General features: G+C 35.6%; 11 protein-coding genes across 13 annotated transcripts; 6 read left to right on the top strand and 5 right to left on the bottom strand.

Moving 5' to 3' along the window:
* The first annotated feature begins 6,154 nt into the window (after positions 1–6,154).
* LOC136816531 (uncharacterized) lies at positions 6,155–9,250 on the top strand. Its single transcript, XM_067072872.1, has one exon. The coding sequence runs from the start codon at positions 6,155–6,157 to the stop codon at positions 9,248–9,250; it is 3,096 nt and encodes a 1,031-aa protein (XP_066928973.1).
* Positions 9,251–10,454: 1,204 nt separating this feature from the next.
* On the bottom strand, positions 10,455–23,869 carry LOC136816548 (uncharacterized). The gene is made up of 19 exons (XM_067072890.1): positions 23,564–23,869; positions 22,503–22,719; positions 21,019–21,304; positions 20,510–20,677; positions 20,085–20,207; positions 19,249–19,353; positions 18,796–19,024; positions 17,995–18,093; positions 17,510–17,668; positions 16,858–17,009; positions 16,439–16,616; positions 15,393–15,487; positions 14,880–15,056; positions 14,080–14,437; positions 13,502–13,644; positions 13,088–13,181; positions 12,270–12,614; positions 11,562–11,702; positions 10,455–10,729 (listed from the first exon to the last, which is right to left on the bottom strand). The coding sequence occupies exons 1-18, from the start codon at positions 23,601–23,603 to the stop codon at positions 11,569–11,571; spliced, it is 3,102 nt and encodes a 1,033-aa protein (XP_066928991.1). The 5' UTR covers positions 23,604–23,869; the 3' UTR covers positions 10,455–10,729; positions 11,562–11,568.
* Positions 23,870–26,811: 2,942 nt separating this feature from the next.
* LOC136816547 (uncharacterized) lies at positions 26,812–41,572 on the bottom strand. 2 transcript variants are annotated; one of them, XR_010847936.1, is made up of 20 exons: positions 41,343–41,531; positions 40,574–40,850; positions 38,818–39,115; positions 37,934–38,101; positions 37,354–37,482; positions 36,409–36,513; positions 36,118–36,217; positions 35,746–35,964; positions 34,900–35,046; positions 34,347–34,486; positions 33,660–33,800; positions 32,880–33,005; positions 31,555–31,731; positions 31,011–31,257; positions 30,670–30,815; positions 30,307–30,400; positions 29,297–29,527; positions 28,582–28,752; positions 27,800–28,092; positions 26,812–27,520 (listed from the first exon to the last, which is right to left on the bottom strand). XR_010847936.1 is itself a non-coding variant. In XM_067072889.1 (20 exons), exons 1-20 carry the CDS (start codon positions 41,380–41,382, stop codon positions 27,296–27,298), a joined length of 3,111 nt encoding a protein of 1,036 aa, XP_066928990.1. In that variant the 5' UTR covers positions 41,383–41,572; the 3' UTR covers positions 26,812–27,295. The 2 variants fall into 2 exon arrangements, 1 of the variants encoding a protein (XP_066928990.1); XM_067072889.1 differs by having other exon boundaries at positions 26,812–27,305; positions 27,948–28,092; positions 41,343–41,572.
* A 1,454-nt stretch (positions 41,573–43,026) lies between these two features.
* On the bottom strand, positions 43,027–52,666 carry LOC136816546 (citramalyl-CoA lyase, mitochondrial-like). Its single transcript, XM_067072888.1, has 7 exons — positions 52,375–52,666; positions 46,786–46,974; positions 46,342–46,531; positions 45,761–45,874; positions 45,191–45,244; positions 44,145–44,269; positions 43,027–43,496 (listed from the first exon to the last, which is right to left on the bottom strand). The coding sequence occupies exons 1-7, from the start codon at positions 52,579–52,581 to the stop codon at positions 43,407–43,409; spliced, it is 969 nt and encodes a 322-aa protein (XP_066928989.1). The 5' UTR covers positions 52,582–52,666; the 3' UTR covers positions 43,027–43,406.
* Positions 52,667–52,837: 171 nt separating this feature from the next.
* LOC136816545 (elongation factor Tu-like) lies at positions 52,838–62,994 on the top strand. The gene is made up of 11 exons (XM_067072886.1): positions 52,838–53,015; positions 57,527–57,567; positions 57,914–57,947; positions 58,300–58,431; positions 59,431–59,597; positions 59,976–60,080; positions 60,327–60,398; positions 60,942–61,082; positions 61,229–61,421; positions 61,761–61,912; positions 62,229–62,994. The coding sequence occupies exons 1-11, from the start codon at positions 52,979–52,981 to the stop codon at positions 62,487–62,489; spliced, it is 1,335 nt and encodes a 444-aa protein (XP_066928987.1). The 5' UTR covers positions 52,838–52,978; the 3' UTR covers positions 62,490–62,994.
* Positions 62,995–63,646: 652 nt separating this feature from the next.
* LOC136816530 (probable tRNA (uracil-O(2)-)-methyltransferase) lies at positions 63,647–76,961 on the top strand. The gene is made up of 13 exons (XM_067072871.1): positions 63,647–64,102; positions 64,316–64,424; positions 66,864–67,101; positions 67,518–67,586; positions 67,892–67,999; positions 68,685–68,756; positions 69,624–69,724; positions 70,014–70,074; positions 72,168–72,290; positions 72,549–72,552; positions 72,842–73,108; positions 76,341–76,457; positions 76,619–76,961. Exons 1-13 carry the CDS (start codon positions 63,664–63,666, stop codon positions 76,819–76,821), a joined length of 1,911 nt encoding a protein of 636 aa, XP_066928972.1. The 5' UTR covers positions 63,647–63,663; the 3' UTR covers positions 76,822–76,961.
* A 1,035-nt stretch (positions 76,962–77,996) lies between these two features.
* On the top strand, positions 77,997–92,228 carry LOC136816543 (uncharacterized). The gene is made up of 4 exons (XM_067072884.1): positions 77,997–78,341; positions 88,716–88,902; positions 89,600–89,833; positions 90,543–92,228. Exons 2-4 carry the CDS (start codon positions 88,726–88,728, stop codon positions 91,167–91,169), a joined length of 1,038 nt encoding a protein of 345 aa, XP_066928985.1. The 5' UTR covers positions 77,997–78,341; positions 88,716–88,725; the 3' UTR covers positions 91,170–92,228.
* LOC136816540 (uncharacterized) lies at positions 78,637–86,057 on the top strand. Its single transcript, XM_067072882.1, has 2 exons — positions 78,637–79,075; positions 79,374–86,057. The coding sequence occupies exon 2, from the start codon at positions 79,468–79,470 to the stop codon at positions 85,684–85,686; it is 6,219 nt and encodes a 2,072-aa protein (XP_066928983.1). The 5' UTR covers positions 78,637–79,075; positions 79,374–79,467; the 3' UTR covers positions 85,687–86,057.
* Positions 92,037–108,668, bottom strand: LOC136816541 (transmembrane protein 116-like). The gene is made up of 12 exons (XM_067072883.1): positions 108,519–108,668; positions 108,009–108,052; positions 105,687–105,897; positions 104,871–104,981; positions 104,362–104,426; positions 103,535–103,606; positions 102,903–102,936; positions 96,313–96,393; positions 95,912–95,957; positions 94,894–94,986; positions 94,374–94,471; positions 92,037–93,002 (listed from the first exon to the last, which is right to left on the bottom strand). The coding sequence occupies exons 1-12, from the start codon at positions 108,579–108,581 to the stop codon at positions 92,736–92,738; spliced, it is 1,185 nt and encodes a 394-aa protein (XP_066928984.1). The 5' UTR covers positions 108,582–108,668; the 3' UTR covers positions 92,037–92,735.
* Positions 99,593–102,671, top strand: LOC136816544 (uncharacterized). Its single transcript, XM_067072885.1, has 2 exons — positions 99,593–100,495; positions 100,748–102,671. The coding sequence occupies exons 1-2, from the start codon at positions 100,024–100,026 to the stop codon at positions 101,266–101,268; spliced, it is 993 nt and encodes a 330-aa protein (XP_066928986.1). The 5' UTR covers positions 99,593–100,023; the 3' UTR covers positions 101,269–102,671.
* Positions 108,669–114,599: 5,931 nt separating the features above from the next.
* Positions 114,600–121,508, bottom strand: LOC136816539 (transmembrane protein 116-like). 2 transcript variants are annotated; one of them, XM_067072880.1, is made up of 14 exons: positions 121,404–121,508; positions 120,794–120,837; positions 120,601–120,664; positions 119,621–119,767; positions 119,160–119,258; positions 118,762–118,779; positions 118,170–118,237; positions 117,781–117,852; positions 117,379–117,412; positions 117,135–117,212; positions 116,691–116,736; positions 116,392–116,484; positions 116,021–116,124; positions 114,600–115,816 (listed from the first exon to the last, which is right to left on the bottom strand). In XM_067072880.1, the coding sequence occupies exons 1-14, from the start codon at positions 121,455–121,457 to the stop codon at positions 115,604–115,606; spliced, it is 1,134 nt and encodes a 377-aa protein (XP_066928981.1). In that variant the 5' UTR covers positions 121,458–121,508; the 3' UTR covers positions 114,600–115,603. The 2 variants fall into 2 exon arrangements, with proteins under 2 accessions (XP_066928981.1, XP_066928982.1); XM_067072881.1 differs by lacking the exon at positions 118,762–118,779.
* Positions 121,509–132,948: the final 11,440 nt, after the last annotated feature.

The raw sequence follows: 132,948 nt of genomic DNA, 5'->3' as shown, positions 1-132,948 counted from the left end.
TAGAACTTAATAAGAAATAATAATTATCTTACTATAAATATGCGGGAAGAATCTTGACAATTCTTAACGATTTCTTTACAAGATCTTGAAAGATCTTTTTGTTTGAAGAAATTTTCAAGATTGCCTAAGAATCGTTGTAAGATCTTACAAAGATTTTATAAGATTCTTACTTGTTAAAGATCTTTTCGTTCTGATTTCAAGTCGAATTGATACGATAACATGACGTGATGTTTGGTTTGGTGTTGTCAAGTGGACCTGCTATGCACCATCGTAGGTTTGTCTCGAAGGCATAGGGTCTTCTCTCAACTGGACTTGGGATTACGTTCGTGGGCTGAATTGATTTGGGGCAGTTTGCACCAATTAGGATGCTAACCTTCATTGGATGATTGTCGCCAGTCTCAGACAGTTTGATCTTTAAAGGATGGAGGTGTGGCCATCGTTGGAGCAGCTTTTTGGTGATTGGTTGTCGTTTGTCACTCACCAAAAAATCCTTTCGACTGTTTTTGCCTACAGGTATATAATAATTGAAATTATGAGTTAATCCGAGTGGTTCCGAGTTGTTCTGAACAAAGGATTATATTTAAGATATTTTCTAAAGACTGATTTGTTTAATTGGTTTCATCCTAGCATTTGAAAATTGGCTGAAATGTTAATGTTCGTTGAGAAATTTAATATTAAAACCCAAAACCGTAATGCCGAGTTATAACTCTTTTAACTCGGAATTTTGAAATGAATTATTCTAAATCATCACACATCACGTATACAGTGGAACCTCTAATTAGCGGACACCATCGAGGAATCGGACTAGTGTCCGCTAATTAGAAGTGTCCGCCTTTTGGACGGTTTTGAGTTTCAGGCTCAAAATTCGAAATCAAATCGTACTAAGGGGTCGCAAACATGAAATTATGGTTTTAGGCATTTCCCTAAAGACATATGAACATTAAAAGATTCAAGAATTATCGGTTATTTAAACACAGCGAACTACTTTTTTTCAACCGTTCAAGAAAAGTCTAAAAAGACTAAAAAGTCAACTTCAGGGTTGGGAAGGAGCTTGCACAGGAAAGCAAGTCAACTGGGTAAAGGAAAAACTGAATCTTTGTAAACAAAATTTCGAAAATTTGACTAGGAAACGACCGGGGAAAAATATTTTGTCTGCCTTTTAGAGTGTCCACTAATTGGAGGTTCTACTGTACTTTACAAAAAGTTAATTAATTTTTCACTGACGGCTTAAGCTAACTGGATTATAATGGATTAAAACAATTAACTTTTTCAAACGATAAAAAGATGATATAAGGTAAACGAGAAAGAAGTTCATCAAAGGAAAGGAGTAGCGAGTTGATAATGCATGCGAAAAAGGGATGATAAGTGAGTAAGTTTTGCGACTGTAGTCGAGGGAGACTCGAAGGCCTTCATTCTGTAGTTATCTACTCAAAGGTAGATGATAGTGATAAAAAAAAGAGTGATATCGTTTGCTTACTCGTCAATTTTAATTTACAAGCTTTTTGATATTGAATTTATACGGATGTGGAGCAAGATTTGTCAGAAAAAGGAAAAGAAAGACATTTTTTGCTTAAATCAGCACAATATAACAATAGGGGGAAACACTGTCCTGATATGAAACGGAAACACTTATTTGAAAATAAAACCTTTAACCCTTTGTACATATTTGGATGGGGGCCTCCTTGGGTGTAAAATACCAATCACACAGGTGACTGGACCAAAATTTTTACTCATCGTCTCATTGTTCATATCTACTACCGGTCAAAATTTCAAAGTCATACCATTTGTCAATTTGGAGATTTTAAGGCAACAACGTCAAGAAGCTTCTCCGATTGAAATATTAGTAATATGTTCGAAGGGTTGAAGGGTTACCAAAACGAGAAGTAAAAAAAGTATCTCTAGGGATCTGATCATTGCGATTTCCAAAGCCCGAGTTTTCATTCACTGAATCCTTTCTTTGTTTTTTTTTTCAGGGAAAAAAGTTTTTTTTTGGGAAAAAAAGAAGTGTGGCTCCTATGGAAAAATTCGACAAGCTAACCGTTATAATTGGAATAACATGCTCGCTCCTGTATGCGTTATTCTTCCAAATTGGTGATGGTTTGTTTAAATATACATTCAACCATAGCGACGTTCGTGTTTTCGAGGCTTTATTGATTCGATACATTATCAATTTAGTTATCGTTTCAAGCAATATGCTAATTGAAAAGATTTCACCCATTCAGAGCTTCACGAAAACATGTTATTTAGTAGCTGCTGGCATTTTACGGTTATCTTGTGTCATCTTCCTTGGAATGGCCTTGAAAAGGCTTGATATGGGCACCAATGCAGTCATTTTTGGTACACTTCCTGCATTCTGTATTTTGTTTGGTTGGTTATTGTTAAAAGAAAAAACAAAATTATCTGATATGATGTACGGTTTATTATCCTACGTTGGAGTCGTTTTGGTAGTCTGGGAACAAATTGAGACACCAAAAAATGATTATTATTCATATATTTTGGGAATCGTTTTCAGTTTATGTTCGGTGTTATCTATATGCTTTTACTGTGTCGTCATAAAAAGAATTACAGAGACCACTCGCCTTCAAGTGACACTATTCTATATACACTTCACTGGACTACTAATCCTACCCTTTGCACCTTGGATATTCGGCACAAGCTTCGTACTGATCAGATCGCCTCTGATTTTCACGTATCTTCTACTGGGAGCTGGAGTTTCATATTTTCTATGTGTCATTTGTGAAGTGGTCAGTTTGAGATGTTTAAATATTGCTTTGATTATGTTATTGAGGAATTCAGAATTTGTTTGGGCATATTCCTATGACATGATTATCACGCATATATTTCCGAATTGGGTAAGTTTTTTTTATCATTGTATCTTTATTACCTCTGCAGATTTTTCTTCTTGAATAGAGAATTTTAAACCTTCATATCACAAACCTGTTGAACCCCTCCCACTGGTATAAAGCATTGATAGGTATAGATAAAAGGATATACAAACCATCATAGGCAAAAGAACTACTCAATGATTAGAAATTCCTGAAAGTTCCTTTTAGTTTTTCTCAACTTTTTTATTGAACGCACATCTGCTCAGATTTGGGAAAATCTGCAAAGATTTGTGTATTTTTCCCCTGCAAATTGAATAGAAAATTAGTCATGTGGCAGGATACACCAATCCTATGAAATATGCTAATCATGGGCTAATTTATGACAGTTTGTTTTCAGTTTGTTTGTTTACTTTACAGATTGTTATAATCGGCTTGTTGATTGTGATAGTGGCAACTTCAATGATTGCAGTCAATATGATTTATGATATCCCTTATTTGGCTACAATCAAACGATGGGAATCTAAGATCTGCAAAACTGTTTAGTTCGGCTAATTTGGTTTGCTTTCCAGACTACAATTCCTTATGCTATTATCATGGCTTGGTAATATTACACTCTTAAGGGCTCTGACCATAGTAAATTTTTCATAATTGCCGTGTTTAAAATGTGTTTTCTGACTGATGTAACCAACAAAACTATGGCATGTTATACATTTTCTGTTAGACAAACTATTCCTGAATCTGAAAATTCAAAAATTGCATTGAAAGAATTTGATGAAGAAGAAAATGAAGACTTTTGCGAGGAAGAGTATTTCAACTTTGAAGAGCTTAGTTTCGGCGAAGAAAAAACATTTTGAAAAAATTTTCGCAGTAGATGGTGCATCTTTTCCCGAACAATAAAAATTTTTGCGGAAAATTTTTGTAAATGCTTCTTTGTCTCGAAATCTTCAAAATAGTGGTTTTTCATCAATTTTTCATCTGGATTTTGCTTAAAAAAACAGTCATAACTTTTGACAAATCTTTTTAGAAAAATTTTCCGCAAAATTTAAAACAGTTCTGTTCTTTGCGGACAGGGTAAAGAAATTTTGAAAAAAAAAAGTTAATTACCCATTAAAACTAAGCACTTTTTGTAAAAGAGGGTGATGCGACATATTATTAACATCTTTTTAAAGTTCATAACGTCATTTTTGCAATTAAATTCTTAATTACTCTTAAGGGATTCGATTAAAAAGCAATTTATAAAGGCAATTCTTTGTTAAAAGTGTTAAGGAACCTGAAATATAACATGTTCAAATACCAAAATCAATTTTTGGACTATGGTCAGAGCCCTTAATTTAGCCATTAACAAACAATAAATTTCCTCGTAAAAGGTCCAAATGGTTAACTGGCAACCAAAAATAAGCGCATTGCCTTAATGCAACGGGTCTGTAAATTTTCATATTAGAAGATACAATATTGCTTGGTAAGGTTAATGTCAAATATTTGAGTGATGAAATACAATACACCATCAACGTTTAACAGATTTGTTTTCCGCCCATGTTATTTTTAGCCAGTCTCCATGGTATTCTAAATCTAAATTTTGACCAACAATTTTTGCATTGGAAATATGATATGATGAGCCAGTCTTGGATGTTACTTTTGGTACGTACGAATATTCTAAAAACTATTTACTGTAGCTACATTGTGGAAACATAAAGCTAACGAATTTTCTAGTGGAAGTGAAGTAAATTAGAAAAGTTTGAGAGATTTTGCTTCGAATAAATGAACTGATTCTAAGAAAAAACAGAAAGTGTATGATTGAAATAGTTTATAGTTTATGATTTAAAATTATTTTGGTTAAAATTTTTGCTGACTCAGCTAAAACGTCTTAAAAAAGGCTACCTAAAGATCAATTATCTCGTGACCTAGCCATTGCAACCCTATAAAACCATACCATTTTCAGCTAGTACGTTTCAATGCATATATTGAGCTTGGTTTGAAAATATCAATCTTACTAAGCAGGAATGACGGTACCATGAAATATAACGAAATTTAAAAAAACACAACCATTTTCATTATTTACTTTTCACGATCAGATAAAACGGTCGAACAATTATTTTTCAAAACTTTTTGAAATTCTTGTTTTCAGTACCTTAAGGGAACTTATTTTGGCGGGAACTAATTTTGACGAGCGGTAAAAATCCTGAAAATTTAAAATTTTGGCGAGAACTAATTTTGGCGAACTTTGTCTAAATTTGCCGAATTCGCCGAAATTAGTTTCCTTAAGGCAGTTTATACTGATGTCTATAAAAAGACCCCAAACGAGTCCAAAACCTTTCGGATCGATTGTAGCTTTTATTTTGTGGTTCTTGGACCCAAAAGGAACCTCTGTGCTGAATTTCAGCCAGATATTTTTTTCTTTTTTTATCTAGTATAGGTAACACGAACAAATAGTACAAAACTAAAGGTTCCTAACCTACCGTAAAAGGACCACCAGATCATACCACCAGGAGGAAGGAACCCAAAATAAGCTAACAATAAATTAATAAATTAATTAATAAATGGAGAAAGAAAACTAACTACCGAGGATGATTACAGAAATGAGCCATAAAGAAGTATTCTACCATTAGAGTAATCAGAGCAATGCATCAAAAAATGAATGCAGTGTTGTGTTTCTATTGAATTTTGTCGACAGTTGCAGAAGGGGTCAACTGTGTCTGCAAAATTATGCCTGAACTTATGCTCACAAAGATGACTGAAACCAACCCTTAATCAGTTAAGGAGAACAACGCCATCGTTGTCGCTAGCTCTGAAAACTGAGTTAGCACTGGTTCTGAGAAATCGAAGAATTGCTTGCTTAAAAGACTTAATAGTGGGAAGATTTCGTATATGATCTCCGAGGTTATTCCATTCATTTATGCAAAAAGGAAAGAAAGAGGCACGATAACGCTCGGCTCTACAGAAAGGTGCCTCGAGTGGTGGTTTTATCCTTCGCCCTGCATTGCGCTCCTTCTCTCGTCTCTGGGGAGGAAGAATATTCGTAAGGTAAGCAAGAGCAAAGCCTTCTATTATTTATTTTATGAAAAAAATACGAGTCTTCTAATCAACAGCCTGTCTGCCAGGCTTTCAAGCCCTAACTCAAGGTAAATTTTTTCTCTGGATGTTCCTCTGAAGCATCAAGTAATTGCAAGACAAGCATCATATTGAACAGACTCGAGTTTTTCAGAAAATGTAGAATTACCGGGACAATCATATACGATTTCTCCATAATCTTGGTGTGGTCTAATCTATTAAAGAAGAAATTTTCTCGAGATCATACATTTTGTAACGACTATGTGAACTTTATCAATAACATGCTTAGTAAAGGTTATGCTCAGAAGGTACAGTCGTCGTATCCAGATGACGAACAATGGTTCATCCCTCATCATGGCGTCTATCACCCAAGAAAGAAAAAGATTCGCGTTGTCTTCGATTGCAGCTCGAAGTTCCACGACAAATCCCTAAACGACGAGCTCATTCAAGGACCAGACTTAACCAACCAACTTCTTGGCGTTCTCACCAGATTTCGCCAACACACTATTGCAACTATGGCCGACATCGAAAGTATGTTTTACCAAGTTCAAGTCCCAGAGAATCAACGCCGTTACCTTCAGTTCCTTTGGTGGGAGGATGGAGATTCTCGAAACGTTGTCCAAGAATACGAGATGTGCGTCCATACATTTGGTAGCACTTCATCACCCAGTTGTGCTAACTTCGCTTTAAGAAAGGCAGCTTCCGAAGGCGAATCAAAGTATGGTCAAGAAGCGTCCGACACCCTCAGAAAAAGCTTCTACGTCGACGACATGCTAAAATCAACAGAAGAACCCTCGGAAACGATAGAGCTCGTTCAGAACGTGCGTTCAATGTGTCAAGATGGTGGTTTCAACTTAACAAAAGTCATCAGCAACTCACGAGACGTCATCGAAGCCATCCCTGAAAACCACCGCGTCAAAGAACTTCAAGAATGCTTAGATGTCCTACCAAACGACCATGCACTTGGTGTTCAATGGAACATCTCTGAAGATACTCTTAGCCTCCGAACGAAGACCTTCGACATACCATCAACCAAGCGTGGTTTGCTCTCCATTATCCACCAAGTCTATGATCCCTTAGGAATGGCTGCTCCATTCCTCCTCGAAAGCAAAAGGCTACTCCAAAGTCTTTGTTCCGAAAACTTCGGTTGGGATGAAGACTTCGCAAACGAACTGCAACAAAGAGTAAGTAAAGCAACAGAAACGATTCTGTCGCTCCAAACCATCAACATTCCAAGATGCTTTCACCCAGTAGGCTTCCTTGTAGAAGAAGCTAGCTTGCACCACTTTTCAGATGCTTCTGAAACTGGACATGGATATTGCACCTTCATTCGCCTGTTAGATCCAGATGGCAATATCCACTGCTCCTTCGTTCATGGACGGTCAAGAGTGAATCCGATCAAGAAAACGATCACAATGCCACGTCTCGAGCTTATGGCCGCTGCTCTTTCCGCAAAACTGGGTAGCAAACTGTCCACAGAGCTCGAGATTCCCATTCAACGTGAAGTATATTGGACAGATAGCAAGGTAGTGCTGGGCTACCTGAACAATGACACCAAGAAGTTCAAGATGTTCGTTTCAAACAGAGTGACGTTCATCAAAGACCGAACGACGTCAACCAGTTGGAGATATGTAAACTCAGAAGACAATCCAGCTGACGTTGGATCAAGAGTACTACGACAAGACGACACAGAACGCATCAATATGTGGCTTAAAGGACCTCAATTCCTTTGGCAGCCACTTAGTGATGATGTCACGACAACAAAGTTCGTTGTCAATGACGACGATCCTGAGATCGTCAAGAGTAGTGATACTCTGACTTGTGCAGCTACAGCAGCTGTAGAAACTAACGTTCTCTTATCAGTCATAGGTAGAATGTCGTCTTGGATTAAAATCATTCGTGTTACAGCATTCGTCTTACGCTACATCAACAACTTCTGCAAGAAATCAAAGACGCACTCCATGGTTCTGAGAGGTCAACAGCCAACGATGCAACCCCTAACAGTCGAAGAGTTAAAGTTTGCCCAAGTGACGATCTTCCAGGAAGTTCAACGATCATACTTCGCCAACACAGTACAACGCCTCAAGAACGACGAAAAGATCAAACTGAACGATAATCTCGTCAAGCTCAACCCATTCATCCACAAAGACGGTCTTCTTCGAGTTGGTGGCCGACTTCAACGTTCCAACATGGACTTCGAAATCAAACATCCCATAATCCTTCCAAAGGACAGTGTCATCACAAAGCCTTTGGTACGTTTCCATCACAACAACACATTTCACTCAGGACGAGGTATGACGATCAATGAGATTCGCACCAATGGCCTGTGGATCATCAATATCAATTCAATGGTTCGACACGTCATCCATCAATGCGTCGTGTGCAGGCACCTACGAGGGGCTACAATTCAGCAAAGAATGAGCGATCTTCCAATCGACAGAATCGAAGCCGCTCCACCGTTTACCTACACTGGCCTCGACGTCTTTGGTCCATTCTACATAAAGGTGAGAAGATCACTAGTCAAACGTTACTGCGTTCTATTCACCTGTCTTGCATCTCGAGCTGTTCATATCGAAGGAATCCACAGCATGGAAACCGATTCATTTATCTTATCTCTCCGACGATTAGTTGCTCGACGGGGAAATATTAGAATGATAAGATCCGACAATGGGACTAATTTTGTCGGCGCTGATAAACAGCTTTACAGAGAATTTATGAATATGGATCACTCAAAAATTGCCGATTTTCTATCAAAACACAACGGTGACTGGGTCGTCTGGAAGAGAAATCCACCTAGTTCCAGCAACTATGGAGGAGTTTGGGAACGACAAATCCGGACAGCCCGAAATATCTTGTCCGGAATGTTGATCAAACATGGCGAAATTCTTCATGAAGAATCGTTCCACACACTCATCACCGAGGTCGAAAACGTAATCAACTCAAGACCATTAAGCGTCGAATGCTTAAACGATTCAACCAGCCTCACTCCAATATCGCCAATGACTCTACTAACTCACAAATCGAAAGTTGTATACCCCCTTCCTGGTTCATTTAGTGATGTCGATTTATATTGTCGTAAATATTGGCGTCGTGTCCAGCATCTCGTTAATGAGTTTTGGGAGCGCTGGCGTAAGGAATACTTAAATTCTTTACAAGAACGAAGTAAATGGCATAAGGAACTGAAAGATGCCATTAGTATTAATGATGTTGTTTTGCTAAAGGATGAGAAACCTAGAAATGAATGGTGTTTAGCGAAAGTAACAAAGCTCATCCCTGGGACTGGGCTCACGAGAACTGTTGAAATTGAACTGGCAAACAAGTCAAAATTACTTAGACCTTTGAACAAAATAGTTTTACTACAAAAATATAGTATTTAATGAAAATCAAAAATTATTAAAAATTTATTTAGGAATTTATTTATGTTTTGAAGGTTACAAAAATTAAAATTTTTGTGAGGGGCTATGTAAATGCCATTATTTATTATAATTATAGGGTAATTATATATACACGCATTCCCATTTGCTTGTCTTTGTTTTGTTGCGTCCGTCCCTTGGGACTTTCTCTTCTCTCGCTTTTGCATTTTCTGTGGTTGTTTTTGTTGCCTTTTCTGTTAGTTGAACTTTGATGAGAGAAGAGTGAGGTACAAATTTTACATAGACAAATCAGAGTGAATGAAAACTGATTTGAGATTGAGAACCAGATAACCGAAATATAGAAGACATTTTTATACCGCACCAGAGCTCATGGGATTATACGTGTTTAGTAAGTATATTTACTCATTGACTTGTACATATATTTTGCCCTTTTTAACTTTGTGGAACTTAGTAAAATTACCTTTGTGACTTAGTAGAATTTTCCCTTATATTTTAGCGAATATCACGAACATTCAGTAAATCTTCACGTCCTGTCTCTGCCTGCGGTAACAATAAGAGTTTCCTTGCACAGTGTTACTGTACTGTTGTTACGTTTCCTTCTATGTAAAACAGAAAACCCAGTGCAATATTATTGAAAAAGAAAATTTTTTCTACCCTATTCGTACAGCACATGATCGAAATATATTGAAAGACGAATCACGCTTTTACTCGAAATTTTTATGTGCTTGTTACATGATATTTATTTCTACGGAAGCCCATTACGGCTTCATATGTCATCACTTGATGTGTTGATTTGAAACGGGCCTCAGGTAACGTATTTCTTTCCAATCATTAATATTCACAACATATTAGATAATACAACACCTTTCAAAGACTCTTGAACACATTAACTTTGTGATTAGCTAAAACTAATTAATTAAGGAATATCGCTTTTAAATTACTTTATCTTACTCGTTCGAGCCCATTTCCTTTATTTCCTTGCTGCTAATACCAAACACTGTCTGGTACACACTGTGACTATGTGTTTTTTCTTAAAGAAAAAAATTATTTTCGCGCACTAAGTGATCCCGATAAATAATTTCCCGAAAATAATCCGAAGTCGGAATTAAAACATCCAAATCGCCGGATGGAAAAAATCGTCAAACCGGGGCTGATAAAGGAAAAGGGTAGAGAGTTGTAAAAATGAATTCCAAGATTTTCTTAAATGTTCAATACAAAGCGTAGAGATTTTCTTATTTATTCTTCATCATTAAATTTATTCGAAAAACTCGTTACTAACCGTTCCCAAAAGAATCCACTTTAAAAATACTATTACTTTGAAAAGTAGAAAAATAGTAAGGTTTACAATAAATTTTAAAATAAACTGTGAATGATTAGAAATACGAATTTGCTCTTCTTCATGTTACTTTAAAATGTGTAGATATTGCAATTGTGTGTTCAAATAGGCGGCGTTCTTAGCTTTGTACTTGATGCTTGCGCTTCCTGAAAAATAGAAAAAGGTGAAAATTAAGATGACTTTAAGTCATTATTATAAAGTGGGGAGAATCAAAATTAAAAAGACCTGATAATGGTTAGACGAGACAATTATCAAAAAGAGTATAGTCATTCGAAAGGACATGCTCGGACAATATAAAACCGGATATACGACAACAGAATAAAAAGAACGCAATTTCTCTATAAGCTTTTCGGTACGTGTATTGTTCATTCCAATAAGATATCTCGATATCTAAAGAAACATTCTCGTACTCAGACCTTTAACTTTTCCATTCGGATCTAACTGATGAACCTACCGCTATCATAAACACTAGCAGTAAACTAAAAAGGGACCAGGTACAAAAGTGCTGAGCTCTAGCTTCGGCAGTCGACTTTCTGCCTTGTCTTCCCTCATTTTTAGCAAAAGTTGGTAGAAAGTTAGGCTTCTGCTCATCCTCCTATATAGGAAGTATATCTATAGAGGTATGCGATTCAGACTAGTAGAATGTCGACTCTCCAAAGTCAAAGTGGTGATTTTAAAGACTTCTAGCTTTCAGTTACCTTATTCGACCTTAATTTTAGTCGGCCTTAATTATTAGTCGGCCCTGATTTTAGTCACCTCGTCAAAAATTAGTCAATAAGGGTGGACTAATAATTAAGTTTTGGCCATTTCTAAAGTTTTAGTCGGCCCAAATTTTAGTCGGACCAAATTTTTAGTCGGCCCTCATTTTAGTCACCAAGCCAAAATTTAGTCACTTAGGGCCAACTTAGTTTTGGCCGATAAGGTATATGAAAGTAAGGCAGTAAGCCTGCCGTCCAAATTAGGTCTGAAGCGACTTACCCATTTCTTAAGGTTTGTTCTCGCATCGGGCACCATTATATGGAGGTAGGCATGCGCATTGTGGTCCACTAGAAGCGTATGAGCATTTACCACCGTTCATACAGTACATCATTGGGAAATCACAACTCAATTGTTTTTGTGCTAAAAACAAAACAATTTACAATTATAAGTAATGATATCATATTTAACGCTACTTCTTCCTTTCATTTCCAAAGTTTTTTTAACAATAGAGATAGATAGATAGATATGAGCCCTCCGAATGCATTCGGGATGGATCCTACCCACAAAGGAGTAGGAATCACTGCGCTGACAGACACTACGACTTGACAGATGCGAGCTGCCAAGCCATGGCGTATACCATGACACTCGAACGACACTGGGAGAGCGAAGCTCACGCGAGGCCGAACATTATGAGTGCCACGGCACGTGATTAAAAAATTAAAAAAATATACTTCTTTAGTATAGCCTAGCAAAATATTTTATACCCAGTTTTATTATTCGAAGGAACTTTAATCCCAGCTGGTTCACAACGTTTTTACAACGTTTATCTAACGTTCACAACGTCCATATAACGTTGGATGAACGTTGAAACAACGTTGTGTGTCGATAAAACATTTGAGTTTCTTGATTAATCATACTTCTTAGCCTAAAAAAATACTATATGTCCAGTTTAATATTGTATTGATAACTAAAACAGTTCAATCTTACCTTGTGAGCAAACAGCTCTGTGACAGAGAGTGCAAGAAACAGCAGATTCTTCATAGTCACCGACAACTCCAGATTGACTGACACAATTCTTAGATGAATCGCTGGATGGCTCATTGGCGCCCCATCGACTGTATGGAGTCGAGGCGAAGATCCCATTGACACGTTCTTTGCCAATGATAACTGCTTGTTGAGCTGCGCGGTAACTGATAAAGACATTCTCACGCGCGTCTTTTGGGACTGGAAGCTTTCCACCACATTGCGACTTTTGATCAGCTTGTGCTGAGCATAGTGGGTTGTGGGAATAACATTGATCTCTGAAGGCAATGTATCCGACCGGGCAACGTTCTGAAAATTAAAAGAATAAGTAGTAAGTTATAAAGTCGAGGGCTGCCTTTTGTTTAGCTGTTGACCCGAAGGCAGGAAGGAAGGGCAGCAACTTTTCCCTGATGGATTTTTCCACTTACCCTTGACCCTTCTTTTTGGTCCCCGAGCATCAAGGAGAGAAGTATGTATTATGATTTTGAGACCTTTGGTATGGCCCAACTGGGGCTAGTACCTACAACCTATCGTCTCGGTATCGGTTGATTTACATTCATGCTACAGACTTTATGAGGCCGTAAATGAGAAAAAGAAAGAAGTCATTCAAATTTTCTATACACTCTCCCCTTTTGCGATGAAAACCTCTATTAAAGCTAGCTAAGGGGGAATATTTTTAAGTTATTAAGAATTTCATATAATAGTTTTATGAGGCTTTATGGACGTTAGATATACGTTGTTTTGACATTACAAATTTGTCGGTTAAAATGACAACAATTTACCTGGTAATACAACGACATTGACGTCAACTCCGTCATAATTGTATCCATTAAAAACGGACTTTTGACAGACTTTCATGTGAGTCGAGTTCATACCCTGAATAGAACAAAAAAGAAATCATTCTCAAACAAAACTCCAATGGAAAGGTTTCGGAGCTAAACTCGGCTTTTCAACGTCCATCAAGCGTTATAAGGACGAATGGTGAAATCCCAGTAATCTAGGACTTTTAGACAGTCTTTCTAGATTATTTTTCACAGAAGTCACGGCCAGCCGACTTGCCTATCCAAGAACTGAACGGAACATTGAAAGGAGCGGAGATTCGAACCATGAACCCCTGGTTTGAGGCGCAGACTCCTTGACCACTAGGACATCACCCTTTCACCAGATTTGTATTTCTAAAACTGGTTGTAGCGTACCTCAAGCCAAGCGCTGTAGTCAGCATTTTTGTTAATACGCATGTGTGGGCGCCATCCAGTAAGATTGGCTCTCCACATGTGCGGCATCATCCAACTGGTTTGTTCCATCTCGTCATTGAATTTCATATCTCCGAATGGAACACCTTTAAGAAGTAGGGAAATATAATGTTAGGGGTAATACATTCTCCTCAAAGTATCGTTGCCGTCAAATAGGTCGCGGTGTCGGCGGCATTTTCACGCAATATTTGTTGGATCGCACTTGTACAAAATAATATATGATAGACAGATGTTTTCGTGAATTTCTCAGTAATCTAGGACTTCAAGACAGTCTTTGGATTATTTTAGAGGAACTCGGCCAGCCATTTAGCTCGGCTATCTATGAACTGAACAAAACTTGAAAAGAGCAGGGATTTCTTCAAAACAGCAACCCCCTTAAACTCTTTAAACCACTCGGTCATCACTTCCCAGCTGACACATAGCGTTGTTTCAACGTTCATCTGACGTTATATGGACGTTAAGAATATTAGAAGGACGTTGAAACAACGTTGTGTGCCATCAACGTCAAGTGTGTTCTTTACCTCTGTTGATTTCCATTTGGTGCATTTCGTATTTTTTCATAGATTCGAAAGCAGCATGTTCTGGAATATAATGATCAATAGAAACCAATACGGTGGCACTGTAGAGTTGAGTGAAATTCTGTGGCAAGTATTCTTTTAATTGGCAGAAAGCGTAGTTTGATTCTTCTGGTGCTGCCAAAGCTGGCTTGAATTTGAGTTTGTTGATAAATCCAAGATGATTTTTATGGACAGCTTTCAACATAGGGACAACTGGTGCTTTGGTTGTTTCAGGTGTGGCATGGTAGTGATCAGGTGCTTGTTGTACCTCTCTGTGGATGTCTTCTTGCTTTTGATCTTCGTCCATGAACAAAGTCCAGTGCTAAATAAGAGATCAAATGAAAAATTAACTTTGGTTAAAGGTTTTGTTTTTAAATAAGAGTTATATCGTTGGCTTACTCATCAATTTAATTTTCAAGCTTTTTCACATTGGATTGACACATATGTAGAGCAAGATTGGTTAGAAAGAGGAAAAGTTAAACATTTTTTGCTTATATCAGCATAATATAACAATAGGCAGACACTGTCTCGATATGAAATATGTGCCTGATATGAAACGGGAACACTTATGTAAAAATGAAGCCTTTAAATTAAACTGCTAGTCAAAGTAACCCTAAACCTAGCGATTTGTAGTTTATTCTTTTTTAATTATATAAGCTGAGAAAAACCTGTCAGTGTCAGTTGTTTACAATTTGTTCTTAGGATCTGACCAAATTGAGCACTGTTCTTTTAAAATTATTCTTATATAAAGAAAGACAACTTACGACATGGATGCCCTCGTGTTTACCATCCCAGTTTTGCATTTCTCTCAAACAAACGTACGTTTCTTCAGAAGCAGCGTCATGTTCCATCCAGACGTTAACGGCGTCGTGTGATTTGATGACGGAATCTTTTTGGCTTTGTTCAACAGTCAACATAATGGCAGCACCACCCAATTTCATCTTTAAGAAGAAAAATATGATTTTTAGTATAGCTTAAAATATGAAAAGGTTAAATAGCTAAATGCGCCCGCAGAAATGTGAATTTCGAACTTTCTTCGTAAAGAGGAAAGGTGGTATCAAAACTAATTACTTTGATACCTCCTTTGTTTAAATTGATCATTTTTTAACATTTTTCACTTAAATTTTTTTTGAGGAATCGATAAAATCTACAAGTCTGCTTATCGGACATTTACACAAGAACATAAGGGAATTTGGAAATGAACAAAAATAAGATCAATCAAGGACACGGGAAATCTCAAACAAATGGAACAACAAATGCTTTGGTGTTTTACTTACACCACTTGAAAGTTTGACTTTCTTGATGGAATATCCTTTCATCATTCTCTTGAACCATTCATGTTGCGTTTGACCATGGATCTTTGACATCACACCTACAAGTTAGAGAATAGATAGTCAAAAGATATGTGAACGCAGCAGAGGGTAGCCTGAAGGCTTCTTGCCAGAAGCTTCGATTAAATGCAACTCCTTACAGCTTATCCTCTCTCTGTAATTGCTGAGTCTAATGCAGGAAAGTATTCAGTATCAAGTTATATTATATTTGATATTATATTGGACGAGCATCGAGACAAAAATACTATTAGATGCTAGAAATTTCAAAAGTATCAAGTTATATTAATGGGCTATTCCAGAAATAGTCTGTACTCCCTATGTTGAGGAGGTGTGACATCCAGGGTGGTCTGGAAAATAAAGAATCCAGGGTGGTTTCTAGTTTTGAAAATCCATGGTGGTCAGTATAATGAGATCAAAAATCCAGGGTGGTCTAAAAATGTGGGAGGAAAAAATCCATGGTGGTCCGTATAATGAGGTCAAAAATCAAGGGTGGTCTAAAAAAGTGGGAGAAAAAATCCAAGGGGGTCCTGAAAAGTTGGAAAAGAATCCAAGGGGGGTCACCTTTTTAAAAAAAGACCTCCTCAACATAGGGGTTACAATTTTTTTCTGGAATAGCCCAATATGTTTCTATTCATCTTCTAACAAAAAAAATGCCTTAAGTATAACTGTAGATGTCTGTAAATCAGACTTTTCTTATCTTCATTTTGTCATATAAGACAAAACTGAGTAATTTTGAGGATTTTTCTTTTTAATTACAAAATACCCTCAGTTTTTTCCTTAAAATTGTTCTTATTTATTTGTTCTTATTTCATTATATTAAACGATTATATAAAATCGTCATCGTAAAAAGAGATTTGACTGAATTTATATCAAAATTTGATCATTCCAGGCTAATATGATTCTTAGATTATTCTTATTTTTTTTTAACTTTGGCCATTCCTGTTCTTATAAAATTGTTCTTAAAAAAATTATACTTATCAAAAAATACATACTTGAATCGTAGTGCCATCTTTCTTCATCTTGACTCATCTTCTCGTAATCACCGAGGTTAAGTTTTGGACAACTTGGTGGTTGGTGAGGGATTGGTCGTGATGTTTCTTTACGTTCGTGGAGTGGCACACAATGTGTTCCTGATTGCCAGTCTCCAACCTCGATCTTTTGAGTCATGACCTAAAACAATAGTTAAAAGAAGAATAGATTATATCATATTTACACACCCTTGATCTTGAAATTAGAATCTAGCCCTTCGGGCTTAAAACTCAATGGATCGCACCCCCATAACGGTTTTCCATTAGGTAGACGCCAAAACCTACTAAATTCTAAACAAGCTCATTATCAGAGCGTGGTTGTCCTGGTTACTGATGATTTCTAACGGCCTACAAAAGATTGAGCACGGAGAGGTTCAACCAACCTTATCGACTTTTCCTTGGTAAGCAAACCAGCTAATGCTTGGTGGAGTAGATTTGGTGAATCTTCCGGCTTCCATAACGCATGCAGTGAATTGGTTGGGTGTGATATTTTCGATCCATGATGCACTGGCGTCGTGTGTTGATTGGTCGTCTCCTGAGATGAATAAGATTGCAAAGGTTTAAGTTAAAACATTAATAATACAGTTGAACCTCTAATTAGCGGACACCATCGGGGAATCTGATTAGTGTCCGCTAATTAGAGGTGTCCGCCTTTTAGAGTGTCCACTGATTGGAGGTTCTACTGTAATAGGAAATATTTAAGATGGAAAATTCCAAAACTTCCAAGCAGCTTTGAAATCATTTTCTTTTTTTAAGATTTAAAAGTAACGATCGATTTGAGAGATTAAGCATGAACAGGTAAACTATTTTTTAAAAGTTTTGGGGCCAATGGTGTGAAATGAGATAAAGCACACTGAATTTTATTTGGTAAAGAAGGGGTTGACTACCTTTATCATCAAGAAGAAAACTTAAAGATCTTGGCAGTCTCCAACTATTTCTAAGTTGAATGACTTCACAGTTGACTCTCTTTAATTCGATCCTTTAAGAAATTTTCTTCGAATTAGAGAGAGTTGAGTTGACTTTTTATTCACTTACCATCAATCTTGTTAGCCCAGTTGACGGAGATTTGTACATTAATATGCGCGTGTTGATACCAAATACGATTACCAGTAGAGATGGTTTGACAATACAAGCCGTCACAGTCTTTATCAGTGATGGGTCCCAATTGAGCGCTACCATGTCCAAAAGTGTATTCTATATTGAAACAAAAAGATTAAAAGGTTTAAAAACATTGAGGAGAAATGCTTAAATGTTGCAAAAATACTTTTTCAAGGTTTTGTAATCGATTAATGTGAAAATATCTTCTGTTTATAAATCTGAAAACTTTGATTCTAGTTCGATTAATCACTTCTCATTTTTTAATGGTCCAGGAGAGAATAACAGCTTCCTAGTATCATGACAACTCCACTAGTTATCCCTAAAATTCGCTTTTCTCCGATTTCTGACCTAAACAACGTCGTTGAATAAATAATCAAAATCTGATTTGTTTCCCTGAAAACCTGGTTTTGGTCCATCCTTACCTTCACATGGTCCGTGGTGAGCGTATTCGAATTTACCACCAGCTTCACATGCAGCTTTTTCTAATTCACATCGGTTCTTATACGTCATCATGTTGGTACCTAACGAGAAGAAGACAGATGAGATTGAAATTAGGATTGCATCTTGATTAAAGGGACCACGATTCTTCTTGGAAAAAAAGGTTGGAATGTGATATTTATGTTTAATTTATTTGTTCACCATCTCTTAATTATTTCCCAAAGAGAAAAAATTTGGATTCATTTCCTGTTATTACCTAGCTGGCACACAACATTGTTTTGAATGCACATCCATATGGAAGACGGTTATGGACGTTCGAGGGACGTCTTTCAAACATTATGCTTGGTTACCTGGGGTTGCACTTAACGTGTCTAAGCAACGTTGTTATCTTTTAATAAAAGTTAACACATTGATGGCAATTTTATGAGGAGGGTCTGACAGTGTCTTTTATTAGGGCATTAGGGCATGGCGTTCTAAATCTAAGGCCTAGCAAACGTGAATTGACGTCAAAATCTAAGGGGCCTATTTTTGAAGTCATTGCATTGTGGCGTAAAGAGAAAAGTAGTAGAATTCTGCTTTTTGCCTTAGGAGAGTGTACGACAAATAGGAGCTATCAGAAAGGGTGACGTGTATTAAAAAAAATTGGTAATTTGTTAAGGATGTAATAAGAAACAACTCAGTTTTTGTTTTTTTTGCTAAACTGCTAAAATTGAAAACATTACAGTGGTTAAAAGTCTCAACAATTTAGAACACCATGGGCTAGGGACATTTTGAAAATAGCTTACCGCAAGCTTTTTCTTCGTCGTCATGACAATGAGTATGGCAACCACATTTAGCAGCTCCTGTGACAGAATCGTAAACGCATTCTTGGTAAGCACCACAAGTGGGTTGAACAGCTTGACACGTGTCTTGTTTACCATAAATAATGATATGAGCTTCGATAGCAACTTTTCGTTTATCCGAGATACCACGTTTGTCAGCATAACACACTGTAGCTTGATCGTTTTTCAAATACTATAGCGAAAGTAAAAAAATATTACTGGTCACAGAAACGCTATTCATCCTGTTGTAAAACTTCTTTGACAAGTTTGCACAAAACGTTGTTTCAACGTTTGTCTAACGTTCACAACGTCCATATAACGTTAGATAAACGTTGAAATAACGTTGTGTACCAGCTGGGGTGTGCGCGTCGGGAAGTGTTGAACATAACAATAAGTTGATGTTGATATTTTACTTACAGCGACCCAAGCAACGAGGGCAGATTCACAGACAGCAGTGTTTGGTTCAAAGGCTTGTACCATAACTGATGGACATGGGTGATACCATTTTCCCAATGTGATATTCTGAAAAATGGAAAGAATAATACATTCATAGTATAATATGCTAAACGGTGTACTACTGATATTATCCCTTAACAATTATGGTATTGGGCTTTTCAAGAAATAGTCCATGCCCCCCCCCCCTGTTGAGCATATCGGATATCCAGGGGGTTAACGATTTTTGTTCAAAAGTGGATATCCAGGGGGTCTTTACTAATAAAGTAGGCTATCCAAAGGGTTCGATACTTCGAAAAATCAATATCCTCAACAGTGGGGTTAAATTTTTTTTCTGGAAAAGCCCATTATCATATATCACCCATATTATACGGATTATAAGCCACTCTAGTATATCACATTCATTACATTGTTATAAAAACGACGGGAAGTAACACTGAAATATGAGGCAGGGAAAGCTATCAGGGGATGAGCGAAAGTTGTTTTACCGATAAACTTTAATTAATGATAACTGCGTAAGAAAAGATTATGCCGAAGTCAAATAACTACGGATAGAGTTTAGCCGATCTTAGGATATCTTAGGGGTTCGTATTCTGCTGTTGAACGAAATATGCCATAACTCAGGCAATCGATTATTAAAACTTTAGGATAACCATTGTTACACGTTCTTATTTTTTAACCCTAACAGAGGCAAATTACCCCCCAAAAATAGAAAATATATCTTGGCAAATGGGCGAAAAATTTCTATTTCTAGTTTTTGGTACTCAATATAAAAATGCTGAAAAGAGATCCTAAAATACCTTGCAATAAAAATGATTCAATTGATTGTGATCCATGGGGAAATCTTCTTTTGGTTGCCAGACGACTTTAAGTTTCTCTGAATAATTGTCTTCAAGTTCTGGATTGACAATACCATACCAGTGCTGTGTTAAGAGAGAAAGTGATTTAATACATGTGTGTTGGCCGTTAAGAATAACGCGTCAGAAATGGATTAGATCAATTGGGATGGGTTATGTACAAGTTTTTTTTTGAAGTTTATGGATGTTCTTCGTTTTCTGATTTTTAGGCCTGAAAAGTTCTTAAAATGTTCTTATTTTCATTATTTTGTGAGTATTTTTGTGCATTCATAAGATATTGGGTGTGTTTAAGAGTCTGTATTCTGATAAAAAATTTGTAATCGATTTAGTAGGGTGGCCAAACGAGTTTTATAACAAGCTTCACTTACGATTTCAAAGTCATGGTGGTATCCTGACCATCCATAAAACTCTTCAAGACAAACTGTTGCTTGATTGGCTGAAACAGCTTTTCCCCAAGCCACCAAAGCGTTGTGAGCAGACATCAAGCCGTATTTGTGTTTGACTTGGAATTTCAAGTGTGGTACATCAACAAAGGTCTGTTAAAAAAAGATTGACGAACATAAAAACCATGTTCACACCTTACCTCTTCGGCATTGTTTCGTTCCGAATTGAGAATAAAGGGTGTCCGGAAAAAAGTATAATATCAAAACAGATACAAAAGTTAGACATTTCTTTTTTGTGTGTATACAATAAAGAAGTCATACAGAATACTCCCATAACTGATCTTATTAAGTTTGTTCTTAATTGTTCACTAAAGGTGATCGTCAGATTGTTCTTAATTTGTTCTTATATTTTGACCAATTTTCAGCCTCGTGTTCTTATAAAATTGTTCTTATAAAAAAAGCGTAAAAATAACTTAAAAGAGACAAAAACTTACAATTGGGAAATTAATTGTTTGACAAAGATGGTTACTGGTGAAAACGGATCCGTCAATGCTTCCATGCTGTTGGTTATTGTTTTTAGACGCATCATAGATAGCAAACCATCTCAATTTACCGTGAGCCAAAGTATTATCTTTACCACCCGGGGCAGCAACACAACCACGAATACGCCATGGGTTTACGTTTTCAACCCATGTGACAGTTGGTTTGTAGGCGTATTCTTTGTGTTCGTTAGGGTGTTGGAAATCGAGGAATACAGATGATGGTGCCAGTTGTTGTTCACTGAAGAATGAAAATCAATGAAATCTTGAATTCTATTCATGATGCATTCTACACGTTTCTTTATAAGAACATTCAAAATTTTAGAAGTGTTTGGATGTTTTTAACTTTTTGAGTTTCAAGCCAATAAATGTTCTTAAAACTTTCTTATTTTTACCTTTTTGTTAGTATTTTTGTACAATTTCCGATAAATTTGGTGTTTTAGAGTCCCAGTAAGCCCTAACTTGTTCTAGACTTATTCTTCATATTTTGGCTACTGAAGCCTTATGTTCTTAAATAGTTTGTTCTTATAAAGGTTCAATAAGGGTATGAAAACCCTACCATGTGAAAATCTCTCTCAACCGTCTCTTCTGAACCTTTAAGGCTTAAAACTTTTACCCTTAAATTCGAAAAACGATTCCATTCAAAGTTATAACCAACTAGTCAACTAAATTTATTCATAAGAAAGAAAAGCTAGATATGCTAAAGAATAATTGATTCATTAAATCCTAGGGTAGAGACTATTGTTTAGAAAATTAAAAATTATCTATTATATCATACGATTAAAACAATAGTCATTGATCAAATATACAGATTTTCTCGACTCTCGAGTTTATCAAAGCAATCGATTAATTATTTTTGTATTACTCATACATACGGTTTAGGTTCAAGAGCAGCCGCCGGCAGATTTTTTTGAAATATCTGTTCTTTTTTTCCAGAAGAGTAAATTTTATGGATAAATCTAGGAGAGACTTTCCTCAAAACACCCAGGTAAAATCCAGGGGTGACCTTAAAGACATCTGTTCTTAAAATCCAGGAGCACATTTTAAGGAAAAACATATACAATTTTCAAGCGGACGATCTGTTCAAAAAATCCAGGAGCTAAATTGTGAAAAACACAACCAGATGCCAGATTTTTTCTCCAGGGAACTTCATAATTTTCTTAAAAGGTCTCACTTTCTAGGAGCATTTTAACTTTCTTAGAGAATAGCTGTTATATTTTTCCAGGAGCATAATATTTATTTTTTCCCAGAAAAGATGATATAATTCAGGAGAGCCCAGGATACAGAACAGATAGTTTGACCCTTAAGGGTCAACTGTCTAGAATTGCAAGCTTTTATCACCATCTGAAGTATTTTTGTGCTAACAGACCTCACTATAGGGCATAAAGAGGAATGAATTTTTTTTGAATGAAGCAAGGGACAAGGGAAAAGAACCTCACCTGTATTTATTCTTCAACCAGATGCTGACGCAGTAATATGGTTTGTGGTGGTTAACATCATCATGTTCGATTTCTACACAACCATGGTCACGGTGTTCGATGTCGTGTCGTTGGAAATCCAAATATTGTTTGGGCGCTTTCCATGTTGGTTCAGTAGGGCGGTCAGGAATGAAATTCGGCGGGGTACCTGATGTTCCAACATCATGTGCAATAATGCCTGAAGAAATTGAATGAAAAGGGATTACTAATTATAGAAAATTGAATTTTTCATGACTTCCTAAAAGATGTCTGTCCAAACAGAAATGAATGCTCCTTGTTTTCTTTAACAAAAGTAAGTATAGAATCAAAATCTTTGGGAGGGGCTTCTAAGCTATCCCATCCGTTAAAAACAATGTGTTTTCTATCCTCTCTAGCTTTTAGCTCCTTAAATTTAACTACAGAACCTAAACAACTCTCACCGAACCACTGAGACAGGGGTGGTAAAAGAGTCAAAACCCCAACAAACACTTAGGTCCTTTATTTCAGCCCTACTTGCTAAAAGATTGAGAGAGGGGTGAAATAGAGTTTACACTACTACAGTATGTGAAAGAAAATAATTAGAAACGTTTAAACCCGAAGTGGCAATAATGTGATACTAGCATTAACCTCCTTAATTTTCACCCCTCCTGGTTGAAAGATGGCCAGATCACATTGGCCGCGAGACAGGGGTGACAAAAAAAAGATTCTCAATTAAAAAAAACTTACATGTCCAAAGGGACAACAATGTGATACTTAGTACCCGTAGTTTCTCCCCTCCTGGCTAAAAGATTGATAACGGTGCTCTGAGACAGGGGTGGTAAAAAAACTTACATGTCCAAAGGGACAACAATGTGATACTTAGTACCCTTAGTTTCTCCCCTCCTGGCTAATAGATTGATAGCAGTGCTCTGAGATGGGGGTGGTAAAAAAAACTTACATGTCCAAAGGGACAACAATGTGATACTTAGTACCCTTAGTTTCTCCCCTCCTGACTAAAAGATTGATACCAGTGCTTTGAGACAGGGGTGGTAAAAAAAACTTACATGTCCAAATAGACAACAATGTGATAGCTCTCAATAACATCACAACAACTTTTTTTTCACAGCAAAAGTGTCTATGATGTTACCAACAAAATATACTTATCTCTTCTAAATTAATTTCCACTCTGATCAGTTCACGTTTTATACTTAGGACAACTCCCTTCTTAAATTATGAGAATGAGTAAGATATGGGGACTGGGTACTAATTGACTCATAAGCTCTTTATCGTTTTCTACAGCAGGCTTGGCTGTATATATTTTGGTGAAAACACATCCATTGTCCAAGAGTTGACTTTATTCTTTCTATATAGTAGAATACCTATTGTTTTGCAAAAGATGAGAGAAAAGATGCACAGCTTAGTTGGGGGGTATTTCAAATCTTTAGTAATAATGCATTGAGGTATTTCAATAAGAGATCTCTTTGAGGTTACTAATAACCATTAATTGGGATCAATTATTGAACGTCTCCTTTAGCGAAAGCATCACAGGTGATGGCATTGGCAATCTTATGGCATGACTTATTTTCTGTTGTGTTGTTTTGATAAAAAGTTTTTGACAAGAAAGAAGGATAGCTATTGTGAAAAAAGTAGTTAGCAACGAGATAGGGGGCCTGATAATTTTGTCAAGGTTTTAATCTTATTGAGGTAATTTAAATCAATTTTTTTTCTTTTGATTAATTAGGGCAAGATTTAATTGTTATCAAAAGATTATAAAGGAGAATGAACACAGTTTGAGGTTATACCTTTTTTATATTTTTTTTCTCACATTTACAACTCCTAATTGCTATTGTTGATGTACTTGTTTAAGACCTGCTGATCTGATTTAATTAGCAGAGGTATTAGCAAGAAGGATAAGAATAAATTAGCATAATTACTGCACATGTTAATTAGTTTGTTGTAGAGGGAATGAAAAACTTCAAGGAGTTTAGGACAGACATACTCAACGACCCTACACAATTGCTGTCAGCATAGGCTGCCCAGTTGGCACACAACGTTATTTCAACGTATTTTTAACGTTCACAACGTCCATATAACGCTAGATGAACGTTGGAACAACGTTTTGTGCCAGCTCCTGGGTGTGTATTTCCAGGAGAAAATCTTGTTGAAATTGATAATGGGGCGATCTTGTCAAAAAGCTCAAGGAAAATAAAGAGCATTTTTAGAGGGGGAAGACAAAAGTGACTTTACAGGAAACACAAATTTCCCAGCTGGCACACAACGTTGAAACAACGTTGTGTGTCAGCTGGGTTGATCAAAGTTTCCCATAAAGGGCACGATTGTGTAAAATAAAGAGATTGTAATATTGCAAGAGTCTCCTAGAACAAATCATTTGGGCCCTTTAACAAAGCCAGTAAGCCATAATGGTACCAGTTTTGAAGGAGTTTTTCTAAACCTTAAACAATCTTTCTAAAGGGCCATTCCAAAATCTTAACATCTATAAAAATTCATCAAACTATGAATATGAATATTGAGTTAAATTATACTTGTATAGAGTATCATCTTGTATAATTCAAATGGGCTCTCGCTAATTCGAATTTCTATTTTTCGAATCACTCTGTGATTCGAGCTAATTTTCAGTCCCCGAAGAATATTTTTCGTAAAATACTTTCTGTTATTCGAGAGAATTTCTCTCTAATTCGAACAAATTAGAATCCTCGTTCGAGTTCGAATTAGCGAATAATAACTACTTGAAATCGCATTCTAATGATAAAAAATTCTTCTCTCAACTACATTGAGATTTGAGTTCGAGATTGAAATGATTATTTTTTTGTACTGTAAGTTATTCTCATAAAACCTTTCTCAACCAAATCAACTTTAGGCTCACCAAAGGTTGACAAAGGGGCAATCCTAGCTTTCAAAAAGATTACTAATCACTTAAATTTATGTTAATTATGATAGCTTCATTGCATAAATTATGCAATTAGTCAATGATATTATCAACAGCTCGTTTGGTTTGTTTTAGTTATTGAATTGAAATGGAACAACATATTCATTGATATCTACACCCCTGTGCCACAGACCCGCTGGAACCCCAGCCCCACTAGGAAATTTGGCAAAAATTTCGTCCCTGATGGCAAAATACCCTGAAATTTCAGCCCTACTGGAAAATTGACTTTGATTTCATCCCAATTCGAAATTCAATGTTTAAAAATTGCATTTCAAACCCATGCCCACTGGATTTTTTAACCTTAGAACAATAAAATTTCTATCCCCATTGGGATTTCAATAGGAGTTTTTATCCCCTACTGAGGAAAAAAATACCACCGGGGCTATCTATAAAGTAGCCTACTTTATAATTTTCACCCCTGTTTACAAAAAAGCAACGAACGATGATAGGAGTAAGGATGACACATTTCTATACAGGAAAAGCGGGAAGAAAGTAGCTTCAAGAGCTGGTTAGAGTCGACTTTACTGCAGCACCCGAATCAAATCAAAATAAGGGACACAAAAAAATGGCTTTGAAATTGTGTTTGGTCGCCACCGCTTATTGATTTTGGGGAAATTTTTTTGAAAGTTTCCTCTTTTGCCCTAATTCTGCTGTATTAGCCTCTTTTTCGAAAATTTTCCACCTAGGACATTTTTATCCCAACCCCCACCCCGCTTATTAACTTTTGCGATTTTTTCCAACCCCCCTGCTTATTCCAAATCCCCCGGCTATTAGGTACCCGAGAGTAGTTAGCCCTCACATAGCTAAAAATATGCAATTTTTCAGACGCGTAAAGGTAAAACCGAACAATACTGAGAGAGTAATGCTCAAACAATTTCAATTGATCGGATAGTGAGAAAACTGTGGGGATTCGATTTAAATTGAATTTAAAATTCCAGCCAATTCTAGGGTCAATCTCCTCTGGCTTTCAGTTTGTACAAGCTTCAACTGTTATCACCAGTGAAAACCGCCTGATGTTTACAGAGTCCTTTAAGATTGCACCGCCTAAAGAAGTGTGTACAGCATTTTCTCGAACAACCAGATTTTTCTAGAAATTCAGAGGGAAAATTGTACAATACAGTTTAGCCTCTACAACTCAAACATGCACGGGACACACAAATTTCTTCGAGTTAAGGAAATTTTGAGTTATGCAGTCAGGTTTATAAGGCAATTAACTGAATGGACTAGAGAACTTGTTTGAATTAAAGAGACATTCGAGTTACCCAGCTGACACACAACGTTTTTTCGACGTTTATCTAACGTTCACAACGTCCATATAACGTTAAATGAACGTTGAAACAACGTTGTGTGCCAGCTGGGTATACCTTATAGAAGTTCGAAGAAGACTTCGTTGTATTATGTAACCAAGAATAAACAAATCAATTTTTGAGAAGGTGGAAATGTATTTTGTAAATAAGCAAAAAATATATAAAGCGTAATAATAAATAAATACAAACAAAAAGGTAAAAGAAAAAATAAATGAAAAGTGTAACTAAAAATTCGATAACCAGTGAGATTAGGGGAGGGGAATGCATCCGAGTTTACTGATCATATTATGACGTAATGTGGAAACGGATAAGGCTTGTAAATGTCAATTGGACCATAAATCGTAATTTCGGTTAAAAACAACATAGGGAGATTATAAGTTAAATTATAACATTGGTTAATTAAATTCTATTATAAAATTACAAAATTTATATATGGATGAAGTTTTGTTTTTGATGAATGTTGGATTAGATTGTCATCTCTTTGGTCAAAATTTCCTCATCATCGTTATAAGTACATTGACTTTATCATCAAGCATCTCTCCTCAAGGATCACTGAATAAAAAAAATAAATGAATTAGTTGAAGTTCTTGAGCTGTATGGTCAATTTCTTTCGTATTAACTGTACTAGAATCATATGGAAACGTATTAGGAAAGGGTACTTCTGACAAATTCAGGATATGCAACATTGCAATGTCTTCCACGGACCCAACAGCTGATTGGTTGAAAGTGACGTATTGACTGATTTTACGTCACTTGCAACCAACCAGCTGTTAGGTCCGTGCCAGAAGACATTGCAGTGGTGCATATCATGAATACTAGGTTATACTGCGCATAGACATCTTCCCCAACCAAAAAGTTCTTGATTTTAAATAAAGGTATTATATCCATATTTTGTAAACATTATGCTGCTTTGGTCGGGTGACAACGAAAGATTTGGGTGCCCTAGTAGACTGGAGTCGTTTATAATGCGTGTAATACAGTAGTATAGGCTTTATATTATTGTACTAAAATTTATTACCTCTATAATGTTTTTGCTTTATTTCTACTTTGTCTGAATTAGTCGTTTAGCTTGCTAGACTAGTACCCCGGTAAATTTCTGGCCATTTTTTCGGCTTTTTTGGATAAGTTAGATAGGTTCAACTTATATAGTCTACTATTGTATTTAAAGATGTTTTGATAAAATAACAAACTTACGCTACTGCAGGTCTGACATCACAGCGGGGGCCACCGTATGGTGGGATGCAAGCACAGATATGGCTGAATGGACTGATAGTGTTACATTTACCGCAATTGTTACAATAGTCAGGGTTACGGAAGTTGCAACTCATCCACGATGCAGCTAAAATGGAACAAGTAAAACAAAATGAAGGAACTGTCCAACCATTATCCAAACAAAAAAATGAGGAGCGCTACCTAGCCTAAAGCCTGATTCCTGATCCGAAAACGACCAATTAAAGTGAAATAGTACTTACAATATCTTGTAATATCTGTTCTTTGGAATAGACTAAAAATGGCTAGGTCGTAAAAAAGATGTCACGGGACCCCAGGCTTGACCCTCTACTACAATGGGTGAACGTTAGATAAACGTTGAAACAACGTTGTGTGCCAGCTGGGTAAACTAAAGTCGATAAGCAGAATACAGTGAAGCCCTTATAACTCGGATATGCAAGGGGGAGCACAGACTTGTTCGAGTGAATGAAATTTCAAGTTATGGAGTAAGGTTTATGAGGCATTGTTATCTGAAGGAACCATAAAACTTGTTTGGGTTAAGGATACATTGGAGTTAAGAGACTCCACAGAAGAATAAAAATAGTATTAAAAGACTTACGCTTAACACAGATTGAACTTGCGCAGTCAGAGCATTTTTGTTCGAATTCCTTGACGTCAATGTTCTTATCAACGCTTGTACCACGTTGGTTAGCGCAATCATTGTCGTTCAATACGCCGGAAGTTGGGTTTCCTGGCGCCCAGTTATCCCAGGTGGAAGTTTGTGGTGCACCTATATAAAAAATAGTTTTGAATTTAACTTTCTCCGCACCGTTACCTTAATTAAGGATCCCTATATGCCAAAAGTACCCCCTTTCAATTTTGCCAAGGGAAAAATTGTATGGTTGCAAATATATACGATATATGAATTTTTACTGACGTAAAAGGAAAGCCAGTTTTCGGGCTATAAATTCTTATAGCCTGAAAATAAATGTATTTAACATACTCTAATCACTTCTTCGAGGCTATGTTTGATATTCAAAAATAAGTGGGACTGTTTCACTTTTATTTTACACTCACTCGAGTATTAATATTGTATTTCCTTAAACAAGCGCCAAGTTTTGAGGTGCGGTGCTCTTTAGAGGGAGGTGCTTATGGGAGGGAAACGCCCTTTTCAATTTTATTTCGCTTTTATGTGCGGCGCCCATTGGAGGGCGGCACTATACAAAGGAAACATTATATTAAAGGCTGTTACGTGCGGCGCCCATTGGAGGGCGGTACTAAAAAGGAAATATGGTAGTACAGGTTTTTTAACATAGGTCAGCGGTTTGACTTACCGTATCCTGGAACCCAGTTTCCTTCTGTGACAGCATCAGTCTTGGCAATTACGAATTGTTGTTGTTGAGCAAGGAAAGCGAGGTGAACGGCTGATTGACAGCTGTCTGGGGAAGCGACGTATGCGTTAAATAGTTTACAAGCATCGTGAGCTTGTGCTGGTGTTCGGCATGTTGGGTCGAATTTGGCGCACATGTGGTTGTTGATGAATTTAAAACCAGCGGAACAACGGTCTAAAAATAAATAAAATTAGATTCTTTAAATTCTTTATCATTGATTGATTAGCGATTGATTGATGAGTTGGTCTAAAATCAAAGTTAAAAGGAGTTTGAAAGGTTGAAATGAAATTTTGAGTTCTGAAGGTTAATCAAAACAGTCCCAGTTGCAGACGAAATTAATCAATACAGGATATTTTAAGTTTCTTCAACTGAAATAATCAAGTCCAGCCAATCCAAACCTTTCTTTGCTAAACACGCTTTTTTTTTTTTAAGAAACACACTTTAAAGAAACATGAGGCTCAGAATGCCTAAAAACTAAGAAATATCTAAGAAACATGCTGAGGCTAAGAAAATAACATTTTTTAATTCGTCTTTTTTAAGAACCGTCCGATCCAGCCTTCTATGAGGCTGATTACACGCTTTTTTTTTATAAGAATAGTGTACTTTGGTTGAGGGTGAGCATTATTCTTATTTTTCTATTGTTCTAAACAATAGGCCTATTGTTTTAAACCCGAAATCTCACCCTGATATTCTTATAGAAGTTATTCTTATAAAAGAAAAAGCGTGTATGTCAAAAAGTTTAGAAACATGTAAGAAGCATTTAAGGCTTAAAAGACCGATTTCTTAAGAAACATTGAGGCTGTTTGGTAAAACTAGTTTCTTAAACTAAAAAAAAAACATGTACAGGGTAAATATTTGTAGAAAAAAAGAGTCCAGAACCCCCTTACGAAAGTTGTGAGTTTAATTTGAAAAAATTGAACTTAGAGAGGAAAGTGAAAGGCCTTTTCTCTTACCTGGCATGATGAAAACGTCCAGGCTAACACCATTGTGAGAGTGTCCATTGAATGTGGAGGCTTGACAAACTGTGACGTGAGTAGAGTTCATATTCTAAAGGAGTGAAAAGATAAAAAATATAAAGTATCTTAGCTAATTAGCTAATTCAAAATCGAAAAGGAAATCTGAATCTGTGCGAATTATAGAAATAACACATACAGGTTTCACCTTGAAGCTGAGCCGTGAGTGAAAAAATGATAAGCGGCCCTTTGGCCATTAGCCTTAGTCTTTGACACACAACATTGTTCTAACGTTCACCGTTGAACGTCAGATGAACTTTGAACTAACGTCACGTTTCATTTCTAAAATAATTGGTAACGTACCTCGATCCAAGCGCTGTAGTCAGCGTTCTTTTCAATGCGCATGTGCGGGCGCCATCCAGTAAGATTGGCTCTCCACATGTGCGGCATCATCCAACTGGCAACAACTTCTTTCTTAGAACTGTCTTGTCCATGTCCCATGCTCATACCTATCACGGAGATAATAATTACATTGTGATGGAGATAAGAAACTCACGATACTTTAAATTTTCAAATTGCAAGAATGCGTTAAAAAGAATTAACAAAGCGACAGTGCAATGAAAAAGGGGTTATATTTTTTTAAAGTTGTCCATGACAATTAAAAGTGTTTACCACAAAACATAATCCACGAAATATAAACTAACCTTTCATCATTTCCGCTCTGTGCATATGATATTTTTTCATAGAGTCCATAGCACTGTATGGTTTGATACTGTGTTTTAAGGAGACGAGAGTAGTTGCCGAGTTGATTAAGTACATTCCAGCTGGCAAGTAAGCTTTAGTTTGACATTGTGCTTTATGTTCGAATCCTTGTTGCTTAGATGGTTTGAAATGAACTTTGTGGGAGAATCCGAAATCGTGAATCATGGATTTGTTGAAAAGAGTCCAGTGCTAAGGAGTTTAATGGGAAGAAATTAATAATTGAAACACTATTTGGTCTGTAGAGTGGACCTTGAATATTGAGGTTTTGAGGTTTTGAGCAAATTGTGATGGGATACTTCAGTAAAAATGTTAAATTGATGAGGTGACAAATTCATTGAAAGTTATTCATCAAATTGATTACTTGAGGAGTGAAAGAAGGTGACAAACTTTGTATTGCCAAAGTTGTTTGGACATTCTTATAACGTTGAATGAAAGTTATAGTCGTTAGATGGACGTTGATTGGACGTTAAAGTGAAGACAACTTACAACATGGATACCCTCGTGTTTTCCATCAAAGTTTTGTAATTCTCTCAAACAGATGTAAGAATCGTGAGTTTGTTCGTCGTATTCCAACCAGACGTTAACGGCGTCGCTTACGTCTTGCGCTTTCACGGTTTTCGTTTGTTCGACTGTCATCATAAAAGTGACACCGTCCATTTCCATCTAAAGAAAATATAATATTGGATAATGCAGTCAATACTTTTTATAAATAAAATGAGTAGTAGTATAGTGGCTGATGGCTTGAAAATTGATAAAAATGATCAAACAAGACAGGGTACTTTAGGCGTACAACCTTTCGCGAGCAGAAACTTTCACGATTTTCGCGAATTTTAGCCCTTTTCGCGATGTAGATGTCTTTGAAAATTCTTGAGAGGAGAATTCGCGAAAACTTGAATTTTCTACTTAAAATATACCTTATTCGCTTAATATCGCCTATACCTAAGTTTATGCTCGCGAAAATCTAGATCTTGCACTTTTTCGATCTCACAAAAGTTTCTGTTCGCGTTTGTACGTTTAAAGTAAGTGATGTGATACTAAATGTGAAAATGCGTGGGGTAATATTCCTAAACCCTTCATTAAGACTGAACTTGTGTATAAGGGAATATACGACTTTTCACTGGGAAACCCCATTTAATGAATTTACTTATTGTCAGGACAGGAAAAATAACAAGTTGAGTCTCCACAACGCAAGCACGCACGGGGAAATATTACACATAGTTGTGCGATTCAAGGAAACATTTGAGTTGTGGAGGTTCGAGTTAAGAAACTCACTCCACTGTAGCATATTCTATCTGAAGGGAACATGAGCCTCGTGGGAATTATGGAAGTTCGAGTTATAGAGGTTCGAGTCATAGAGGTTCGAGTTATAGAGGTTCGAGTTATAGAGGTTCGAGTTATAGAGGTTCGAGTCATAGAGGTTCGAGTCATAGAGGTTCGAGTTATAGAGGTTCGAGTTATAGAGGTTCCAGTTATAGAGGTCCAAGTTAAAGGGGTTCGAGTTATAGAGGTTCCAGTTATAGAGGTCCAAGTTAAAGGGGTTCGAGTTATAGAGGTTCCAGTCATAGAGGTTCCAGTCATAGAGGTTCGAGTTATAGAGGTTCCAGTTATAGAGGTTCCAGTTATAGAGGTCCAAGTTAAAGGGGTTCGAGTAATAGAGGTTCGAGTTATAGAGGTTCCAGTCATAGAAGTTCCAGTCATAGAGGTTCGAGTTATAGAGGTTCCAGTTATAGGGGTCCAAGTTAAAGGGGTTCGAGTTATAGAGGTTCGAGTTATAGAGGTTCGAGTTAAAGAGGTTCTAGTGTATAACTTACGCCACTTGTCAAGTTCAATTTCTTGACACCATATCCCATCAACATACGTTTGAACCATTCATGATGATGTTGTCCATACACTTGTGACATCAGATGAGCATCGTATCGCCAGCCATCTTGATCAACCTAGTATATCAAAAGGTAACATTTTGACGAAAAAATGAACCCACTAGACACTGGACTCATTTTAAAAATAATTTTGCTAAAACTGCTCTCAAAACCCTAAAAATCGAAATTTTGGAACAAAAAATATCATTAAAATATCCATCAAGCTTTTTCAATTTATGAATAACAAGTAGCTTCTTCCATCATTATGGAAGGATACATATATCGATTTGCGTAAAAAAATCGCCTATTCCAATTCCAATTTTTTCTTCCAAAACAAAAGATTTCGCAAACCTTTATAGCATCTCCAAAACTTGAAAGACCTTTATACAGTATTTCAATTAGCTCTGGTTAATTAATCTAGACGGAATGTCTGATAATAGAAATTTCCCATTTCAAAACTATATTGTTATTTGGACGGAAATAAATGTTAAATAATTCAGTTGGACAGAATTCCGTCTGCAGACGGGAGCTGAACACTGCATACAGACCATTTTCCATGCCTTTTTAGCGTCTGGTTATCAGAAGCTGCCCTTCAAGAATGGTGAAAAATAATGGTGAAAAAAGCCTTTTTTATGAAAAATAGGAGAAAAAATGCCCTTTTTGACGCCTAGTGGGCGCTGCTCTACATTTATAAAATTTGGCCTGTGGTATATATCAATTTATTCAACAAACCTTTCCGACATCTTGGAGACGGATCTGTGGGCAGACATCAGGGTGGAATGGTTCAGCTTCTTGCATTGGTTTACGTTCATGGAGTGGTACACAATGAGTCCCTGATTGCCAGTCTCCAACTTCCACACGGTGTGATTTGATCTGGAACAAAGAAACAAAAAAATTTTAGTAACACTTATAAAGTCAACACAATATCCAAAGATATTGACGGAAATATCATTTTTCGAACCAGGCTCAGACTGTAGAATTTTCAACGTTTTAAGAAAATTTGTTATTTAATAAATAGAACAAGTGCTGGAGAATGAAATGCTGACGACGAGAGGTAAGCTAGATTGATTCAATCAATAGTTTTAATCAGATGGGTGAACTTACACGTTTTTTTTTATAAGAACAAACTTTATAAGAACATAAGGCTTCCCCAAAAATTTAAGAACATTCTAAGAACATTCTAAGGCTTTGGAGACTTAAAAACATGCATTTTCTTAAGAAATTACATCAAAATGCTCAAAAAATGCTGAAAATAAGAACATTTTAAGAACATTTTTAGGCTTCAAATCCAAAAAACTAAGAACATCCGAAGGCTTCGAAAATTTTTGACGTTCTTATAAAAAAAAAACGTGTAAATTTAAATAAACACCATTAGTGTATCTTAGTTATTGCGGGTGGAACCGTTAGAATAAACCTTACCTCAGCCATTTCTCCTTGGTAAGCAAACCAATTAATGGTAGGTTGCATAGTACCATGAGAACGTCCAGGAAGCATAACACAGGCTTTGAATTTCTTTGGTGTAACTTCTTCTACCCATGAAGCTGATGGTTTTCCACTACCTGAGAGAAAAGATTTGAAGTGTGGAGAAATAATGGAGATGTGGAGAAAATCCAAGTTGAAGAAACCTAAAAGTGCTAAGATATCAATAAAGACTAGTCTTATATGTGTCAAGTAAAAGGGGATCGGTCTATATTAAAATTTGACCAAGAAATTTTATTAACGCCCAGGGCGTTTATTCAAAACAATAAACGGTATTATGGAAAAATATATAATTGTCACATGTTCCAAGGAATGGTCCCCTTACTGTGATAAATTAGTGTGGTATAAGCAACAGAAATTGACTGTCTAAATGAGAGAGACACACGACGTTTTTTCGACGTTTATCTAACGTTCACAACGTCCATATAACGTTAGGTGAACGTTAAAACAACGTTGCGTGCCAGCTGGGAATGAGAAAGAGAGACACACATACCAAGCCCATTATAAGCAGTAGAGATTTGGACATTAACTTTAGCATCTTTGTACCATACATGATCATCTGTGGAAACTGTACCACAATACAATCCATGACAGCTTGGTACAGCAGTCAATTGTTGACGACCGTGATTAAAAGTGTATTCTGGTAAAAAACAAATAAATTATTATACATGTTTTTCTATTACCTAAACAATGGCTCTATTGTTTAAAAACAATAGAATGCAAAGCATAATGCGAGCGTGATATAGGGAGAGACACTCGATTATAAAAAAAACATGTAGTATTTCTTCGAGAGACTTTGTCTATCGAACAAACGGTTCGATATCTATATCTATTGGTTTTAAGAAAATCATAAAAATTTACGGCCAGTCAAACAAATATACAGTAATAATGTGGAATTTTTGTTCTGATGATAAAACGGAGTCTCCATAACTTGAACACGCACGGGGAAATAAAACTCCAATTCGAGTTATTGAATAAAGTTTATAAGACATTGTTAGCCGAAGGGATCATGAAACTTGATCGAGTTAAGGAGGCATAAGAGTTATAAAGGTTCGAGTTAAAGAGACTCCAATGCATAATAGTGGCAGTCGTGAGATTCTTCCTAATGTGAGTGTAAATTCTGTTTCCGCTTTTTCCGGATATGCATAATACAATTGACTTTCTCTAAATCGATCCTCAAGGGGGTCAATAACTTTTTAAAAGAGAAAGATTCGAATGGGGGAAAGCATTTTATACCAGTAGCCTAACTGAGGAGGCTAATGTTTTATTTCGAATTATAGAAAGAGTCAAATTATAGAAAGAATCGAATTATAGAGAGTTTACTGTATATTAAACTTACTTTCACATTTTCCTTTGTGTGCATACACAAATTTGAATCCAGATTCGCATGACTGTTTCATCAATTCACACCGGTTTGGATATTCCTTCATATCTGAGCCGCAAACGACGTCATCTTCTGGTGCACATGATTTGATACATCCACAAATGGGTGAGCCGTCGGCTTGGTGGATGCATTCCGTGTTGGCTGGGCAAGTTAAAGTATTGCATTTGTCAGGAGCTGAAAAATAATAAATGAAAGAGTGCTCAACACAGTAAAATCAGGAGCGAATTAAATCATTGCAATGAATAAGTTTTCTTTCCCCTGGTTTGTGGCGTTGACGTCCCTCTAAAATCACGCCATTATGGATTTCATAAAAATGAACACACATACCTCCATAAATGATGTAATGAATTCGGACGTCCGTTTTTCGTGCGTTTTCAAGACCACGTCGATCGCGATAACATAAGGTGGCAATTTGTCCATTGTGATGCTGCAAAAGTAGATAGAAATTTTTAATTAATGTAAAGTCTTCCTGTAAAGTATACCATATTTGGTTTCAAAACTTTCAACTGTTTCTTGGAACATTTTTGGTTTCAATTCTTTTTTTGTTTGATTTTTACAAGGAGTGTAGATGAATTAAAAATAAGCTACAAAAAAACAAAAAGGTCAATGATGACTTACAGAAACCCAAGCGGTGACGGGTGATTCACAAATTTGTAAGTTTGGTTCTTCAGCTTGTACGAGGATTGATGGGCATGGCCAGTAAGCAGTTGGCAAGGTTACATTCTATGAAGTGAGATGGAAATAGATCAGGACTTGAAATATAGCATCTGACTTAGTATTTTGCAATAAAAGTCGTTAAATTAAAGTCAGCATTAAGGCGCTTTTAATAAACGGGGGGGGGGGGGCGAATTGCCGGGGGGGTTGGAAATTGTACTTCTGAAAACCCAAAAATAAGGTAAATGTAGGCTTAAATCAGGCTATATAGAGCAAAATAAGGGGCCGTCTCTTTGACAGCTGAAAACATTCTTAAAAATTAATTCGAAAATGTAATTCGAAAAATTAACAAGCGGGGGAGGGGGCGTTTATTTGGAACCTTTGAGTACTTCGCTGTAAATATAAATAAAATAAATAAAACTCGATACAATTTAGAAATCTAGCATTGTTATACATGTTTTTTTTATGAGCAAGTGTATGCCCCCAGGCTCGAGTATGCTTTAAGTTCTCAAAGCATCCAGGCATAGCATATGCTTATTATATGCTTATGAATTATTTTGCCTTTGATTCACCCAACCCAATTTTTTAAATAAAATCTCAGAAATTTTGTTAATATTCGATTCTAGATTTTTGGAGCAGTGGAATGTGGCTAGTCGTGGAAGTCTTTTTTTACTTTACCACTTCCTAACCTTTTTGAACAGAAAAAATATTTCAGGCTGGCGTATGTGCTTATGCTTAGGAAATCTACAAATCTGAGCCTTCATTTGCTTATAAGCGTTATGCTTATGAAAAAAACATGTATATTGAAAATCGACTTGTAACTAACACCTAATTCCTTGTTAAAATAACAACTCGGTGCAACTCGACCTTGAAATAAAGCAACTCGGTATAACTCGGTGCGTTAGTTACCTTGCAATAATAATCATTCAATCGTTCGTGGGTTGGCTGGAGGTCATTGGCAGGGAAATTGACAAAACTAGCTGCTGAGTAGTCATCAAGGATGATGTTGTTTGCTTGATTAGCAATGCCATACCAGAACTAAAAGAGAAAATGAATCAACTACATTAAGGGAACTTAATTTGACGAGAACTAATTTTGGCGAGCAGCAAAAAATCCTGAACATTAAGAAAACTTATTTTGACCAATAACAGGCTAATTCTGTTCGCCTTATTTTAAGCAATTTTAATGAAATTTAGAGGTTGTTTTGTCAAAAATACATAAAAAATAATTAATTTCAGAGAGAACTTATTTCGGTGAATGAGCAAAATAAATATACAATTTTGGCGAGTTTTGTCTAAACTCGCTTAACTCGCCAAAATTAGTTCTCACCAAAAAAAGTTCCGTTAATGCACAGACGGCTCTCTCTCATTCGATCCCAACATGAACAAAAATTTTCTTTGAATTATGGAATATCTCTACCAATTTCCCCAAGTTTCATATTCTATTGAAATTCGATTGTGTGGTTAAAGATATCGTAGTTCCAACTTACCAACTCATAATCATGATGATATCGTGCCCATGCGTGAAATTCTTGGACACAGACAACAGCACCACCATTAGTGATTCCTTTGGCAAACACCACCATGGCATCTTGAGCTGAATGATATCCATGTTTCAATCTTAAGGTGAATTTCATTACTGGCGCAGTAGAAAATGGCTATTGAGAAATAAAAATTAATGAAAATTATTTTGCATTCGAAACTTTACTGAAGATCCTAGAAATCCTAGAGGCAGTTTCTCAATTCTGCCCATCCTTAAGTTTCATATTTTACGTACACATAAAGAACGCTTTATAGGTGGGAACAACACAGATACCGTGATAAACACATTAAATATTCGAGTTGTACTTTGATAATACAATTCGGGTCAAAATGCATTGTGAATTTCTGTTATATCCTCGTTTCTAGAAATTTTAAGTTCGGGCGAGAAAGTCGATTTTGAGCTATTTGTTGAATTTAATCGAATATTTCAATTTGGAAGGGGTTTACAAACCTCCAGGCATTCTGAGCGTTATTGAACCATTTTTGAACTTTTGGATTCTCAGATCTTAAGCGTTCAAGCTAAAAATTAAAACTCTACCCTTCCAACCTAAGTTAGAGCGCTTCCAAATCGTCTGTGGTTATAATATTTCGTGGGAATTTCACTTTTTTCTCAAATATTATGACCTTGATTGTAGTATAAATTGAATTTTTAAACTGTACAATATTTCCGAAACGAAATGAAGCTATTCTATTGGTTGCATTCAAGTGTTACGTCACTTCTAACCAATAGAATAGCTTCATTCCGTTTCGGAGCGAAACGGAACCGTCACGTGCGAACATGGTCTTATTATCATAAAGACATATAAAGTCAACAAAAAAATTCATTTTTTACTTGTGGGAAGCTGAAGCTGAAACAGTGTTTATCGGCGGTGTAAGATTTGACATTATACAACTGTCCTTTCTCCATGTGTCCACTTTGCTCTATTGGACCTTGAGTGTAATTATATAATGCCACCCATTTGATTTTACCACCAGCTAACACGTGCTCGTGCCCAGGAACGGCTGCGGCGCATGCACGAACATATTGAGCTTCGACAGCTTCGACCCAGGTAACAACTGGTCGATAGTTGAGTGGAGTTCCATGGTATTCGAATTCGGTAAGGAATTGACGTGGCGCAATTCCAGCAGCACTAAAAAAGAGCAATATAAAAAGATTGTTATTATTGTACTATTATAGGGATAGCAGATGTAACATAAAACATTGAATATGCGCAGAGTTTACAGTCTTACAGCTGAGAAATATAGTGCACTATAAGGGTTGGGTAAAATAAGAGAAAATGCACTGAAAGGGTACCTTTTCAGCCATATTGAACTGGACTGTAAGGGTACGATTTTGAAAAGCAGATTTTGCGCGGCACATACCGTCGTTTCGAAATCAAGTGCCCGGGGAAAAACCTTTTAACGGAGCTTATTTCTTAGATGATAGTTAGCCTTATGAAGTTTATGTACCAAAAAACCTTTAAACTAGGACAAAATATGTAGGAAAAGGAACCGTGTGGGAAAAGCTGTGTTAATGGCTACTGTTCTCCAACTGAACCGAATTATCAATCTATATCCAGTTGACAAATAAAAAATCTTTATTAGGAAATTGTGATTTTTTCTTTCAAAGAAGATTTTAATCAATTCATGATATACACCGCTGGAGAGTCTTCTGAGAACGTAAACAATAGAAAAAGTGACGTATTGGGTGGAACAAAAACAGAAAAGTTGCATAATTTCGTGAAGTCATTGCAGTGGTGCATATCATGAATTTTAAGGTAAGAAGCAGTAAGAAGATATGATATGGTAGAAGTAGATTGAAGGGATAGGGACATTTAAAGAACATCCAAATGACATTAAAACAACATTCTGATGACGTTCACGTGACATTCAAATGATATTCAAGTATCAACAAACTTTGACTCACTCTTAATCAACGTGAACCTATTTATTTCAAACTCAGCACGACTCCTTTTATAAACACAACCTTATTTTAATCAATCTTGACATAAGAATTGGCATAAATTAACATGTCAATAATTAGTATAATTTATTTAACTATTCTTTCTTCTTTTAGCAAAGACTAGAAAAATGAGTAATTAGTAATTATCCACTTGCTATTAACCAAACTGTGTGTGGTTGAAAACCACGATTTTTTGATTCGCTGTGGATATTAAATTTATATCATATCTTGCAAAAAGGGCCACCGCATCTTTTCACCGATCATCGTAAAGGAAAATATTCTGATCCCTTACAAAGTACTACAAAAAAACCATGAGACTTTTCATGGGAAAAATAAGCCTTGATATTGCACAAACAACCGAGAGAATTTGAAACAAAAAGGGCCAATGAAATGGGCTGAAGTCAAACATTACAAATAAATATTTAATCTTAAATTAAGAACGGGAACATAAAACTTGAAGCGTAGCTTAAAAAAAGCGCTTTCCAGCTGGCACAACGTTGTTTTAACGCTTATCTAACGTTCATAACGTCCATATAACGTCAAATGAACGTCCTATAACGTGTATCACAAAGTGCTGAACAGTAAGTGTATACAAGGGACTTTTAATATGCTGTAGATTAATGATAAAAAAGGGCTGATCTCATACCTGAATTTGTTTTTGAGCCAGATATCAATACAACCGTCAGCTTCATCGTGATCGTGTTTGAATTCACTGCAGCCGTGATCACGTGAATCAATCACGTGAGCCGCCATGCTATCGTATTCTTTAGGTGGTGTAGGCTTTTGAACGGTCATTTGGGCGGGGATTGGCGAGGGTGGTGAGATATCAAAATTATGTGAATGATGGTGGTGAAGCTGTTGGTGATGCTCTTGCTCAGCTTCTGGGTTTCCATGGGAACCATGATCAGCACCCTGGCAAAAGCCTATGAAGAAACAAAAAATTCAATATCAGTTTTCGCTCGTTGAAAATTAATTCTAGGATCGTAGTATCGTAAAGAAGGCCTTCATTTGCATTAAGAAGTATTTAAAAAACCATTAAACGATTGGTTCATAAAAGTATCATTATGAAACACTAAAGAAGGAGAAGATATATTTCTGGGCTCTTGATAAAGGTCTAAAAATGAACAAGTTTAGAATTTGATCCTTTTAAGAATCATCTAGAAGTAATAAGTCAAGCAAGATCAGGCAAGTTAAGCTTTAGACATTAGAAAACATTCTTATGTGCATCAGGGTACCAAAGGCCTAGAAAAGGGGAAACGATATCGATTCATCGTGAAACACTAAAGATCAAATAAACAAGACCTGGGAAAAAACAATTCTATGGGACAAAGATGGCAAAAACCTGGAAAGTGTGAAATGCAGAAAAAAATCATAAAGAGTTATAAAGGGGGAGAGATGAAAGATGATTGACTTACCGAGGGCAGCCACGAAAAAAGCAGCACGAATGATATGCATCTTCTTGTCGTCTGTCACCAGAAAAGCAAACAAGAAAATCACTCGCGGTTAAAAAAAGATTCTTGCTATCAGTCTGTATGCGTGATGTAGTTACTCAACACAACACACAACTAACTGAAATAAACCTATCAAAAAATAAAGCAAAGTTCAGTCAAATTAAAGATGGCTGACTTTGGATGAGTAATTTGTCTCTTATCCCTTTCAACAATAAAAATTAGGGACACTCCTTTCAAAGTTGGGACAAAATAAGGTCTTTTGTTTTTGCATGATTAAACAAAATCTTTGTACATTTTTATAGACTTCAATTAAATTGATTTTGATTGTTGTTTTAAAATGGTTTTTGTTTATCTTGATGAAAGAATTCAATTGCATTCTTTGTTTAGGGTAAGCTCTGAGCAGCAAAAGGGTATTACTAAGGATGATGCAGTGTAGAGAGAGAGAGAGAGATAAAGAGAAGGGTATATTTTGGATATGAAAAGATTGACTCATTTAAAGACAAAAAGTGAGTAATTATCCCAAAGGTTTTATTCTATGGAGTTCATTGTTTTCATTGCTAGGTAAATGAATAGCAATACTAATCATTAGATTTTATAAATCCTTCTTTAAGAAAGATAACATGTTGACAAGATATCAAAAGAAATCAATTAACACATTAATTATCACTGACCAATTTAACAATCTAATTAATGGATTTCTTTTTTTTCTTATTCTTTCTTACATCCATTTTTTTTCTCTCTGCTGCGGATTTTAGGTACGACATGACAAAGATAAACCCCAGCTGGTTCACAACGTCATTTCAACGTTTTTCTAATATTCACAACATCCATATAACGTTAGATGAACGTTGAAACAACGTGTTGTGTGTCAGCTGGGACGTTTTTACAAGACCAATTTATATAATGGTACAAAGCTTTGAGACAAAAACATTGTAAGAATATCCCAAGACTTTTTGGACACTAAAACATGTATTTTCTAAGCAAATTACACCCAAAACTTTCATAGTATTTGGAGACTTGTAGCTTGAAAAGCTGAAAAAAATGCATTCTTCAATCTAATATTTCTGACATACTTATAAAAATATTTAATGTACAAGCTTTACAAGAGGATAAAGCTTTACAAGAGGATTAAACCCCCTGAGTTTCTTCTATAATTTAATGAATAGGAGGCATTGATCATAATCAAGACGTCCATTTGATGTTTTGAATATGTCTTAATTAAGATATCAGCAGCATAATAAATATACTGATATTCTTTTGGACATGCTTTGGCACTGATCATAATCAAGACGTTCATGTTCATTTGATGTTTTGAATATATGTCTTAATTAAGATGTTACCAGCATAATAAATTGCTGATATTCATTTGGACATGCTTTGTCAAAGTTGGTATTAGTAATCAAACGAGTTACAAGCATTAATATATTTTATGCTATTATTTCATTTTCTTTATTTCTTATTCAATTTACAAGACATTCCTTGGACACTCATGCTTATTATTACAATTCAACCATAAGCTCGTCCAAGTCTTAACATGCACAATCCGACTGAGCCTCAGTAACATTTTACAAATAAATCCAAAGATGACAGAAGAATAAGGGATATTTTCCCCTTCAAAAATAAAAAGAATATTTATTGCAAACATTTTGAGAAAATTGTTAATATTTTATTATTTTATCATTTATCAAAAAAAAAATAATTTCAAATACATTTTTATAAAAATTTCAGTTTTCAGTAGAACTTGGCTCATAGTTAAAGTTGTATTATCCATTCATTGGACAACAAACATCAAACTAAAACATTTCTATGTTATTGCCATTGTGTACTGTACTACTCTCTAGAAATTATCGAGAAAAACATAAATCCAGTTTCAATTTCATTTCAAATGAAACAACTAGTTGATCATGGCACAGAAATTGTCTTTAAAATCAGGTTGGACACTAAGAGCCAAATAAATAATGACTCACCAATGAAATTTAATACATGTCATGCCCTTTCCTTGTATAATATCTTGACAATTGCATCCTCTCAAGCAATAGCCTTTGCGAGGTTCAGAATGTTTTGGGCTTGAAGGACAGTTGGCATATCGATCATATTCCCTTCGAAAGCGAAAGCTCCCTGGAGAAGAAGGTGAAATGGAAAATTGATCTATTAAAAATTTCACGTCTTACATTATTAAATACCTTCAAAATTGTTCAAAGAAGAATAGAGGTTCTAGATTATAGAAAGCTTTAACAGGTAAAACATTTTTGCGAGGATTATATTTCGCATTCGAATTTTGCCTTTTTCGCAATATATAATCCCTCGCAAAAAATTTCAAAATCTCATCTCTCGCTAAATTCGCAAAATGTAATCCTCGCGAAAATTAAGTTTGTTTAAGCTAAAAATTCTTTCAGCTAAGAAACTCTCTTGAATGTGTCTCCATTACTTGAATGTCTCTATAATTCGAATAAATTTTCATTCCTCGTAGCCGTTCGAGTTATGGAGACTCTACTGTACACACTAAATCTCGTAATCAAACTAACGAAAAATGTGAAAATCTGCAAAAAATTTTCCAATTCGCGAAAATAAGTCCAGCGAAAATTAAATTATTTCGCGAGGGAAGCTGTCTCGCGAAAAGGGGAGATTTTTTAAGAGAAAATTGGAAAAGGGTGGGGAAAATTGGATAAGTGTCATCTAGTGGGATGAAAAAGGGAGGATAAAAAAGTTGTTTTTCATATTCAAAACGGGGGGCAGCCTGTCAGGACAGTATGCGGTTTTTCCTACCTTCCCAGTAAGTTGGTGTGCATCGAATGCTTTGACCAATCTTTCAGCATAATCGATTCGTTCTTCAGTAGGTGCAAAAGCTTTGTTTACAACGTCTATTTGTGCTGGATGAATGATCTGCTTTCCTAAAAAATGTTTGAAGGATTAGGTTTTTTAACATGAGATGAATAAATTTGAAATGTATATGACAACTCAGCAAGAAAGCGTTTGCTGTCAAAACCATGCTTTCGTACAAGGTAAAAAATTTTGCAAAATATTTTTAAATTATAATAAACTAAAATACACTACAGAAGAAATCGTCAGCGTTTGGGCATCAACAGATGATGAGAAATAATTCATTTTGTAAAACAGGCAATCAAACTTTATTAGCTACTAGTGCTAGGTACAGATTTGTACACCTTTTTTGACTTTAAAGAAAATACATTAAAAATATTAACAAATCGGTTCAGTCTTGGTATGGTTTTTAAAGCGATCTAGTAGCGATGAAATTTTACATTTCGAGTATAGTTTTGATCTTTAATCGAGAGTCATACATAAAGCGAGAAAATTGGACAGTCACAAATAAACTAGACTAGAGTGTTATATTCTGACTGAACTTTGCTTACTGATGCTTTTGATGACACTAAGTCCAGCGAAGTAGACTAGAGGATTTCGCCATCTTGGAATTTTTCATTTTTACTTTTCAAAAATTATATGAAAATAATAAAACAACAAATTTCATTCTAAAACTCCATAAAAGTTTATGAAACTATAAAAAAAACATAAATACCTACCAAATTTGAAAAAAATGGTCTTTTGGGTGTAGTTTGGTGTTTCTTTTTCTCCAAAAAGGGACTGGGTATGGTGGTATGGATTTGCTACCACCGCAAGCAACGCCAAAAAATTGAGTCAGCTAATAATACGGAGCCACTTATCAGCACCATCCAGTCTATCTAATAGCTATAAGTGGCTCCAGGGCTACAAAGAAATACACCGGCCGCTTTGGTTAGAATGTCCATTAAACCCGCTTATGTTTATAATTTGCAGACAAAAGTTAAAAGGCAAACCTGTAAAACCCATTTTGGCTCCATCTGATGATTGCCTTTCAAGACCTTCTTGATCTAAAGATTGGATGAAAAATAAAATGAGACACAACATCACTATGATAACTTTTCTGCACCGATTATTGCTGGCTGCTGCATCACCATTGTGATGTTGTTTTTGGAGGGTTCAGTATCAACCCAAAAATGTATACCACGTCCTTTTGATTTGATGTGTATGAAATGTATTAAAATAATGATACTTGGAATAAAAGTACTGTACTACGTTGGGATATCAATTTTGTGAAAAACTTGACATAATGGGAGTATTTATTTAAATTGTAGATATGTGCTACTGTACGCCATTCATTTAATCTCAGAATTTTGTAAAAAATAAATTTTTCCCTCAATTGAATAAATTGTTCGTAAATGTCAAGAATCAATTCCAGAAATATTTTCATAAAACCATCTTTCGAGGTACAGAAAGTACAGACAATGTTCATTAATTGAGGAACAACCCTTGAAGGAGGTAAAGTGCGTATAAAAACGCCCTACTTTGCACTGGCATAAATGATCCATTAAATTAGCTTTATGTACCTTTGAAGTTGATGTAAACCATATCAATAGCTTGTAGACCAAACCCTTTGACATGCATAATAAAATTTTGGCGTGCAAAAAGTAATTCGATGGCTGACTCCGTCCTTGTGCCACCTAGTATGTAAAACATTATAAAAATTACAACATTTACTAAAAAACAAAGACAAATAATATTAACACAAAGCTTTAGAATGTGTCATTTGGTTTTCATTAGTTTAACTGGATGTACCAACAAAAGTTCAGCTCCCTGCCTGGCCCAAGAAAGATTTAAGATAAAAAATTTGTGTAAACCTAAATCCAAGTCAGTTGAGATATTGTAGATTTTAATGTGAGGAATGACCATGAAATTTTCACTCAAATTTACACAAGTATGAAACTTGGGCACTTCCAGAAAATCTTTCTACATGGGGGTGAAGGATATATTGGATATTTTGTTACCCATAATCAGAGCAAGTTTTCCCCTAAAACAAGTCAAATTTTTCAGATTTTTCACTACACCGGTGAGATCTGTTGTCCAGGGCAGTCCAGGGGGGGGGGTAAGATCTTGAATAGCCCCTTACAACAAAGTTTACAGTTCTTACCAATACTAGCTAAAAAATCATCTGAACCAAATACAAAAGCTTCGAATTGTAAATTCTTATCTGGTATCAAACATTCTTCCAAGATTCCACGCAGATTCATCATTCCAATTGGAGTTTCTGTTTGACAAATCACTTTTAATGGTGATTGGTTGGTGTGGTTTTTCATAAGATCATTCACTTTTGATTTAAACTAAAAAGGAAAAATTAATTTTTTATTCATTTTGTTGAGAAAAAAATAAAACCAAAAATATATTTATATTCGATTCATTTATATATAACACTGCAACCATTGAATTCAAGTCATGCAATCTCTAACTACTAGTGCGCCATTTTGTATTCTGTTCTGGATCCCAGTGTTCTCAATGTTTTGAAATTGAAACGTTTGAGTGATTGAAAACTGAGCTTATTGTGCGCAAGGAAAGGTAAAAAAGAATTGATACTCACCCATACTAATTGATCTCTTTCTTCAATTTTGGGAACCATCAAAGCTTTGGGCAAGGTTTCAGAAGAAAAAACTGCTTTAATATCTTCAGCAGCATATTCTGTGTCGATACCATTGATCCTCACAGCAGATTCACTCCGACCAAAATCTAACGTTGGTAGCAATCTACAAATATTGTCTCTGCATTCAGCCTAGAATGGAAAAGGAAAAGGCAAGGGTCTGTTAGGAAATTCGTTGCATTTTTGTGCATCCGATATGTACCTGAACTTTGCAATAGACCAACTATCTTTTGGTGAACAACATTATTTATTATTGTTGAAAGTTTGAGAAAATTTCAAGGGATTCTCTCCTCATAAGCTGGCATCAATAGTTGTTTTCCATTCCCTTTTTTACAAAATTTTACTTTCCAGAGGGTTCTATCCCCAAATTTCCATAGGGGGGAAAGGGGTTGGTAAAACAGTTGGTCAATACCCTTATTCACACTAGCAGTCTAGACTTACACTTCTATATCAGGATTAGAAACTAGACTGCAACAATACAATGCTGACAAGTTAACACTTCACATTAACAAGCAATCCCTGTGAGAGATTTATATCAAAATCTGCAACAAAAACAAAAGTGATTTCTTCTACTGATAGCTTCCTGGCGCTCCTTCGCAGTCAGTTAGGGAAACCATCCAGGATCCTGCCATTCTATCAGCCAGCAAAAACTGAATGACACTTGTAAACTTAAGTTTCTTACCATTTTCCATCGAAAACAATCAAAAACACTACTGCTTCCCAAAGCCGGAGACCAAAGCAAATGATCTTTCTTGATGAGGGCGCCCTTTTGGATCTATTGTTAACTCATTTAAAATGGTGTTACGGAGTTACGGAATGACGAAGGCGCCCTTTGCTTTGAGGGTGGTAACGCCAAAACGCCCAATATGACCAGCCAACAGAAGGCGAGTTTGTTGCCGCGCGAGTTACGTCATGCACTCCACCGTAGCGAAAGCGCAAACGACATTTCACAATTATAAGAATATATTATGTGCTTAATTCTATTTAACTTTGAGAGCTTCATGGAAGATGAAGAAGTAGAAAGATGAAAAATGCACTGGTTAATTTTTTTTAAATAGGTGTGTTCTATCATTGTTGAAAGTTGAAGAAATTTCTACCAACGCATAATTTTTTTACAGCCAATTAAAGGCACAGTCTGCTTATACTTACTATGTTTGCTATATCATCTAGGCAAAAAACATTAAAAAAAGACACAAACACAATTTTTTTATGAGTGTGGTTATGATTTTTTTGATTGCGGCCGCGTACAGGAACTTGCCAAATGTTCCTAACTGGCAGTTGTTTATCAAATTTCCACCAATGAGATTGCCACATTTCACACGGCCCTTCTTTTTGGCGCTCGTGGCCTATCAGTGCCTTGCATGACGGGTGGCTTCAAAATCTCACCCTTCATACCGTGAGTGGTCCTAAATCCGACAGCCCTGCCTAAATCCGATGGGGTCTTTCAAAGATACAAACTAAAATAAAAACAAACCTTTCGCTGTGGCGCAATGAAGATACTGAAGTGTCAACTAAACTGAGAGATTTGATACACCGAACTAATTGAACCAAATAAAAATAATTGCTTCTTATAAAAAAAATAATTTTTTATTACAAAATTGTTAATGTTTTAAACACGAGCAATCGATTCAGAATAATAATGAAGGTAATTATTTTACAACTCACACTAGTCATGATCTTGTTAGATGTTTTGTTTCGAAAGTTATTGTAATAGTTTATCGTTCAACTTGGAGAGGGAATGTTTGTAAACATTGAATATTTTTCATAGCAGTTATTTGGGGGTCGGATTTAGGCAGGGCTGTCGGATTTAGGACCACTCACAATATATTTGTTTCGATCCGTGATCCTAAGGCTAAGGCTTTTTCTCATCATCAATTTTCTGAAGAAAGTGGGAATTTGAGTTAGATTGTCAACAAAGTGCTGTAAAAAATCATTGAATCCAGGCGTCCGCGCTTGATAGGATCGATCATCGGAACGGCTCGATGACGGATCGATATGTGATCGATGGATTACTTATCGATCCGGATAGGAGATCGATGGAAGATTCAGCCATTAAAAAGTCTTGAGTATCGATCCTCCGTTGATCCATTATCGAGCTAGTATTTCAATCGAGTATATCGATTCGTCATCGATCGTTAATCGATTCGTCATCGATCGTTAATCGATTCGTCATCGATCATTAATCGATTCGTCATCGATCGTTAATCGATTCGTCATCGATTCGTCATCGATTGTTAATCGTTAATCTCGATCGCTCGATCGTTAATCGATTCGTCATCGATCGTTAATCGATTATGCATCGATTATGCATCTATAATGTATCGATCATGTATCGATCATACATCGAGCCCGTACGTCGCATCAAAATAAGAAAGCCTTAAGTCCATTTTTTCAAAAATTGAGTTATGACCATACCGATGGTTTACGCCCCATTTTTTATCGAATTTTTGGCTTAAATCCATCAAAAACCAACCTAAAGTGGCCTAATTTTAAGTTTTTTGAAAAATAAGAATTTTTATTTTTGAAATTTTCTCAAGTTAAGAAAGTCTTAAGTCCATTGTCATTTTAGTTGGACTTTAGGACCTTTTAGATTAAGGTTTTAGTTAAAAGGTTCAAAAAAGTTAAGAAAGTTTAAAGCAAGAAAGTCTTAAGTCCATTTTGGAGTTAAGACACTTTTTCACTGGAAATTTTTCAAATTTTCAGTTTTAATCAAGGAAATTTACATAGAAAAAAAGGTTTAAGTCCATTCTCGAAAAACATGCTATGAAGAAGCATTCATATCTCCGCAATGGTATAAGTGACAATGTTGATACTTTAGAACTTGAAAGATCTTTCTTCATTTATATTCATATCAAAAAAGCAGCTAGCTAACCCAACATGGTCAAAAGTGGCAGCCATTTCAAACCTTTAAACTTGATTTTCTCAAAACTACAAAAATGGACTTAAGGCTTTCTTATTTTGATGCGACGAAATCCTCAAATAAGCTTATTTAATTTTTCAGGCTCTAATGTTGAAAGTTTCCCCGACCTTTTCCCAGAGCTTTCTTAAGCTAAGGGGACACGGAAACAATTTTTGTGCAATTGCAACAAAAACAAATTGTCGCAATCGCAATGAAATTTTACACCGTGTCGTATAGGCCTAGCACACGAAACAAAATCATAAAAATGAAATCAAAGCAACTCCACCATTTTGAACTCATGTCTTGCGTGTTAAAAATGAGAAGATTATGTCATAATTTGTTTTGAGTTGTATAAAAGAATTTGATTGGCTAAATGAAAAAAATGTTTCAAGGAATCTTCTCAAGGAGAGGGGACACAAGGGTTTTTGTATAATTCTCATTTGCAACATGAAAATTTTGTTGCAGAAACAAAAATAAAATTCAAATCGATTTGAATTTTATTTTTGCTTCAGCAACAAAAACTTTGAGCGAAAAAAGTTGCCAATCAAGGAGATTTAACGTGGGGACACAGTGAAACACATTTATGCGATTGCAACAAAAAAATGTTTTTGTTGCAATCGCATAAAAATTGTTTCCGTGTCCCCTTAGCTTTAGCGTGTCGAAAGAAAATTTCTACATCGGGTGCCAGACAAGTACCGATAAGTAAATCCGGTTTGACGCCATTAGATCGATATGGATCGATTAATCAATATAAAAAAACGGTCGATATTTTGATTGGATCGATAGAGGTGTCGATAGGTAATCGATAGGTGTCGATAGGTAATCGATAGGTGTCGATAGGTAAACGATAGCGAGAAAGATCGATTAATATTAGAGCTCGATTTCTAGAAAGAGTCGATAGGGTCGATAAGATCGATAAAAGATCGATGATAGATCGATGATAGATCGATAACTAATCATAAACTTAAAAAAACTTGACTATCGATCCTCTATCGATCTCCTATCATATCCGGATCGATAAGTACCGTAGAGTCGTCTAATCTCGACATACGTCTTGCAATCTAGACACCGGATCTGTAAAATAATCAAAACAAACCTTGAATGAAATTCTTGGTATCATTCTTATCGAACAAGTTCATCCATTAAACTAGAAGTTCAGTAAACATTGCCATCCTTTCAATTAAAATAAACAGCCAAATTATAAGCTGTTTTACACAACACACGAAACGCATGCAAACTTCCTCGTAACTTTCTCGTGTCCATCATTAAAATTTTACAACTTTATTACGCTTCAAGTCACGTGATAAAAATAATTCGCGGGCTTAGTCGACCTGGTTTCCATCTCCTTTTTATTTATTGCAAGCACACGCTCTAGGCGCTAGGAGGCCGCGTTAAACTTCTAGACGCCGCACCTAGCACACCCGGTCCCTTTTCAAATTCATAAGGAAACCGGGTTCTTTTAATTATTTTCGGTTCACGGTAAAAAGGTCTACTAAAAAATTCCTCGCGTGCAAAATGTTGTTGTGATTTCGGCATCTTCGTTGAAAGCATGCTAATTAGTTTTTTAGTGATTACTACATCGTTAAAGTGTTCTTTTCAAATATAAGTAATAACAGTTCACATTTCTCATATTATATTAACAATCTGTGACGTAGATAGAGAGAGAGAACAATTTAGTGATTGATTGATAACTTTGGTATGTATTTGTTTATGTTTGATTTTTGATTTCGAAGACCAGCCTACAGCTATGTCGAGATTGCAAGACGTATGTCGATATTAAACGACTCTACGGTAATCCATCGATCACATATTGATCCGTCATCGAGCCGTTCCGATGATCGATCCTATCGAGCGCGGACGCCTGGTTGAATAAAAGATGAACTTTAATTTTTAAATTTTTTTCAATTTGAAGAATTGGTGCAAAAAAGTGAAACAAATATAAATTTGAGGCCAGGCGACTCTCAAAAAAAAATTCACCCCATCGACATCGATTTCTGGAAACAAACATTTTCTAATTTTGGCGCAAGTAAAAAAATCTGCAAAATGTTAATAGGTCAGTGTGAGCTGCAATTTCAGGGAAATAGCATCCGACGATGTAGGGATCTCAGTGGGTGTCTTCTCACCCATAGATCTTTTTCTTGGGAAGTTGTTCCTTTATTTAAATTTGGAGGTTGACATTGTTCAAACTTTTCATACAGGCCATATTTTAGAATACCGATTGGTTAATTTCGGAACGGCTTCAACTCAAGAAAGTCACAATGGCAGATAATTTAAAAGTTTCTGATGATGAGGAAACGTGTGGAATTTGTTAATGTCGATGGCTTGTTTTGATTCTGTAAAGAGAAAAGAATAACACAGGTATTCACTGAAGATTGCCATCTTGGATGGCATGAAACTTTGAGTATGAAATTAACTGCCTTTGATGCAAGAGTTACCGTGAAGTCGGGCAACTTGCATCATCAGTGGAGGCAAAAAACATGCATAGCCCTGAACATCTACCTCAATCACAGTATTTACAAGAAACAGAACTCAAGATTCAAGCAAAAAACAGGAGCTGTAATTAACTATTAATTAATAGTTTTAATATTATTAATTGTTAATACGTTAATAATAAAAGTTAACGAAAAGCTAACCTTTTTTGATTGAGCAACTCCATCTTCACAATCTAGGACAACAACATCAGCATCTAAACCAGATGCCTTTTGTACTTTCTTGTTTTCATCTCCAGGAACATATAAAAGAGAACGTCGAGGTTTAAATCCTGCAATCGATGATGAATAACGAATAATCTTGACTTGAGCTACTTTTTTCAAAATCGAAAGTGAAAGATTTGCCGCCATCTTGCCGTCATTTCGAAGAATTTACTACCTGAATACAGACCGAAACTTCGGAATTTCGGACATCGGGCTACATCTATTCTCTGGGTTTTTCTTGGGCAAATGAACACTTTCTTAAAAAAGAATTAGGTTTGAAGGCAGGTAAAAATAAACTTGTCTAGAAAACACTCCTCAAAAGTTCATAATACTATGGAGATAAAAAACAACAGTTTCTTTGGAGCGGACATAATATTAGAAATCGTATCTCCCTAAAATTAATATTGTACTTTTAAAGTATGCTATCTTCCTGCATGTGAGCACTTCGAAGTCGAAATTTCACATTTTAAATGAATTTTTAGAATAAATTTTATTACATAATACTGAACAAGGACAAGGCAAACCAGGACAAAACAAAACCAAGATGCACGGAATACTGAAATATGCCATTTCTTCAAAAGGTATGGGTTGTAATATTCTAAGAATTTTCTTCTACTTTCATTTGGTTCTGACTTTTTCATACGAAAGTCAATTTTTTATTTTGCTATAATCCAGGGGTAGCAACTCCAGAAGATTTTTCAAGTTTTAATTTTTTTTTCAAAATCTATCCTATCTTGTAGAGCTTTGAAAAAGAAAGAAAATGAGGGGTCATAGGCCTCCAGAGGATAAGTGGTTGTAAAGATATTCAAATTTTAGTGTCAAAATTTTGACTAAAAATGTCAAAAAAGGGTTAGGAAAATACCTTGGATAAATTCGAAAAATGTGTCAAAAAAGAAAAAAAAGAAATTTTCCAGTCATGCTTCTTAAATTTTGCATATCTCTTTTTCTAGTGTAGCTAGAGACCTCAAATTTGGAGGGAGAATTCTTTGATGGTGTTAAAATATTATTATATAGAAATATTTGTAAAATATTTAGTATATTTATCAAAATAACGAAAGATATATCTTTTTTTGAAAAAAGAAGACATTGCATTGTTTTATTTTTGTTTTTGAAGAAAATAGCTTGGAAAAGGTTGAAATGAGTCAAAAAAGGTGGTAGGACCCATTTTCAAGGGGCCTCTGGAAATGGAGGAACAAAAACTTATGAGTAGAAATAAGTTTTTCTGAAAGTAGAAACCCCAAATGAAAAGAAAATCCATTTCGGCAGAAATAAAAACTTTTTTTGGGGACATTCCCATGCTAAAGAAGAAAAAAAGTTAAAAAATACATGAAAATGAAAGAACTAGATTAGCGAATGTGATTTTGAATTCCTCACCCTTTTTCTGATAAACATACAAAGTTTCAGCCTCCAATTACTTTTTCCTCCATTTCCAGACACATTTATTCTTCGAAAGTTGCAAATTTCTTTTCTCCCGTCGGCAAACAATTTTCAAAATGTTGCAAAACGTTCGGCATTTTACCAATTTGCCGTCTAGCCCGTGTCCACAGTGTTATATACCGCTGGAAAGCTAAGATCACGGGCTTTCTTTTAGTAAAAACCGGAACGCTTAAGCATACATAGAAGAAAAGTTAGAAGGGTTCAAAGTTCACGGAAAAATGAAACATTTGGTTTGACGTCAACGATAGTTGCGTGACTTCTGGAGTCGCTACCAGGGGATGTCAATCGAACGTTCGATTGCAATCGAACCAATGGAATACACCTTTCCCGTAATTCAAATTTCTCAGAAATGGCCCGGGAAAATGTGCGCTCCACCGTTGTGTATAAAATTGTTTGGGAGGTAAAAAACGCGTTTTTGCCTGCGAGGGGTTAGGGAAAGTGGGATTTGAGCCTCTAACTTTTGACAGCGACCTTCTTTTGGCAAAATATTTTCAGGGTGGTATAATATCATGAATAGGTTGAACATACTAAAATTTGAGGGGATTTTGTTCGACAGAACTTAAGAAAAGCTCAAAAAACCAACTTTCCCTAAGGGGGAACGCAGGCAGGCAAAAACGGGTTTGTTTACCTCCAGAGACCAAACGGTGGAGAGCATCAAAATAATGCGCGCGCATTAGTTTTACGAATTACGGGAAAGGTGTATTAATCGAATTTACTCGAATCCAAACGAATGATTGATTTTCGATTAGCCGAATTGATCGAACGCCAATCAAATTCTAATCGAAACCGAAAAACATGTGAAATTCGATTGGTTTCGATTATTCAGTTCGACAAGCTTCGATTAACGTTCGATCAACTTCGATTAACGTTCGATCAACTTTGACCCTGACACCCCCATATATAGTACACAAGTACTAAACAGCAAAATTTTTTTGAAAAAACCCACCCACCCCATGATACATGCCGCTTTTTTGTACATGGACCCCCCCTCTGGCTACGGTATAGATTTTTGTCCCGGGTAATAGAACATTTTTCTAAATGTCATAACTCAAGACTCCATTCATATTACTGTATCAAACTTTCAAAATCTGCTCTACACACTAAATTCTTTCATTAGAGGCTGATAAGAATCTGCGGAAATTTGTATTTTTGGAAAAAAACTGGAAATTCTATATATATTCTTAATTAGGATTGAAAAACAAAGGGATAATCCTAATTAAGAAAGTCTGTGCGATCGAAAAAATATGCTTAATTAGGATAGAACTCCTGACGTTGTGTTCGCGTCGTCCGACCGACTCACTTTCTATCTTAAAAATCTGACACTTTTCTGTCGGAAAGTCGGAAACCTACCTATTGACGTCGAAAAACATCAATATCTTTGGAAAGAAAATATGCAGTTTGTTTTACTTGTTTGTTTCCCTGATAATTCCTGATTGATTTAAAAATAAGAATAAACAGATTTGGATGATTTAAAGGTAAGTACTAATGCATTGAAGTTCATTTATGTAAATTCTTCCTTGTTCTGCGCAAAAAATCCCAATGAGTGCACACCCTGTCCACACGTTTAGAATTACCGTGAAGCCGGGTAACTTGCATCAGTGGAGGGAAACTTGCATGCATAGCCATCAAATGACTGACCAATCAACATTTTTTGGAATTCTGTAAAAAGGTCCAAATTCCTGAATAGTTTTACTATGTTCTGTGAAGAAATCATAACTGATAGTGAAATACTCGTTCATCTATCAGGGCTGATCAGGGTTGCCACGTCTGTCAGAAATGTCTGGAATTAGGTTAAAGTCTGGAAATGTCTGGAAAGTCTGGAATTGGCATACCTGTCTAGAAAAGTCTGGAATTGGCGTACATGTCTGGAAAAGAATAGAATTTGAAGGAAATAGTCCTGAATGAAGCCTAGTAAACTTTCCGGTAATAGGAAACTTTTACCCTATGGCATTTGAAATTCCTAAAAATTTCTGCTCGTTACGCTTGCAACCAAATCTTTAAATCACGTTCATTCTTAAATTTCTCATTACGTTGTATTCCTCAATCTGGTCTTTCAAATGACGTTAAGGAAAGGCTGAAAACCTTCCTAATGGATAAAATGTCTGGAAAATATTGGGTTTTTTGTAAAAATATCTGGAAATTCTCTGATATTTTCAGGTAAAAAATCTGGAAAAACATGGCTTTTTAGACTAAAAGTCTGGAGTTTTGAACTTGGCAAACCTGTGGCAACCCTATCTATTTAAGATTGAAGACCAATAGCAATGAAAAATAAACCTTGAGCACAAAAAATCCTTTAAACACTTTTTTCACCGAAAAACAAATAAGTTTTATAGACTTACCTTCCCCAAACATTGAAGAAGCCTCACTAATTAAAGTAAATGAGATAAGATAAGATAAAACCTTAAAATCAACTACAACCAGAATTTACAACCTTTTGTCCAAAGCAAAAGACATGTTTTTCTTGCCGCCATCTTGTTTTAGAATGAGAATTATTTTTGTGTCAGTTCACATGGATTTTTTTCCAATTAGATCGCGCGATTTCACTTTCGCTTTCTCTAGTCCAATAAGACGCAGAATTTGAGTCATGTGACAGCTCTATTGAAAAACCCGTGGGGTCACACTACTGGCTACAGGAACTGAAAGCAAACAATTAAGGCCAATATTTTTGGTTTTTCGGAAGGACAAAAGGTATAGGAAGCTTTGAAGGCGGCACAAGGCTGGGACTATCTATCCAAAAGATATGGACAAAAAAAGGCACTTTTTTGGCTGATAATTAAGATTTTACTTAGAAACTTTAATTCTCTTACCCCTGTCCCACGCCTCCTTGATATGATTGAGGGAACCATGTTGGCCGCCACCCCTACTGAAAATTTCAGATCAAAACAAACATGGAATTAATTCCTGTAACTCTGAACATAGCTGGTTTTTGACTGTTGCTGATCCTAAAGCAGCCTAAAGTGCTATTTTTTGGTAAAAGCTATGCAATTTATGTTTGGATTTCTAGAAAGCTTACCCATTCATTGTCAATATATTTTTTATTTGAAAGTAATTGCTTCATGGAATAAAAAGATATAGTCAAATCTTGTAGGGTCGTTTTTCAAAAAAGTTTTGCCAAAATCGATTTTCGCATTTCGTCATTTTACCCTACGCAAACGCACATGTCAAAGCAGCAAAATTTCAAAACAAATGAACTACACAGCTCCGCTCGCAACTCTACTATACCATTTTTGTTTTGATTTTACTTTGTATTTTAATAAACAGACAGGTCATTCATTTGAGGGCTAATTACTAACTGATGCAAATTACTCAATCTCACGGTAAAACTTTTAAAGTTTCAAAGAAAATCAGAAAACAAAACTGAAATGTCTCTTTTGACCCGAATCCAGAGGAAAACCCCAGCAAAGCGCTGATCGGGGAAAAGCAGGAATTACGTGGCGAAAGTATGGGGAAAAAATTATGCCGGTAGACGAAAGACTTTGCTCGTAATTGTTATTTATGTAAGGGTACCTAGAAATTTTTTTCGGTGCCGTTTGTGCAGAGATGGAATATGGCAGACCGTGCAGTGGGTTTTCCTTAATATTTTAGAAACGATTGGATACGATATTCTTTAGTAACTAATGTATGTTTTAGATGTTTTTCTGGTTTACATTTTTAGCCTTACAACATGGTGTGAAGAATACATCATTACTGATAAAGGTAATATTACTCTCTTGTAAATTAGAAAGAAACTCTCATAAGATTACTTATTACTTAAAGAACTTTAAAAAAGATTTTTAGTTACCAAACTAGGTGTTGCCCAACAAAAAAAGCAAATTCATGAACCTTTTACAAAAAATAGAAATTAAAATCAAAAGAAGGACTGTCACACTCGATTTGTTCTGTGATTTCAAATAACCTTTTGACTTTTTCAAATAGTATCTTACTGTATATGGATGGCCTATTTACAAGTAATCATCCATTCTAAGAAATGCTGATTCAAAGTGATCAACGAACCCTGATTGATAACTATCAACTTTAATAATTGCCAATTTCTAATTTACAGGGAAATCACTGTTGCTTGATTCAAAAATTATACGGTATGTTAATTTTTTTGAAAGTATCAAAACTTTGTTTGTGCAATCCTTGAAAACCAGAAGCAAGTTGCAAGTTCATTTTTAATTGGTGTTTTTCACTTCAACAGCAATGTTAAGATACATGTTCAAATTTCTTCAATCTCAGAGATACTTTTGTCTCCAGCAAGGTGAAAACGAGTCATTTATGTTTCAAAATTAAGCAAAGTTTAATGAAATATTTAGCCAATTTGTTGTAGAAAGTCATTTTCAATCCATGAAAATATAACAAATTTATAAATACATTTTCTAAGGAGGTGTTTTGGTTTTCTGAAAGAAGTACAGTGTGAATTAATTTCATTACTTTTTTTTCATCAAGGAAACCAGCTGCGATACTATGCGGCTGAAGCAGCAAAGAAAACATTTTCCAGGGACAAACCTCATGTAAACATCGGAACAATTGGTCATGTTGATCATGGAAAAACAACATTAACTGCAGCAATTACAAAAGGTTTTTAATCTTATGCTTGCTTGGCTTGCCTCTGTAGATTGCCATATCTGTTTATCTGTAGCAGCATGTTAAAGTTATCAAACACTGAAATTAAAGCTTGGCTTTTCATCTATTTTGTATTTGATAATATTTGAAATCTTGAAATTGAAGTGTAACTTTAAATAAAAAAATTGGTACAAATAAAAAATTGTACAAGGTTTGGGTTAGTTTGTGAGAAAACTAAAAATGTTATAGATCCAAACTTTTTGCCATTCAAAGGAGGAATAGACTAACTTGAATTTTGAGCGTTTGAAATTTATATAAAGAAAATTCCAAAAAATTATCTTTCAAAAAGAGCGCCATTTTTGAGATAAAAAAGAGGATCAAATTCAAGCTTACAAGATACCGAAAAAAATCTTTTCTTGATACTTTTTAACCCCTAAAGATTCAAGGGCCTTTCTTATTCAAAAGAATAAGAAAGAATTGTTTAAATCGAAAAATCTTTATTACATCAATTAACACTTTAAGCTGACTGTATTGCATCACAAGAAAAACACTCTTTTCTTGTACAAAAGAGAATAGTTGGGTGAAATTTGTAATATCGTGCAATTTTTTTAGTCAAAGCACTTGTTATGCATTTTTTGGAAAGTTAAGTGGTAGGGGGATCAAAATAACATAATGTGGCAATCATTTTTCGGACACTTTGGTGTGTTTTTTGGACAAATATGACGGTCTCAGGCAAAAATTATAGGGTCAAAATTTCATGACACTTTTAGTTTGAGAAAAGTGAGACCTGTTGTATATTTCTCAAAAAATTAAGATTAGAGATATATTATGAGTATATGTAATTTCTGTACCTCGAGATATTGAGCTTCAAAAAGTGCAAAAAGTGGACAAAATAGCTGTTTCTGGCTGAAAAACACATTATTCTTGTACATTCTTATATACTATTTTTGAAATACACGGTATTAGATTATTTTAGATACAACATCCTTAATGTATTACACTTTTTTCCTACAGTACTCTCTGAGGCAGGTGGTGCAAAATTCAAAGGATATGCTGACATTGACAATGCACCTGAAGAACGAGCGCGAGGGATCACCATCAATGCTGCACATGTTGAATATGAGACTGACACCAGACATTACGGTCATATTGATTGTCCTGGTCACGCAGATTATATCAAGGTAATTATATGAAGTTTTGATACAATTTCACAAGCTTCGTTTGGTTTCAACCTTGTTTGTGCAAAAGTCACATATTGCGACTGCTATTTGCTTTCATGAAGAGGAGATGTGTACACCAAAAGGGGTGATATTTTAGCACAACTCATAAAGATGCAATACATGTTTTAGTCGAATGTGGTTTCTTGGAAACGTGACCAGTCATTGTGCGTTTTATCCATTTTCATTCTTAAAGATAAATCATATTCAACAGATAATGATGATTTCCTATTATGAAGTCTGTTGTCTCAGAACTGAAGGAATTTTTTCTAAAAACGGAAATAAAATCATAAGCTGAATCAATATAATCAAAGTAATTTTTCCTAAATCTTCTCCCTATAGAACATGATTACTGGTGCAGCTCAAATGGATGGTGCTATTTTAGTTGTTGCTGCTACAGATGGTCAAATGCCTCAAACAAGAGAACATTTGCTACTAGCTAACCAGGTCTCGTATTCTTTAGTTTTTTTCTAATAATATATGTGCTCCAATCTGGCAAACTCTTTTAATAAAACCTAGATTAATGCAACATGCAGAACAACTGTCTAGAATTAAAGCCCTGAAAATTGTTAACATATTTGGCTCCAAATGCTTTGTTTTGTGAATGTGATTTCAAAGGTGAGAGAGATCCATACTATTGTACACTTTCGTTCTTTCTCGTTTAACTGTAACACTTTTTTGTTTGCTTGGTAGGTTGGTGTAAAACATCTCTGTGTCTTCATCAATAAAGCTGACATGGTTGATGATGCTGAACTCATGGAATTAGTAAGTCTGAACGTTTCACTTAGCATACAACTAGGCTACGTCATATCTTCCTTTGTTTTGAGCGTAAAACTCTTACTCTAGTCTTCGTGATGCTCATTGCTCTAGTTTTAAATATCATTTTTCCAGATACATCGCATTTGCACTGAAGTTTTAGTGCAACAAATGAGTTTTCAAACCTAAGCCAATCAGCTGTGTTTTAAACATTCTTTTATTTTAAATTTTTATTGATAAACTTCTTTTGTTAAAAACTTCTATTATGTTCAATCCTATTAAAAAGAAAATTCCCGGTGGGGGCCACTAGTGGCTGCCTATAACGGTGCCTATGGACCAAGAGTAAGGCCTAAAACAAAAGCCTGGAGCTGTATATTGTGTAGACTTAGCATACAACCTACTATACTTTGATTACTCTGTACAGTTTGTGATGCAAATCTTCAAAATCTACATCCTTTCTCATTTTTGTCATCTTCACTTGTGCCTTCAAATTAAAAGAAGTATTAAAGTCTACTTAACGAAATAAAAGTTTCACTATTTTTCACTGATCAGGTTGAGATGGAAATCCGTGAGCTGCTAACAGAATACGGATTTGACGGAGATGAGACACCAATCATCTGTGGATCTGCTCTCTGTGCTTTGGAAGATAAACTACCTGAAGTTGGTCTGGAACGAATCAGAGAGCTGATTGAGGTATGATTTTCAAAACTCCCCAATAAAAGGAGATTAAATAAACCTGTAACAGGGGGTTTTCAATGAAAGGAGGAAAATCTGAATTGTTAATGGGCTTTTTACTCTCTTTTTGTCCTTTGATTTAGATTTAATTTTATTGACTTCAGGCAGTTGATGGACATATTCCACTCCCAGAACGTGATTTGGACAAACCGTTCCTGATGCCAGTAGAAGACAGTTTCTCCATCCCTGGACGTGGTACAGTCATCACAGGTAGCATCGAGAGAGGTGTCATCAAGAAGGGAGACGAAGTTGAATTATTAGGTCAAGGAAAAAATACCATCAAGACGATAGCAACTGGTAAAAACCTAAAAAGAATAGTTTTATTCCTCTTCTACAATACAATTCGTACATATCCCTGAGTTTTGCATTCAGTTTTGAAATATGACCAGAGCGTCGAAGTCTATTTTAAACTGTTTCCCTTCCCGATTTGAATCGAAACAAGTAATTCTCGTTACTCAAACCATGTTTATATCTATGCGTTTTACGATTCTGTTCCTTTTCACTCTGAAACTAAATTTGTTGGTTAGAACCAACCACAGAACTTTATAAACCAGTAAGCTGTATCCTTGAAGTATTTTTTGATAGTCTTGATTGACCGTAACGTTAAAACATGGTCTCACTCACTTCAATTTGTAGGATTGGAGATGTTCCACAAATCGTTAGACCAAGGAGAAGCTGGTGATAATCTGGGATGTCTTGTTCGTGGCGTGAAACGTGAAGAGGTCAAACGTGGCATGGTCCTTAGTGCACCAGGAACCACCAAGGCTATCAAGAAGTGCAGAGCTCAGGTGAGGAATTGTGATCATTCTGAATTCTTGTATGCTTACCTTTTTTGTCTCGCATAGTAAAAAACAGAATTTATTTTCTTTAACCCGATTTTCGCATATGAGTGCTTGCAAGCTTGAGAAAACAATTGCAATACAATTCTATCATAGTGTACCTGCAGTAATGTAATGTGATTGATAAGAGTACAAGATTTATATCGATATTTGGTATTTTATCATTCTTTAGGCTAGTTTAATATTAATATAGAATTTGTGTTCTTTGCTGCATTTATGTGATGTGTAAATCGATAAAAACGTTTACAATGTCCATTTCTTGAAGGTATATATTCTTAAAAAAGAAGAGGGCGGCCGCCACAAACCATTCGTTTCAAACTACACGCCCCAAATGTACGTCAGAACTGGAGATGTCGCATCAACAATCACACTGGACGATGGAAAAGAATTTGTTATGCCTGGCGAAGATGCTAATTTCAATCTGACATTGATGCACCCGATGCCCTTGGAGAAAGGATTAAGATTCACCATGAGAGAAGGCAGCAAGACCGTTGGTACTGGGGTTATCACCGAGTTGATCGAATGAGAGATACGATTTAGTGTTTTTTTCGAATGAGAGATACGATTCAATATTTTTTGAACGATGACACAGTCATATCGAGATGCAGGTTGTAAAGGTAATACCAATATTATCAAAAATGTGACATTGAAAGGTGAACGATATTGTCAAGATTACACGGACGTTGGAGGGTATGATGATCCCCTACCCTTAATACAATCAAAACACTATTATTAGTATGCGACATAAGAAATTTTATGACATAGATAATTTTATTTTTATTACAACTTTAGAAAACTATCTCATTTATTTCTCTCTGGTATTGACTTCAGTATTCCCTGCATCAAAATAATCTGAAAGGTCTTTGTTTTTGTCGTGCTCTTGGTCAGTTGAAACCTTGATTTCTAGTCCAATAGATAAAGTATTAAAAACTTTAAAAACTTCTAAGAAAGAAATATTCACTTGATCGTAACTTTTTGTTGTATTTTGTTCAGGAAATCTTTTTATGAAATAAATTGTGCATATTTTGGAATTTCATTTTGAGCAGTAGTGTAGAAGTTATCAGCCTTGACTTCCGAGCAGGAGGTCAGGGTTTGTTCCCAACTCAGTCATTAACTGGGACACCCCTGTCTCAGTGCCCCGGTGGCATGATTTCAGTACATGATTTTTTTCAGTACATGGTTTCAGTACTGCAGTAATCAAATTTTTATTGCACTCATTTGTAATCATCCTAAATGGCTTGGGAATTCAAGAACTGTTTTTTATTGTCGCTGTCTTTATTCAATTTATATCTCAATTCACAAATGAGTGCAATAAAAATTTGATTACTGCAGTGACGTAGGAAAAAATCATGTACTGAAACCATGTACTGAAAAAAATCATGTACTGAAATCATGCCACCGGGACACTGAGACAGGGGTGTACTGGGCAAGTGATTGTACCTTCGCCCTGGTCAACACATGCCATATGAGGGGGGATGAGTACCTTATCAGGTTCGACCTGGATAGATCCCATTCCGTTCATATTTTATTTAACTCCCACTATCCTCTTCAAAAGTTTTACTGGTCACCTGGCATCTAATGCAATTTAGTACTCTGTAATGACCTGTAATGTTGAATTTTTTGTATGAATTAACTTTCCTTCATTTTTCACATCTTTTTCTGTTTCTTCTCATTTTCAGATCTTAAAAAACAAAAACTAAATGAAAGAAAACAAACAAAATAAAGAAATGTTTGAAAAGATCTTTTCTACCGATGAGTTTCACAAAAGAATATGTGGCTTCGACTTTGAGGAAGCCTTTGATATCTGGAACCAAAAACCGCAAGTTGCCAACAGAAGATTAGCTGGTGCTTTAAAAATCACTGAAAATATCGATATTATTTATGATTCTGATAATGTTGATGACTGCGTCACATGCATAAAGGGTATACTCTCAAATATCGAAGAGGATGGTTTCAAGCAATGGTATTTAGAAAATGACGACAACATTCGAAATATGCTGTCTCCAATGATGGAATATTTTTGTTTTCATAAGATTTATCGAACAGAAACGAATACTATTACACTCTTTGTAAGGAAATTGTTACCTCGCTCCATTGAGAGGTACAAAAACACATATGAGATGGTGTTGTGGAAGTCAGGTAAGTTCAACCTCATTCAAAACCTGTCAGTAGTCTCTTAGTTTAGTGTTTATTTGGAAAATCTGAAAAAAAAGTATTTCCTAACTTTCAAGAATTCAAATGCACCAGTAAGTGTTTTTGGCAAATTGCTTCATACTCTGGAGACCAGACTCAAATGTATGAATTTTCTTCCAAAAAAATTAGCTGTTAGAATTCATCATCTGTGTATTTTAGACCACTCGATATCCGCCATTATGTACATACCCTTATGTATAGGTGAAACCAATGAAACATGTTTATCATCAAGAAGTTATGTCTTTGTTATGGTGGAAGCAGATCGCAGGTGACTCTTTTTTTTGTATTACAGTTAAGTCCGAACAAATTTGTGTTTGCTGTGTGTGTTCGAGTTATTGAGACTTCATTGCGTTAATAGTGCGTTAATTACATCCCAAAACCTGGAAAAGTGTTTTAATTAGTAAATTTCTCTTGTCCTCTTTTATTATATCCAGATACTAATGTATTTTTAAAAGGTGTTGTTCTTCTTTTTGAATAACCTATTCATTTCAAAGATTCCTAACAATAATTATGACAATTAACCTTTGTCCGTTCGTCCGTTCGTCTGTTACCAGCTTTTCTCAAGATTGACTCATTAGTTTTTCTGATGGCAATACCTAAAATGTGACGGAGCCTGGTTTTTGAGGAAAAAAAAAACGGTTATGTAACATTTTTTCGAGATTTTTATATCATTAGTTTTTTCTGTATTTTTGCACAAAGATGTAAATTAGCAATGCCTAAAATATGACCGAGTCCGATTTTCGAGGAAAATTTTTTGCGGCCGAAAATGCCGGAAATATGCTGGAAATCTCCGTTTTGCAGGTTTTCATTGGATTTTTTGTTTCACGATCTTTTCCATTATACCTTCAAACTACAGTCGACTTTCCATAACTCGATTATCTTCGTACACTCGAACGATTATTCCGGTCTCTTGAGGAGATTCTTAGGCTATTCTGCCTCTCTATAACTCAAATTTCCGTAACTGGAACGATTACTGATTATCCCCTTGACGTTCCAGCACTTGACTATCTTGCACTTTCCTACTTTCTCCAACTTTAATCATCAGGTACGTCCAATCAGCCTTCCGGCTTGTTTCACAAGAATTAACTTCACAATAGCATAACTTTTTAGTCTTTAAATGGCCAAGATATTGAGAATAAGTTTTGAGGCTTAAAATTCAAAAAGTTAAAGGCTTCAAAATATCTGAATATCAGGGGGGGTCGGTACTAAAATCCAAGACATATATGAGTACTACAAGGTTTTTTGACGATTTTTGACATACCCCCACCTAATTTTTGAAAAAGGAATTTTAGTACACATGTACTCAGGGGGGGGGGGGTCAGTACTAAAATGTAAGACATACATGAGTACTAAAAGGATTTTCGCTAATTTTTTACATACCCCCACCTATTTTTCGAAAATGTTATTTTAGTACACATGTACTAAAATTATTTTGAGCAATTTAACATAGATACCACCCATTTTTTGCCCTTTTACGGCTTTAAATTTACCAAAATGGGGTCATTGTTACAAACCTAGTCGAATTTAGTGCATCAACCTGCAAAATAATATAATTTTATTACTAAACTGTGCTGAACTATACATAAAAATATTTTTAAAAAATATTTAAAAAATTGGAAAAAATTCTGAAAGATTTCAGAAGATTTTTTCGAAAATTCCTGAAAAAAAAAATCAAAATTGTTAAAAAAATGCTCCATTTTGGCTGATTTTAGAACAAAATACTAAGATTTTTCAAAAATTTCTTTAAGGGACCACCCTTTTTGGTATTTTAGTACACATGGTACTAAAATTATTTTTGAGCTTTTTTGCAGTACCACCACGTCACTAAAATAATGTCATGATGTCTGAGATTTTAGTACCGACCCCCCCTGATGTACTGAATTTTTTTTTGACATTTTAGCATAGTGACCACCTAAATAAGGCTTATTTTGGAATTCGGTTCGAGGAATGCGGGTCTTGGGAAATGCGGGAAAAATGCTAACTCTGGTTATTTAAGCTGTCAATGAACCTGATCTATCTCTATCTATTCTAGATAAAGACTCAGAAACAGTCAAGACACTTTTGCTCTGCTCTACTTTAGTTATTGCAAAAATTGATTGGTTATTTTTCACCTCTAATTTACAGCTTGCTATTTCTTTTCTATCCAGTTATCCATGGTTCTTTACAAAAAACAAAGCATTCAACTTCGAAAACATTTTGTATTCCATAGTATATAAAAGCAGAACATTAAATACACCCATGTTTCACAGCCCCATATGCAGAGGAGCCTTTTTCCTCAGTTGAGATAAAAATTCCTATTGAAATGCTAATGGAGATTGTTTTTCCAAGGTTAAAACCCAGTGGGACTATGGTTTTGGAGTGCAATTTTTTAATTTCAATTTTGAGTGGAGATGAAATCAAATTCAATTTCCCAGTGGGGCTGAAATTCAAGGGTATTTTACCACCGGGGACAAAGTTTTTGCTTAATTTGTGACACAGGGACGTGTTTAAATCTTATATAGAAAGTTTTTATTTTTTCATTTTGCCTAAAATGCTCGGTCAATAGTTAAATTTCCTAAAATTTGTTGGTTTTTAGTACACATGGTACTAAAATGCTTTCAGGCTTTTTTTGTAATACCACCACGTCACTAAAAGTCATGATGACTGAAGTTTTAGTACCGACCCCCCCCTGCGGTTATTCGTATAAAAGTACGTTTTCCTATTTCAGGATTGATGTTTTAACGCACCAAAACTTTACAACGACTGATGTCCCAACTCACTGTTTAGTAACCAGTCAAGAGTGGCTTCACACTGTTCTTATCAAGAAGATAACAGCCTGGATGGAAGCTGCATCACTGTCTGACCACGGATTAAGAAAACAACAAACACTTTCTCAAATCAACATTGAATCCTACATGCAAACGTATAATAGACTCAAGAAAAAATACGGACCTTACTTCGTGGAGGTATAGCTTTCCGGCTACATTTATGTGGCGGAGTCGGATTTTTGAGAGAAAAAAATGCCGCAAATATGCCGGAAATCGCTGTTTTTGCAGATTTTCATTGTATTTTTCCTGTTATTTCTTTGTTTTTCACACAAAAACATTATTGATAACAATGCCCACCATCGGCTACATTTAAAGGTTTTATTTTTACATACAGTATACGGCCCCCAAAACGTCTATCAAATTGAAATCTTTCTAGTAAATTCAGAAAACAGGGAACGTTAAATCTTTTTAGTAGTAAGGAAAAAAATTCTGACCCACGGTTAAAAATGCGATACTAACAGCTTATTTTCTGGGTGTTAGTGGCTTGATGATTTCTTTGCATTCATCTTCTTCAATACAATACAATCTTTCATTAATCATTATTTTATCTTCAGAATTGGACTGAAAGTACAGATGCCCAAAAATTTGTGTATGAAGATATAGCATTGGCATCTTATCTCATAGTATGTTCCAATCAACTTTGTCAAAACCATTTGGACCAGAGGAAACTGGTTCTGTTAAATATTTAATTTTTGATATTCATGGCGTAATATTTTTATACGGAAACACACGAAAAAAAACGGGGTGTTTGCCACCCGTTTAATTTTTCAAATTCAAAACTAGTGGCGAATTCCCGGTGCTTTTCGGTTGTTTCTATATAAAAGATTACGTCATGAATATCAAGGTTTCAATTTGCCAAATTCGCTAAAAATCTTTCTCGCTAAAATTTTTTCCCCTCAGCAAAAGATATAACTTTGTTTTTTTGTAGGTGTTATGGAGCAAAGAACGCGAAGAAAGAGATTTGTTAAAGATGCAATCATTTATTGATTTGGGATGTGGGAACGGTTTACTTGTTCACATTCTCTCTTCCGAAGGGGTATTCATGATATGCACCATTGCAATGTCTTCTGAAATTACATCACGGACCCAATAGCTGATTGGGTCTAAGTGACGTAAAATCAGTCAATACGTCACTTTCAACCAATCAGCTGCTGGGTCCGTGGAAGACATTGTAACGATTTATCTAACACTCACAGAAAGACTGTCTAGAGTACTGCGATCTTAGCGAGGTAGTTTCTCGGTTGAAACCGGATTGGAACACTTAATCATTTATGGCGATTAATATGACGTATCTTAAAATTTTATGCCGGTGTAGCTTCACTTTGGTTTAGATTTCAAAGAAAAATTCTCTAACAATTATTGACGAGCAAAGTAAACTTCTCTAACAATTATTGACTAGCAAAGTAAACTAGGAACGCTTGACAAGGACACCATTTTGGAAGAAGAACATCAAAATTCAAAACAGCGGAAAAGCTACTATTGAACAAAAAATAATGACAAATGAGAAACCAACATGAAGAACAGATTTGCAATACCGTATTTTCAAATAAAGACATTGTCCCACCAATTTTTCTAAACTGGAATCTGTTTTTGCCTAAGCCAAGGCTCAAAATTGAGAATAATCCCATACTACCGGGCCACTTAATCCCGCCATTGACCCCATGCTATTTTAGTGTCACGGAGTGTAATGGTCGCTTAGTTATACCTATATTACTTTTTAGCATCCTGGTAGAGGAGTGGACTTGGCAAGAAGGAAGATTTGGAATATGTATGGTGAAAATACCAAGTTAGAGGTAAAAGTTATTCAGAAGGGTCTGCTTTGATTCCAGGGTTCGAAAAATATAATTTACAGTAACAAAAGCCCATTGGTGATTTTTTTTTAAATCACGAATTTTTCAGCCAAAAATTTTTTCTTTTGGTTCTCTAAAACAAGCAAAAAAAAATTTTGCAAATATATTTGACTATCAAAAGTAAAGAAAAGTAGATTTTCTAGACCATTCTTTATGTCTTTCAAGTGATCGAACACTGCCACCTTATCCTCCCACCTTATTTTCTTAACAAAAACAGGCGTTTTCATGAAAAAGCCACAGAAAAAAGTGCCTTTCTGTCTCACTGCACTGCCATTTTATGATTTCGGCTTGTTTACCCAGAGGTTGACGCAATTCCTCCATGGTGAACGAGTTCCATGGACTTTTAACGGTGAATGCACTAAATGATGTTTTCTACTATCCATTTGTTTAATTCAAATGAAACAGATTTGGTTTTAACGCTTTTCTTGCGGAATCAAAAGTGTTCTGACACGTAAAAGAACAATTTGACTTTACCGCGGAGAACTGTTTGTCCTTTGTAGGGAAGGAAAATATTATCCCTCGAGAGAATGGGAACAATAAGTTCATAGGTTCATTTGAAAACAGAAGAAATGAACTGTTCTTTCATTAGGCTGGACTTAAAAAAATGTTGGTTTGCCGTCAGCCGAACGACTCTGAAAAATTCCATGAATGACCAAAATAACAAAATTCTCCGACCGACGCACCTCCAAAATCTAGGGTCCGGTGATGGCAAACCAATAATGTTTTACGTCCAGCCTCCTTGAGAACATTTTAAGTAGTTTTTTATAGGGACACATTAACAACATTCTACCATTTTTTAAACACCATCAGGTGGAAACCATACTACCGGACACTACCACTGTCACTGAAGACTGGATTATTGGTAATCATTCAGACGAACTAACACCGTGGATTCCAGTTATAGCCTCTAGGTTTGTCTCAATTATTGATAGACAATCACTTTAACAGCTTTCACCATTTCCGTGTCGCTGTCGGCATATTTGTTTATATATGTTTAAAAATACCCTTAAAAATACGAACGGCAGTTAAAGGGTTAAAGTTCCATTCGGTTTCGCTGCAGCTCCCAGTTACTTGATATACTATAATTTTAATGGCTAAAACATTAGTTGATTTTAAACTATGAAGAATTAGAGCTGAGAATTCACTAGAAAATAAGCGCATTGGTATAATTACTTTAACATAATTATTTTCTTATTGTAGATCTTCTTTTGACACGCGATATTTCGTTCTCCCGTGCTGTTTTCATGATTTTTATAATAAGGTACAGAACTTTTTTTCTTGATTGAATTTCAGGCATTCACAATTTATCTTTCTGTTCCGCTCTGAAACGAAATGAAGCCATTATATTGCTTAAACTTGATGTTTACGTCACTTTTAACCAATAGAATGGCTCAGGGTAGCACTTGATTTAAAAGCCGTATGTGCGTATGTACGGTGAAAAGATAGACCTTGAAAATCTTACCCTTACAGTGTAGAGGAAATTTAGCCATTTTTTCTTACGTTTTATTTTCGTGAAAATATTTCTCAATTTAAGGCTAAAAGTGGTAAGATTTTTAAAGCTTTGCCCAAAAAAAAACTTCGCTTTCTCATTTCGTTTCTTATCTGACTTTGGGAAGGCTGAAAACGCACCCTTGTGGGCTGCAACTAAGGTCGGCCGCTCACCTTGAATGCCTCCCCCAGGAAGGGATTTATTCTATATAGAGGGAATGGAAGTTAAAAACAACGTTTTCTTTTTTGAGCGTTTCATCCTTCGGTTTCGTGAAGTATGTCTCCATAAGCTAGTCTCCAAGGTAAGGGGGGTTTTGAAGCACTGTTAGGACAAAAAGTTTGCAATGTCAAACATTTCTAGTAACTTGAATAAGGCTTTTCCAGAAAAAAATTGAATATGGGGATGGAGGATATAACAATTTTTGGAAATTTACCCGGATATTGTGACTTTCGGACAATTAAAATTACCCTCAAACAGAGTGAAATTACCCCCAAACAGAGAAAGGCAAAAGACAAATTTTGCAGATTTTTCACTACCCCCCGGACATTATATCCTCTACCCCCAATGTACGGACATTATCTCGAAGAGCCCATAGGTTGATCCTCCTGAATAGAATTTCATAAAAAAAAAGCCAAAAAGCTTTTCAAGGGGGCGCCAAGATTTTGTTGATGTTTAATTGGGCAATTTGGCGCCCTTCGGGACGTTTATAGCGCCGTACAATGTTAATTCTTTTCGCCTGCGGCGCTTTATTTTACCCTCTTGCATCCTTTCTCTTGAATTTTTTCAAAACTTCTATCAATATTGAATCAGAAGTAAGAGAAGTGTTGTGTATCCACCAGGGGTTAAGGTGAATGTGTCGCCCTTATAAATTGGGCTTATCTGATATTCCGATGGTGTATTGGCGGCCGCCCACGCTAAAGCTCTGAAGGAGCGGGCCAATATCACCATCGGAGACCTATAGTAGTCATCGTTTGATGTACCGCATCACAGTCGTGTCTAGCTGTCCTTACACTTTTTGCATGAAAATCTCTGCTGCCTGAAAAACCTTACAGAAAAATGATAACCCAAAGATTCCAGATGTTAAAATTTTCCCGACCTTCAGAGCTTTAGCGTGTCGGAAGAAAATTTCTACATCGAGTACCAGATAAGAATTGGGCGTATGAGAGTGCTCTTCCGCGGCCCGCTAGAAATGTTTGTTTGACGGATATGAAAGTCAGTTTTGATGGAAATCAAAGATGGCGTCTGTTGTTTCATTCGACATCTAAGTTTTGTTGCAAGAAGAGAAATTTAACATTATTTAGCAAACTCGATTCGACTCAAATTTATTGCTCACTTTCCCCTAGTTACAAACGCTCACCCCCAAAATGAGAGATTGCCAAAATGATCAAAACTTGTTGATTCTCTCTGTGGTTTTTGTGGTCTTATACTGACTAACTGTCTCCGTTTTAGAAGATCTTTTAAGCTGTTTGACCTTTCTTACACCAAAATTTTTTCCCTGCGGCGCCAAAATTAGAACGAACCCTTCCTCCCAACTTCTGATTTTTTGGGCCCTTTTTAAGCCATGATCTTTAATGGAGAGTAAAGTAAGACCAGTGGCGTAAAAAGTTTAAAGATTAACAGGTAATTTTTCGGATAAGAGTTTTAGAAAGCAAAAATATAGACTAAATCGACTTACCAGGTATTTCCATTTCAAAGATTAGGGGCGTTACTTTCAACCAGTCACTGCTCTTACAGTTTAATATTTTCACTTAATGATGGAGGGCGCAAATAAGGACAAAAATACCAGGGGCGCCAATTTCATAGTTTGCACCACCAAGAAAATTAAGCCAGGCCGCTACTGCTCCCAAATATTATTTTCTTCTTAGTTTCACCATAAAGACCAGAAGAAATCACATTATGAAAGTTATTTGGAACATATACTTCAAATTGGAAGAGAGTGTCTTTTCGAAGTCGCTCAGGATATGTTAAGGATACCATCTACCAAAAGAGTAAGAAATCATTCATTGTCTATCAACAGATATGTAAACTTTCTGCCTCAGTATAATCTACAGCGAAAACAAAAAAGGCTGTAGCTACCGATAGAGTTAGCTTTTTTTTGCTTGTTGAAAAGATAATTAGGAGTGGAAGATTATCATATAGAAAAAAAATCAAAAAATCGAAAATTGAAGATGAAAACGAAAAGGAAAAAATAAACTTCTTCAATAACTAAGCTCTAATTATCATGTTTACATGAACGCTTTATTGAGGAAGGTACTAGGGTAAAAGTATAACTTGCTCTTTCCTCTTTCAAATGAGCCAAAAGGAATTTTACGCTAGAATTATATCACAGCAGCTCAGTTGCAATTGTAATTTTAGTTATTGATCAACGAAAGGTAAATTCACCAGGCTCGCTTTTGATTATTATTTTATTGCTCCTTTTGTTGTAACAAATTGGAATAGGATGAATTCAAACTAAATTCTTTTTCAAAACAGATTGTATCTTTAATATTTTTCTTAGATTTGTCAGATTGGTACCCGCCGGAACTCAACTTATGAACAGGTGTAAATTTACGAATCGAAAAACTTTTGACGCAAAATTCACGACAAAGCGTCGCCATGTTTAATCCGAGATCGACTCAGAATATTGTGAAAAACTGCACACAAATTGATAACAGTATCAAAGATCTCGTCATCAAGACTGTATCCAACCTCTTATTATTTTCGCCAGAAGATAGCACCGTGGTTGAACGAACTGAAATAGATTTTGTTATTGATTTAGAGCAGAAAACTTCGAAAGGCTGTCCGTGGTCAGACTGGAACAGGGGAGGTAATGAATTATCACAATAGGGAATTTTAACTTCGTCCGATGGATACTTTAAAATTATTTGGCATAGAGGAGCCTTGCCTTGGAGTTTTTACAAGATACTTCACTAATTGGTCATTTAAAGTGATAGAGATGACGCGTTCTTTAGAAAAAGTATCTTATTACATCTTAACGACCAACCAAATCAAATAAGAGCTTGTAAATACTCCAGCTTGTCCCAGGAGCTAAAGAAAAAATTTGGAGGAGGGCTTTGGTACAGCAGAGATTTGGGAAAAGAGGATAAGAATTGCGCTATTCACCTTTTGTTCTCTAGGCTAGGCAACCCTTTGTTCTATTGAAATATCTGCGCCCGATCGATTGTTTTAGTTCTGAGCCAATCGGAGCGCTTGATTATTCTATGCGCACAAGACTAGAAGTACAAACAAAAAATGGCAGCCGTGGTTGATATCGAAAGTGAAATAAAAATAAGTTTCAGTTTTAGCCAAAATACTTTCCTCAAGGAATTCTCGAACCAATGCCACAGATTATATTGTAGAAATAGAAATACTTACTATAGTAAAGAATTTAAAATTCATTGCATTCAAACCGATTGAAACACAAAACGAAGCTGGTAAAACTAATATAGTTTTTCATTACTTCTCGGGCTAAAGTGTTTTGACAACCATATAAAAAGAGCTAGCTTGGTTGAATATTAAAACAATGAAGGAGAAGGGAAGGAAAGGAAAAAAAACAGGACTAAAACAATGACAATTCATGATATCAATGACAAAAAATCAAAAATATCATGAATTTTTTTGTAAGAACTTTTTGAAGTTTACACAACAAAGCGAAAAATAATATAGCAATAAATACAAAAAAGTAGCACACACTAAAAACAAAAATTATACAAAAATCTTTATTTGGTCGCGTATGATAACAAAAAATAATAATAAACTGGTTAAATTTCTGGACTAATTTGATTCTTGTTATGTCAATTTTATTTGTCTTATTTCTTCCAAAAAGTTACTAAATAATTGCAAGAAAATTAATTACAATAAAAAAACTTTGACTTGATTTTTCCTCACTTTGGAAAGCACTTTGGAAAATAAACATATATATCGTGGAACACTCTTGGATTTAGGGGGGCTCACTAATTCCAATATAGGTGTGACTCAAAGATAAAAAGCAATTTACCCTTTCAAATGAAATTTTATGGAAAAAGAGCATAAATATAACCAGACTGAAGATGAATAATTATATAATGTGATGCATGAAAATAGTTCAGTGTCCAAACTGGAATTTCTATTAAAGCATTTTGATATCTCTATGGTTGGTTCATGTCTTGTACCCGCATTCTGGTGTCTTGTTTGGGACTATTTGCGTAATTAAGCAGGAAATCCTGGTAAAACAGGGATAAAAAGCCCTCAATCCAACTGCAAACAAACCATGACATCAGCAATGTCATCAGAAAAAAAACTGATTTGTACATAATGCAGCATGTTTTGGTATCGAAATTCATTTGCCATTAAAAAAAATAAATTTCATATATACTACATACATTATATACACATAAGAACTCATTTTCATTGGCAATTACAGCCATTACATATCAAAATCAAATCAAGATGTACTTTCCAGAGAGGATTTATATGATACAAATTGATATTCAGTTTACAGGGAAAAATTTGAATCCAAAAACATCCAAGAAACAAATTGTTAGGTATATACACATAATGCACATAATCAATTTGATAGAATTTTTCCATTGAGTTAAATATGGTTTCCACTCATCCATCTTATTAGTAGAATTTGTTGGTGTTTACAAAGATATTTAGCCTTGTACGTGACAAATTTTAAGCCAATTCTCATTGTATACCAACCACGTGAAAGTACAAAATAATTCATGGATCTAGCCTAGGTTATTGGACAGTATGATGGTAACTAACCTGAAAGTATATAATAATGAAAATGGGAATTAGGGTCTTTGCAGCAATTTATCATGAACAAATACAGAACACAAACAACAAATCTTAATTCCACCGACCACCGACAACAACTGGTGAAATAAATCTTATATATAACTGGATAACCGTCAATACTTCATGAGCCAATCCAATCTATTAACCGGTCAGAGCCAATCTACTACAATCTACTAACCGGTCAGAGCCAATCTACTAACCGGTCAGAGTCATCGCCCTTTCAGAATCATAGTTTTTTAAATTACATAAAGTAAAAATATTAGAGCCTGATTGCAATTTTCTATTACAAAAACTTGAAATTTCAATCCCAAAAAAATGTTTTTCCTCAGTAGAAGCTAAAAAGGCATCAAGGATAATTTAGCGTGTACTTACCAAATCTAAAATCCATTGCCATCAAGCAAGTTTTGCTAGGAAAACATTATTTTTTCATCTAAAACTAGGAAAAAAATACTACATTTTTAGTTGATTTTTCCCATCTTCAATCAAAATGCTAAGAAAGTTTGAGGATGTGCCATGTAAAACTCTAAGCTATAGGTTGTCACTTAATCAACCTTACTGCTACCCATAAAAATTATGTTTGCAACACAAAAAAATTAATTTTATTCAACTTAACAAACAAAAAATACACTTTTTCATATAATTTTTCAGCTATCTTTGAAGGATGTGCCAAAAAGATCTAGAAGGTGCCAATAAAAACCAAAGCTAGGATAGTCACCTACAACCTTTTGCCAACCCAAACTACTTTATTTTGACTCTGAAGGACTTTCCAGTAAGGCAAACTAGCTAAAAATAAAAAGGTCCCATTTCACATCCAATTTTAGCATGCCTGCTTCCGCCATCTTTTTCTCAAAAAATAAAGCATGCAACAGCAGATCTTTTTGTCAGTGGAAACCCCAAAAGATCGTTATTTGCTTTTCAGTTGTTTATATCAGTAGGAATCCCCTCCAAAGGAGTAAATTCAGACAGTTTTTCTTGAACTGTTATAATACTGCACATAACGCCATTTTTTTCGCAGTACCTTCTTGGCCAAGTTGTTCCCTAGCCTAGCGACTTCAGACGACGCCGAATTCAATGGTCAACAATGAGAAAACAGCGAGCGGCAGCGGCGATTCTTATCCTCTTTTCCCAAATCTCTGGGTACAGTAAAGAATTATAAAATCATAAATTTTAAAAGCTATCTTTTATCCCTTGAAACTCATCTCGATATCCCTAGTCTTCTTTAGAGTCGAAGGGTTTCTCAATTTTACAAGCTTATATTCTCTTCCACTGTTTCTTAGGTCGCATCCATTTGAACGACATTGCGCAACATTTTGATGGTGAAATATTAAAAGAAATGAAATGTCAATGTGGAGGTTTACAAACATTATTGAAAAATAATGGAAATATTTTCAAAGGTAATTGAAGAGGAAGTGCGTTTAAACACCTACTCCCTTGATATTAAAAAGAAATGATGAACCCTAAAGCCCACTCCGTTGTTAAAATTAACACAATTTCTTCCTTGTAGATCTTGTAGCAGAATTTCTCCTCGTCTTTTATCTCGATCTTTATTTTTCAGTTGTCGGTGGGTATGTTTCAATACGAGATCAAAGAAATCCAAAAGATAAAAAACCGGTCAAGAAAAAGGTAGTGAACAAGCAGGGAGAAGAGCGAAGGAAAACGAAAATGTGTTGGTTTCACCTGAATCACCCACAAGGATGTCTCTTCTCTTCAGATATTTGTAATTATGCACACCAAAAGGATGAATTAAGGACTATATGAATATGATATAAAGCCTCTAGGTAATATTGGTGACTAAGATTTTGTTTATTTTTAGTCCCCAATTTTTTGACTTCAAAAATGCATTATAGGAAACACTACACTTTTTTTATAAGAACAAACTAAGTAAGATTTAGAACACTACTCTTAGGTTCCAAATAAACGGGCCCCCCCGCTTGTTAATTTTTCGAAAATTTTCCAACCCCCCCGGACCTTATTAGGACCCCCCCGTTTATTAATCTCTAAGAAAATTTTCAGATCTCAAAGAGAAGGCCCCTTATTTTGCTCTAAAAAGCCTGATTTTAGCCTATTTTTACCTTATTTTTGGGTTTCAGAAGTACAATTTCCAACCCCCCCGGCAATTAGGTCCCCCCCGTTTATTAAAATCTAGAAAATTTTCCAACCCCCCCCGTTTATTCGAACCCCCCCGTTTATTTGGAACCTAAGAGTAGGCTTCGATGGTCAAGTATCAAGAACATTTTAACAACATTTTTAGGCTTCAAACTGAAAAAGTTAAGTAAGAATGAAAGGCTTCGAAAATTTTTGTACTGTTTTATGTATGTGGTGTATTGCCTAGACTAGTAGCATTTTTCAATTTTTTAGGGAATATTTATTACGGTCATCTTTGCCGAACTCTAAGGATGGAAAATACCAATAACGCCATTTTCCTGGTGTTGTGGTTGTTTTCCCCCGCCCGTCATTGTTATTTATGCCTGAGTCGAAGACAAGTGAACTATTAAAATATGTTTTTTTTTTCGCCTTCACAGAGTAATCTGTACTGGATGCTAATTTTACTCTTTTTGTCTCCGTCGTACGTTATTTTTCAAAGACTTCTTTCAGTGTTAAAAGTTCTTCCGTCTCAGACGGATTTCCGTCTCAGAGAAGTATATAGAGAGACTTTTCCGTCTCAAAATCCTGCATAATTCACCAAAAGTTCAAGAATATGTGCTAATTTGCTGTGTAAAATCCATTTTCCGTCTCAGACGAAAATCTTGCTTTGACCACTGTTCTTTGGATCTTAAAACAATGAACCAAAACCACATGTAGACAAATGCGGTTAGTGACAATCTTGTTTTGACATCTAATTACATAGCATTTTATAATAAGTGAGTATAGATTGTCTCTTGTTTGTTGAGAGGAAGTGTACGTCTTGTTTTTTAGCAATAAATTGAATTTTTGCTCCCGAAGGGAGCCTATGTTGCTTCACGAGGCCGTGCTGGGGATCGAGCTGGCGAAAAATTGTTCAAGAAAACGGGACGATGTAACCTAGTGACCGCATCTAAAAGATTGCCGTGTGGTGAGCTTCTAAGCTAGCTCGACCGCGCGAACAGATATTTTGCGTTTTTGGCGCTCCAAAGTCATAGCTTAGAATACAACAACACCGCGTGAACAGAAATATTTAGCGTCTTTAGCGCTCCAAAGTCATAGCTTGGAATACAACAAAAAGCAACGAAGCAACTTGGGACCAGTTGGTTTCAGAAAGTAGAAGGTATAATCCCATAGACTGTCCTGCAACTTTGATAGTAAGTATAATACTATTTTATCAAAAGTAATGTTTCAGATAGGATGTATGATTGAAAATTATTTTAAAGAATTTCTTTTTGCTTCTTGCTTGTTGTATAATCAGGCATCATCAGTTACTTGTTACTTTTGGGTAATTATTATCAGAAATTGGAAAAAACTTTGCATACCACCATTAAGGAACCTTCTGTTTATCTCCAGGCGATGTCAATTGAATTCAATTGATCCAAATTTTTGTAATTGAACCATCAAATTTTATCAAACAGAATCAAACTATGTAATGCAACCTTGGTATACTTGAATATGTTTCCATAAAAATTATAAAATTAGAAAAACCAAAAAATTTATTTCACAGTTTTCATTGAGTCTCACTTGTTTTCCTTTGTTCTTTTGTTTCATTCAGTCCCTTGTGACACATCAGTTTCTCAATTCTCATGTGGAATGTCTTTTGTTTTAAAGTTCATTTTTGTCAACAATGTGTCACTCTAGGATAATTACTTTTAATTATTTATTCATTTAATTGCTTTTTTCACTTAGTTAATTTAATGACATAATATGGATAGGGACTTATTTTTTATATAAATACAGGCACACATTTCAGTTCACTTCAGATCTGACTTGACAGTCATAGAGTCAAGATGTCAAGGAAATCAGATTTTCACAAATTTTAATAATAATTCATTTTGATTTTCACTTGTGCACTGGGTACTCACAGTATTTATTCACTGGCTACCTGGTAGGTTTTTGTTTTTGCATTTTTGTTTCTTTGCTTTTTTCAGTGTGGCCATTTTGTTTTTCTTTCATGTGTCAGCCATTTTGTTTTTCTGTGCCTTAGGTTTAAGACTTTGTATATTTTCAGTACATTGAAACTTATTCACTCATATAGACTTATACTTTTTCAATTCATATTTACACACTATACTTTCAAACATCTAGACTTATACTTTAGACATTTTGGACTTAGAAAATCTTTCAAATATTTTGGACTTTTTTATTTTGAAACTTATTTGACCAATTGTAATTTACCTTTTTAGTTTGAACAATATCAACGTTCCGAACACTGTCAGTCTCAAATCCCTTTGCACTACATTCAAACAGTGGTGACACTTCAACTCAATTCAATTGTCAATGTCAAGACGAGGCATCACAAGGATCGACTACAGCCAACTCAATTCAACTGGCCGAATCATTCCCCTCAGAAGCATTGACGAAGAACTCACCTCTCATTTTCATAATTTATCTATTCGCGAATCAATTCACCCTGATTCCGACGTAACTCACACCGACTCCGACGCAACTCATACTGACTCTGACGCAACTCATACCGACTCCGACGCAACTCACACCGACTTCGTCGCAACTCACACCGACTCCGTCGCAACTCACACCGACTTCGACGCAACTCATACTGACTCCGACACAACTCAAACTGTTCAACTAGACTCCATAATGGCAGAGCCAAGTGATGAAGCCATCGATCTAATGATTTTGGCACAAGATGCTATTGACATGATGGAAGAAATCCCAATCAATGATCTCAGTCCTGAAGATTCAAATGTTATCATCACAAAGCTCGAACAAATCAGAAGCTCAATTCGCAAAAAGGAGGTCATAATCAAACGTCGAAAAGAGGAACTCGAGGAAGATGTGAGGATTTCTGTTAATCAAGCAATTATGTCAATTAAAGAATTCATAACAGGCATTTACGACCGAAAATCAAAAGCCAACCTGAGTCAGACCAAAATCAAAGATAACGAAGCAGCCCAAATAGAACGTAAGATCAACTTTCGTCTTGATTGCATCAATAGAGACATTGAAAAGCTAGAGATAACTTTTGATTGTGCAATGGACAAAGCAGAATCCTCTGAACTTTTACTCTTACGGAAAAATCTTTCTTCGAACGTTCATCAACGATTTGATAAAATCACAGAAAGTTATACTGAATGCCTTGACTCACCTATCAAAAGTGCCGAAACACTTATCATGATCCGCAAAACTGGGCAAAGATATGTCGACCTAGATGAGAAGAAACAGGCTTACGTCCTCAATCTTACCAAGGAAATTAGTAAGCGAGAACTTGACAAACATTCTGAGTTTAACAAATCTAAACTCAATATCAAATTAGAGAAGTTCTCTGGTTATGACTCCAATACTGATTTTTATACGTTTCGAACCAACTTCGAAAAAATGCACTTGTCTTCAACTCCGAAGGAACTTTTACCAGATCTTCTACGAAACAATTATCTGACAGATGCAGCACTAACAATGGTGAAGACCATCAACAACATAGACGAAATTTGGGAACGACTCAAAAAATCCTTCGGTGACTCAAAAGTGATGTTATCCAGAAGACTTCATCAACTCAAAAGTATCGACTTCAACAAACGAGATCCTGAGAAGCTCATATCCGGCATAAGCACTCTAATCAATATCATGCAGGATGTGTCGTCCCTTGCAGAAAAACACAACATTGAAGAATATCTGTACTATGGTAGCAGCATTTCAGATATTCATGAAGTCATCGGTGAAAGACGATCAACTCAATTTTTGGTAGATTTTGGTGAAGAGGATCTCAGCCCAAAGGAAACTTGGCAAAAGATGATTGAATTCTTAATCAAGGAGAGACGAGTCAATGAACAAAAACGTCTCTTAAATTTCAAGAAAGAGACAATCAAGAAGAAGGATGACAAGAATGCTGGTGCCAGACGTAATGGTTCATGTCACTGGAATCAAGACGGTGATGACGTACACTGCAGCATTTGCAATTCACCAGAGGGAAGAGCAGACCACATTGCAACCAAAAGCCGAAATGGAAAGAAAATCATGCAGTACTACACATGTAAATCATTCGTATTCAAATCACCTGAAGATCGATACACCATCTTGAAGAAGAAGGGATTTTGCGCTCAATGCTTATTTCCTGGAGCAGATGCATCTTCGGGAAAACATGTCGATGGAAAGTGCCAACACGACTTTGTCTGTGCTCATCCATCCCATCAAAACGACACCATCAAGAAGCATGTGCTAGTTTGTGAGGAGCACAAGACTCAACCATCAAATCAACAACTTCTCGATACCTTTGTCAAGCGTTTCATCAAAAGTCCAGCTTTACCTCAATTCTCAAGGGAGATCAAACTCTACAAAGCCAGCAACGAGATATGCGATGATCGTGGTGTGTATCTCCTTCAACAAATATCCATCAATGGCAACAACTTGTTAATTTTCTACGACAATGGTTGCAGCGATTTCGTTGTCAGCAAGAAAGCAATAGAGCTACTCGGCAGCAAAGCAAAGAAGATATCATCCGAACCGGTCATACTTGGTGGCGTTGGTGAGTGTCAAACCAAATCGTTGAATGGAATCTTCAGTGTCACTATCCCACTTCACGATGATCAAGAAGTCACGTTCTCCGGTGTTTGTCTCGATCGTATCACATCTACATTCCCAACATATCCATTAGACGTCGTTGAACAAGACATCATTGACTATCACATCTCATCAGGAGGAACCAGTCCAATTCCAAAGCTTCCAAACAACATTGGTGGTGAAGTGCATATGATGATTGGAGTCAAATACCTTCGTCATCACCCAAAAATGGTCATCCAACTCCCATCAGGTCTTGCATTGTACGAATCGAAATTCAACAATTCAACTGGGGGAAGAGGAGTGGTCGGTGGACCACATCACAGCTTCACCAAAATTCATCAGCAATTCAACACATTGACATCCTCCACATTCTTTTCAAATCAATTCAACATGATTAGAAGCCAATCAGCTGTCCCTCTGCTAGGATTCAGCCAATGCAATTCAACAGATCTCGTGCAACAAAATTTCCACGATGAATCACCTACCCACATTTCAACAACAATGAAGATTTTTGAAGAAGTAGAAGCAACAGGTAGTGAGATATCATATCGCTGCCCAGATTGTCGCAACTGCAAAGCATGCAAGCAACCATCAAATGATGTCATCAGCTGCAAAGAGGAAATCGAGCAGAGCATCATCAATTCATCCATCACCGTTGATTTGGAGAGCAAGACTGCAACAGCACTCCTTCCTTTCATAGCAGATCCAGAAGCACGCTTGGTCAACAACAAGGACAAGGCAATGAAAACATATCAGCAACAAGTTCGAAAACTCAATCATCCCAACAATCAAAAGGACAAGCAAGATGTTCTCGAGTCAGAAGCAAAGCTGCAGCAACTTGGATATGTTGAATATGTATGCAACCTCCCAAAAGAAGACCAGGACCAACTGCAAACTTGTAAGATGCATTATTATATTCCATGGAGAGCCGTTTGGAAATCTAACTCCTTTAGTACGCCTTGTAGAATTGTGTTCGATGCGTCCCAACCTACAGCTTCAGGTTTCAGCCTAAATGACGTATTGGCAAAAGGCAGAAATAACCTGAATCATCTTCAAGAAATATTAATCAGATGGTCTGTCCAACCAACAGCTATCCATACAGACATAAAGAAGATGTACAATACGATAAAGCTACACAAGAGTCATTGGTGTTATCAGAGATATCTTTGGCAAAACAGCTTGGATCCATCAAAATCACCAGAACAGAAGGTTATCAAGACTCTGATATACGGAGTCAAATCGTCCAGCAACCAAGCCGAATTCGCTTTGCGCAAAATTGCTCAGTTATCAAAGGAGGAATACCCCAAAGTCAACAACATTGTGCAAAAGGATATTTATGTTGATGATTGTGTAACTGGCGAGAAAGACCTTGAAACAGCTCATCGTCGTGCAGATGAGCTCGAACTTGTATTGAATCGTGGTGGATTCCAATTGAAAGGCATAGCATTTTCAAGAGAAGACCCACCAAGCACCCTCAGTGATGATGGAGAAACAATCCATGTTGGTGGTATGAGATGGCTTGTCAAATCAGATGAGCTAGCTCTCAATGTTGGGGAACTCAATTTCAACAAGAAGATTCGTGGGAGGAAACCTGAACAATCAATAAAAGGTATACCTTCAAATTTAACAAGAAGACAATGTGCATCCAAAGTTGCTGAATTGTTTGATTTGACTGGTAAAGTTTCACCCTTAATAGCTTCAATGAAAATTGATCTTCAGGATCTAGTACAGCGACAACTCAATTGGGACGATATCATCCCCGATAACCTCCGGTCCATCTGGGAATCAAATTTCGACATGATGAAGGAAATAGGAGATCTACGATTTAATCGAGCCATAGTCCCAGAAGATGCAATCGACTTAAAGATGGACACTCTGGACTTTGGAGATGCCAGTCACTCAATGGTTTGCGTTTCAATCTATGGAAGATTTCTACGGCGAAATGGAGAGTACTCGTGTCAACTGATCTTTTCAAGAACAAGAACTGTGCCAAAAGGAACATCTCAACCACGAGGAGAATTGTATGCTGCTGTGATAAACACCCATACAGGAGAGATCGTCAAACGCTCATTAACCACGTGGCACCAATCTTCAATTAAGTTGACAGACAGTCAGATTGTTTTACATTGGATAAGTAACGAGAACAAACCACTCAAGCAGTATGTTCGAACCAGAGTCATCGAAATCAAGCGATTCACTTCAAATCAAGATTGGTTCTACGTCAACACTAACAACATGATTGCAGATATTGGCACTCGAAAGGGAGCAACCTTGAAAGATGTTTCCAGGACCTCAACTTGGATAAATGGCTTTGATTGGATGCATTTAGATCATTCACAATTTCCTATCAAGAGTGCAGAAAATTTGAAGCTAAGTGATTCAGAGATCTCTGAGGTGAATAAAGAAGTTCAAATCTTCCACATTAACAACAAAGAATTCAAGAAGAGATCAACACACTCAAATTATCTCATCGACCCAAACCACAGAAGCTTTTCGACAGTCATCCGAATTCTTGCTTACGTTATCAAATTCTGCAACATCACAAGAAAGAAGTCTTCATCCAAATCAACTCAGCTAACAAACGATGAAATCCATTTGGCTGAGCTCTATTTCTTCAAAAAGGCGACAGAAGAAATTCTTCATCTCGTCGAACCACGAAAATATGAACCAATTTCAACACTTAAAGATGGGATACTAACATACAATGGACGCATCCTATCAGATACAAAGACAACAATCGTCGGACGATTCACATCTGCCATGTTGGACCTATCCAGCTCATCCTTTTGTGTACCTATAATCGATGGAAACTCACCCATAGCCTTCAGCATTGTGTATGACATCCACTGGAACAGCTCTGCATGTCATTCTGGCATTGAAACTACTATCAGAGAAATTCTAAAGAAAGTGTACATCATTAATGGCCGCTCGCTTGTCAAGCTAATCAGAAGAACATGCACAAAATGTCGTATCATCCTCAAGAAGCAGATTGAAGCCATCATGGGACCAATTCCACCTTCAAGTCTAACAGTTGCTCCGGCATTTTATAACTCACAGATCGACCTCAGTGGACCATATCAATCATTTTCACCTTCACACAAGCGAACAACAGTAAAGATATGGCTAGTTGTGTATTGTTGTTGTTCCACCTCTGCAGTGATGATCAATGTCATGGACGACTATTCTTCTTCAGCATTCATCCAAGCGTTTACTCGATTTTCAACGAGATATGGTTTTCCAAAGAAAGTATTCTGCGACGAAGGATCACAGCTCGTCAAAGCTACAAAAGGCATGAAGTTGAACTACACTGATGTCAAATCAAGGATGTTCAAGGAAAGAAGCGTGGAATTTCAAACATGTCCAGTTGGCGGACATAATGTCAATGGAAAGGTAGAGAGAAAGATCAAACACATCAATCTATCATTGGAAAAGACCTTCAACAATCAAAGACTTTCAATCCTACAATGGGAAACACTGACAGCCACCATTGCCAACACCTGCAACAATCTTCCGCTAGCTGTTGGCAACGTCACAGCTGTTGAAAACATGGATCTATTAACGCCAAACAGATTGCTTCTTGGACGAAATAATGAACGCAGTCCTGTTGGAGATTTCATTGTTACAGACGATCCATCAAAGATTCTGAAAACGAATACAAAAATTTATGACTCATGGTTCGAAACTTGGCTCTTGAGTCATGTACCAAAGTTAATGCACCAAAGCAAATGGTTTCGCCAAGATCGTAACCTTCAAATTGGCGATATTGTTTTATTCACAAAAGTCAATTCAGTGATCAGCAAAACCTACACGTACGGGATGATCAAATCAATCGAAACCGGGGACGATGGAAATGTCAGACGTGTCGTGGTAGAATATAAGAATCCAAACGAAAATGTCAAACGTGAAACCTCGAGATCGGTTCGAAGTCTTATTCTTGTACATGGTATTGATGATCCAGATTTGTTTACTGAACTGTTCTAATAGACTGAACTGGAAAATAAATTGTTTTGCTTTGGCCGGGAGTGTAATGCAACCTTGGTATTGTTGAATATGTTTCCATAAAAATTATAAAATTAGAAAAACCAAAAAATTTATTTCACAGTTTTCATTGAGTCTCACTTGTTTTCCTTTGTTCTTTTGTTTCATTCAGTCCCTTGTGACACATCAGTTTCTCAATTCTCATGTGGAGTGTCTTTTGTTTTAAAGTTCATTTTTGTCAACAATGTGTCACTCTAGGATAATTACTTTTAATTATTTATTCATTTAATTGCTTTTTTCACTTAGTTAATTTAATGACATAATATGGATAGGGACTTATTTTTTATATAAATACAGGCACACATTTCAGTTCACTTCAGATCTGACTTGACAGTCATAGAGTCAAGATGTCAAGGAAATCAGATTTTCACAAATTTTAATAATAATTCATTTTGATTTTCACTTGTGCACTGGGTACTCACAGTATTCATTCACTGGCTACCTGGTAGGTTTTTGTTTTTGCATTTTTGTTTCTTTGCTTTTTTCAGTGTGGCCATTTTGTTTTTCTTTCATGTGTCAGCCATTTTGTTTTTCTGTGCCTTAGGTTTAAGACTTTGTATATTTTCAGTACATTGAAACTTATTCACTCATATAGACTTATACTTTTTCAATTCATATTTACACACTATACTTTCAAACATCTAGACTTATACTTTAGACATTTTGGACTTAGAAAATCTTTCAAATATTTTGGACTTTTTTATTTTGAAACTTATTTGACCAATTGTAATTTACCTTTTTAGTTTGAACAATATCAACGTTCCGAACACTGTCAGTCTCAAATCCCTTTGCACTACAAACTAGGTGTTTGGTTACTGAACCTGATCGAAGACGACCCTGTCGAACGAAAGAAATATTTCTATCCTCAGACAAACAAATTGCGCTGCCAGATAAGTGAACCACGCGGCTGGATAAGTGAACATGTTGTCACGAGTTAACGCACGGTCGACTAAGTTTGCATGAAAGCGGGCAGAATAGGGATGTTGAAATAGACCTTTTCTCAAAGAGAACGTCCTGTTGAATAATTATGTAGTCCAGCCATTAAAGCAATGATAGAGCCATGCATAATTACTGTATCATGCATATTGTAATAATTATGCATGGTTTTATCATTGTTTTTCCGCTGGACTACATAATTATTCAACAGGGTGGCCTCTTTGAAAAAAGGTCTATTGACGCCCATGTGTGATCGCCCAATTGTTTAAGTACGTCTCGCAGACCACGCGTTCAGTCCGGGGTAAGTCTCAAAAAGTAATGTTAAAATCCTCGGACACGCACCAAGAAAATCCCTGGAGTCCGGGGAATCAGCAGGGTCGTTCGAACATAATTCAACTTTACCAGAATCTTTTAGTTTCGTGACTGTTCGATTTGATTGCGGTAATCTAACACCTATCGTTTGATAATGTTAGATTAGATTGGTACCCGTGAAAAAGGGTAATTTGCATCATTTGAGGGAAACTTTACATTGCCTCCAAACTGCAGACCTTTCTTGGTCTGCACTTTGTCTAAGCTAAAATGTAAATTAAATGTTTTTGACTTTTGAATTTTTACAATTTTATTACCAGAAAGCTCTACTATTTGGAGGCGATACCAGTTTCCCTCCAGTGATTACCCTTTTTCACGGTAATCAAACAGTCTGATTGACATCACCTGGATATTTATTACAAATTATCTATTGACAGTTTCTTCTTCTCTATTCCTATTTCAGCTTTATGGTTTTGCCTTCCAGCCTTCGTTCAGTCACCATGACAAATACCATATTAACCATTAATTAAAGTAGTTTTACACGTTGGATGTACCATCAACTGCTTTAAAGCCAGATTGACATTATATGTTTTTACAAGGTCTGAATCGCTGCTTCAAATACGCTGAGTTTGCACAAAGATAGCAGCTGTTCAACCAATCATCAAACTTCATTTTAACATAACATTTTAATGACAAGAGAGTTTTGACTTCAAAATGTTGAACAAGAATTGGAATGAATTGTCTGCGTTTTTAATGGTTCTGTGCAATGTTTGTGCAATGGGACACCAAAACAGCAACCATTTTAACCGAACCTCCACAGAATCATCTTTTTTGTACTGCCCAAGAAACATGGATCTGTGAATCATCTTTTTTGTACTGTCCAAGAAACATGGATCTGTTTGTATGTTGTTGAAAAGGATGTGACGATGGAGAGAAAAAGCTGACCAGAAAGCAGTATGTCCCATGTTATCTCAAGTAATCCCATTTTAGAGCAGTTGACAGTACACAAACTTGACATTAACACTCCTTTTGTTGGAGAAATTCCTGAAGGATATTTCATGTTATGTTCCTGTTGTTTGGTTTATTTAGAATCATTTTGGTTTTGGAATGCTTCTGTATCCACTGTATTCTTTACAAAACAATATTACATTACGATATAGACAACAACTTAGCTGAAAATTATATCATTGTCAAAATATAGTTTTGGAAATTATAAATTCATGTTTTGATATGTTTGTTATTTTTATTTTTGTTATTGTTGTTTCAAAGAAAATGCTTTTGAGTAGAAAGTCATTCTAAATATTTCCTGAAGATTATTCTAAGACCCTGCCTATAAAACATGAAAAGCTTTGTAATTCAAGCTTTATAAGGTATCTATTAAAGGGGACATGTTTAGTGCAAGCTATGGCTGAGAAAAATTGACTACTTTGCAATATCACTGTATTTCTGACAAAAATAAACACGGCATTTCGCCTTTTCTGAATTTCAATCAATCACTGTCAAATGCCTGTCATCGGGAGCATCATAGCGAAAGCTACTTGCTAGTATATGTAAAGTCTAAAAGAGGGAGCTAGAAGCTTGAACAAAATGAATTGTTGCTCTTTCAATGCGGTATGTCATTCATCTTTTTCATCGATCCTTTTTTAGCTTCTATGATTGAGCTGGATATAAAGGCAGTAAACTTTTTGTTATTTTATGTTCCTGATAGATTTCCCTCCTAACTTCAGGTGACAGTGTATGCGTACTAGACCAATTCCATTGATTTGTCGACCTTGGGTTCACAACCATTTCGGTATATCGGAAGGTAAACAGCAGAGCATCAAACAGACTTTAACATTTAAACCCTTCGTGCCCTTGTCAATCCGAACGGAAAGAATGAGCTCGGATTTTTCAGAATCTTTTCTGTCCCTTTGGGTAAGTGGTGTGGACCATAGATTTATAAAGCTCGAAGGGCTAGGTGTCGTGTTTTGGCTGAAAAGTGTGCCGAGGTTAGGTAGGAAATCCTACCTAGGTCACGTGACATTACATTAGAATTTCAGCGCTTGACCAATAAGAAGTTTCGCGGGTTTTCGAAAACAATAGCAGCAATATTTTTTGCAATATTCACCTTTTGCTTGGAAGAGCTTAAAGTACGATAACTAACCCTTCGGGCTTACAGAAATCTGTGGTGTGGACTACATGTCGTTAATACTGAGAAAGCTGACTTGCGCCTCCATGTTGCTTTGGATTTTGTAAGGAAACGATTATGATGTATCATCAAGTAAAATTTGAAAAGCTGCTTAATGATACCCATTGCATAGGTGGTTTTAGACCGCATCGAACTTATCAGAGGAAGAGATTTGTAATTGTAATTTCATTGTATTTTAACGAGCGTTGCACTCCTTCGCATATTTCCGACGTACTTGCTCTATTGTCTTAAATCCGCCAGTGCATTGATGATATTCAACAATGTTGTTGAATTAACTTTCACGTTTGTAAAAGTTTGAGTTTTCCAATAGTCAATATGAAGTTTGACCTTTACCTTGAGAATTTCGAGTGGAGTTCTTTTGAATTGATTTCAGATATCATTTTTGATTATGGTATTAAAATTCCTTTTTCGAAATTTTTGTAGGAAAAACTACAACAAAAAATGCCACCTATAGAAAAACAACTAATACACGCCAACAAACTAGAAGTTGTCCATGGTTCACTGGTTGAGACGTTCGGAGAACCTTTCTCCATTTTCACCAAGTACGTGAAGGTGTTTGACTTGTATTTCGTTGCCACGGAAACAAGTGATGATTTGAAAGTGTTGCATGGAGCATCCGTTCTTTATCAATATCTTGACAACAATGATGATGGAAAAGTATGTCTTTTACGTGTTTTTCTTTTTTTAACAAGCATTGCACTCATAAGAATATCTTGGCTCAGATATGGCAAAAATTTAAGCATGTGCTAAGCATTACCTTCAGCCTACAAAAAATGTATTTTCCTAATTTCGGCTGCTTTTGTCTGGGATTTTACGAATCTTTGGAACTTCCCTACAATTTTGCTTGGGATATAACCATCCTTATAAGCATTTTTCATTTTTCAGCCTTGTTAAGCTCTCAACCTCTAAGCATCTCCGAGCCTGCTTTCAAATTTTTGTATACATGCAACGTCAAAAATCTTTGGAACCTTTTAGATATTCTTAACTTGTTTTTCGGCCTAAAACTGTTTTTAAATTGTTCTTATTTTCAGCATTTTGTGGATAATTTTGTCTATCAAGAGTCTGCAAAGATTTGAAATATTTCTTAACATTGTCGGATGTACAGTTTTAATTTTTTTCTCATTGTAGTTGATGCTCTCTATAATTCGATATTCTGTTATTCGATATGCTCCATTTGATAATATTGAAAGTCATCGTCAACAAGAAACTCTCATAAACAACGCTCTACTTTTCGATAAACTCCCTTATTCGATGAAAATCTAATTCCTCTTGAAAATCGAATTACACAGCGCCAACTGTATCAGAATTTTTGAGAATTGAATTTTTGAAGGTTTGAAGTATTTTCTCTCCCTTCTCTTACTAACAGCCAGACAATGAAACAATTTATCAAAAACTCATCGAAGTGAAAGCATTGATGGTCATGTTTGCTGATGAAAAAGAAATGGATAAAAACGAGCACATATTAGAACAAATAGACGACCTCGGGTTTACATTACAAGATTTAGAAGCTGACGAAACGAGACCTGGCTCCACACACCCGGAATATTTTGACGCCTCTTTAGAAGAATGTTTTCATATGGTAACTGTGGGCTACAATGAGGCTTATCCGGAAATCTTCGGTACAAAACGCGGTTCTAAAATTGCAGATGCTATGGACAAAGCACGTGGTGGTTATTTCCCGAAAATTCCGAAACAATATCCGAGTAGTGCATGGTTTAGCTATTACGATGAGACATGTGAATATTGTGACTGTATGATAGTCGAGTATATGTATTGGTTGAAAACGTCCATATTGGGCGCTCAGGCGTTCAGGGCGGAGCAGATTGACGATGAGTGGCGTTGTCCTACTTGTGATAGTGTTCAAGAAATTGACCCTGATGGTTACGCCTTAATGACGGACCCGCAATACAAGTTTGCAACGGTTTGCCCAGTGAAATTGGACCGTATACCGACTTTTGTTCCTCCTCCAAAGAAAGATTGTATTTTACTGTAACTTGAAACACGGGACTTTTATTTTATAATATTACATGTATTTTAAGCATAACTCTTATAAGCATATGAAGGCTCAGATTTGCAGATCACCAGCCTGAAATGTTTTTCAAGCCATTAATTTTTTTTTGTTCAAAAAGGTTTTGAAGTGGTCAAGTAAAAAAAAGACTGAAAAAGCGTTAAAAATCTGTATACATGATTTTCCTAGTACGTATTAGCAGATTCATGTAACAAAGTCACGAACAAACGTCGAGTCAAGCTCTGATTGGCCTACTAGAGCCTACTTCTGGCTCAACTTCGCTATTTTTGATATTTTTATGACGCTTAGTTCAGTGAAGTAGACTAGGAGCAATTGACGAGATCGCCTTTTTGATTAAAAACACAAAAGAAAAACGAACAGATTTGAAATCCCTTTTTCAAATAGAAACCTTGCTTAATCATAAAATTTGGTGGACCGCCAAGGCCAAAGCATATTACCCTATACTACCGGGCAACTTAATCGCGCCATCCAGTCTATAAAAAAGTTTTGATTGGCTATGATTGGCTGAGACATGCAAAGATTACCTCATACTTTGGTACTCCACTTTTTTTCGTCACTTTTTACATGAATCTGCTAATAGGAAATGTGTGTATTGAATGTTTCCAACATTTCTGAGATTTTACAAAAACTTGGCTCGGCGGCTCTACCTTAAGAGAAGAAATTTTGGCTGAAAGAATTTTTTTGCAAAAATTTGCTAAATTCCCCAAAATTTCTTCTCGCCGAATTTAGATTTATAGGTCATTCGCCACAGCCGAAAAGAAAAATTGTTACTTTTATGCCATTTCTCGTTTTTCATATTCATTCAAAGAATAAGTGTGTATACGTCTAAAGTGATTTTTCGATTTACCGCAATTTTTTTTATAGTAAACATGAACATTTAATTACAGTATAAAAATTCTAGAATAAAATTAATAAATCTACGTTGTATGAAAATTTGTTTTAAAAATCTACAAAAATTGAACACTTCCGTGAAAAGAAAAGTAGGTAATTAACTCGATAGACTCTTTCGAGGTAAACGTAGAATATTTCTAAATTATGGTATAGTCAATATCAAATTTCTTGGGTCAATTGAACAGAAGTTTCTTTCGGATTAGAGAAGATTTGAATTACAGAGACTCTACAAATCGAGAACACCAATCGTTTTTGGTTCAATTTACAGTATAATGAACCTTTTCATAAATTATTTTGAGCGCAAAGACTGCCTCGTTTCGACTTAAATAGAGTAAACGTCTTATGAATTCGTCTGGGCCCGGTTGTTCAAAAGTGGATTAGCAGCCGATTAGCTTAATTTTCGATTTAATCTTGATTAGCACCGATTAACGCAGAACCGTCGGTTGTTCGAAAAATATTAAGCTTTTAAATCTGGATTAAATCCCGATTGTTCAAAAGTCGATTAGATTGGTTGCAAATGACGTATTGAGTGATCACTTACAACCAATCAGCTGTTAGGTCCGTGATGTAATGTCAGAAAACATTGCAATATCATGAATAGGTTCCCCAAAATCTCCGATTTATTTTTTTAAATTTTAATCAGTACGGCAATAATGCGTTATTTAAATCACTACTGTCTTGTTTCTTATTTTTCGTAGCTGGATCAAAAGCTGTTTCCGATTCGGGTTCATCATCAATGTAATTCGGGAAATCGGGCGATTGATCGTAATACGCCGACGTGAATTCGGGTGTAGGTACGAACATTTGACTTGAAGAAAGGGATTGACGGGTAGCTTCACGGAAAGAACGTCGTGACCATCCGTAAACGATCGTGTTAAAGAATCCTTGTAGCGGCGTCAACACAGCCTATTAACAGAAAAAAAGGAAACAGAACCCTTTTTGTACCGTCGTGTATGATGACACTTAGCCTCGCACTAAATTTCCTCTACCATTCTCCAGTGGGAAAAAGCTAAAACTCACAGCTAGTTGAAAATGAGATTCGGAATTTTTCCATCCCAGAGAAATGAGTGTTATCCTACAAATGATAATAGCTTTGAAATGATAAAGCAACTTTTGTTACCCTCAAAAATACTATTTTCAAAAAGGGTACAAAGTATCGAGTATTTTATAGACTTTTACCGTAAATCAGCGCAATAATTTAAACCAACCAATCAATTGGTCGGACTGAATCCACGTGAACGTTTTAAGATCATATTTTTGACTTAAAGGGTTTTCAGAGCCTTTACTGTCAATTGATTTTTTTTTTAAGTTTGTTCCAAAAAATTGGCAATGAATACTTTTTCAAACATTTTTCTTGAGGAAAAGATATAGCTAAAAGTAATATCTCGTTAGAAAGATAGTTTTGAGCAAGAAAGGATAAAGGTGGGATGCTATTCGTGCTATAGCTTTCGATTTTGCTTCTTCGTTTTTCTTCTTGATTTTCAAATTTTCAGGAAAAACTAAAAAGTCTTATATCAAACTACTTAAAATGTTATTTCCAACATGCTATTACTTTTTTCAACAAGAGTTACACGTTTTTTTATAAGGAACCTTAACTTTGATCTGAGCCTGGAGTTCCTTATTTTTACAGAGAATTTCAGCCTCAGAGTTTCTTATTTACATAGCTGCCAAGTTTGGATAACCATCTCTTACTGTTCCTTAAAACTTGTTTTCTTATTCTCAGCCTGAGCAGTTCCTAAACAATTCCTTATTTTTTGGACCATTTTCAGCCTCGAGTTCCTCATAACAAGGAACTTGCTCATAAACGTGTTCCTTATATAAAAAAAACGTGTAATGTTTTTGGAACAGATTGTAAAAGAAAACGCTAATCAACAAAAATAAATCCAGAAAATTTCACGATTTTTTGGCTTGCGAAAACTACTTTGTTAGGCGTACAAACTTTAGCCATTTTTGCGAAAGTAAATGTCTTTGAGAATTCTTGAGAGGGCAATTCGCGAAAGTTTATGCTCGCGAAAAAAATATGCAAAGAAAAGTTACTCGAATTTCCCTCTTTGTTGATAACAATGATAAAATAAACCGAAAAATTAAATTTTCTACTTAAAATATACCTAATTCGCGAAAGTAAATGTCGTAGATTTCGTGATTTTTCGACCTCGCAAAAGTTTCTGCTCGCGAAAGTTTGCACGCCTAAAGTAATTCGAGTAGTTTATCAAAATGTCAAAGTTCATAGCACTCAGATTCTAAAAATGCACGCAAAGCTGAGACATAAAAACTCACCTGGAGGATGTACAATGCGAAATAATCATTCAAATCTACTTTCTTGTGTTCCACATCTAGCCACACCTCTCTGCTTTTCATGATCGACAGAATCAAGGCTAATGGGAAAGGAAGTTTCAACAATTAAGCAAGAAATGTAAAACAGTAGAAAAAGGGGTTCGAATAAAAAAGAGTACATTTTTCAATAGGGCTGATAGCTTTGTCCAGAGTTGAATCTGTCATGACCAGGTTGAAGAAGAGGGGGTAAATTCACCAAAGAGTAATTCATGTCTACTGTAGGGAATAGATAGACTTTCACAGGAATGGAACATTTTTGAAAAAATCATATTTTAACCACTTTGGTTTACAACTTTTTCTAGTGGAGCCCAATACAACATATTTCTTCGAATTACTTGGATACCACCCAGAGTAACGTGGACCAATTTTCGGTTCAATAGGTGGACGTTGTGCTATTTCCTGAGCGATATCAAAACCATAAAAAGCGAGCACTGGGTAGGGACTGGGTACAAGGTATACTTACCGGGTAGCCAGCACACCATGAACACTACCACATAAACGCTGATTCTCTTTTTCATGTTCGATAGCTGACGTCGTTGACGATCTGTATGGTACGCTGAAAAAATGTTTATAAAACATTCAAAATTTTCAGATATTTACTTTCTGAAGGTATTAGTGAACAATTTCTTAAGTAATCAATCTTCGGCACGATAACAATACCCAAAATATAAAGTTTGAATACCCGCAAAAAAATACGGCTAAGTTTTTCTAAATTCCCTGGGAAAGTGATCTAGGCACTTTCCTGGAATGGTCGTGAAAGCACAATAAATCACCTCCTCCTCCCAACCCGTAATAATTCATTGAATCGTAAATTCCCAAACAAAATGCCAGCCCTGATTCGTCGAAACCCTCTGAAGAAAAGCCTTGTGTATGGGACTTTTGGCAAGAAAAGCCCATTCTTTAAATCTGTAAAGAAGTACAGTACACTCGTGGGAAATCTTTTCGTTCGAATTGCGCAGAGATTATAGAAAGTATTTCAAGAGGGTTTCTCATTGACGGGGACGGGGAAAGTTCGAATAATAGAAGTTCGAATAAGAGAATAAGAGAGTCTACTGTAGTACCACGGAGGTAACAAAGATATAGATGGAGAGAAAACGTCTCGGTAATGATCTAAATGGTCGTTGAAATCTTTTATAAATCTATTCAAAGCGGCTTTTCTTTGATGTACCATCATTGGAAGCAAAAAACATCAATTTTTAACTTTATTTTTCATGACAAGGCTAATAGCCTTATTTCAATATACTTGTCTTGTGTCTTTTCATTCATCGTAAATATTCCCACGAGTATACCCAAAATTAATCATCTTATTCCCAAAGCAACCAAACAGCTGTTTGCTTCCGATGATAAATCAGAATAGAACAAAAGGCATTGACTCTCCATCTATCTTTATTACCTCCATGGTAGTACATACTGAAAATTGGTTTCAACTTAAATTAGAAATTAAGGATAAATAAACAAAAACAGATAATAGATATAATCACCTGGAATAGCTCGCCAGTACAACCTCAAGGTTAACCCATATAAAACCTGAAAAGAGAAATGAGTAGGCCAGCAAGGTTAGTTGGATGTGAATCTAAATGCTCTCTTTTCGATAGCCATCCACCTGAAGGTAGAGGAGAGCGCCACTCTTTCTTCCTGGATTGATCCAAAAATAACATAATCTTGAACGGATTTTTTAAGTTTCGAAGAAAATTTCATTTGGCTTAGTTCTAACCAACACTATGTGAAAAAATGAGGATTAAACTAAAGTTCGGGTATTTTGTCTTTTGAATTAAAGTCTAAATTGACAGCCTAAATAATAAGGAGAAGGTCAAAAGAGATACTGCACACGTCAAGCTACATTTTGCTGAGGGAAAAACCTCCGTGAGTAAAACGAACATACCATAATGGTAACCATTGACAACAAAAGGGTTGCAGCCAGTAAGATAAATCCGTAAGCTTTTATAAATGGCGGAACTTTATTCTGTTGGAAAAGAAAATTGAAATATTGTGAATAAGCAATGGTGGTTAAATTAATTTTAATAACACTGGGTATCTGAGTCGAGATGGCGACTCGGCTATCAGACAAACATGTTTAAAGTTATTTTATCAGCTTAAAATTTTTGGAAAAACCTTCTTTTCAAACGAAGACATGTTCTTTGTAAAATTGTTTAGAAGTTCTTTGAATTCATAGCCCGAAACTAACTAAAGAGATACTATGAGTTTTAAGTTACGTGATTCAACTTACACGCATTTTTTATAAGAACATGAGGCTGAAAATTGGCCAAAACCTAAGAATAAATTAAGAACAATCTAAGCCTCAGATTTCAAAAATTACTAAGACAGTATTGATTTTAACAGATTTTAAGTAAAGAAACTAAGCATAGTAAGAACATCATAAGAACAAATACCACTGAAAATTTCAAAAAATTAAGAACAGCCCAGCCTGAGTCAAAAAAATGGTTCTTATAAAAAAAGCGTGTATTCTAACTTTGCCAAGATCTTTCTCTGTAGAAAATGTCAAGCTTGAAGTAGTTGGAAGGGGTTTGCAAAGAAAATGCATAATGATATCTCTCTAATGAAGACAAAGTTTTGGTTATAGAGTGATCAACACAGGCTATTTTAACCGGCAAATATCTCAATCGCTAAAAACACCCCCTTCTTGGTGGGATTTTATCAGAGAGTGGGGGCAAAACTAACGAGGCTCGGAAAGCACGAGTTAAAAAACACGAGTTAAAAAACACGAGTTACAAAAAACACGAGTTACGTTAAATGTGACGTCATCAATGGGAAATTATGACGTCACAAGTAGATAATTTAACTCGTCAATTTATGGTGCACCTTAATCTTACGAGTTAATTAACTCGTCAATTTATGGTGCACCTTAAACTTACGAGTTAATTAACTCGTCAATTTATGGTGCACCTTAATCTTACGAGTTAATTAACTCGTCAATTTATGGTGCACCTTAAATTGACGAGTTAAATTTTCATGAAACCAAGTTGGTCAAAAATTCTAAAATGGTGGTTAAATTATTTTTTGCGCCTATTTTTAGTTTAAAACTATTGGAATGGTAATTTTAAATATAAATATAACACATTGAAACAAGAATTTCAAGGCCTTTCAATTATATACGATGATTGTCTTATTTGTCAAATATTTAGTACTCTCCGAGTACTAAGGTGCCGAGTAAACGCGGGGGGCGCTTGTAAATTTTTCGATTTTTTCCAACCCCCGGACCTTATTAGGACCCCCGCCTGGTTATTGATTTTTCAAAAAATTCACAGCTACCAAAAGAAAATTTCCTCATTTTGCTATATAAAAAGCCTAAATTTATAGTCTATTTTTATCCTTTCTTAGGGTTTTTAGAGGTACATTTTCAAACCCCCGGTAATTAGGCCCTCCTGTTTATTAAATTTTTCCGAGCCCCCCCCCCGTTTATTTGGCACCTGAGAGTAACTTTTTAGAATTACGTCTGTAATTTGGCTCAAAGTGACCGTTTTTTTATGGGGGAATGGAGATGGGGACTTAGATACAGATTTAAAGTCGACCAAAAATCAGTAAAAATAACATTTTTCTTCTTAAGCTTCAAAATTCGTAATTTTATTTTCAAATCTCTACAGGAAACAAAACTCTATACATATGCCCCTCCCTTAGCATTTGAGCCAGCCTAAATACTTTTTGTCAACTTCTGTCTCAGTTAAAGACTATAGAATATTATGAGAGAAAATTACCATTCCAATAGTTTTAAACTTAAAATAGGCACAAAAAATAATTTAACCACCATTTTAGAATTTTTGACCAACTTGGTTTCATGAAAATTTAACTCGTCAATTTAAGGTGCACCATAAACTGACGAGTTAAATTATCTACTTGTGACGTCATAATTTCCCATTGGTGACGTCACATTTAACTTAACTCGTGTTTTTTAACTCGTGTTTTTTAACTCGTGTTTTCCGAGCCTCAAAACTAACGGACCAAAACTCGATGGGTATTGATATTCCCGTGTTTTTATGGCTGAGAACTTGAATTCCATTGTTTTCTAGCCAGATAACTCAGTGGGGATGGAAAAAAGCACAATATTTTGCAGTGAGGATTTGCTTATCTGGTTATTTTCAGCGGGAGCAAAAATCAGAGTACAATTTTCCACTGGGGGCAAAAACAACGGACCAAAACTCGATGGGTATTGATATTCCCGTGTTTTTATGGCTTAGGACTTGAATTCCATTGTTTTCTAGCCATGGTTCCCAGTGGGTCTGTGAGAAGGGAGTGTCCAAAGAGCTAAACATGAAAGCAAGAAACATCATAGATGAAAGGGGAGTTTTGTCTTATTAAAGGGACTAGCCTGCATTGAGTTTTGAAACCCGAAGGGGCTAGAGATGAATCTTCAACCTTTTTCAAGCAAGAAAAAGTGAAGCCTTAAGATTTGAGCTGCATTTAGAAATTTTGTTTGAAAAACACACGGGTTCTGGATGGGAAAAATAAGTGGCTTCATTTCCCATCCAGGAGTTTCGGATCTAGCCCCTTCGGAGCTTTAAAATCAATGCTCTGTTGATTAGCATATTCTCCAAAAATTCAATATTTTTTCCTTTATTTTTTCTCCATGCTTCAACCAAGGAAAGGAGATCATAGCAAGCTTTGTCACTTGTTATAAGAAACCAAGATATTAACAAAAAGTTTTCACTTGCCCTTATATTGTTTCGGAAGTTTATTAGCAATGCTAATAAAAAATGATTTCTTAAAATCTCATAAATATTTAGTAAATCTGACTATTCGATAGAATATATCAAAATATTAAATTAAATTTTTGATGTCGTTTTGAATAATATTATTTTTCTGCATAGAGAAACTCTATTCATTCAGGTTTTATAAAAACGGAGTAAATTGGGGAAGGATCGGCTTGGAGCCAAATTGAGTTAAAAACTAACAGAGTTGGATTTGAATTCATTCAGTATTCTTTCTAGCTCAAAAACGCTTGTATTATATTTTTTAAACAACGCTGGTTAATTTGATGGAAAAAAGCAAAAAGAAAAAAAAACGTTCTTATAACTTTTTTGGGCTGGGAATGTTTTATACGACATGTATTGGTGTTTTGTTTTCGTTTTGTAAAGTAAATTTTACTTTATCAATGCATTTTGCTAAATTTCATTTAGATTTTTTCAATATTTCATGAAAACCAATTTCTAAATTTGATTTTTTTTAGTTCACAAGACAAAATCAATCTTGCAAGGCTTTATGGGAAATATTTTGGTGAATTTCAAAAGAAGAAAAAAACGAAATCGCCAGCTTTGAGGATAAAGGGATATTTATTTCAGTACGTAGTTCAACAAATATCGATGAACACAATCTCAAGATTGTTTCTTATTGGTAAGATCCTAGTTTCGATGGTAGTTTAACAATATTTCAAAAAAAGATTCTAGCAAGAATAACACCACATATTGTAATTGAAATTATATTATCATAAAACAGTGGATGTGTGGCAAAGCACCTATATGAAACACCATTCTTCATCGCAGTCGAAGGACGAAATATAACAACCAATACCTTTGCGTACAGTAACAAGCCGAATAAAAAACGCTCACAATAATCAACAAATATACCGTGGAACGACAAAATGACGGCATCCGACAAAGAAAACTTAGTTCAACGTACAATGAACATACGAGAATTCCTGAACTTATTCCCATGGTCCAAAGTCGTTAAGTTCTACTTCATATTTTTAGTCTACACCATAGTTGCAAGTGTCGTATTTTTCTCAACTGAGCAATGTCTGAGTGATCATAAAAACCATGATTCAAAATCAAATAGTATGTCTCAAAACAAGGTTCAAACACCGGCGGCAGCACAACGTCAAAATTGTACAACCGTTCAAACACACGTTGGGAATGGTATCCACGACCATGGCAACAAGGAAAGCAATAACGGAGAGAAGGGTGGTGTAGCTGACATCACGAAATGTACTCCACCAAGTGAAATGAAAACGACGACAACAAACGACATCATTGACGGCACGACGAAATGCAGTTTGAAGTCGATGACGGTTATGAAATGGATTTATTTCACAGTGGCGCATTTCCACGGCGCGGGTGAGCTTTATTAACAAAATCTTATAAAAATAACGCTCTGACACGTTCCAGATATAGCAAAATTGTTTTTTAAGATAGAAAGGCTATCTGCATATAGAATTCCTGAAAGTGTGTCAAGTTTTAGTCCAGTTTAAAGTTAAACAAGTCCGTTTAGGTTTAGGTCCCGTCACGACGTTACGTATTTCTAAGGAAGATACGTAGTACCTAAGTATGTGAAACGCTTTAAACAATTTCCTTTTTGAAATATTTCAGACACGCTGTTCCTTCACTTGCGCTCAACTGGCGGCCAATCCGTTTTTGGTCCAGCTATCGTTTTCGGGATTATCTTGGCAACCCGATTATACACACTTATCGGATTTATCGGGGTGAATTTACTCAATTTCGGATTTCGAAAATTACGAGCGAGACTCCGACGTCACCGTAAAGAATCGCTGAAATACGAAGTCCTGTTGGCGGCTACCGCCCTTGTAGGGCTCTACATTTTATTCTGCGCGGGAGTGACTACAGGATATGCCCGGGCGGGTGTCACATTCCAAAGCCATAGTTTCAAATGGTTGATGTTGTTGACTACTATGTCTGACGAAAACTTGATCCCAGACTCTTTTACCGAGAAACCACAACACATTGCGGTGCCCATCATATTGATTTTTCTCGGTTATCTATTCACGAGCACCTTTGTGGCAGCTATTGTCAACGTGAAACATCGTTTGACTTATCGAGTTAATGCAAAAATACCACCGAAATCAACTGGTTTGAAAAGCTGGTGGGTATAGAATGTATAAAATAAACATCAAATATTTTTATGAGAATCCCATATAGTTTTCAGTCTATCCACCATGGCCTTCTTACCATGTGCGTTTTGTTAATGAAACATAGTTGTATTACTCGAAAAATTCGTCTCTGGTGAGAATGTAAAAACTGAAATTCGTTCCAAAACTACAAATGAAATATCAGTGTAAGGAAAACACTAAAATAATTAGATTTTTGAGCTGTAGACAAATCAAAATTCTAAACCCCGGCCCATTTAAAGTTTTATCACTCCTGTACCATTAAGCTAAGTCAATTCACCCACACTGGATAAAGAAGTCTCACCGGCTGACTGAGACATTTTCAACATGGCTTATAAAAAACGATTACCCATAATATGGGAGAGTATGGACTATGATATACTTCAAGGTTGTTCAAAACTAAAAAAAGATACTTCAGTTTCCTGAAATCAGACTTGAAAAACAGTTCCGCTTAACAAATTAATATACAGTTTTTGTGCACATGCGCAGAGCATCATGAAAAATGTAGACTCTGTTGACATTATTTTTGTGTTTTTCTTAATGTGTATAAAAATGGTACGATAAAGTGGCACAAAAAGGTATGAAAGTAATCCTTTTAAATAATAACATTAAGAATTTATAAATTATACGTATTATTAATACAATAATGACCGGTTAGTGAGGGCTGTACTGAGAAATATTGCCCGAGGTCAAGTAACGACCGAGCTTGCGAGGTTGTTGCATTGACCGAGGGCAATATTTTCAGTACAGCCCGAAAAAAACCGGTCATTATTGTATTGTTAACCGTTTCCTTCAGCTTCGATTGATTTTGAGCGCTTTATCCAGGAAAAATAGCGAAATAAAGCAGAAAAAACAAGCGAAAAGAGATAAAAAATTGCTATAATTTCTGACGTCAGAAATAAAAAATGAGAGAAATGATGTCAACGCATTGTTCATTTTCCTTTGAAAAAGTGACGTCACAATGAATTTTCCTAACGACGGGCAACTCTGGGCAGTGTAGGCCCGTCGTCATGCGAAAAGAACCAATTGCATTGCGCAAAAAGTCATGTAGGCCGCTTCGAAAAAGTAACCGGTTAACAATATACATTATTACAGTGGATTCTCTTTAACTCGAACCTCTATGACTCGAATGTCTCCTTAACTCGAACACATTTATATTCCCCGTGCATGTTCGAGTTATGGAGACTCCACTGTATAATCCCCATAATGTGAATTGCTATTCACATTTTTCAAAATTTTTGTGCTGAGTCACCGAGATTGGGTATTAAATAATTGATTGATTTTATTATTGATTAGATAACTGATAAGATAACTGTGTATATAATACATTGAATTCCGTAAATTTATTTTACTCAAACACTGTTCTAATACTTATAGCTCCTATTTAATCAAGATTCATACACATTATTTTTGCCCCCAAACAATTGCCTTAAAAATTACTGAAAAATTCATAAAGGTTCAAATTTCAGAAAAGGAGTTGAAAAAGTATCAACAAAATGTTTGGATGGCTAACTGAACTCAGAAGTTGATTTTTTGCAAAGATTTGTTTTTATATTTTGAAGACAAAACGACAAGTATTGTGTAGAAAGATCAAAAATGAAAGAGAAAGGTTGACTTACAACTAGTCTTGGTACGTCTATTGCTATCACGCATCTGAAAACGAGGAAAAATACACATCTAGTGAAAAAATGCGTCTGCGATTATTTTCCTCAATTGTTAAAAAATTTCGTCACTTTTTACCAACGAATTTCTTTTGACGACGAATCATTTGGTCGATAAGATATTGAGTAGCCTTCCTAAACCCATTTATAAAACTGTACTTTCAACAAAATTAAGGCTGAAGCACCATCAATCGTTGCATTGGACTGTTCCATTAAATATCCATACAGGGGGTGGACGAACCTTTCCAAGTCAAAATAAAATTCTTAGAAATGTGAGGATTCCCCGTTGGAAAAGGGCTAAATTTGCAAAAAAAAACCTTGGAAAGCCTTTGCATACTTTAACGGAGACGGCGGCCGAACTAAAACCTGTCTTTACCCCCTTGAAATTTTAGAATAACTTTTTACCCCCCGGGTAAAAATAAAAAACATTCCTATAGACCCCCTGGAAAATCTTCTCGGGTTACCCCCCTGGAAATGTTCGTCCACCCTCCCCCTCAGAGGGGGCCCCTCTGTATGGAGACAAAATGGAATGGCCTTCCCTTTGGACTAATTAATGTCTCCAGGAAATTTGAGATAATCAACTTACTTACTTTTGACAAGAGCTTATGTTTTCCATTTTCGATTCGATGATAATTGGTAACATCAAAATAATTGGCATCAACCTGAATAACAATAAAATGAAAATCTTTTAAAAAATCTTTTCCTCGCTATCAAAAGTCATGTGAAATACTTCTCATTCAATAGATAGATAGATATGAGTCCTTCGAATGCATTCGGGATGGGTTCTACTCACGAAGGAGTAGGAATCACGGCGCTGAAAGACACTGCGACTTGACAGGCGCGAGCTGCCAATGGCTTATACAATGGCACTCGAACGACACTGGGAGAGCGATGCTCGCGCGAGGCCGAAGCTTATGAGTGCCACGGCACATCACAATGTCTGTCTAATCTACCCACACTCTTGTATCAGAGTAATGGTACCCAATTTCCCTCACATGGAATGGGTTGACCCGGGTGAAGGTATATTCACTTGCCAAGTGAATCGTAGAGACACGGTGGGTATCGAACTCGGGCCTCTCAAGCGGGAGTCAAGGATGATAACCACTATACCACTACGCATTCTCATTCAATAATAAGGTTTTAAATATTTCAAGTGATCTCACTCACTAAATTTCTTTTTGTTTACTGAACGCACAATACTATTCTTTGATGAGCAAAGCCATAGTGTTCTTTTTGAATCTAAGATAATGATGTGCGAAATATGACCCAAGCCCTGTAACCATATGGATATGGTAATTCGAATCATTTTGTCCATTAGAGATGTACCTTATCGGGAAAAATGAAGTCTTATTTATGGAAATTTTAGTCATTTCTCTCAAAAAACGAGAATTATTTAATAAACGCAAATAATATTTACCAAGAAATGTAATATAAAAGACTTTTGAAGCGTTGTAAACGGATCGCCGATAAACTTGCCATTTCCTGAAAAATACAAAACACAAGGTGAACAATATTCATGTTGTAAACAAACAAGGACTCCAACATCGAGTTTAAAAATCAAAGGGCTAGAGAAGAAATCTTCTACCTTTTTTAAGAATGAACAAGTTAAGCCTTAAGCTTTGCGCTGGGTTTTGAATGACGGATTGATTCTAGCGTTCTCTTTGTTTTCACGTGGCATAATATTCGAAATCTGGTGATATATTTTACTTTCAATCAGGCATTTGTGTGAAATGACGCAGGTTACACGATTTGAATGGGGACAAATGGCTTTATTTCCCGTCCAAGAGATTAAACTCTAGCCCCTTCGGAGCTAGACGAACACATTAAGTGTCGAGGTTCATACGAGAGAGGGCTGGGATAAAGTAGTTATAGAAATTTTGAAGTGTAAATTTTCGAGCTAGCTGTAGTTTTTGGTGATAATCTTACGTGAACTTGCTCAGTGTAATCCATACCCATGCTACGAACACGATCCTTCATGAGGAAGTAGACGTTAATCGAATAATTGATGGTGAAACAAAATGTCACAATGTGAATGATCTGAAAGAAAAAGAAGAAGGACATATAAGTAAGTATAATATTTATCTGGTGGTTGTTGGTGGAATCCATCCTCTTTTCTATTTGCGCTAGACCTGGGCGCTAATTACCGCTAAGATCAGACTACCCAATCTAAGCTACTCATTCCCTGAGGTTGGCGGTGACCAGGGTTCGAACCAACAAACCTTGGATTGTAAGGCTTTACCGCTTTAATGCTCTACCGACTCCGGCCACACCCGGTGCAAGTACTTCCTTTTAATACAGACTTATAAGTATTTTTTTGAAAGTTTTGTCACCTGGTTTCAACTTTACTATCTATTGTGCAGGGCTTTTGCCATATTGAAGCAGCATTATTATCTATTTGCGAAAATTGCAAAACTTTGGTATTGTATTTAAGGTGATACAACTTTAAAATATTTCAGGAAACTTTTTCGGAAAAGTGATACAGTAGAACCTCTATAACTCGAACTTCTATAACTCAAATGTGTCTTCTCAAAATGTCTTCTTAACTCGAACACGTTTTATGGTCCCTTCAGTCAGTTAACAATGCCTTTTAAGCCTTACTCCATTATTCGAAATTTCCTTAACTCGAACAAATTTATGTTCCCCGAAGAGGTTCGAGTTATAGAGTAGCAGGACAGACGTACGGAGGACATCATATAATTTAAAGGAGCTGCAAGTGGGAACTGGAATTCGAAAACTAAATACCTCTGTGATCAACTGCCATGTGAAACAAGACATCGCAGTTTGTTGAACATCTTCGAAATCATTTTTCACCAGATAAGCAGTGTTGGCTGACACCCATGCAAAGGCTAACAAAAAGTCTGCGATGGACAGATGGAGTAGAGGCTTGACTTGAACATTAGACTGGATGTGTTTACAAAGGATGAAACAAACAATACTGAGTGTGGAGACCAGTCTAAAACAGAAAAATAATAATATGTAGATATATAAATTTTAGTCTTCGTAGTGCGATTATGAACTATTATTTTTTCTTCTCCGTTTAATCGGATTTTTTGTCGAATTGTTGTTTTAGTACGGCCAAAACGGTCAAAAATTGATTTTAAATGGGATGATTTTTACGCGCGCTTCAATAGCTCTAGCCCCTTGAACAATGTTGTAATTTTGACTGTACCATACTTTGAATTTTCAGTAGGTTGCAACATGGATTTATTGTTGTAATAACTGGTTAGGTCTCGTGATCTTTATGTCGAGACGAAAAGGTTATGAAAGCATTGCTAACTCTTGTGAAACTTCTTCTCATTAGACAAGCTTATTGGATAACGATAGAAAGTTTCTTGATACTAGCGTAGAATAGATGGGATGGAGAAAAAAATTTACGATAGAATTGTTATTGTATTTCCCAGAAACTAAAACTAAGCCTTACATAACTAAAGATTCTTAAATCATTTATGTAAGAAATGGGATGTTAAAAAGACGTTTGTTGTACATAAAAAGGACATAAAATAATGTGAGTGAAGGTGTATGTTCCGCATTGTTTGAAGGGAGTTTCTAGGTATCATTTCTTTCGCATCATTACCATCATTCGTCTTCGGAATGAGGTGTTGTTAAGCCTGTCGATATTGATACTTCTTTTACTACTACCCGTTTCAGATTATAACTAAAGTTAACATTAATTACCTAAATTCAGGGTGTCTAAGGAATTTCGTTTTCCCCATTTCAGTGCTTTTAAACCATGTTTGCCAAACAACATTTTTGAGCTTTTAGATCCTGAGATCCTATTTGTCCAAAATCTTCTGAATCTGGCCGAACGGGAAGCTGAAGCCACGCTGTGCACTAAAATCAACGTGGACGGGAACCTAATCAAGAAGAACTTCTCTTTAGTTCTGCCAATTCGGGAAATTCCTGCCAGTTCGGGAAATTCTTCCCAATTCAGAAATCCTAGTTCGGGCTAGTGGCCCGGAATGTCTATAACGCAGACACTATACTAAAGTTTTTCGTTTCTTGAATGTGACAAATGTATGACATAGTAAGTCTGCGAGCGCAGCCGGAGGCGTCACGAAGGCTACTCTTTCGATAGCTATCTACCCGAACGTACCGGAGCGTAGGGGTGGGCGTCACTCTTTCTCCCTGGATTGCTCCACTTACCCTTGGTCCGTCTCTTAATTGTTGAGCATCAAGCAGAGCGGCATCAAGTACCATTTTGGGAATCTTTGGTGTGACCCGGCTGAGGGTGGAACCCATAACCTTGCGCACCGTAGCCGGATACTCTACCACTGCACTACGGTCGCTACTAATGTATAAATTAATACTGCATTACATAATGTATTACAAATGTTAACAAACAGGATTGGAGGCGACCTAATTCTTCAACTTTAAACATATTTTTCAACTAAGGGACACCAAAAATGCTTGGGAGATGCAGATTACATTATATTCCGCATTGCAGGAATGCGATAGAAACCTGTGAAAATGAGATGGAAGAAGAGCTCCCTGTCTCAATATCAATTTCCTGTCTTACGTATTAGCAATGCAAAGTCTGGTCGAAATGAAGTGTTGTTAAGCCTCCTTGATATCGATCTCTTTAGTTTCCGAGGTTTCAAATAAAACTGACTACCTGTTCATTGGAAAGTCACATAATGCGGACCTAGAAAGTTCCCTGTTTGGCACCCCATTTTGGTTTACAGACTTAGTTCTCATGGCACTATGATCTCTACAATCGGCGCCGAAATATTTGACACAAAAGGGACATTCCCTCAAAACTTTAAAACCGCAAATGATTTTTAAGTGCTTTGAAAGTAGAGTTTTAACTCTGAGTTTTAAGATTCGACTTAAGAATTAAGACCTCAGGATCTCAGGCTCTTAGAAAAAGCTCAAAAATATTCCAATAACGCTGAGAATATAGCCTGGAACAGATTCTGATACTTCACGCAGGGCACGTGTTCACTCTAAAAGTCATGGCTCGATACTGTAAGAGATTCTGCTCAGCTTGGCGCACCAGATGTTAATCATCCAATTCCAACGTAAGGAAATGGAAATCCAGGGTAGAGATAAAATAAAAAAACTTACGTAAGTGACGCGGAAGCTAGACCAACTTTTGCAACGACATCTTCCTGTATTGCATGAAAGTATAATACGTATGATGGTTATATATTACCGCAGACACGTGTTTCGTCCGTCCCAGGACTCGTCAGCGCGGCTCAGGTAAGCGAGCATAGACTGCTGTTGTCACCAGAGTGTTCAAAACACTAACAGTTGAGCTTCGCATAATCGCTTATGGTGAAAGGAGAAGCAGAGCTTGCTCCTCAACATAGTTTTAAAGAGTGCTCTAAGAACCGAAGTTCTCAGCATATTATGATGGTTAAAATGATAAAATCTTGTCAACCTTACTCTATTCCCATCCACTTAAAACAAAGATATTTCTCCAGTGGGTATGAGCCGTCCAACGGAGACACACCAGGTGTGTATCTAGGGTGTATCATTTCCTGAGTCAAAAAGCTTAAAATATTATAGCGGTTAATGGATAAGTTCTCAGACGGTTTAGGGAACAAACAAGAAAAGCATGGAAAGAAAACTTACATTATGGGTATACTTAGGAGACACACCGGGACGAAATGCTTCACAACGTCCAATGATTGACATTTTGATACCAGTTGATCATCTTTCAGTGATTAAGAAAGTGTGTTTGTTTTATCTCTCGTTTTTTATTTTTTCATCTGAATGAGTTTAGAAGCTGGCTGAAATTATCTTCCGAATCGATTCTAGGACCAGGGAACAACAAAAACATCCAGCTAAGGCCACGCAGATCAGGAAGATATTTTACACTCTTTGATTGAACCCCTACTCCTTTGGCAGATAATATATACATAAAAACATACGATCCCAATTAGGGGTGCAACAGTTATGTAATGTGACAAGACTCTTCGACTTCTGTTGCAAATACCAGGAAATTGTCATTTAGTCAAGCTTATACAAAATGTATTAAGACTGGTCTCCACTTGCACGCGCTTCGATCGCACTTTTTCAAGCAAAGCTTCCACGCTATTGGCAAAGAAAAATGAATCACCACCATTGGCGCAATCTGACGTAACGGTTGAAAAAAGTTGAAATGTGTTCAACTTTTTTGTCGAGCGTGTCGAGCGCGCGCTACATTTTTATGACGTAATCTTTTTTCCAAGCAAAAAGGATTGAAGCAAAAAGGTGCGATCACAACGCGCAAGTGGAGACCGACCTTTAGACACCGGGAAACGCTTAACAGGCATAGTGAATGACGATTAAAACATTCAGTTTTTCATAGCAGTATTTACTTTGGCGACCGGCATTTCCTCAAGATGGGTAGGGGGTCCTCATACATACAGTACTGCAGCAACACGTGGAGCTTGATCGAATAAAATATCCAAAAAGAAGAAAGAAGAGATCAATTACATTTTAATGCGATAACATGTAAATGGAGAAGGTGTTTAAGAAAGTTGCACGCTTATTGTCTGATGTTAATTCTCTTGTTACGTCAATGTTTGTTAGAAACTGAGGGATACATATTACACTTACGGGTCTCATGTTGTTACAATGTGTAAGGTTTATGCATATGAAAAGTAAGTTATGTGCTAGTAATTTGTACAACTAGTACTTTAAAGGAAGAAGTTTTCACGGATTAGCAAATTCGAGAAATTCTCACTTTTTCAAAAGATTCGCAAATTATTCCACGGGAAAAAAACTTGCGCGATTCGTAAACATTTTTCGAGCTAAAAGTTAAAACTTTTTTAAGTTTTTTAAATCCACCAATAGATTTTCAAGGAAGGTATATTTTTGCGACAGTCAAAACTTTCGCGAATCAGAATTTAATTCAGAATTTTTCAAATCACGAAAAGATCTTTCCCTTGAATTGAGATAATGCATAGGTAAGGCAATAAGCATCCCGAATTTAATCACATATTCTGAAAAACGAAATCACCCGAAAACATAGACTGCACGCATCCCCTCTGTAATGTTTTGGTATAGGGAAGCGTATCGTGTATATAAAATTCTCGTCCGAGAGTTACCCCCATTTTTTTTGAAGAAACCTGATTAGCTTGATTAGTAAGTTTTATATGAGAGATCACAAAGTTTCATTAAATTTGAATCAAAGATTTGAATGACAAGAGGTTAATACAATAATTGGAATCAGCTTTTTAAGAAATTTTAGACAGATTACCCCAAAATTGGATTAACTCCCGGACAGGAATTTTATACACGATACGCATCTACTATATCAAAATCAATCTGGGAATGCGTGCAGCCTACCGAAAAAACCGACCAAAAACGTTTGAATAATGAGTATTAGTAATATGATATGGTGGTATGGTGTATTCTAAGATAAGCTCTGCAACGATCAAACAAAGAAATACCATCCTTGAGAAGCCAATAAAAACATAACCAAATGATGTGTTAAAAGCTATCAAAAGTGGCAATAAGGAACTGCATGTCGATGATGCAAGCTTCCCACAGTGATACCCAATAAATTAAAGGGTTCAAACTTACAAAATCATAAATTAAAAAAGAGTAAGAAAATTTTCAAAAGGATACATTCGAAACTAAGTGTGTATCGAAACTTTAAAGCTTTACGAAATGATTGATGACCCCTACATCAATTCTTATATAAATTGGGTCTGATCAGAATGTGGATCTATCATAAACATTGACTCACATCAACGGGACTACACCACAAACAGTTTGCAAATTGATAAAAGGTTGACAAGGATATAAGATTTCTTGGCAATAACGCACATCCTCAACTAACATTGTCAAAGAAAGAAGACTTCCCATTGGCATCTGTGTTAATCGGGTCTCGATTCCAGGAAATCATACAAGCAAGACTTATCAGTGTCCACAAAAGAAGATTCTCCAAATCTATAGCATCAAAGTCATGGCAAACAATCTCATCATTTGCATTATTCTCCAGAGCACCTTTCAAATCCTGGCATCAGCAGCTCCAACCAATACCTGCCAACTATCTGATATCAACATTTTACAATCACAAACCGACGGATCCTCAAAGACCAACAAGTTATCAATCAGTCAAGCTAATAAAACCAAATTCGACGTCTTCTTGTTAGAACTACAAGATTTGTCAATGACAAACAACAAAAATATCCATCGAACAAACATCCGTCAAACAAGAGGACAAAAATCCATGGAGGAGCAGGAAATCCAAAACCGTTACCAAGCAACAAGGCGTTTCCAGAGTCTCCAGAAACGATCACAAAACAAGGCAGTCAGTATCGTTAATTGCGACAATCTTGGTGACTACTATGAAGAAAAGAAACGTCTGACCGGTAAATCACCCATACCACCACAACCAGTTGAGTTCGTCCAATGGGACATTCTCGATAACCGTAATTCACCATGTAGAGTTTACAAAGATACTTCCATTATCGGTAAGACAAACATTTTGATGACAGAATATGTGTGCAGTAGAGTCCAAGGTAATTCTTTGCCAAGTAATATGAAATGTACCCAGTTGATTCATCATAAGTCTGTTCGTTATTTGTGGACAGATCCATCTGGTAACCAGTTTGTGAAAGTGCTGAAGGTGAAACAGCGAGTTGGCTGCGAGTTGAGGTTCACCCAAGGTGTTCATAATAAACATTGCTTTCAAACTAAGTGAACCCGAGGTAGCAATTGATTTTGTTTGAGAGATGAAAATTGATATCATGGAGAGAGAAGGATGAAAGACCTTCGGATCCTTGAATGGAGATTTGGAAAGTTATCCAATCAAATACGTGGTTTACACACGAGAGGTAGCACGTACACATCGATCGATTCCATCAAAGAACATTCTAATTGACAACATGGTAATACTTTGCTATTGGTTAATGATTTGATGAAGTATGAACTTTTCATTCTTGCAAAGAGAGATGAAATATCCACCAAAAGTTTAAAGCCCTAATTGACCTGAACTTAACAACCTCGGTATGGAGATAAAAACTGTATAAAATTGTAGAATAATTTTAGGCAATAATTAAAAGAGAATTCAAAAAATATTTTGTTTTTGTTTAGGAATTTTTAAAACCGAAAATTAAATTTCAAGAGTTGAAATCAAACCAGTCTCTCTTTTTTCTATGCGCTTTTCCGTGGGCAAATTCTTACTCATTTCCATTTAACTAATGACTAATTAAATTTTCAACACATGACTCCTAAGTTCACACTTCCGCATAACTTCTCATTATTGCACCATAATTTGCAAGCCTATCTTTTTTTATCAGTGGGACTTTTAATTAGGATTCGAGAAATCTCATGTCTATTTAGTTTGAAAACAAGAGGCCCTCTCATTAATGAAATTTATTCATTCATTTTCTAATTTAGCTCGTCAATGGTTGGTTTGTAAAGAATACTTTGATCACAAATTAAGGGTAAATGCATATATTATGGGTATCATTATTCTGATACGAAATGAATCATTGAACATCACTGAATATACTGGTAAAGGGCACAGATATCTCATAAAATAATAGTTGTGGCTTCTCCATCTTCCCCAGCACTTTAACTAACTGTGGCAAAAAGATGAGTTATCTTTAGGTTTCAAAGTAAAACATATTTTGGTACCAGCAATTCATCCAGCAATCGAAACAGCTATTGTCAGCACCTAGCAATGGTGTACTCTTAGGTTCCAAATAAACGGGGGAGGGGAGTTCAAATAAACGGGGGTGTTGGAGATTGTACTTCTGAAAACCTAAAAATAAGTAAAGGCTCTTTCAGAGTAAAATAGGGGCCTTCTCTTTGACAGCTGAAAATATTTTTAAAGATTAATAAACGGGGGAGGGGTCCTAATAAGGTCCGGGGGGTTGGAAAATTTTAGAGTATTTTCGTCCATTTTCCTATGAAATTCGGGCCGCAAAGCCTTAAAATGTTCTTAACATTTTGGCTATCGAAGCCTTATATAGTTTGTTCCTCTAAAAAAAACGTGTATTCTTTTGTTTCTGTTTCAGTCGCGTTCAACTTCTCTTTCGCAGTTTACTCGAATTTATGTTTACGCCCGAACAGACCGTCTTCAGACTGCTTCAGACGCATCGATTGTATACAGTACATTCAAATTCCTCACAAAAACGATTAAAAATTAAATCAAAATCCTTCTAAAAATCAAGAAAAGTTTCAACTCAAGATCTAAGCCTTTAGTCTACGTATAATAGATTAAAAGGAGTGAATTCATATCTTATTTCAATTCTATGCTATTTTACATAATTTAGTCGCAATCTCTATTAACTAGAATAACATCCTTACCATTAACCTTCTTAACCTTAAAAGAAAAACTGTAATAGCACGTTTAGTACAAGGAGCCCTGGACTAGGACAAAGCAAGGACAAAATAAACTGTTCTTTATCAGAGAGTTTTACACTAAACTAGTGAAACTAACGGTACAAGAGAAAAATGTGTTCGATTTTTTCAGGTTCGAAAGACGTCATATCATTATATACTTAGCACAACAATGCACTTGGTGACGTCACTTAAAGGTTGAACCCCTATCCGATCCCCTTTTATACATTGTTATCCAGAGCTGGATAAAGCTATTACGTAGCCACACAAAATAAGACTATTGAAATATTTTAACACGTCACCAAATCTTAAGCATGAGGGATTACCAGGTTTACCAGGAAGGAATGTCGTTAAGGTTTTTGTCTCTTAAAATACAACCGTTGCAGTCATTTGATGTAAATCATGGTAACTCTAACTTAGTCTCTTTAAGCTTTAAGATGTATGCCAAAAATAAACCATTATTTTCAAAACCTGGCAATTCTGTTTTTCGAAATACTCCACGATAACTATGAAAATCCATATGATACCAGTACCACCTTCCTTTGCCAATAACACAATCTTCAGTTATTTTTTATTTCACTTATAGCTTCTTTTTTTTTCACTGAAAGATATAAAACAAAAACAAAATGAAGTAATACAGTGATTAAGGAAGAAGTTTAAGGAAAGATTAGATAACACGGATTCGGGTAGTGTGTCTTTGTCAAGCACTGGAATACTCGGACAGTGTCTATAAATCACAAAGTTTAAGAAATTAGTAGTCAAATTTCTGTCCAAAATATCTTCGTAGTTTAGTATTCTAAGAGTTTTCAGAATTATTTGATTGGTTAATAAGTTATCTGAAATTAAACCATTATTCAATAACTAAATTGGGTAAGAGTGTCCAGTGAGACTAAGAGATAATTGTGTATACAAAGAATTGCAGGGTCACATGAAGAATGAATCAAAAAATACATGTCTTTTTTACAAGCTAAGAAAATTTTAATTTAAGGTTTCAATATACACAAAGCTATAATACATTTCATCAAAGAGACATAAAAAAGTGCCACTTATTTCCACAAAATGAAATAAAAATTGTATAAAAATGAAAATATTGTGTATTTCCTAAAAATCAAGACCAAACAAACAGGCCCTCGCATATCCTGAAATGATATAATTCTGAGCTTCTTAAAACCCTTCCAACATCCATAATAGAGTTTTTTGCATAAGCATTGTAATAAAGCAATCATATCAAAGATGCATAGCAAGGTTTTTAAAACAGACTCTGTACACAATAAAAAAACATCTTTAAAAGAAGTTGTTATTCTTAATCAGTTTAACATGTACACACAACATAATCAAAGTTGACTCATTTTCTGAGAATTTGAAATTCAGCTTTTTTAGTTTAAAATAATGAGTGCTGACCACAACATCTTTTTTTATAAGAACAAAAAACACTTTTTAAAAGTATTGACAATTAAGTAAAATCCAATCCAATAATTATCTTAAAAATAAGAAAAATGCACATAAAATTATAATATAAATTCGATTTCAGTAATAAAACAAAACTAAGAATAACTGAAAGATAATTCATTGTGATCTTAATCTAATAAAAGTTACCTTGCAAAGATAAACAATATTTTGATGACAGTCTCACATTTTGACAACAAGTTTTGCTGGAATTTACCAGGAAATTTTTTTATTTAAGGTCACAATTGACAATTCCAGACAGATTCTTTTTATATTCATAACATTTATATGTGATAGTACATAATTCTGGTTCTTCTTAGTGCTAAAAGTGCTCTAAGATATTCCAAAGCTGTAGAGTTTGTTAGTCAAAGTACAAATAAGTTATGTGAAAGTATACATAAAACTCTGATTTATAGAATTTCAAGATAAATTTTGAAATGAAGAAAGCTCTGATGTGTTGAACTTTGTTCACCTTATACATTACATTAACATTCATCAAATTAAGTTTTTAAAACATTATAGAACTACCTGAACAAGATTTTAATTTTGGAAACCATGGGAAACCACAATTATTTAACACTGACAATTAAAAAATTGTTGCTTTAATTTACCAAGTATTTTTAAGTTTTTTGATTCACCTTTTGAAATTTTACTTTTAAATATTACCAAAGTAGTGCAGATATTACTCAAGGTGCCAGTATAATTTATAGTTATATATATTTCATTTATGAGTGTTTCATTCTAGCTATAGATCTTCCAAGTGGTTAATTGACAATTCATCGATGCAGATCAAGCGATTTTTTCAAAACAAAGTTCATTGATCAGTTAAAGGTCCAATTGGATATGAAAGATGTTGAATGTCGTGGCTAAATCGTCACATGATCTTCTCTACACATCTTTTCTTTTTTTGATTGAGATATATTATTCCATTAATCCTCATCATCACTGCCATAGGCTGGAAGAGACGATTGGCTAAATTCCACTTCACTATCAATGGGACTTCTCAACAAAGCAGAGTCTGTTTCATGATCAGCAAAAAAGATTTTCTCTTCAGAGAGCGGTCTAGATGCTCTTCTGAATGACCGTCTTGTCCATCCATACACAATTGTATTGAAAAAACCTTGAAGCGGTGTCAAGATTGCCTATAATAAAAGTCGCAAAGTGTTCAGAGATGCTGCTAGTACAAGACAACTCTTAGCTTTTTTTATTTTAGAGACTTCCAGTTAGATAGAGTTGTAACAGGGGCAGGGAAAACAGACAAAATCACATGACGGAAGCGGTAGTAAAAAAAATGTAAAAACCTTTAAAAACTAAATGATGATGATGAAATCAATAATTATAAGAACCTGCAGTAAATACAACCAATAAAACTGCGTTATATCTCTTTGTTTCAGTCGTTTTCCTCTGTAATACATCATCTCGTAACTCTTCATTATTGAGATGGCCAAAGCTAAAAAATAGGTGCTAGACAGATTAAAAATTGACCACAATATCATCCTGCTGGTCATCAACATTATGTGATGATAACATCAGTCCCATGCAAATCAGTATCAATGTCAAGTACGCAGAATAAAAAAAGAATCCTATATCTATTCTAAATTGGAAAAAGCGTTTTCCGTTGTTGAATTTTTGTTGCCATAAGCAAGAAGCAGACAGTAAATGTAGCAATTTAGGGAGACACATAACTAAAAAAACATGCAAAATTTAAACATTATACCAGGAAACCAGCAAATCAAGAATACAACAACATATGACGTAATCCTCCGTTGTAAATTCTTCAGTTTCTTCCTTTCTCGATCAGTACAGTATCCTAGAAAGAAAGAATGGTTAGTATTATGCGTGTTAGTTCCAGCTTATTATTATTGTTAAAGAAAAATGAAATTAAAATTATACAGAAATTCCTACCGGTACACAATATATAAACTACCCATACTGATCAAGAGGAATGCAACACTTGATACACTTAACTAAAGGAAGTCTTCCTTCAAATGAAGTAAAGTATTAAAATGATCAAACCTGGAGCTGTCTTCCAATACATTCTAAGTGTTAAGATGTAAAGTACCTAAAAAGTAATAGAAGAAAAGTCTCTTTTAGAGGAACTTGTATCTTTGTTAGAAAGGACAGAATTTGACTTTCTTAGCTTGATTATCAACAACAATTCTTAATTAAAGTATTTTAAAATTGCAGGACTTACATAGAGAAGAGATTTTGAATAAATGAGGCAATAGTCATGAATGTCCATGGACCAATATTTTGCAAAGTAGTTTTCTTTTACTTTAAAAAATCTTATATATACCGTTTAGAGGGATGAAATAAGGGTGAAAAGTCGAAAATTTTCTTGGCACCCTCAATTCGATTAGCACACCGGGGGCCATGATGTCCCGCTAAAGAATTTCTTGTTTAGAGTTAGATGACCTCGGGTCAGGCAAATATCTATGTAGCACAAAATTTACAACGTACCACAACACTTATCATGGATGCTACTAATGCACATGCCAATAATACATATCCATAAGATTGATAAAACAAATCTAAATGCTAGAAATGAAAGTTAAAAGTTTATTAAATGAAAAAATCTGGATTCTCACAGTATCATCTAACATTTGGTAAAACAAATATTGAAATAATTTCTGGACTTTATTTGGTAAGTTTTGTAAAAATGAAGTTAGCACAAGTTATTGATAAGTCTTGGAAGAGACCTTACCACTAATCTTGGAACATCAATCAAAATGACACATCTGAAAAGAAAAGATAATCATGTTAAAATCAAAGTATCCTCAGCTATGAGGGTTCTTGAGTGCATGAAATATATGCATGCCTGGTAATACTAGCATATCACTAACCATATAAAGTTTGCAGGCCATTTTTCATGCCCTTTAAGCGTTCGGTTATCGGACGCTGCCCCTCTTGAAATTACTAAAATATTGGTAAAAACAGCCTGACCCAAAAAGTGCCCTTTTTGGTCACCAACGGACACTGCCTTGCCTTTCTAAAACATGGCCTGGTCTGTGCTTAAAAGATGATGTGGTAAATTGATATTGAATAAGTATAATTTGGTGAAAGAAATTTACATTTCATTTCATGAATAAAAGCCTATCATCCAAACCTTTCACATAAACAGATATGTTTATCTTCTATCTTTGACAAGATTGGTAACATTGAGAGTGGTGGTAATATCCTACAGTTACAATATAAAGATTTTTAAAAGCTCTTCAAAATGTTTGTCAAAATGTGAACCGATTTGCAATCAATATTTTTAAGCACTCATTATTTTATTGACCAATAAAATATAAAAAACGGTGATCACAGCAACGCTTTTCGTCTGAGTTGAAAAAGGGATTCTACAAAGAAAAATATCACATATTCTCAAAATTTTGGTGAATTATGCAGAATTTTGAGATAGAAAAGCCTCTTGATATACTTAGCTGAGAGGAAAATCCATCAAAGATGGAAGAGCTTTAAACACTGAAAGAATCTAAATTGTTATTTTCTTACCAGAACATATAGTAAAGGACTTTTTTGACTTTATCAACTCGTTCAGTAACTCTTTGTTGGTGATTGGCCTATACAAGAAAGAAAGAAAAAACAAGGAGTATTTTATCTACCGTCACTTAACTAATGTAAAAGATTGATCTACCATTGTCATCAGAGAGTTTAATAGTATAGACTTATATGCATGCATAAAGGTAATAACTTATTGGAAATAATTTTTGCGGGTTTTAATTTTAGCGTTTTTCACGGTTTTTCGTCAATGAAAATGAAAATGAAAATTTGATCCCGCAAAAAATTTTGAGCGTTGAAAACCGCGAAAATTAATTCCCATGAAATACAATTTTTTTATCAAAAAATTTGAAAAATCCCCAGGAAAATGAAAGAAATTTGCCAAAAAAAGGGCAAAACTGCGAAAATTAAAACCCGCAAAAATTCCAGAATGGAAAAAACCACGAAAATTAAAACCCGGGAAATGCAATTTTTCAGATATTTTTTTCGACTGCAAAATTTAGTTCCCAAGAAAATTAGTTCCAATAAGGTAGATAGTTTTACTTGTCGTGGAAGAGTATGTGTGTGTCAATAAGTCTGTGCTCACCTGGTGCTGTACGTTAAGCTACAAAAGGGAAATCCAAAAAAACAAGGTGTAGTTTGTGCATGCATAGACTATTGATTATCTGCGAAAGGGATAGGAAAATGATATTTTTTGCATTATAGGAAACTAAAACCACAAAGTAAATTCAAAACTGCATGCTGTCGGTCGCCTAACCCTAGGTTTGAGTCTGAGTCAGTTGATGGGAAAATTATTGCTTATCAATTTGTCATATGCCTGTGCTTGTAAATCAGCAGTTTAGGACTCTAGCAATTAGAGTTTTATAAGTAGGAGAGTAGTGTCATGTATAAAAAAAATCAGTTAGAGTAACAGTAGATATGGTTGTAATTGATAGTCTGCCATTGACAAGTTAAGAATCATAAGCAAACAAAGCTTTTACTTACATCAGCATAAACATAACCAAATTGTGTTTTCTCTTTCATGGTTAGGAAGATGTTGACTGAATAATTGATTGTGAAACCAAATGTGGTTAAATGAAGAACCTGAGTAAACCGGTAAAAAAATTACTTGAAAATCGAATGAGGAAATAAAGAAACAAACCTGAACAAACACTTAAAAGTCGTTTGAACATTCTTTTTAAATAGGTACAGTCCTACAGTGATTTTACGAGAAGTTTTGTAAAAATTGTGACAAAATAAATTATTTTTCTTACAAATTTCTTTTCAAAATGCTAAAAGTTGAATTAAAAAACTATAACATTAAAATCAACAAAATCGAACTTGGCCAGTGTTGAGAAATATTGATGTGGAAAAAAAGCTGAAAAAAAGAATTAAACACAGAAGAAATCCACTTAACTACTGGCATATTAATTTAACAGACTGAATAAATAATTGCTTAAGAATACCTCTGCAAGAACTTGCCAAACAAGACAGTGCCTTGCAAGTGATTTAGTGTAATTGGCATTTTTATTGCTCATATAATCAAGATTCGAAGAAAACCAAACATAAGAAAGGAAAAAATCAGCAATAGTAAGATGAAGTAATGGTTTGACCTAAAAAGAAAGAAACCAAAACAACATAAAATTATCAAATGAGAAAAAACATCAAAGAGTAGATTCTTGTTTAGACTTGGTTCTACTGTTTTTGAGCAGAAATAAAATATATACTGTTGACAATGATACAAATAATAATATATATTCAGTGATTACTCCAGACTTTTCCTGTTCAAGGAAGGACAATTAGAGAATTTCAAGGTAGTTTTCCGTTTTGTTTTTTGTTTCATGATTTTTTTGTCCAAGATGTGTAGATTGAAATTTGAAACAATGCAAAATCTTATCTAAACTTTGTGCTTTCATAGGATTGTTTTTCCTGCTTCTTAGCTACTCTTGGGTACCTAATAGCCGTCCCCCCCGCTAATTAATTTTTCGAAAATTTTTTCCACCCAGGACATTCTTATTCCAACCCCCCCCCCCCCCCCGGTTATTAATTTTTGGGAAAATGTTTTTGAAAGCTCCCTCTTTTATCCTAATTCAGCTGTATTAGCCTCCTTTTCAAAAATTTTCCACTCAGGACATTTTTTATTCCAACCCCCTCGCTTATTAAGTTTTGAGATTTTTTCCAACCCCCCCCCCTTATTCCAATCCCCCCGGCTATTAGGTATCCGAGAGTAAGTCAGGACTTCATGAATTAAATTATGTCTAACCAGTAAGATATTTAATAGAATGAAAATTTAACAGGCACTTGACTTCAACTTTTTACAGTGTCCATGAGAGTTCCATTCTGCTGAAAAACTGATAACCTGGTCTGGCCTACCTAGGATATTATTACAAGGTAATCAATTTGAATAAATTTGTTTCACTCTTATGGACAGAATGAAAGCACTCACTGTTGGGAGGGAAAATGTTCCTTTGTAAAAAACATAGGTGATGATCATAAATGTTGCAATCATTCTAAAAACGTAAAAAAAATGGTAAAAAATATTCAATAAAATTTTTTTATCTGAATCAAAAAACAATATTATTTCACGGTAAAAATGTTCTGAAGTTATAATTGCTATTAACAGCTTCTTTGCTACTTACGATAACAGTGATGTAAGCATACCAATATTAGCAATGAAAAGAATCTATAAAAAGAAAATAAAATCCATAAAATTAAAAGTTAAGTTAAAATTAAATAGTGGAGAAAACATATCTTGAGTTGTAATCCAAGACGCCATAAAACTTCTAATACGAATTTTGTTGGGTACCGTAGCTTTGTGTAATGTTGATATAACTTGTCTAATTCCACCATAGTTACAAGTAGTTTGAGTGATTTTTTTAAACAGCTAGTATTATGAAGGTTTTATCTATAAACATTTTAAAGACCAGATATTTGCTATGAAGGAACTAGACAAGGTATGTCAGGATTACACAAAGTTGCGGTATAAACAAACTTATTCTGGAATTCTCAATTACTTAGACCTTAATTTCAAAACCTTACCCATTCATATTATAAGTGTCTACTAATTTTCGTTTTTTCTAGCTTTCTCAATAAATGAATCAATTGCAACAAAAATTGCACTGTTGAAAAGATAATCCCGAGCAAAGGTGACTCAAACATGAGAAGAAAAAGCGGTGCACTTATCACATTTTGATACAAAAAAATTTCAGAAATGTTTAAAATCAGGCAATAAAGTTGAACTTGCCATACCTCATGTAAAAAACCATTGGAAGTGATTTCACAACTGTCTGCAACAAGGGCCATTTTAATTTTCTTAATTTTATTTCTAAACTTAGAAAATATCAGATTAATACCAGTGGTTTTAAGTTGCATTTTGATTTTAAACGTACAGTTTTGAAAATATGATGGGACCAATAATCTAATTGTAACACTAGTAACTTTGCAGTTAATCACTGTTCAAAATTTGAGACCAAAAAGAGCATTTAATAAAGTTATTCAAGAAAAACCATTTTGTAGGTTTCAAGGGGTATATATCTAAAAGGGCTTTTTTCACTCTCTCGTGAAAAACTGAAAACTGGTTTCTACAAAACATCACTGCTAGGGAAGAAAACTATAGACAGCTTTTACTTCCAGCACAAAAAGTTTCAGCTCCAAATTCCACCTAAATTTTCAGATAAAGGGTACCTCTATTTTTTTATTCAAGTTGTGGTGAGCATTACTAAGAACGGATTTCATTGGTTGATAAAATTTCCTTCTGCAGACTGATATTTCATCAATGGCTACTTTACGCCGGTTCTTTTTCCCAGGTTGTAAACATTTTTTTAAATATCCTTAAATTCGAACCTCCAGATACTTGACTATGAGTGAAAGTCAAAATTCACTTTCAAACAGGGTAAAGCCACTTGGACCGTATCAAAATAATTTATAAGCCGATTACTTATGACGTCACTTATGGGTACCATCATTGTTTTTGGATTCTTCTGTTGATGAAGGACACAATTATTTTTCAAGTTTAAAACCTGAGTCAAAGGAGAGGTACAGGAAAAAATTAGATCTCATGGTTTTGGAAGGGAAAGATCCAACACAAAGGCCAAATGTGGAGTATCCAAAAATCTATGATTATTTGATCAATTTGCCAGGTAACTATCATCAATTTTTTTTTCTAATGTTTTCTTTATGAAAAAATCAGAAATTTTTTATCCCAATTTATTACTGTAGATATCTTCACAAGGGAATCAATGAAGTCCCGCAAAAGCTGGACTGGACTATATAACCAATTCGAATCAGGTTTGGTGGGACCTGTGCATCACCAGACAACAAACAACAGCTGTTTCACACTCAGAAGCCTTCAATGAAAAAGATCTTTGACCATGGGTTGTGGTTGGTGGTAAGGGAGACATCATTTGTGCTCATTATGACTGTTTTGGCAGGGTAAGTTTTCTTTTACAAATCCTTTTTTGTAGCATGCAAATCCCAACATGAAAGTAGAAATAATTTAGAGTTGCAAAGGTGCTTACCTCTTCAGGTCAGCTCAATCTCTAGGACACCAGGCTACAATTCTTGCAGAGTGGATTCTGACCAGGAGGGGGGTCGGTACTAAGTTGTTGGGGCCAGTTCCGGGTGGTGGTCTGATAAGGTAAGTAAAAAACAACATGGTACTAAGTGGTGTTCCTAATTGAACAAGCTAGATGCTGAATGGACCTACCTGATGATGAAAGTTAGATAGCAATGCGAGGAGAAAAAAATCAGTCAGAAAATATATCGTTTAGCGAAAATGCATAACGCAATAAATTCATCATTGATTGTTGATGGGGGGAGAGGAAAGGGTTGTAGGGAAAAATTAATAGAAAGTTCTGGTCGCAAAAATCAGTTTTATTGACAATTGAATCATGCTTGATGGTGAGCATTGTTATCAATAATGTTTTTGTGTGAAGAACATAGAAATACAAGGAAAACATATAATGAAAATCTGCAAAGACGGCGATTTACGGCATTTTCAACCAGAAAAAATTTTTTCTCAAAAATCGAACTCTGCCATGTTTTGAGCATTGCAAATACGCATCTTTCTGCAAAAAATCAGAAAAAGCTAAAGATGAAAATTCGAGAAAATGTAAAAAAAAAGGTTTTCCGGCATATTCCTGGCATTTTCGGCCGGGAAAAAATATTTTTCGTACAGCTCGAGAAATTCAAGAAATACCGTTTTTCCGGCGAAAATAGGCTGTTCCGGCGATTTTTAGAATGTTCCGGCGATTTTTAGAAAGTTCCGGCTTCAAAAATCACTTTTATTGACAATTAAACCATGCTTGATGGTGGGCATTGCTATAATGTTTTTGTGTGAAAAAACAACGAAATATAAGAAAAAAGTCCGATGAAAATCTGCAAAAACGGCGATTTCCGGGATATTTCCGGCATTTCCAGCCGGAATAGAATTTTTCTCAAAAATCGGACTAGGCCATGTTTTAGACATTGTTAATACGCATCTTTGTGCAAAAAATCAGAAAAAACTAATGATGAAATCTCGAGAAAATGCCAAAAAAAAACGGTTTTTCCGGCATATTTCCGGCATTTTCGGCCGGAAAAGTACGTTAATTGAAAATCAGGCTCTGTCATATTTTAGGTATTGCCATTTTGCATCAGTGTGCAAAATTTCATGAAAAAATATAAAGTACAGCTCGAGAAATTCAAGAAATACCGTTTTTCCGGCGAAAATAGGCTGTTCCGGCAATTTTTAGAAAGTTCCGGCTTCAAAAATCACTTTTATTGACAATTAAACCATGCTTGATGGTGGGCATTGCTACAAATAATGTTTTTGTGTGAAAAAACAACGAACTATAAGGAAAAAGTCCAATGAAAATCTGCAAAAACGGCGATTTCCGGGATATTTCCGGCATTTTCAGCCGGAATAGAATTTTTCTCAAAAATCGGACTAATCCATGTTTTAGGCATTGCTAATACGCATCTTTGTGCAAAAAATCAGAAAAAACTAATGATGAAATCTCGAGAAAATGCCAAAAAACCGGTTTTTCCTGCATATTTCCGGCATTTTCGGCCGGAAATGAATTTTTTTCGAAAATCGGGCTCCGTCACATTTTGGGCATTACCATTTTGCATCTTTGTGCCAAAAATTAGGAAAAACTAATGAGCCAATCCTGAGAAAAGCTAGTAACGAACGGACGAACGGACGAACAGAGGTTAATTTATAGGACCTACAGCCCACCGGGGTAGGTCCAAAAAAAACATTTTTGCAACTTTGTATCAAGGAATTAAATGGTGGTCTCGATACCAAATATGAGGCATCAAGTTAGTATCTGGTACTTAAAATCCTTCAAAATCACAAAAAATGTTCTTTCACTTTCTCTTGACTTATCCAATTTTTAAGAAAATTTAAGAAAATGAGTTCAATCGAAAGCTTATCAATCAGATAATATTAAAACAATATATAATCACTGTTTAGGGTCCCTATTATTCTTTAGGAAAATATTGATACTATTTGGGTCAAAACATATAAAGTCTTTCGACTTTTTTTCTCTGCTGACCATTTCTTATTATAGGGAGTCCATATTTATTTCTTACCTTTATTAGGATGTTTATTACGTTTATTGTTTATTAAACTTTTGTTTTTGTTTTCCCCTGGGTGTTATCATTACATGTTTTAAAATGAAAGCTAACTTTTTTTGTCATAGTGTGAACCCCCTTTTTAAGGGCCCCTCCAACTTTTCCAAGAATGCTTTATAGGTATACCTATTTTGAGGGAGAAAATCAACTTAGTACAGGGTACTTAGCGGTGGTGTGCCATTTCTCAATGGTGATATCAAGATTGTACCGGGTATTATGGGTTTTTATATATACCTTTTTTACTGTAAGGGGTAAATTCAACTTAATACCAGGGCGCCCTCAGTGCAAGATTGCAGCCTCATCTTTATTCACTTTTTGATAAATAACGAGATTGCTCACGGGAATTTTTTGACCCACATTCCGCGCGATCATGTTTAATCGTCCGCGCGTGTATGCTCTGTGAATTCTGTCTGCTGTATATGGGTACTGTATACAAGAAAAAGCTCCTCTCTTCAGTCTTTTGAGAATTTAAGGAGATTGGAGAGTGTCATAACCCCCCAGATGGAAATTCTAATTTTAAAGGCAGTAGCAAGGTTTACAACCCGTTTACTGCAGTCCCACTAAAGACTAAAGAGTCCTGAAAATCCCCTGAAAATCTCGATGAGTGATCGGCTCCCGCATGTTGGAAATGATCTAAAATCATTTTTTTAAGAAGTTAATACCTTGACAGGGCAAATAAAATTATACAGGTCATGGCAAATAAAGTTATATTATTGTTAATCATTGTTTATAATGATCAACATCCTGAGTGGCCGAGTGGATGAGGCATTCACCTGTCAAGCATGTGAAAGTCATTTTTGAGAGTTTGAATCGTATACGGTGCGTTAAAGTTTGTGTTATTTTGTCAACATTGACCAACCTTTTTCTGGTTTTATGAGCTCTCATTGTATTGATATTTTGTAAAATTCCCGTTATATTTTTAAGAAACAAAAATTTTATAAGTAGTGTCACCTCAGTGCAGTTTGACTCAAAGTACAGTATTTCAAAATGGATCAGGTTGGTTAGCGGGTGGAGAGTCAAGAGTCATGACTTTCCCTTCTCTTGAAAATCCAGTATTCCAAAACTTTGAACTAAAAAAAATGCATAAAAATCGACTTCCATCTTTTTTTATTATCTTACAAACAATTTTTTCAAAACCACAAGGTGAAAAGAAAAGCAGCTAAAAATGATTGACAGGTCTAAAAAGTGATTGACAGGTCTAAAAAATGATTGACAGGTGCGGGTTTACTCGTGCGGGTTAGAAATTCCCGTGAGCAATCTCGTTATTTATCAGAATGTCTTTATTCGCCCGCGCGAGAAGGGTTGGTGTAATTTAAGATGCACGATCTAACGATTTAAGATCCAAGATGCGCGATCCATGCATGAAATATGTTAATTCATGCGTAATTATGCTAATCATGATAAAATATTTAGGCAATTTACAAACTTTCATTTGCTGAAACTAAATTATTTTTAAAAACATCATTTATGTAAGATTATACAAATCATATTTTCTCTTTTCAATTTAAATTCAGTCATAGATTAAAAAAAAGTGAAAGCCACGTGCATTCACCTTCTGTACTCTCTCTTTTTCATAACTTGAATCAATATAGGGGAATTGTTTACCGAAAGAAAGTTCTTTCTCATAATAGAGCACCCGTTTTTTTTTGCAATATATTCTTTTTATTTGCTTTTTTAAAGAAAGAAATTCCTATGTTCGATTATGATTGTTGAAACTGACAGAAAAAATATTTCTTGTGTATTGTCTACTTTCACTCTCTGTCTATTGTAAGATTATGTTCACAAGGTAGCTTTCCATCATCAACATTATGTAAGTTAGTTTTTTTCATAATTTTACGGTCGTAATTATTCGTGGTTCCATTGCTTACTTATTTCTCTTTTGTTGCATAAATTTACCGTATTAAACAAAAGCGAGAAAAGATTATGCCATTGTTTTAGAATTATACTATATAATTTAAGTTTTATGATAATTATTAGGAATAATCAGCATACTTTATGCATGGATCGCGCATCGTGGATCTTAAATCGTTAGATCGTGCATCTTAAATTACACCAACCCGCGCGAGAATGCGAGCTAATCATTTTTTTCTCGCGCACTCGAGGGGAAAAGGAAAGTGATCGATATTCTTTGAAGGAAAAACTTCAGAAACAAACCCAAAAACCAAAAGATGTATTTTGTTGTTGAGAATCGATCATGTGAAGATGAAAAAATTTTTTCTTTGCGTTTTTTTTGAAACGCTGAAAAACTCTAATTTCGATCTTCCCTTAAGGTAAAGAGGTTGCGAGATTTGGGTTAGCCAGGCAAAAATTGCTAAAAAGCTGGTAAAATCGTAATCCTCAAAAATCGAAGTTCCAGCCTCACTGAATTAAGATAATGTTTTTTTGGAAAGATAGTATCGTTTAAAAAAAGATAGTATCGTTTAAAAAAAGATAGTGTCGTTTTAATAAAGATAGTGTCGCGAAATGTGTCGTGAAATAAAAGATAGTGTTGCAAGATGAAAGATAGTGTCGCAAGATGGAAGGTAGTGTCCCAAAATGAAAGATAGTGTCGCAAAATGAAAGATAGTGTCGCGAAAATGAAAATGACAAGATAGTATTTATTTCCGCTTTGGCGCGCCATACGCATCTATGATATATATCTATATCAGCAGTTGTTAGATTTTTAAATGTTCGTTTTTGCTGTTACCGTCAACTGCTCCAACTTGGGACTATCTGCGTAAGATAGTCCCAAGTTGGAGCAGTGGGACGGCCATTCCACCACCATTTCACCGAAACTCCAAAGTCATTTGATTTGATTTTAATGAATCGCGTATTAAAAAATACACAATTTCTCTTTCGCACCGAGTAGGCTTTTAAATTGAAATATGAAAAAAAATCCGTAGTGGAACACACGCGAGTGTCCGGAATGAAGAAGACCAAATTAGTGGCAAAACGATGGAGCGTTTGACGTCACTCGCTCGGCAAGTTACACACTTGCTATTTGTTAATCCCATTGGGCGGTAGGCGGTTAGGTGGCAGGCGTTCTCTAATAGACCTTTTTTCAAAGACGCCACCCTGTTGAAAAGGCAAGGGGGCGCTATATCAGTGAAAGTTATCGTGACATGTTATATGACAGAAAGTATGATTGATAAACTTGGTGGAGTTACCAAAACAAATTTGTTGTCAAAGAGATTTTTATCAAACAGTAAGTGAAAATACAGGCCATTTATCAACAAGTCCCATGTTGCGTACACTCGTCCCAAGTCAGTACAGTCAAGTATCAATTATTTGAGGTATTACGAAAATCGCTACTTTTTGCCGCTTTCGTTTTTAATATAAGGTCTTAGCAACGGGTACCCCGGGCATAGTTACGGGGCATTGAGAAAAAAACCTGACATAGAATTTCAAAAAGATTCACGCTATCATATTCTACATTACAAAATACACCTGTTCTATGTTGGGTTTTTTTCTCGGTGTTTTGTAGGCTTAATTATCGTCATGCAAAGTAAATAAAACCCCCTGGAAATCTTTAGGTTTTGATAAGCAAAATACTTACATACTATTGTTTACTTTTCAGGTATTCATCCAATCAGAATTCACGCTCAGAAACTTTCAACCAATCAAAATTCAACCATGACGCGGGAAATGATCTAATCAGAATCCCGAAGCTAAAGACTTACAGCCAATCAGAATTTGTTAGCGAGGGGTATTCATCCAATTAGAATCGCGTAACACGAAAGCGAAAGTAAAAGTAAAGGCGGAAATATATTCTTTTTTCAACGTGATTTGCATTATATTAGAAAAGAAAGAAACGCCAATTTGTCAAAGATTTGTTTAAAACCACCTTATTTTTTGTTGAGTATCGCCTAAGTTTATCGAAAAAATATGCTTTTCAACATTAACCTTAAAATCTCTTTTATTGTTAAGTATCCCCGGGGCGCTCAACGCCGAAAGAAAAATAAGCGGGCGGAACCGCCCTCGTAGTTTAATCCCGGGATTGAAAAAACCTGGAGAAAACCTTTTCCGTACATATAATGTAGCTAAGAAATTTTAAAACACGGCATTTAAAGTGAAACAAGATGGCGGAGAAGTAGTGATTGGAGGTTTTTGTAATTAGACAGCATGATAAAGGTTTGTTATATTTTAGCATAACAAAGACAAACTCAGGAGGTAAGGTAAATTGGGTTTTGACTGCTTTTAACTGTTTTTCTAATAAAGAATATCTTCAAACTTGACTTCACTGCAAGTTGGAGTAGTTGACGGTATATTAAATATACAAAGAAATTTAGTTTGAACGATGGACAGAAAGAATCTTCATCATTCCTTGACTTTTAAAAGCAAGTATCAAGTATCAAGTTAGCCTTAGATATCCAAGCTCAAAATTTTAGAAAAAACGAAATTTACCTCTGACATACAAAAGTTCTAAAATTATATAGCTTGGTCTCCCTTCCCTATTATAATAGTCAGACGATCTCAATCGAACGAAATCGACGATCGAACCAGTCGAACCTAATAGACCTTTTCGCCTTTGCGTCCGCCATATTGAATTGTATGCAAAAATTATGGTTGCCGAATTGCCGTGGTAAAATTCCCTTAGAAAGTATGCAAAACATATGCAAGTTTACACAAAGATTAAAAAGACAACAAAGCATCTTATAAATAAATATTATTAAACACAAAAGGCTATAGGCAAGGATAGGTAGAAAGCACACAGATATGTCTACATGGTATTTTCAGTTCTTGACGGAATAAACACTGTGAAAACGGCACAGACAAAATATGTACAGGAATATAAACTAGGAAAATAAAACAAATGATTACAGGAGAACAGTATAGTAAATAATGACACAATACAAACATATAGGTACATAAAATCAATGAGCCAGCAAATGGCAAATACATAGTATAGACTGTAAACGGTTCACATAAAGAAAATCTAAGAAAAATATCAATATATTCGGTGTCCTAAGCATTAAATGAAATTTGACCTAGGAAAGCTTCCACCAAGATGCTAGGGAGGGAGGCGGAGCAAAAAACAGCAGTCTGCACTGAAGAACTGAAGAACTGAAAAAGGCCCATGTGGAAAATCTGAGGCCTTATAGGGGCATGAAAGTGAGGCTAATTCAAGAGTCCGGATTAGGACCAAAACAAACCAATTGCATCTAAACCCTGATATACAAAAACATATATCAGACACTAATCATTAGAACAATAAAAGATGGAATTTCTTAATCCAAAAGGAAATATTTACAGAACAACAATAAGCCTTTTAGGAATTTGTTCTTAAAGACATTGCATATTCTGTTTTCATGCCATTAAAAAATTCCACGAAGACGGAGTACACACATCAAACTTTCAAAACACGCAAACTGAAAAGCAGTAATTATGACGTCACACTTCATCAATGTTTTGATTTGATCATTTGGCGGCTCTATTCCCAGAAGAATAATTTGCCGTCAGCCGAATAAGGATTGTTTTTTACCTTCGCGGGTGATTTTTCAGTTTGAGTTTATGTCTAATGTTATGGTTTTTTGAAGTGCTTGTTCTAAGAGATGAGTGAATATAATTGTTTTTAGTTTTCAAAAGAAGCAAATTTAATCTTTATTCTACAAGATTACACTTTAATATAATGCCAATTATGCATGTAAGTTTTTATTTAATACTTTCTTTTTGCATATGTTTTGCATATACTTTCTAAGGGAATTTCACCACGGCAATTCATTCGGCAACCATAATTTTTGCATACAATTCAATATGGCGGACGCAAAGGCGAAAAGGTCTATCGAACGCAATCGACCGATTGAAATTCGATTGTAGAACGCAATCGAATCCCAATCGAATATTACCGCAATTTTCAGATTCGATTGATATGCGATTGAGTTCAATTGATGTTCGATTGCGTTCGATTGCGTTCAATCGTCGATTCATTGCCCCTGGATTGTTCATCGCATAATTTCTCCGGGAAATCGAAAGTAATTTCATTCGGCTTGTGATATTTGAGAGCCTGGATGTTGGGAAGCTGCAAGAATAAAGCCAGACCATCTCAATCGAACGGAATCAACAATCGAACCAATCGAATATTACCCAGAATTTTGACGTTCGATTGAGATTCGATTGCGTTCGACAATCGAATTTCAATCGGTCGATTGCGTTCGATTTGGTTCGACTGGTTCGATCGTCAATTCCGTTCGATTGAGATCATTTGGTTATAGAGAATGAAAGAACAAACCCATGTTTCCAAAACTTTCCTAGCCAACCCAGGGCAGCAAAACAGAGCTTAATAAAAATAAAAGCAGCCTTACAAGATCTAAAACCATTTAAAACATCCAAAGATTGCACCAGGGTCCATGAACAAGTTTGCATGCATTATCATGGCCAACACCATCAGACCATGTTTTCTTGGAAAATGAACTTGGACTCTGTTTTTTTCTTTTTCATGTTTTCATGTAACAGCAAGCTCTATCTTCACTAGCAAGTGGAGGACTATCCTATTTTTGGTTCAGTATTGCTCCGCGCCGTGTATGTTGGACCTTACGGCCTTAGCGAAGTGAGCGCAAGCAAGCTTTTATATGAGGCCCCCAGTCACAACGGATGCTCTTAGATCGGATGGCTAAAAGTCACCTTCATTTTTTTATTTTATTTTTTTATCCACGGATCGCTGATAGTCACCTTTCCGGGGGTTTTGTTGTTTGGAATTGCTTAGGTCAGGATTGCTAGTAACGGCTCGAATTGAGATGAGCTGGAGTTTTTATAAGATACTTCACTAATTGGTCATTTGAAATAATAGAGATGACGCGTTCTTTAGAAAAAGCAATAAAATCCTTTGTCTCAAGATTCAACCATCAACCGAATCATCGAAAACCTTGTAAAAACTCCAGCTTGACCCCTCGAATTTCAGTCAGGTTTAAAAGAGGGGTACTTTTACCCATATTATTGCCCCCGCAAGGAGCGCAGCGACTGAGGAGGCACTCATAGCTTCACGCAATATATTGGACTGGAATCTCGATTTTTTGCGAATTGTTTTTGTTTTTGTGTTTGCGTCGTAATCGGCTTTCCGGCCAATTAAGTGTTCCGCAAAATATGGCGGTAAATTATACAGCGGTAAATGTTATACATATTTTCATATTACGTTATATGCTATTACCATTATTGCGTATTACATTTTATTAATTTCGATTTAGCATTGAAAAGCTGAAGCGAGTGTTATTAATGCAAATATAGAAAAAGTATAGTGATTACACCATAACACGAATTACAATATTACTTGTGCAAATCAAAACAAACAAAATGGCAGACGGTTATGAATGAGGCTGATTCATTGACTGGAAAAGTGTTTTGTATGTCAAATTTTGGTTTCTTTCTCTTTCAAACTGAATACTAAATACTGTAATTTAGTCAGAAGTTCATTTCAGCAATGATTTCAATGCTTTTTCTGGAATCTTTAAAGAAGTTTGCTCAAGTTTTCAAATGTACATTTGATATTTTTGTTCAAACTGTAATTTATCTTTGTCTGTATTATATTAATAACTAGCTTTATTGTTTATAGAGCTTCTTGAGCTTTAAAGACCATCATATGGTCGTAACTCGAGAAAGTCCTTCTTAACTTGGTAAAACAAGATACCGGCAAAGTACAAAAAAAGTTGAATGTGCACATGAGTAAAGTTGAATCCAAAAGTGGTTGAATGTGTTTGAATGTCAATCAATATTTTTTTTTTGGTCTTCAAAATAGATTTACCTCACTTAGAGTGTTTTCACTGTTTGTGTGGTAAATCTATTTCAAAAGCCTGAAAAAAGTTTGTTTACATTCGTTTAACTTTGCATGCGCACGTTCCACTTTTTCATGCAGTTGTGATAGGGGCCGTACATATAGTCCATATAGTACATACGCAAAGATTTTCCAAAAATTTGATACCCCCTCTCCCCCTTCATTGCGTACGTACTGTATGTGTATGGATGGCCCCATAGCCTAAATAACTTACGCTCTAGGGGTTTGTTGAAATAGCTCCAATTCTAGCTTTCCAAGTTAAGGCATTTAACGGTGGTTAGAGTAGGCACACAGACAGTCATACAGGAACACCATAAAGTGAGATTATATAGCTAAAAACTCAAAAAGTCTAGTTTCCTGAAGGCCCGTCTCTTCATTGTCCGCGCTGCAATCATATCTTAATGGCTTCAATCCTTGGAGAAAAGATTGCATCAT

The sequence above is a fragment of the Clytia hemisphaerica genome, unplaced genomic scaffold, assembly GCF_902728285.1.
Source record: "Clytia hemisphaerica strain Z4C2 unplaced genomic scaffold, Clytia hemisphaerica genome assembly, whole genome shotgun sequence".
NCBI lineage: Eukaryota > Metazoa > Cnidaria > Hydrozoa > Leptothecata > Clytiidae > Clytia > Clytia hemisphaerica.
This window is presented reverse-complemented; position numbering and strand designations above follow the sequence as displayed.

What these genes read in the sequence shown, in the direction of transcription:
- LOC136816531 (XM_067072872.1), top strand. Translation starts at nt 6,155, where the DNA reads ATGCTTAGTAAAGGTTATGCTCAGAAGGTACAGTCGTCGTATCCAGAT.
- LOC136816548 (XM_067072890.1), bottom strand. Translation starts at nt 23,603, where the DNA reads ATGTTATTGAGAGCTATCACATTGTTGTCTATTTGGACAT. An exon ending in TGGTTGAAGAATAAATACAG is followed by an intron (nt 21,305 to 22,502) that starts GTGAGGTTCTTT and finishes TTCATTCTTCAG; the next exon opens with TGAACAACAACTGGCACCAT. An exon ending in CCAAATGGAAATCAACAGAG is followed by an intron (nt 13,645 to 14,079) that starts GTAAAGAACACA and finishes TACTTCTTAAAG; the next exon opens with GTGTTCCATTCGGAGATATG.
- LOC136816547 (XM_067072889.1), bottom strand. Translation starts at nt 41,382, where the DNA reads ATGCATATCATTCGTGCTGCTTTTTTCGTGGCTGCCCTCG. An exon ending in TCAGCTTCAGCTTCCCACAA is followed by an intron (nt 38,102 to 38,817) that starts GTAAAAAATGAA and finishes ATTTCTCAATAG; the next exon opens with CCATTTTCTACTGCGCCAGT. An exon ending in AACACGAGGGTATCCATGTT is followed by an intron (nt 31,258 to 31,554) that starts GTAAGTTGTCTT and finishes TAAACTCCTTAG; the next exon opens with CACTGGACTCTTTTCAACAA.
- LOC136816546 (XM_067072888.1), bottom strand. Translation starts at nt 52,581, where the DNA reads ATGGCGGCAAATCTTTCACTTTCGATTTTGAAAAAAGTAGCTCAAGTC. An exon ending in AAAGAGATCAATTAGTATGG is followed by an intron (nt 46,532 to 46,785) that starts GTGAGTATCAAT and finishes TTTCCTTTTTAG; the next exon opens with TTTAAATCAAAAGTGAATGA. An exon ending in TGATTTTTTAGCTAGTATTG is followed by an intron (nt 45,875 to 46,341) that starts GTAAGAACTGTA and finishes TTTACATACTAG; the next exon opens with GTGGCACAAGGACGGAGTCA.
- LOC136816545 (XM_067072886.1), top strand. Translation starts at nt 52,979, where the DNA reads ATGCACGGAATACTGAAATATGCCATTTCTTCAAAAG. An exon ending in ATATGCCATTTCTTCAAAAG is followed by an intron (nt 53,016 to 57,526) that starts GTATGGGTTGTA and finishes TTACATTTTTAG; the next exon opens with CCTTACAACATGGTGTGAAG. An exon ending in TCAAGAAGTGCAGAGCTCAG is followed by an intron (nt 61,913 to 62,228) that starts GTGAGGAATTGT and finishes CATTTCTTGAAG; the next exon opens with GTATATATTCTTAAAAAAGA.
- LOC136816530 (XM_067072871.1), top strand. Translation starts at nt 63,664, where the DNA reads ATGAAAGAAAACAAACAAAATAAAGAAATGTTTGAAAAGATCTTTTCT. An exon ending in GTGAAAATACCAAGTTAGAG is followed by an intron (nt 68,757 to 69,623) that starts GTAAAAGTTATT and finishes AAACACCATCAG; the next exon opens with GTGGAAACCATACTACCGGA. An exon ending in TTCATGATTTTTATAATAAG is followed by an intron (nt 70,075 to 72,167) that starts GTACAGAACTTT and finishes TTTTCTTCTTAG; the next exon opens with TTTCACCATAAAGACCAGAA.
- LOC136816540 (XM_067072882.1), top strand. Translation starts at nt 79,468, where the DNA reads ATGTCAAGACGAGGCATCACAAGGATCGACTACAGCCAACTCAATTCA.
- LOC136816543 (XM_067072884.1), top strand. Translation starts at nt 88,726, where the DNA reads ATGCGTACTAGACCAATTCCATTGATTTGTCGACCTTGGGTTCACAAC. An exon ending in AATCTTTTCTGTCCCTTTGG is followed by an intron (nt 88,903 to 89,599) that starts GTAAGTGGTGTG and finishes AAATTTTTGTAG; the next exon opens with GAAAAACTACAACAAAAAAT. An exon ending in ACAACAATGATGATGGAAAA is followed by an intron (nt 89,834 to 90,542) that starts GTATGTCTTTTA and finishes TCTTACTAACAG; the next exon opens with CCAGACAATGAAACAATTTA.
- LOC136816544 (XM_067072885.1), top strand. Translation starts at nt 100,024, where the DNA reads ATGACGGCATCCGACAAAGAAAACTTAGTTCAACGTACAATGAACATA. An exon ending in GGCGCATTTCCACGGCGCGG is followed by an intron (nt 100,496 to 100,747) that starts GTGAGCTTTATT and finishes GAAATATTTCAG; the next exon opens with ACACGCTGTTCCTTCACTTG.
- LOC136816541 (XM_067072883.1), bottom strand. Translation starts at nt 108,581, where the DNA reads ATGTCAATCATTGGACGTTGTGAAGCATTTCGTCCCGGTGTGTCTCCT. An exon ending in AACATAAGCTCTTGTCAAAA is followed by an intron (nt 102,937 to 103,534) that starts GTAAGTAAGTTG and finishes CCTCGTTTTCAG; the next exon opens with ATGCGTGATAGCAATAGACG. An exon ending in TAGACGTACCAAGACTAGTT is followed by an intron (nt 96,394 to 102,902) that starts GTAAGTCAACCT and finishes CTTTTCCAACAG; the next exon opens with AATAAAGTTCCGCCATTTAT.
- LOC136816539 (XM_067072880.1), bottom strand. Translation starts at nt 121,457, where the DNA reads ATGGCCCTTGTTGCAGACAGTTGTGAAATCACTTCCAATGGTTTTTTA. An exon ending in CCAATGGTTTTTTACATGAG is followed by an intron (nt 120,838 to 121,403) that starts GTATGGCAAGTT and finishes TTCTTTTTATAG; the next exon opens with ATTCTTTTCATTGCTAATAT. An exon ending in ATTGGTTGTATTTACTGCAG is followed by an intron (nt 115,817 to 116,020) that starts GTTCTTATAATT and finishes CTTTTATTATAG; the next exon opens with GCAATCTTGACACCGCTTCA.